Consider the following 144179-nt stretch of genomic DNA (forward strand, 5'->3'; position numbering starts at 1 on the left):
AGATGACAGGCGACAGGGGAGGGCATACGGCCGCGAAGTTGGATAACCATAAGTTTGTCAAAATCTGAGCACAACGGAGCCAGTGCTAGACGACAATAAAAATAAAAGAGATAACTGTTTGTGTAGCCCTGCCTCCTGTTTATTTTGTTATGAAAGGAGAGAAGGCCGTCCCATAGCCTACTCCTCTGCAATCCCGCCGAGATTTACTTCCCCATCCAATCGGTATTTTTCCATATACACTATAAAATGCTGTCTCTCCATGAGACATGGTAAGTTTCCTCGCTATTTAAGCCACCGTTGGTGCACAATCTGGTGTTGAGACTCAACTCCACATTTCTCTTTTCGCTCTTAGTGATGGCGATGGAATTTTCTTAGACCGTAAAGATTCGAGCCGTCTACCTCCGGGGCAACGCATTAGCCCGCGAAGGTGATCTATGCTTTTTGCGTCAGTATGAATACAAAATAACTGTTGAGGCATCACGCAAGTAGTGAGATCAATTAGCTATTAGGAAGCTCTGTGAATTATTCATGTCAAAGGTCGCCTTTAAACGAAATTACACTCGTATTGAAGGAGTACTTTGTATGGCGACTCTCTCGTACAAGATTAAGGTCACAATTAGGAAATATGCTAGAAAACGCAATAACGAAGCAGAGGTGCTGATAATCCGGTAGCATACCGAGTAATGTGATGATACGGTGGAATGAAAAACAAACATGTGAGAATAATGAACCGCACATGAGCCTTGATAAGTCATTTTTGCTGACCCACCCACAACGACACGTCCTTCGATTTTCACATTCTTCATCAGCCATTGCTCTTTGGTTAAGTAATTCCGTGTACCAAAGAATACATTGGCACTTACCGAGTTGTGAAGTGACTGAGAACTCAAAAAACGCAAAAAACCCAAGGGAGACACGAAAAAATAGATTCCATCTCATTGTTTCGATAGGTGTTTGATCTAAAAGTGTCCTCCTCTAGCTATTTGCCGTTTTAAAAATGAATGCTTGGATGGAAAACGAGACGTACTGCCTGTAGCTGTTTCCCTATTAGCAGATCAAAATATTCTCACCTGCCAATCTTCTGTTCCCCGGACCGTGGAGACATCAGTCCTCTTCTCCTATGAGAGGTGTTTCTGTTGCCTCGATTTATTACTTATTTAATGGAGGCAGCAGGGGGACACCTACAGACTAACAACAGATGCTCAATTCATTGCGTTCTTTATTTCAGTTGTATCCTTTTCTGCTCTTTCAATAAGTTTTGGTTGAAAAGAGAAAAAGTTTATTTGGTTAAATAAAATTAAAGCACCTGAGAATATAATAAATAATATATTTACCATAAAAACACGATAAACGCAAGGTGGTCTTGTCGCATAGATTGGCACTTAGTCAACACTCAATTCCGGGCCATTTAGTGAGCTGCATTATTGATGTAGGACAAGAAAAATACGTGGGAAAATTTAGAGAAAAAAAGGAGAAACAATGATTATTCGTCAAGTCCATTCACAGAGTGATAATCGGAAAAGCTAAGATAAAGTCTGGAAAACGAAGGTACATGGGAAGCACGACAAAGCCTACCGTATAGGCATCGTTTGAAACCCCAACGCCGGTTGCTTTCGGCGCAAACAGAGTAATTACATAATAACTGCAACAGAAGTTTCCATGAGCGTTCAACCGTGGAACATCTTAACTATGACTAGGTCTACACATGGCTGCTTCCAAAGTAATGGAAGCCAACATGTGTACAATAAAACGGTGGCAACTCCCGCAGTACTCCTGCTAACTAAATTAAGCCGACGAAGAACTGCAATGGATTGTCTCTGCGCGCTTTTGTTAACTCGGGTATACCACAGCAGTGTTCGTCCTCCGATAGAAAAAGGTATCTGCAGACAGCTTGACTGGAGGTGACAGAAGAAACGGTTCCTCCAGCTTTTGGTCGTTGAGGCAGCTCTTACTTACAGTATTTAGGTTCAGTATTAGTGGCGCCAATTTTCCGAATTCGCGTGGAACTGGTCCCACTATGCCTCGGCGTCGCAGTGGCTTCACTTTGAAAATAACGGCCCCAAACTTCTATAGATTTTCGCCATCTTGTAAAGTTTCTTAATTAATTGATTAGTGAACATGAAAATTATTCCGCTCCAACATTCAATGTTCCTCCAGTTAGCTGGGAAAACTGCTTTTAATTTGTAAATTAAGTGATTAGTTTAAACTCCTGATTACTTCTTAATTTCTTTTGTAAGGGGACGGGACAAGACTGGACAGCTGCTGAGGCTTCGGCGGATGTTTTTTATTTTTTTCTGGATAGTTTCTAGGAAAGGGATGGGGATGGACTGAGAGGGAAAAGTGGTTAGAGCTATGATATTGAGTGGGATAAATGAGGAAAATGCTTTCAAAATGTGATGCTACGGAAGAATGCTGAAGATTAGATGGGTAGATCACATAACTAATGAGGAGGTATTGAACAGAATTGGGGGGAAGAGAAGTTTGTGGCACAATTTGACTAGGAGAAGGGATCGGTTGGTAGGACATGTTCTAAGGCATCAAGGGATCACCAATTTAATACTGGAGGGCAGCGTGGAGGGTAAAAATCGTAGAGGGAGACCAAGAAATGAATACACTAAACAGATTCAGAAGGATGTAGATTGCAGTATGTACTTGGAGATGCAGAGGCTTGCACAGGATAGAGTAGCATGGAGAGCTGCATCAAACCAGTCTCAGGACTGAAGACCACAACAACAACAAGTGAGGAAGAGTTAAAGTTGTAGGAGGGATAAGTATCAGGGAGCATCTCATTGTCTGCGAGAGAGAATTGCTTGATATTGTGTTGTGATAGTATATGGACTGTGTGTAGATGTAGGGACAGAGGGAAGGCGCAGTAGCTTACCAGAATTGGTGATCAGATGGGAAACAATGGAGTTGTTGGAATCTAATTCTTAGATAGTATAGGAGATCCAAAGGTGTTCGATGTGGGTGAGGGGTGGCAGGTATTTGGTGAGATGGTAGAGGATCCATGCAGCTGAAGGTAAACAGATTCAGAAAGTGAGATGTAGTGCATGTCGTTACGGGATTTCGAGGGACATATAGAACCTTGGTAGGGTGGAGATCAATGCAACATTTGCATAGCAGAGGATGCGTCAGTTCTGGGTTTTGTAGGTGTGGAGAATAATGGAACGGTATAATCCCCAAGTTCGGCCTCTTGGTAGTTTTAGTCCATTGTGAGCTTTCTGTAAGTTGGTTAAAAACTGATTGAGTTAGATTTGGAGTCATCGTTGGGATTTCTGGAGTATAGGGTAGAGGGAGAGGAAAGCAGTATCATCAGCAGGCTGAAGGAGGTGAACTGGCGGGGGTGGTTTGGGCATATCAACAGTGTAGAGGAGATGAAGAAGAGGAGTAAGGATGGAGACTTGGGGCACTCCTGCAGAGGGATGGAAGGTATGGGAATTGGTATTGTTAATAGTGGCAAGGGATGAGCGATTTAATAGGAAGGATGCATAAGGTGGACATTGTTAATTGAAAGTGCATATGACTAGAGTTTGAAAAGGTCACCTGAATCCCATACACAGTCATACGGCTTTTCCAGGTCAAGGGAGACAAAAATCGTGGATTTCTGGGAGTTGCGTTGGTGGAATGGGAGATGAGTGAAGTGCAGGAAATGGCCATCTGAGGAGAAATTGGGATGGGAGCCATACTGATTGGTGGGAATAAGGTAGTGTTGGTTCAAGTGTAGATGGATGCATTGGGAAAGTAACCTGTGGATAAGACAGTGGTGTAGAGGTCTGCAAGGATGATGAGAAAGGAGAGAGGCCTTCTTTAAGGTGTCGATAAGTAATGCAGTCGTGACTGATGGAAATGTTGAGTTTTTGTGGCGTATTTGTTTTACGTCGCATGCTGTAATTGATGTATTTAATTATGTTTGTGGTATGTTGTCCAAGTACTGGAAACTGTGAGGCAGGTGAGGGACAGTGGTATTTGTACGATTGTGAATGATAGGGAAAAGTGAATAATCAAAATGTAGGTCATCAGGTATGGAAATGATCTCAGAAAGATAGGACGCAAAATAGTTAACTGCGCTCAGGTTGTCTGGTAAGGGATGCTTATTGTCTCTGTATTCACTGGTGGTGTTTGAGTGTACCTCAGCCATGAGTCTGCAAGAAGGAGCGGTACATGTAGTAGGATTGTCACAGGAGTAATAAGGCTTGTAATGGGAGGGAGGGTCAGTGAAGATATATGGTCTTGGTAGAAATTTGAGCGAATACAAGGTCTGACAAGGTCTGCTGAAAGAAGGATGAGGCATGAGTGATTCGTCAGGTTGCTGGAAGGAGAAGGAGTTGCTGCCAGCATGGTTTCTATAGATTCCCATTACACCTTCCATTTGGTGCAGGACTAGTCTTGGATAACTGTTGAAGAGTGGATAGGCTGAATAGGGATGAAGTTGTTCATCAGAGATGGTCAGGTGTACAGGTAGTTGGTTACTTCCAGTCGTGTCAAGGATTTCTGCATTGAGGAGCCCAAGGACGTTTCTTCTGGGAGTGCTAGTCTTGCAAGATTCGCAGGAGAACTTTAGTGAAGTTTGGAAGGTAGGACAAGAGGTACTGGCAAAAGTAAAGCTGTGAGGGTAGATCAGAAGAGCGCTTGCCCACGAAAGGCAAAGGTTCCGAGTCCGAGTCTCAGCCAGCACACAATTTTAATCTGGCAAGAAGTTTCGTTTCAGTGCACACTTCGCTGCAAATTGAAAATTTCATTCTGGAGGTTAGTTGACAGTAGGACCACTATGGAGATGGTGTTACTTTCTGGACAGGTATGTAGATGGTAGCACAGGTGATGGCTAGGGCCTGGAAAAAGGGGGTAAGGATAAAGTGTTTGGTTGGCGTTGTGGCTGAGCATGGATGTTCTTGTGGCCAATTGCAGCTCCCACTCTGGCTAGGGCAAGGTGGTTAGCTGTGTGGTGGAGAGTCTAGGGAGTGGTTCAGATGGTGTGATAGGGTTCATTAAGGACGTTCTGTAGGCATAGGATACGCTTTAAAATATGTTTATTAGTGGGAGGGAGCGAATGTTTTGGAACAGGATTTTGTAATGCTGCTACTACAAAGGATAAGATTGGCTTTTCTGGGTGAGGTATGAGGAGGTTTAGATAAGGGCGTCAAGGCAGGTGAAGACAAAGTGGACCTGGTTGTGGTATTAGGCACATTGGATGTTGACATGGAAGATGGCACAATGACTAATGGAGTCTTTTGGAGGGCGAGTAGAAGTTGGAACGGATAGATGTTTTGGATGACGATTGTAATGAATTCAGCGGTGACAGTTGGACAGAGGAATTGTTGGGGTGAGTGGAGTATCAGCAGGATGCACTGGAACAGTGAGCTCAGGTTTGGTAGGTTATAGCTTAGCTTTGTATATCACGGAGTAGTTGGAGTTGAAGTCATTGCGGGTGTTGCAGGATAGGGGGAATGCACTGTTTAATGAATTGGCGGTCTCGGCAGCGGTCTATGCTGGCGGCAGATTCAAAGAAGACACAGACAGGGTGAGTAGGTCCAAAGTCATTATTGATCCAAAGGGCTTTTCAGACTCATAAATCGAGGTGGTTTTTCAATTCAGCTGCCACTTCCTCGTCCATGATCTCAATGTCGACCTTTCTGATCACTGCAGTGAGGGTAGGAGAATGGCAGGGATGTTGGGGCTATGCACGCTTGAGTGTATGGTGAGAGGTGCTAAGGAGGCTTTGGGACCAAAGGTAATATATGGAATTTTGGAGAGGATGTCAGTATGGAAGTTGGGGCTCTGGAGCTTTAGTAATACAGTCTTTTCTTGGGATGATTTGCTGGGTGTGGGGGCTTGGTAGGTATTTTTTGATTTCGAGGGATTTGGGTTGTTGGAGAGGATGGAGATGTGGACAGTAGGAGAAGAAGCTGGAGGAGGTGGAGTTGTATCCATGTGCTGAGTGTTGTCAATTATGTTTGTGGTTTTTCAGATGTGCGATTGGGAGTGATGTCAGTGACCTGATGTTTTATAGGTTTCTTCATGGTTATTGAAGGGAAGGATGATCGTGGGATGGAGGTAGCAGGATATGACGCTGTTGAGAGTTACATGTGAGTTGTAGCTTAAGAAAGGCTTGTATTGGTCGCTGCAGTGAGGCTCGATGAGGTGATTCTTATGATGTCAACAGTTGCCACTGTACTGTGACACATGTGGCACTGGTTGAGATAGCTGGCGAGTTGTGGCTGAAAGAGAATAGATAGGGGGAGCTGGGTACACTCGATCCCTTCTACCTTTATTGTCATTTCATCCCTCCATCCATCTGTACCTCTTTCAGGCGGGGGGGGGGGGGTGTCAGCTAATTAATAATAAGAAATTAAATGAGACGAAAAACAAGAAACAGGTAGTGGAAGTATTTACATTGAATACCTTTTTAAAGGCGAAAAATAAAATGGAAGTTTTTAGACATGCGATAGATGATTTCTTGCACTAGTGGTTAAAAACAGTCATAATGAAAGACAAAATGAAACACAGTAAGTGCACACTTAAAACATCTGAAATCTTTTGCAGACACACTGATATTTAAAAGAAGCACTTTCGTGTCACTGGAAACTGGAACATCCTGCCATTGGATTGCGAGTCAGTAGTTGAAAGGTAAAAGATTGGCTGTGATGAGGGTAGGACTGATGCATAGCAGCGATGATGTAGGAGTGGCTGTTGGGGCAGAAGAGGGGATGGAGCAGAGAGGGGAATTCGTGATACCAATACTTGTTGGGAAAAAGGAAGTGGGGGAAGAAACGCAGATATGGAAAATGGAAAAGGAGGGGATAAGAAGCCATGACAAGGCGGACTGGATGGGGTGAACTTATAGCTGGTAGGATTGGTAAATTTCAGTGCTTGGTTCGTGGTCTGGGAGGGCAGATGGTTGAAGTTTCTTTGGGAGGGCATGTGGAGCATGTCTAGTGGAGGATTGGTGAAAAGTGTTGGTAATAGCACAACAGCATATGAGCATTGGAAAGTAGAGGGGAAAGATAAGGTTACTGGAGTCGAGTTTATAGATGGTGTAGATAAGTGTTTAATGTGAGTGAGGAGAGGTAAGAATTTGATGAGGGTAAGGGTAAGATAAAAGGATGCAGAAAGCAAGGCAGACTGCATGGCGTTCCAGTATCTGGAAGGACTGATAGAACTTGGATGGGGCAGAGATCCATGCAACTTTCGCATAACAAGGGATGGAATGGATCAAGGATTTATAGGTTTGGAGGACAGTGGAGGAGTGCAATCCCCAAGCTCAACCAATTAGTAGCATTGTTAGTTTTAGTCTACTGTATGCGTTCTGTTGGATGGTTAGAAGGTGAATTTTCCAAGTTATTTGCTGGTTGATTGTTAGTCCAAGATATTTTAATGTATTAGTTAGGTGGATGAGACAGTCTTAAGTGATAAGACAGAAGTCATGGAGAGGGAAGTCATGGTTGGTGCATCCTATAATTATTTCCTGGATTTTGGAAGGGTTGATCTTGAGGAGCCATTAGCCACACCAGGAAGTAAACTGACTGAGGTGGATTTGCAGGTATTGTTGGAATTTCTGGAGAGTGGAATACAGTGTGAGGAATATAGTGTCATCAGCATACTGAAGGAAGTGGACTGGTGGAGGTGATTTGGGCATATTGGCTGTTTGGAGGAGATAGAGTAGAGGAGAGGTGATGGAGCCTTGGGGCATGCCTGCAGTGGGATGGAAGGTGCGGGAGCTGGTGTTGTTAAAGGTGATAAAGGATGGACGATTAGAGACGAAGGATTCAATAAGTCAGACCTAATTAACTGGAAGTGCGTCAGTATGAAAAAGAAAACGAAATGCCATACATGGCCATAGGATTTCCCTACACGCGAATCCAATATCTGTGGCTTTCAGTTTCTTACACACAAAGTAAAACGTTTCTCGAAAAACTACGCCAGCAAGGGAAACTAATTTCATTCAGCTGTATACACACACGTTTTTCAGCAGTTTTCTGCTTTCCTTCATTCCAACTAGGATGTGGACATGATCCTTTGGACGGCAAGACGAAAAAGCCTGCCACTAAGGAAAATTGCGGCAGCGTGTCTCAACAATGAGTCACTGCATATGCAAGGTGAATGCTGTCATGGTCTACATTTCTAGATCTGGCGTCGATCTTTTTTTTGGCCTTTGCACATGATCATTCAACCAGCCTCTTATACATGATATGCTATAAATTAAAAGGCATATACAATCAAATACGCACGTACACTTATGATTCGCATAGGTGAAATGATCGTACGGCATTTACTGGCCGGGATATCCCCTTCGGGGTTCGGCCGCCGTACTGCAAGTCTTTTTAGTTGACGCCACTTCGTCGACTTGATTGTCAATGATGATGAAAATGATGATGAAGGACACACGACACCCAGTCCGCTGCTGGGTATCGAACCCAGGCCTGCTTGCGCAGTTGCCGGTAACGCTACCGCTGCACTACGGAGGCGGACATTCGCAGAGATATCTACGTTAGTTGTAAATATATTAATTATATCCTATTACGAGAAAACTGGCTGAATTATAATGAATTAAAGTTGCTCGCAACGTTTTTCTGTCTGTGTATGAAACCCAACACCAAGAACTACTGTACTTATTTTTAAACGGTTTTGACTAATACGTAGGCTGATTCATGAGGCAGGGTAGTGTACATTATTTATTACTGCCACACCACATACGTCGTCGGGCCGCGCGAATCGGGGTGGGTCACTAGTTTAGTATAAAATGGTATAAAATGATGTTATTATAAAAATGTATCATTTTAAGTCATAAGGAAAAAAAGAGAGTTGTGTGAATATAGACAATGTTTCCCTCGATCAGTACGCGAATGGAATGAGACAGAAAATCGCAAGTACCCCGCGTCACGTGGTGTACAGCCGCTTGTAAGAAATGTATATGTAGATGATGTATAAATGACCCTTCGGGACATGGATGAACAATGTACGCAAGTGCCATCGCTCCGTTCACGATTGGAGACACAATACGCTCTTTTGTGCTGCACTGATAATGTAGGCGTACTTTTAAGGCCATTACGCTGCCAGTTGATGCTGAAAGTAAATAACCAGATCGGTAGTCGCAGTTTTAATAATGAATTTCAGAGTTACTGATCACATTTACTTATTATGTTAATTACGGGTACTTTCATGCTCTTGCGTACACTGACAATTCGTATATGACTCCTGTTCTTTCCTTGACACCATCCTTTGTTGAATAATATCATTATCTTACTTGTTGCATATTTTTTAATACAGCTTTACATTCTATCAATGAAGAACTGAAAGCTTTTAAGTTTACGATATCAAAATAAGACTACAGACCACTCTCACTACATACTTTTCTCGGTGACTACTCCAGTGACTATTCGTAAGAAATTTCTGTCATGGCCTTGACGCACTTGCTAATCTACATTCCATAACATAGCGACTTTCTAGTAGTTTCTGTATGACTAATTGAAACTATTTTGTATTAATGTAGGATCTATACAATATCTTATGCCAGCCGCGGTAGCCGAGCGGTTCTAGGCGCTCAGTCCGGAACCGTGCGACTGCTACGATCGCAGGTTTGAATCCTGCCTCGGGCATGGATGTGTTTGATGTCCTTAGGTTAGCTAGGTTTAAGTCGTTCTAAGTTCTAGGGGACTGATGACCACAGCTGTTAAGTCCCATAGTGCTCAGAGCCATTTGAACCATTTGAATATCTTGTATTATGTGGGATCTATATAACACAGCAAACAATGCTACGTCTAGTTATATTCGGTTGAATGAATACTGCAAAGAAGCGAGAAGGAGGTAGTTGGCACGAACCAAGGTTAATTTTGAGCATTGAATTTCTGAAGTTTATATTTTCTTGTATTGCGATCTGTGTAGCTTTCTTATATCCCCAGCCTCAGAATGAAAATAAGATAAAGCAATACTTACTAGGATACACTGCTCGAGGATACTATGCAGAATTTGTTGACTGTTTTAGTGTCAGGGCTTCAGAAATGAATTGGATCGATGATTAACGAAATGAAGAAGTGATAGAACGAATAGGAGAGGAAACTAGTTATATGGACAACTAGGGACAGCCTAAGAAAGAACGAAGGAAGATTAGGGTTTAACGTCCCGCCGACGTCAACGTCATTGTAGACGGAGCACAAGCTCGATTGTTTAACCCTGCTGTTCTGTTCACTTTTACTTGACATATATACTGTTCGGGTCAATATGACCCGACATATCAAAATGCTTTAGAAACATAAATTTTGGTACAGTTTTAGCTATCGACATTGTTGTTCTATTCCAGTACCTTGTTAGTAATAATAATAATAATAATAATAATAATAATAATGGTAATAATAATAATAATAACAATGCATACAACTTTATTGAGGGATATTTTTCATTTAAATATGCACATAAATTTGAAACAACAGACAGTTTCCATTACAGGCATTCAACTTAGAAAGCACTACAGTTTTTCCATACTTCTATTCTTATTGTTGACAGTTTAGACGTAAGTATTGACATTTTCTAACAACAGACAGTTGTCATTACAGATATTCATCTTAGAGCACACTACAGTACAGAACACACTACAGTTTTTTTATTACATTCCAACATAGAAAGCACTACAACTTTAGAATCCTCTCTTCTTACTGATTGTAGTTTAGGCACAAGTATTCACATAAATTTGAAACAACAGAATTTTCAATACAATCATCTTATAAAATACTACAGTTCTTTTCTTACTGCTTGCACTGTGGACACAAGTAGGTTACATGTTTCTTGCAAATATGTTTACTACATTTTCCACACACCATGTTTGTTTTATTGTCATTACTTGATGGACAGAACTTACAGCGTGCACGTTTTGTAGATTTTCTTGTTGTTACCGATTCTGACACACCACCCACATCATTCGGGTTTTGGATGCTTGTGACCATTCTCAAAGAATCTTCTGTTCTTGGGAAATGCGTTCTTGATGCAATATGTTCTTTTATCAGTGACTTTCCAAGTTCCTCCAAGAATATTCTCCTTCTAGTCAATTTGCTTGCATTCCAATTAGGGTCAACCGAAATCCACAAAACGTATGCATTATAAGCAGAAACATCAAGAATATTGTAGAAAACTATCATTGGCCACCTATTACTTTTTCGTTTGCATGTATATGTACCTAATAACTGATCAAGCGTGTCTACAGCACCTTTGGTTGAATTATAGTCCAAAATCATTTTTGGCTTCTTATCAGCCCTGTCACTGATTTCCGCATCATGGTGGAGAGTGCTCATAAGTACAACATTCTTGTGTCTCTTAGGAATATAATTAACCACAGTAGTGTCATTTGTGAAGTAAAATGAAGAGCTGTGTACCTCCTTGTTGGTCATTTTGTGTGGAAGCTCCGGCTTATTTTTCCGTATAGTTCCCAACATAGTCAATTTCCTTTTCAGAAGCAGCTGCCCCAAATTGTACGACGTAAAAAAGTTGTCACACGTGATATTCTGACCACGTAACTCAGAAGTGAGATCAGATACCACCCTCATTCCCTGATTTCTTTCTGGTGCCGCTCCACTCACCTTTCCTGTATAAATTTGGGCTTTCAGTACGTATGAAGTTTTGCTGTCACACATGGTCCATATTTTGATCCCATATTTTGCCGGTTTACTTGGGATATACTGCTTGAATGGACAGCGACCTCTAAATGCTACTAACTGCTCGTCAACAGTAACATTTTCTCCTGGATTATACAGTTTAGGAAGGACCTCTACCCACTTCTCCCAAATACTACGAATTGCGGCAAGTTTGTCAGTACGTCGTCTTTCCTCTCTAGTAGATTTCTTGTCAAATCGCAGGACACGTGATATCTTACAGAATGTTTCATGAGACATGGTTGCTCGAAATATGTTTCGCCCAGTATCTTTATCCCACAAACTTTTTGTAGACTCCCCATGAGATCGATATACACCCGCTAGGAGTAAGAGTCCTAAGTATGCATGGAAAACAGAACCATCAATATCTGTCCACTGTTCACCATAAACTCGCTGCCCTTCAATATTTGTCATCTCTATTATTTCATTTTGAAGCGCTGTGTGAAATACTGCTTCAAATGAACATTTTACATCAGATATTCTGCTGACTGCATACCTGGTAACTCCTGGGGTACTCTTGATGATGTTCGAAGCTGGTAGGCGACCATGTTGTGCTGGTGGATGCAACTGCCATTCTATATTCCCATTTTTAGAAAGAAAAGTCTCTACACTATTTTGTATGGGCTGTGGACTGTCGTAACTGTCATCGGAACACTCGCTTTCAGATGCATTGCTGATGTGATCTTCAAACTCAGAAAGTGATCCTTCATCTGGTGAGGCATTTACTATTTCTTCCAACTCACGATCATTCAATGGTCTCATCGCCATGGTGTCACAAGTCAAACTGGGCAGAAACAAAGCATTCCAATTATTGAGAACTGCCAATTATTATTTCCTGGGGAAAGCAACAAACAAGCCCATTGTTGTGAACGCATGGAGCTTTAGGTGATTGTTGAGAGTAAGTTGGAATGATGCAGTCACTATTCCCACACAACACAACAAAAATAATTTTCGCCATTTCCAGATTTTAGAAATAAATACGAGTTACACTAAACATATTTGTGTCGGGTCATTATGACCCGAACATTACATATGCAACTATTACAGTTGAAGCCCAAACTTCTTAAACTTTTTTAAAACCTTTTAAAACACATGCTGCTCATCCATTTTCAGACAAAGTCACAAAGTTTCATAAATATATATTGGTATTTACATAATGTAAAATAACGTTCATATTCGTTTCGGGTCATATAGACCCGAACAGAACAGCAGGGTTAAAGCGCGGGGAGAGAAATCGGCTGTGTCCTTACAGCGTGGGGAAAGAAACTCGGCTTGTTCTTTCAAAGGGATCGTCACGACATTTTCCCGGAGCGGCTTAGGGAAATCAAGGAAAGCCTAATCTGAATGGTCAGAAGCGGGTTTGAACCATCGTCCTCCAGAATGCGAGTCCACTGTACTAACCACTGTGCCACCTTTCTCGCCGGGACATCCTAGTGGCTGGACTGCTACAGCAGTCATGAAAAATCAACTCGACAATGAAAAAGAAGGAGTAGAGAGAAAACACTGTGAATAAATTTCCGAAGACGTTGAGTTTAGTAGACGCTTAGAGAACCACAAACCTGTGATAGTGACCTGACACAGCAGTTTGACGAGTTCTCCAGTTTTTCGCTACATGACTGCTGCTAACTTTACAGATTGTTTGTAAATCTCTGCCTTTAGATTTTAAGCACACATGTCGTAAGACTGGACAGTGACGTCCACAAGTGAACTCGACCTCTTCTTCGGATCGACATGGTGGACGATTTGGCCGACTTCAAAACACTGCTTGACTGGATGTCAGACCATGGTTCGAGTCCGGCCGGTGTGGCCGAGCGGTTCTAGGCGCTACAGTCTGGAACCGCGTCACCGCTACGGTCGCAGGTTCGAATCCTGCCTCCGGTATGGATGTGTGTGATGTCCTTATGTTAGTTAGGTTTAAGTAGTTCTAAGTTCTAGGGGACTGATGACCTCAGAAGTTAAGTCCCATAGTGCTCAGAGCCATTTGAACCATGGTTCGAGAGTATTACACAACTAAATCCTCCTGTGGCATCCAGCTGGCTCTCTAGTTATTTTCGACTTCAAGTTCTATCTTCAACCACTCCAAATTTTCTCAGTGGACAATTTTCCCTGTTTTTCAGCCAATAAATCCGGTATTCTTCTGTCTTTCTTTGAGTTTACACTCGAACGAACGCCATGTTATTATTCTGATTTTGACGTAATTCTTATTAAGTGTAAATACTGAAACCTTTTGAAGCAAATTAATTTTTCTGCGAATGTGTAACACTTCTCAGCAGATTTTTCGGGACATATAACTATCAGCCCCACTTTAAGCTCTACGGAAGTCCATAGGCAATAGAAATCGTAGACCCTATGCCAAAATAAGTTTTCTCGTACGACCTTCGTTTTACCAAGAAGATACTTTATTAAACAAATAAAATGGAATAAAACAAACGTTAATAAATAATAACGGTCTTACAAAAAGTTACAGAAATTAATAGATTATATTCCAAAAGATTTTAAATAACTTTTTTATCTGCCGTTGTATTAAACAAACGCTTTTCTCACATCTTTTAAAATAAAATCTTTCGTAATATCGACAGTGTTTCTATTATCTAAGACGCCGTTTTCAGTGATCATACCAGAAAATAGTAAATGACAATTTTTGAGAAGCTATAATTTCAAAATGCTCGGCTGACCAACAATGTCATTACAGCAGAAGCGCCCCATCATCATGTCCGACCATCAGACAGTGGTACACGAGGCTCAAGGAATCCGGAAGTGTCATGAAGAGATCGAGCTCTGGACGTCCGAGCACAAGTGATGCAGAGGTGGAGCGGTTGTAAGAAGGCATTTATCCGGAGCCCAACCAGATCAATCCGCCAAGAGTCTCGACAGCTGCAGCTACCACCAACCGGTGCTACGCAAGGGACTGGAGCTTCATGGCTGAGATGCTGCTGCTGCATGCACTTTAACCTGATGGCAGACCAAAGTGTGAAAAATTTGGATCTGAGATTCTGCGTCGCATCGACGATGACCCAGACTATTTGCAAAAAGTGATATTCAAGGACGGAGCTTCTTTTTGTGTTTGGCCGGCCGAAGTGGCCGTGCGGTTAAAGGCGCTGCAGTCTGGAACCGCAAGACCGCTACGGTCGCAGGTTCGAATCCTGCCTCGGGCATGGCTGTTTGTGATGTCCTTAGGTTAGTTAGGTTTAACTAGTTCTAAGTTCTAGGGGACTAATGACCTCAGCAGTTGAGTCCCATAGTGCTCAGAGCCATTTTTTTTTTTTTGTGTTTGCTTGAAGGTAAACCGACACAATGTGAGGATCTAGAGCTCTGAGGACTTCCACCTTAACATGAAAAATGTGCGCGATAGTCCAAAGGTAAACGTGTGGTGTGTACCGCTTCATGATCGTGTGGTGGCACCGTTGACTTTTTTTTACAGACGTCCCAGTAAACACGATTGCTCATCTGGACATGTAAAAGTTTTCATTCCCATAGGTCGAAGAACTGCATCCTGAAATCAAGCTACAGCAAGATGTAGCCCCTCCTCACTGGGCCTCTATAGTTAGGAAAACTTTGGATGACAGGTTTCCATATCGCTGGACTGGCGGAAGAGGGCCTATTTCCTGACTACCAAGGTTTCCAAACATACCCGATTAGACTAGTTTCTCTTTTTTTTTGGGGGGGGGGGGGAGGCTTTGTGAAGGATACTGTCTACCAGACCCCGATGAGGAACCTGCAGGAACTTCGAACTCGCATCAGAGCTGCAATTGCGCCCGTCAGTGAGGACGTACCAGGCAGGACGAGCGTGTATCTTCCACTTACATCTACATCTACATGCATACACCGCAAACCACCGCACGAAACGTAGTGGAGCGTACTTTGTGCCACTACTAAGTCATTCCCTTTCCTGTTGCACTCGCACATAGAACGAGGGAAAAGCTACGGGCTACATGCGTCCATACGAGCCGTAATTTCTCTCCTTATCTTCCTGATTCTCCGCGAAATGTACATTGGCGGCAGCAGAATGGACAACCACCAGCTGTATGATGGAATGAAGACATTGGAAGTTCTTGCTACACCGGGAATAGAACCCGGATGTCCTGGTTCCTTATCTTTAGGCTACCAGGCACGACTTACGCCCAGATCCAAACTTTATATGTCGTCAACTATGTATCAACAATCTGGACTCGTACATTCTTTATGTATATTCCCGTGCAGGGAGACATTTTAACTGAAAGTGTCTTGCCTGATATTGGCGGATAAATACGATATTGCAGCGTCTCTGTTGTTCATAAGTAGGGTACAATGTTCCTTCGGACATACATGATCAGTTTACTAAGGTGCACGCGTTTTCATGGACTCGTGTAGCGAATCTTTATCTTCCCTTCTTTTAGTCACTGACAGTTCCATTTGTAATGTTAAAGACTGCAGAAATCCAGAATGAATTTTCACCGCCCAGCGGAGTGTGCACTGATTTGACATTTCGTGTCATAGCAGGACTGTGTGCCAGACCGGGACTCTAACTTGGCACCTTTTCCTTTTGCGAGCAAGTGCTCTAGTGAATGAGGTATCCAAGCGCGACTAATGACGTGCCTTCAGAGCTCCAACTCCGCCAGTACCTCAGCTTCTATCTTCCAAACTACACAGAAGAGAATTGGAGAAATGTTTCTAGAATGAATTTTCTCTCTTCAGAGGAGTCGAGAGAGCACATGCATGCGAAAGGCAAAGGCCGTAGGTTCAAGTCCCAACGCGGCACACTATTTTACTCTGCCAGCAAGTTTCCTATCTAGAAATCGTCAAAGAAGTTCTATAGTTTCATTGTTTCTTTTTGTAAGGATCTGTTAACTTCTGTACAGAGGCCCTAATAACGACTGGGCTCATAAGTCGATACTGAGCTAACGGATTATCCGGCAGTGATAAAAATATTGAGACTAATATTTCCAAGTTAAAACTTTATCTAAAAGAAAAAAGGAACTCAAAACCGGAGTGTTCGCTCATCGACAGACCCAAAGATCTACCTCCTCATCATTTCCTCTCCATACCGTCCATACTTCACAGAGTAATTACAAGAGGTCAATTCGACTTATCTGCCACCTCAGAAACGTCGCCATTATTTTGAAATGAACATTTGTAAGAAATCCCTCTCCGGCTCACAGTTTTTATGTTGCTACAAACGTGCCTCGTTGCTTACTCTCTGCTAAAGAGCGGAAACGTGTAGCCTGAAATATTTGAGAAAATGGTATTAAGGGCCGTTTTCAGCAAACAATTCAAGATTTCGTGAATCTTTACAGAAACGAATACACCACGTTCTTTGCCAAACTTAACTACAAACAGTAAAACAGGTTGTGGATGACGGTGTACTACAATTGTGGTGTTTAAAAGTATATCTCGAGACAGGAACAAGTGTCAAGCCAGGTAGCACACTAATTAGCGCAAAAAGAGAAAAAGATAACACACTTACTAGAAGAGTAGCCTAGGCGGTGTTTAGTCTGGTTCAAGGTCAACGGGAAGTACCCTATAGATTTTGATGAGTGGGTTTATGAGTATCAAAACGTGTGACATAGATGGCCGTAACTTTTGACTGTATTGACTTAGTTTACATTTTATTACACCGCCAAGAGATTATAGACCATAATGTCTGACATAAATTTCAACTTGATGCGTTTCCCCGTTCCTGAGAAGAAGCGTTTTTAACAGTTGGACAGACAGACAGAGATAGACGGACTGTCGGACAACAAAGCCACTCTATAAGGGTTCTGTTTTACCGGTTGAGGTACAGAAACCTCAAAAGTAAGTATAGTGTTTATTATTTAAAAGGTAATAGCTATAATTCTTAATACATTAATCCTACTGTGAGACAACCCTGCAAGTGCCTTCGTGGAAAAATATTTGCCGTTGCCTGCGGAACCATGACTGCATCCAGGTGCACCTCTTCACCCGAAGTAAATAGATGGCCGCGAATGTCTTTCTTCAGGGCTTCTGTAGAGTGGGTTATTTGGACTACGCTGCAGAAGTTTCGCTGGAAAGCCCTTACACATCCTCCATAAAGTCTCCATCTCTCTCTCTATGCGATTTCCATATCTCTGTTTCCCTGTAAAAAGACACTCGTGGCCACCGATTTACTTCAGACGATGAGGTGGGAAGCCTGGTCACAATCATGGCTACCTGGACAACCGAAAACATCTTTTCGAGGAGACATTGACCGCTTTGTCTCGCGATATGTGTTAACAGTTGCAGCGAGGACCTTTGAAATAATAAACAGTTTACTTACTTTCTTTACATTTGCCTCATTTTCATTTGTTGCTCCATACACACTGGAAATAGAACGTGTCATCCAGTAGTAAACTTGTGATGCAGTTTAATTTGTATTCCGAATATTAAAAGACCAGAAGTATTAAGGAATTGAATAGAAAAAATAATAGCAATGTGTGTATAGATAGAATATTGAAGGTGGTAGGGAAATAATTGTAACTAACAGTTGAATCACATAACGGTAATATCATACACTGAAATTGCATAAATATCCTCAAACAATCTTTAGTAGCAAGCAACGTTACTTCTCTTCAGTTTTCCACTGGGTCACAGAAAGCAAATTCTCTTGGTCCCAGACGAGCACTATGAGACACAAGAGGAAGAAAGATTTTCTTTATAAAGTTCGCTCTTCTTGTTGAGTTCTTATCGGAAGACAGGTGAAGACGAGGCAGTTATAGTTACCAACTATTTCTTTTCCGAACTCACAGTGGCACATCTCGCGCCGTCTACGAAGACGCAAATGACTTGGAAGCTTATCACACGTCAGCGAATACCTATGAAGTTTAACACGCTTTTTCTGCTATAGTTTGTTTTCTGGAACAAAAATGTTAGTGGGCTCTTGTCCTGAACTGCAGTAAAATTGTCTCCGAACCGTCTTGACATGTTTCAGTCTTCTAGCGGGAGTCATTTAATGAGTGATTTAATAAAGTTACAGAACTCAGAGGAAGATAATGTGCTCTTACGTCTACTTCAGAACTGTATCTGACTCTACGGCGTAGATGACGGACGGCGGCAACGCGGGTGGCGTTGGTTCACAGCGCACGCGTGTACGCAGCGCGAGAAAGCTGCGAGTTTTCGCGCGCGAATTTAGGCGTCGGGAGAAATTTTTGACAGCGCCGATTGCAGTGGCGACGGCGACGCTAGACGGCGGTGGGGAACGTGAAAGGGAGAGGAAGGAGGGGGGGGAGGGAGGGAGGAGACAGGGCACAACGCTGCGTGTAGGAGTAAGGAGAGTGGGGGCTCACATATAAAGCGAGGGGGCGGCGAGCCCACGCAAATAGCCTCACCGTCATTCAGTGCCGCGACACGCTCTCAGACGCCATGGGGATCTACCGCGCATTGACGGTAAGTGCCACAATCGTATCGTCGCTGGAGGCTGTGGTACACGCGTTCGTAGTTGTAACAGACGAAATCGCGACCTCATCGTCACGTCATTCAACGCTGTCGTTACAATATTACCTTCTTCATTTGTTCGCACCAAACTATCGCTCAGAATCTCCTCCGTTCTTCATTCTGTTAACTTCACAGCTAGTTATTTGTTTCACTGTTGCTGCATGCAAGGTCACCAGTTATGCATATTTCCTTCATTTCTGTTATCTCCTGCATCTACGCCAGTGGTTTCCAACCTGCGGGTAATTACCCTCTGAGGAGTAAAATAAAATTTTATGTGGAATGAAAATCAAACTATCCGATTCTGTGTCAGTCACGAAACTAAATTTTTTTCAAAAGATTATTACTATTATCACAATTTTGTAAGACTCTAATATTGATAATATAAGTTATCAATAATTGTTTTTTCCCAGTTAGTAGCTTAATGCGGCGGAAAGTCACAGGTTCCTCACATAACCCACCTACTACATACATATGTTGTGCTTTGTACCGACATCGCTGATGATAAAAGTAAGACATATATGCAACAAATGCTCAAAAAGATATCTTCTCCAAGTTGTAGATAGTACCTGCAGTAGTCCAGAAATTGCTTCATTACGAGCTTCGAAACAGCTAAATGGATTAACTGCTAACACGACACAGCAGTAACTACATAAGGACTGTACACAGTTTTATTATTATTATTAGAGTGTTTAGACACAAACCACAAACAGCCCGAAGTCGTTCGATTTCCGCCAGTTCAGAAATAAGGAGTGCAGCAGTGAAGTGATTTACGAATAGTATGCATAGTGCACACATGTGAAATTGTTTGGTTTTAAATGGGGTTACAGTGTGTTGGTCAAGCAAGTGTCGCAATTGGGAGGAGTAATGCAGAGGAAGCATGTTGTGTAATAAGTGTGTACCGTCTCAATGGATAGTTAGTTATCTTTCCCGAGAAGGAGTTGTGGGCAGCACTTGCGATGCCCCAGGAACTCCTTCGTCATTCATTGTAACACACACACGTACACTCACACGCATACATACACACATGCATGTGCATGAACAAACTAAACATCATTCACATCTCATCACTTTAAAAATAAAAGTGTTCCAACAAAAGTCTTTCGTTCTACAGTTTAGCTATGTGCTAAAGTTGCTAAAAATGTGGTGATGGGAGGGGGGGGGGGCAGCAGATGGCAGGGGGAGCTAATATCTGATTGCTCTCAGGGGTAATGGTCTAACAAAGTATCTACCCTCTTCAACCCTCTGTAAAGTGCTTGTCAGGCGATACTTTTCATTGTTGTACTACGTGTCCTGTTTATCTTGACCACCTCAAATCATTTTTTGTACAGAAGCAAAGTATCAAACGTATCGAACAAATGTTATTTAGCTGCCAGGAAGACATCAAGCAGTGTGACTGCCATTTTTGTATCTCTGTCCATTACGGAGATATGAAGAGCAATACGTCTATTTTTAAAAACCACCCTATACTGTTTATTCAACAGTCCACCACTTCTCGTCAAGAACTGTTCAGAAACGTCTCACACTGTACCATTTAAATCTGCGCCAGTGCTCCGCAAGCCACCTGACGCTGTTCAGTGGAGTTTACTTCTGCTACCACCGACCCTAATAAACTCGCAAATGACGCTTGGGAGGACTGACTATCGATAAGCCTCTCTATTAGCTCTAATTTCTCTAATTTTCTCGTCGTGGTCGTTTCGCGAGATGTATGTGGGAGGAGATGAAATGTTGTCCGACTCTTTGCGGCGAGTACTCTTTAGAAATTTTAGTAGTAAACCTCTCCAAAATGCATAACGCCTCTCATGTTGCGTCTGCCACTGTGTCTGTTGAGTATGACGTTATTAAAAACTTATCACAAAACTGACTGACTCTCCTATACTAGCAGACAGTGCCGATATCCGGGATAACGTAAGTCGCTCATTTGCTGGAGCTGACAGTAAATAAATAGAAACGCAAGGAAAGTGCATGCCGGTCAACACTAAACCGTCTTCAGTTGAAGGTTTATGTGAGTACTTTGTACACCAATGAAGAGAAGGAAGAAATGTTACTCAAATACGGTGAATGTAAGTTAACAGAGCAGTAAATGGAATATTATTTTCTTATTTACAATATAGCTACGTGTAGCAAAGTACCGCAGCACTTTTAAAAGATGTCGGACTCAGGTACTTGCACTGTGTGGTACTACAGGAAATTCAAAGTCAGTTTTGTGTTATGCATTTAATAACGTCATCTTTACGCGAATGGTACGCTGTGGTACGTTTCGAACAACTTTTAAGAATTGGATTACCGAAGAAAGTATAGGATGCTGCTTTTAAACAAGACGTATTGCAGTTAATGTCTTTGTAACGAACGAAATTAAGGAATCATACTGATTATATTACCCTGATAGTTAAACAACATTTGCTCGGCATTTTTTTTTTTTTTTTTTTTTTGCTTCTGGAAAAAAGTGGTCAACTTAATTGGAATACTGTATATTACTATTTGTCCTCTTTGCGTTCACAAAGAAAGCAAGTCAATAATGACTCCGGTCCTCCTGCTGTAAAAGCAATGTGTATTCATCGAGATGCCAAATTCCTTACGAGACTGACGTTCGCAGGTCATAGTTATTTTTCGAGGTAACCGCAAGTGCATTTTCAGGTAGCTAGTACAAGTCAGAATTATGAGTGCGAAAGTTTGGCGAATGGAAGGCTCACAGGATCTCAAGTGAAACACGTTATACTGATTACGGCGGTTGCTCCAAGTGAGATAAATGTCGACGGAACGTAGGAAGTGGAAGTGCAATGAAAGGAAACAAGTTAATTAAAGAATACAGGGGAAGGTAATATAACGAGGCTTTATGAATGAACGGAAGTGTAGTGGCTCAAGTATAGTGGCGATGAACAATCGCGCATGTCAAGATTCAGCTAGTTTCATGCGAAATATTGCAGAGTGAAACAACCGGAATGGAAGTAGTGTCGTAAAGATAGTAAAAAGTGAAAAGTGTGAGTGTAACTGAAATGTTGATAGGCTGAAAATGTTATCTAACAATCAGTGACTTTAACTGGAAGACCTTCTTACTAATTACTAACCGTAACCATTACCATTACACTAGCTATTAAATTTTGACATAAATATGTCGAGAGAACTCTATCAAAAGATCGAAACAGGGACGTACGATTCGTAACTGGCACATTGTCACAGTTCTTAATCTCTTCTTGTTCTCATGTATGTAATTGCATTGATTAACTAGTCCATCGGTTCTTGGTAAAATACATTATGAATGAAACACGCCCAGCATTCGTGTAATATTCTACAATTTTACGAGGGTAATCCCAAAAGTAAGGTCTCCTTTTTTTTTATAAGTACGTAGACCTGTTTATTCCTACAATGGTTTACATCAGTTTACAGCTTGAAAATTTAGCTATTTTTCTACATAATTATCATTTCTGTCGATGCATTTTTCTAGTCGCTGTGGCAGTCTCAGCTCGCTGCCATGCTGTTCAGAAAGTTATGAACCTCTTCTTTCAGCTCGTGGTCGGAGCTGAATCGCTTTCCGGCCAAGTGTTCTTTTAACCTAGGGAACAGGTGATAGTCACTGGGCGCCAAGTCAGGAGTGTAGGGTGGGTGGGTGGTTATGTTCCACTGAAACTGTTGCAGGAGAGCAACGGGTCGCTGAGCGATATGTGGGCGAGCCTTGTTATGGAGAATGTGTACGCCCTTGCTCAGCATGCCTCTTCTCCGGTTCTGAATTGCGCGTTTGAGTTTTTTCAGTCTCACAGTACCTGTCAGCGTTAACTGTGGTCCCAGTGGGCATAAAGTCGACCAACAATACCCCTTTCCGATCCCAATAAACGGTTGTCATGACTTTACCGGCTGACTCTGCTTGAATTTCCGCGGCTTCGGCGAAGAAGGACGCCGCCACTGACGTCATTGTTGCTTGCTCTCAGGTGTAAAGTGGTATGCCCAAGTTTCGTCACCCGTGACAGTTGAGTCCAGAAAGTAGTTCTGTTCGGCTGCAAGGCGGTGAAGAACTGCTCGGGAAGCATCAACTCGTTGCCGCATGTGATCCTCAGTCAGCGTGCACGGCACCCATCTTGCGAACACCTTCCGGTAGTTCAATGCTTCCGTTAAAATTCTGTGAACGGTGCCTCGCAAAACCTCGGGAACCAACGTGCAGAGATCATTCAGGGTGATCCGCCGATAATCACGCATGCACTGTGTCCTCAGAAATTGACGGTCTCCCGATGCTTTGTTCGTCGTGAATTTCGGTCCGATCAGCTGCAAACTCTCTACACTATTTACGAGCATTCTTGACATACACGCACGACTCACGGTACACTTCCGTCGACTGGCGATGGATTTCAATCCGCGCAGTGCCCTTTGCGTTCAAAGACCGAATAACTGCGAGCAATTCGCACTTGGCGCGAACATCCAACGGGAGTTCCATTCTCAACGGCTGCCAAGCCAAGACTGAGCGCCTCAGCGCGGTGTGTGCATGTTTACACACGGCGCGTGAAGCACTCTTCATAACAGTGTGACCAACTGCCACACAAACAGAGTTCTGTACTTATAAAAAAGTAGGAAACCTTACTTTTGGGATTATCCACGTAGAATATTTGTTTCATTTATAACATGTATGAAACTTATTCATCCACAAGCAAGTAGTTACGGAGGGCTTATTTAAATTTGCAACCGCTAAATGAAGGTAGGAGGGGGAGTATTACTCTGTCACTAATATAATTTTATGTTTACGGTGCCTATGGTCGTGAAATGGCAGGAGAGGGAGGGGGACGACGGACTTAAGTAAATTCGTAGACATTATATTCAAAACCAGTTCTTGCAATTTTCTAAGTAGGTTTTCGTGATATATTGGAAACTATTCCTCACTTGTTCACCAAGTTTTCGAAACTTCGTGCTGGTCTTTATTTGGGGTATGTTTGATAATATTCGTAAGTTCCACCCACTTGAGTAGTATTTCAGTACAGACTGTATAAGTGTTTTGTTTTTGTGTGCGATCTTCTTTAGAGATTACCTTCAGTCCTGCAGTTTCCTGACACCTTTTAGCTATAACTGTACTTAATTACACTGATCAGGCAGAACAGTGTGACCAACTACCTAATAGCTGGAATGTCCACCTTTGGCACGGATAACATTATCAACGCGTCGCAGCATGGAAGCAATGAGACCTTTGTACGCCTCTGGAGGGCTCTGGCACCGTATCTACACACACAAGTCACCTAATTCCCGTACATTCCGGGTAGGGGAGTGACTCTGGCGCCACGTTCAGTCACATTCCAGATGTGTTCGATCGCTTCAGATGAGACTTGTTGGCGGGTCAGCACATCAATTGGAACTCGCCACTGTGTTTCTCGAACAACTCCATCACCTGGCCATGTGAAATGGAGCATTTTCTTGTTGAAAAATGCCACTGCTCTCGGAAAACATGATCGTCATGAAGGGGTGTACATGGTCTGCAACCAGTGTACGATACACCAAGGCAGCCATGGTGCCTTGCCGAGCTCCAATCGATCCTTGGGTGCCCACGTGAATGTTCCACAGAGCATAATGGAGCTGCCGTCAGCTTATCTCCGTCCAGCAGTGTCAAGGAGCTGCTCCCCTGGAAGACGACGGATTCTCGTCCTCCCATCGGCATGATGAAGAAGGTATCGGGTTCATCAGACCATGAAACGTTCTCCAACTGCGCCAACTACCAATACCGATGGTCACGCTGTCATTTCAGTCGTAGTTGCCGATGTCGTGGTGTTAACATTCGTGCATGCATAGATCTTCGGCTGCGAAGCATTGAAGTCTGATGCTAGTTTCGCCACATTTCGCCGTCTATCCCGTTTTACCACTCTGTCCAGCCAACGACTTCCGACGCCTGTAATGAGGGGTTGAGAGGTGACTGCCCAAACCCACGACGTCTAGACGTCACGTGTTGAACATACCACAGCACTCCTCGAACATCCGACAAGTCGTGCAGTTTCCGAAATGCTCATGCCAAGCCTCCAAGCTGTCACAAATGGTTCAAATGGCTCTGAGCACTATGGGACTTAACTTCTGAGGTCATCAGTCCCCTAGAACTTAGAACTACTTAAACCTGACTATCCTAAGGACATCACACACATCCATGTCCGAGAGGCAGGATTTGAACTTGCGACCGTAGCGGTGGCGCGGTTCCAGACTGTAGCGCCTAGAACCGCTAGGCCACTCCGGCCGGCCCAGGCTGTCACAGTCTGTCGTCTGTCCAACTCAGCTAAATCGCGCGTCTTTACCATTCTACACACGATCAGCACGCTAACTGATACTACATGCACCGCGTGTGTGTCTGACTACCAGTCAGCCTCACAAGGTGACTCTCCTATAGCGTGGACAGGTTTATATCGATAGTAGGACGGTAGTCATCATGTTATGGCTGAGCAATGTGTGTCTCTGTACTTTGTTAATCACAGGTATTATGAATGAGATGACTCATTAACCGTGCAGTTATAAGTTATTGCACATAAAATTTGGAGAAATAAAAATTTTACGGTATTTATGCTAGGACTCAGCCACCAATTATCGTACCGAATTTATGTTTTGTTCAGATATTTCTGAAAACTAACACAAAATTTTACCAGGTAACATTTACTCATAAATGAGAATATCATTTGCTGAGATTCTGACGTCACAACTTATATTATCTGTTAAGCCAGCGACATACACTGAAGCGCCAAAGAAACTGATATAGGCATGAGTATTCAAATACAGAGGTATGTCAACAGGCAGAATACGGCACTGCCGTCGGCAACGCCTATATAAGACAACAAGTGTCTGGCGCAGTTGTTAGATCGGTTAATGCTGCTACAATGGCAGCTTATCAAGATTTAAGTGCGTTTGTATGTGGTGTTACAGTCGTCTCACGATCGATGGGACACAACCTCTCCGAGGTAGCGATGAAGTATAGATTTTCGCGTACGACCATTTCACGAGTGTACCGCCATTATCAGGAATCCGGTAAAACATCAAATGTCCGACATCGCTGCGGCCGGAAGAAGATCCTGCAAAATCGGGACCAACGATGACTGAAGAGAATCGTTCAACGTGACAGACGTGCAATCCTTTCGCAAATTGCTCCAGATTTCAAAGCTGAGCCATCAACAAGTGTCAGTGTGCGAACCATTCAACTATACATCATCAGTATAGGCTTTCGGAGCCAAAGGACCGCTCGTGTACCCTTGATGACTGCACGACACAATGCCTCACGCCTCGGCTGGACCCGTCAACATTGACATTGAATTGTTATTAACTGCAAACATGTTGCCTGGTCGGACGAGTCTCGTTTCAAATTATATTGAACGGAAGCGCGTGTACGGGTATGGAGACAACCTCATGAATCCATGGACCCCGCTTGTCAGCAGAGGACTGTCCAAGCTGGTTGAGGCTCTGTAACGATGTGGGGCGTGTGCAATTGGAGTGATATGGGACCCCTGATACGTCTAGATACGACTCTGACGGGTGACACATACGTAAGCATCCTGTCTGATCACCTGCATCCATTAATATCCATTGTACAACCCGACGGACTTGGGCAATTCCATCAGGACAATGCGACACCCCACACGTCCAGAATTGCTACAGAGTGGTTCCAAGAACACTTTTCTGACTTTAAGCACTTCCGCTGTCAAAAAAAAAAAAAATGGTTCAAATGGCTCTGAGCACTATGCGACTTAACTTCTGAGGTCATCAGTCGCCTAGAACTTAGAACTAATTAAACCTAACTAACCTATAGACATCACACACATCCATGCCCGAGGCAGGATTCGAACCTGCGACCGTAGCGGTCGCTCGGTTCCAAACTGTAGCGCTTAGAACCGCACGGCCATTTCCGATGTCCACCAAACTCCCAGACATGAGCATTATTGAGCAAATCTTTGAAGGCTTTGAAACGTGATATCTTACCGATTTATGGATAGCCCTGCAGGATTCATGGTGTCAGCCCTCCATATACACTCCTGGAAATTGAAATAAGAACACCGTGAATCCATTGTCCCAGGAAGGGGAAACTTTATTGACACATTCCTGGGGTCAGATACATCACATGATCACACTGACAGAACCACAGGCACATAGACACAGGCAACAGAGCATGCACAATGTCGGCACTAGTACAGTGTATATCCACCTTTCGCAGCAATGCAGGCTGCTATTCTCCCATGGAGACGATCGTAGAGATGCTGGATGTAGTCCTGTGGAACGGCTTGCCATGCCATTTCCACCTGGCGCCTCAGTTGGACCAGCGTTCGTGCTGGACGTGCAGACCGCGTGAGACGACGCTTCATCCAGTCCCAAACATGCTCAATGGGGGACAGATCCGGAGATCTTGCTGGCCAGGGTAGTTGACTTACACCTTCTAGAGCACGTTGGGTGGCACGGGATACATGCGGACGTGCATTGTCCTGTTGGAACAGCAAGTTCCCTTGCCGGTCTAGGAATGGTAGAACGATGGGTTCGATGACGGTTTGGATGTACCGTGCACTATTCAGTGTCCCCTCGACCATCACCAGTGGTGTACGGCCAGTGTAGGAGATCGCTCCCCACACCATGATGCCGGGTGTTGGCCCTGTGTGCCTCGGTCGTATGCAGTCCTGATTGTGGCGCTCACCTGCACGGCGCCAAACACGCATACGACCATCATTGGCACCAAGGCAGAAGCGACTCTCATCGCTGAAGACGACACGTCTCCATTCGTCCCTCCATTCACGCCTGTCGCGACACCACTGGAGGCGGGCTGCACGATGTTGGGGCGTGAGCGGAAGACGGCCTAACGGTGCGCGGGACCGTAGCCCAGCTTCATGGAGACGGTTGGGAATGGTCCTCGCCGATACCCCAGGAGCAACAGTGTCCCTAATTTGCTGGGAAGTGGCGGTGCGGTCCCCTACGGCACTGCGTAGGATCCTACGGTCTTGGCGTGCATCCGTGCGTCGCTGCGGTCCGGTCCCAGGTCGACGGGCACGTGCACCTTCCGCCGACCACTGGCGACAACATCGATGTACTGTGGAGACCTCACGCCCCACGTGTTGAGCAATTCGGCGGTACGTCCACCCGGCCTCCCGCATGCCCACTATACGCCCTCGCTCAAAGTCCGTCAACTGCACATACGGTTCACGTCCACGCTGTCGCGGCATGCTACCAGTGTTAAAGACTGCGATGGAGCTCCGTATGCCACGGCAAACTGGCTGACACTGACGGCGGCGGTGCACAAATGCTGCGCAGCTAGCGCCATTCGACGGCCAACACCGCGGTTCCTGGTGTGTCCGCTGTGCCGTGCGTGTGATCATTGCTTGTACAGTCCTCTCGCAGTGTCCGGAGCAAGTATGGTGGGTCTGACTCACCGGTGTCAATGTGTTCTTTTTTCCATTTCCAGGAGTATATATATATAGGAAACATTCCTCACACACAAATAAAGAAAAGATGTTATGTGGACATGTGTCCGGAAACGCTTAATTTCCATGTTAGAGGTCATTTTAGTTTGTTCTTCCACCTACGCTCAGTGTAGCACGTTATCACGATTTCATACGGGATACTCTACCTGTGCTGCTAGAACATGTGCCTTTACAAGTACGACACAACATGTCGTTCATGCACGATGGAGCTCCTGCACATTTCAGTCGAAGTGTTCGTACGCAGTGTTCGTACGCTTCTCAACAACAGATTCGGTGACCGATGGATTGGTAGAGGCGGACCAATTCCATGGCCTCCACGCTCTCCTGACCTCAACCCTCTTGACTCTCATTTATGGGGGCCTTTAAAAGCTCTTGTCTACGCAACCCCGCTACCAAATCTAGAGACTCTTCGTGCTCGTATTGTGGACGGCTGTGATACAATACGCCGTTCTCCAGGGCTGCATCAGCGCATCAGGGATTCCATGCGACGGAGGGTGGATGCATTTTGAACATTTCCTGTAACAAAGTGTTTGAAGTCACGCCGGTACGTTCTGTTGCTGTGTGTTTCCATTCCATGATTAATGTGATTTGAAGAAAGTAATAAAATGAGCTCTAACATGGAAAGTAAGCGTTTCCGCACGCATGTCCACATAACATATTTTCTTTCTTTGTGTGTGAGGAATGTTTCCTGAAAGTTTGGCCGTACCTTTTTGTAACACCCTATATATATATATATATATATATATATATATATATATATATATATATATATATATATATATATATATATATATATATATATATATTATATATATATATATATATATATTCACCTGGGGACATTTACATGCAATCTGGTGATTAGGAATGGAGAGCATATTATAAGTCGAATATTGCTGATGAAACTTTCTCCAGCAATCGGAATTCGAGCCCTCTGCCTCTGTTTTAAGTGCTACCACAATAACGTGCGTTATCGTTCTCATCTAGAGACTCGGCTACAAGGTGAGCAAGATACATCCGAATCAACTGATAATGTTGAGGCAACAACATAATCATTCACTTCTCAACAGATTTAAGAAGAAATTTGCTTCAATACAGAGGTAGCAGGTATCGATATACAATGATGGGATCCCCACCAGTGTTTTTATGCTGCAACGTAATCGTAAGATATATGGGGATGACCGTCCTTGACAACCTAAAGTGAAGTGACAAAGTAAACTTACTTATGGAAACAGATATGAGACTAGTATTCACTGAAGCAGCCTAAGGAAATGTGATTCATCCACGAAAGAAATAGCTTACAAAACCCCGCGTTCGACAGGATCATGAATACTGTTGGTCAGTATGGGATGCTAGCCAGGTAGGGTTAATACGAGGGTTAGAGGGCGTCAAAAGAAGAGTGCAGCGTTTCGCCGCGGGTTCGTCTAGCAAGTGCGAGAGCGTCAAGAAGGTGCACAAGAAACTCCAGTGCAAGAGGCTGCAGGAGAGGCGTTGTGCTTCAGGGACCGGTTTAACGTTATTATTTTCAAGAGCCTACATTTTTAGAATAGCCCGGGAACGTATCCCTTCCTCCCATGTTCATCTCGCGAAATGACCAAGACTGGAAAATCAGAGTAGTCCCAGTTGATACCGAGGCTTACCGGTTGTTGGTTTTCCACCATTCTATTCAATTAGGGAAGTACAGAAATACCCTCCGTCACGAACCGAGCGGTAGCTTGTGGAGCATGAATCCAGATTCAGATGCAGGTGCAGACACGATGTCTACCTCAGTGTATCAGGGACTGAAATGCAGCCAGAGTAGGGCGCTATTAGAAATCAGAACTTCTAACACGTTTATGTCAGCCTAGAGAAAGGAGACGGCCATGGCCTTCATTAAGATACAGACACGCCTGGTCTAACGATGGGTATCTTGTTAATTCGAAAGTAGGAAAACGGAAATCTTCTCTACCGAGGAGTTACACTAAACAAACACCTTTCGCCTCTTTCTCTGCTGAATCTTGGCACAGGTAAATACTGGAAGTGAAGGACAACCTGTAAAATAGAATGAATGTCTATTATTTCTTGACTACTAGAACCAACGCCCCAATTTATTTGTTGCCGGTCGCCAGAGATCTTCCCAATTTATCAGAATATTAACTGGAAATTATCTTAATAGTTTATTAATTTTGTACATCCATTCCCGAGGAGATAGCAGAATTAATTATTTTCAGTCGCGTACATCCATTCTCTAGGATACACCAGATCAACTATTTTCAGTCGCCTTAGGTGAAATATTTCAGTGTGTATCCTACTTACCTATCAGAAGTATCAGATACGTCATAAATAATTTTATACACGGATTGGTTCAAATGGCTCTGAGCACTACGGGACTTAACATCTGAGGTCATCAGTCCCTTGGAACTTAGAACTACTTAAATCTAATCAACCTAAGGACATCACACACATCCATGCCCGAGGCAGGATTCGAACCTGCGACTGCAGCGGTCGCGCGGTTCCAAACTGTAGCGCCTAGAACCGTTCGGCCACCCAGGCCGGCATACACGGATTTACTAGTTACATTATTGTAGATCGCTTTTAAAATGATGAAACAGTTGTAAATAATTATTGTGACTAAATAAAAGAACGCGACCATATTGACAGCAATATCGTAAGTTCTATAATCAATTGGTATCTGAAGCAATCAGTATCAAAACCAAATATGACTGGGCCACGTTCAACACGGTGATCACTGGTAATGAAACGGTGAATTTCAAAGAAAAGTGTTATTCTTCTTGAGACAGGCAACTGTTACGAAAAAACTACCGAAAGCTGCGACGGAGCTTTTATGCGACTTCATCCCAAAGCATTGATGAACCACCTACCAATAATTTATTAAAGATAGAACAACGGCGCAGGAAGTCGGGCAAGTCCTTTTCAAAGCAACCATCCAAGCATTCGCGTTAAGTGATGTAGGGAAACTCCTGAAAACCTAAATCTATATTGCCAACTGAAGATGTTGCTCGCGTTCCTCCCCAATGAGACTGTGCCCCGCCTCGCTCGATCAGAACTGTGAAACCACAGTTTCCTGCAACAGCCTGCACTACGTCAAACAGGGACTGTCTCTCGCATCGGTCATCCGCAGTATGACGTGCCTTATCCGTCTTCAAAGCGACTGTCATTCCGTTGGCCAATAAAAAGTCCGACAGTCTAGACACGTGACACGCCAACCTTTCCTATTTGGCGTGGCGAGAGGAGTACTTCCTCTCTCTACGAGATGGAAACTGTTTCTAATTCATTTGCTCATTACATTTTTAACTGATATCTAGAAGAGCCGGTCGGGAGCTCAGAAAACAAATGACGTTGAATGGAGAGCCACAATGCCTATCCTCGTTTTGTAGATTGGATGGAAAGTGAAGTATCTGGAATAATGGCTGAAGTAAAAAGACAAGAGCATCTCTCTCTCTCTCTCTCTTTGTGTGTTTTGTGTGTGTGTGCGTGTGTGTGTGTGTGTGAGCGTGTGTTTGTGAGTGGGTATGTTTTATCCAGAATAGTTCTGGAGCGTCTGGGCCAGTTCTAACAAAACTTGGTGCTTATACGAGTTAGTATTTGTTAATATCTACTATTGAGATACGATACCCTAGCACCCTTACAGATGGTGTAAGGAAACTGGTTCTCTACATCTACAAAAAAGAAATGGCTCTGAGCACTATGGGACTTAACATCTATGGTCATCAGTCCCCTAGAACTTAGAATTACTTAAACCTAACTAACCTAAGGACATCACACACATCCATGCCCGAGGCAGGATTCGAACCTGCAACCGTAGCAGTCGCGCGGCTCCGGACTGAGCGCCTAGAACCGCTAGACCACCGCGGCCGGCCCAAAAAAGAAAAAAAAAACCTTTTAAATAATAAAATATGACCTATAATAGGAATCTGATTACCCTTGTTACTCATGAACAAAAAAAGTAAATTAGGTAATTTAGTACAATTATTATATAGATGCGATAAATCACTTTAACGGGGGCCAAATCAACAACTAAAGTCAACATAATTCCAGTAAACCTGCAAAAGTAAAAACAAATTACTGTAGGGACCTACATAGACATTGCGCATCTGCTAGATGCCCACGAAATACGTAATTTTGTTTTGAAGCTGACAGCCAATGAGAAAATAGGTACAGTTTTCAAGCAGTAATGGCGGACAGCATCAGCTGGTAATATACGTAGTTTTATGGTAGCTAATTTTACTACACAAAAAATAAAATATATACTCCCTCCAAAAGCAGTTACCAACAAGACGAAATAATGGAAAGAATATTTATTGGGACTAAACAAAATTGAGTATTGTGACAGCATTTTTAAAATAGTTAATTTAACTGAAATTGTCTTTAATTTTGAAATGAGAGAGAGCGCAATAATTTTCTTTTAATATCTTAACTGTTGCTGCAGGCAGTGCGATGACGTCAGCGGAGGTCCGCGCGGACGATGTGTGAAGCGAATCCTGGTTTGTGGCGTGAAGTAATGATGGATCCTCCTGTTTCATTAATATTCCAGTTACGGCGGTGGTCCACGTCTCCGTTGCAGTCGAATCAGCTGGCAGCACAGTATGTGCGATGTCGTTAGCGCGCGACGTTTTATTATTAAAAGTTTGTTAATCGCGCGGTGCGGGTAGGTCGGAATTATGCAATGTCTTTAGTATTCACGATATATATACGGTTAATGCCAATAATTCGCACAGTTCTTTCACCGTGTTGCCACATAAAAACAGTCACATGTGTTCATCACTATAACAGTCCGTTAAACATCAGTTCAATTTACGTCGTTATCTTTAAGACAGTTTGGACGAGATTGTAAATGTTTCTTTATCAAATCACAGCACTGTTCTTTTACGTAACATTTTGGTTTGTTCCACTTTCACAGTTAGTGTCACCACACGATAATGGTGTCTGATTCATGGCTAATTGTCACAAGTTCACATAGTTTGTAAAATCGTCACGGCAAACAATCGGTATACTTTTCAGGTTTTACTGTTCACTTAATAATGCACGATCTCCTATTAACACAGCGGACGCACTGTAATTATTCCTCCGTGTATCACTGTCTTTCACGCCGAACTTCTGCAAGGTTTTTCACCTGCGAACCGACCACGATACCACCACAACTCGCACGCTCTCTATCGATAGTCGTTCGCTCTCTCTCTGACACAGTACTTCTCCTAGCCTAACCAAAGATTTACAAAGCATATAAAACCAGAACATTCATATTCGTACAATATAAAATATAAAACAGTTGCAAAATGAATGAAGAAACAATGTGACGTATTAACAAACAAAGAATAGTTGAAATAAATGATACATACTTACTATGACAAGGTAATGCACAAATGAAAAAAAAAAATACTATCATTTTCGGGGAAAGCAATGTCTTTACAATGGGTTGGAGATACGATGGAATGGCACCTAAAAGTAATTGAAATAGACCAGTAAGTTGTTTAAAAATATTCATCCGGTTTTACTAGACTACGTCTTCACAAGAGTATATCTTTTACATGAACTGAACTCTAACTTTTGCGTAAGATTGAAAGGCTTTTGTTTTCAAAAGAAGTATTCGATTTTACAAGGCTATATCTCTTACATGAAGGCTCATACAACCTTGAGGTGCTTTTTACAATTATATTTAGGATCAAAGTTTTCATTTACCTTAAAAAATGTTCATTGTGCCTTTCACCGGACGCAAGACTAATATTCAAACGATAGTCAGTGTCGTGCCATACTTTTGCCAGCATGTCCGGGGTTAATGCATTCGTTTCTCTTAGTATTCGATGTCGCAGTTTATCAAAAGTCGTTGGAAGCGTCCTACATCAACATCCACATACATACTCCGCAAGTTATGCGGAGCGTACCTTGCACCATTATTAGTCAGTTCCTTTCCCGTTCCAATCGCAACGGGAGCTAGGGAAAAATGACTATCGATATATCTCCGTATGAGTCCTAATTTCTCGTATTTTATGTTCGTGGTCCTTGCGTACCTTGCACCATTATTAGTCAGTTCCTTTCCCGTTCCAATCGCAACGGGAGGTAGGGAAAAATGACTATCGATATATCTCCGTATGAGTCCTAATTTCCCGTATCTTATGTTCGTGGTCCTTACGCACAATGTACAATGGCGGCAGTAGAATCGTCCTGAAGTCAGCGTCCGATGCGTGTTCTCTAGATTTTCTCAACAGTGCATTGGGAAAAGAACGTCGTCTTCCATCCGTCTCCTTTTCTTAAAATTCTCCCTATAAACCAAAGTCTCCCTTTCACCTTCCCTGCTACCGTCCTTAGGTGCTCATCCCATTCCATAACACTTTGCAACGTCACGCGTCAATACGAGGGGTTTTCGGAAAGTAAGGAACGATCGGTCGCGAAATGGACACCACAGTGAAAATGGAAACTGTTTTCTTTGCACATTTAGCTACACTTTCCACATACTTCTCTACATAGTCGCCGCTCCGACTTAGACATTTGTCGGAGCGTTATATCCAATTTCCAACACCATCGTCATAGAAGGCAGCGCCCTGTACTTTCCGATAATTCTCTTTGCTGCTCACAAGTGTTGTCTTCGTATCCAGCGTTTCATGTGAACAGAGATGATATTCAAGACGAGACAATTAGGGCTGTGTTGTGGGCTATCGAACACTTCACATCGAAAAGGCTGCAGGAGCGTCTTCACTGCCCCTGCAGAGTGCGGCTGAGAATTGCCATGAAGAAGGAAAAGTGTGTGCGTGGCAGTTGTGTTAGGTGGGCTGCATTCATTAAGGCGAAGCCTCTCTGCAGGCCCTCCTACTTGGCGGGAGACATCGTTGTTCTAGGCACCTTTACTCGCTCACAGTGCCCTCACAACTGAAAATTGCGTCTTGATGCGATCGACGGGTATGCTAGAGACACTGCCCAAAACGTCTGTGAAAAGCCTCGTCGGATTTTCACTGTGATTCCTCACTTTCCGAATAGCCCTCGTATTTCATCGAAGTGACTATGTCAAGTAACACACTACTAATGCTGCATTCGAACGTTACATAATTCTATCCGCTAGTCATCTGCATTACCTTACATTTTCATCTACACGTAGAACGAGCTGCCATTCTCACACCAAGTATAAATTCTGTGCAAGTCATCTCGTATCCTGCTACAGTCATTTAATGTCAACACCTTCCCATATACCACAGCGTCATCAGAAAATAGCCAGAGATTGCTGCTCGCCCTGTCCGTCAAATTATTTGTGTCACATTTCCCTGGGGCGGCCCTTGTCTCTGATGAAAACTCACCGTCGAGGACAACGTACTGAGTTCTATTACTTACTAAGTCTTCGAGTCACTCGCACGCCTGGGAACCTAAACCATATGCTCGGACCATCGTTAACAGCCTGCAGTGGGGTACCCTGTCAAACGTTTTTCGGGAATCCATGACTATGGAATCTACGGTTGCCCATCGTCTTTGGTTTGCGGGATGTTATGTTCGAACTCAAAATATATTCAAGGGTTAGGAACATAAACGTAGTCTCTCACAAACGCTCACATACCGTAAGACCAGGCGACCTTGCTGCCCAGTGGTACAGTGCCTGATCGCTATGCCCCTTGCGGTTGATTCGCCGTTGAAGCCGCTTATTATTACTAAATGCTCTTTCGTGTAATTGTCACTGTGATGATGCAGCGTCCTGTTGAAAATATTATTTCCGGCATATTGTCGCAACAGTGGAAAAAATGAGATCACCAACGTATCCAGTATGTCATGCCTGTAACAAAGTGAATTAACTTCTCCTGGGAGGCCTCTACGAGCAGTAACGTGAACCGGTGACTTCCAACTGGCGCCAAGGTGATCTTTTAGCTTTGATACGCAATGTAGAAAATATAATCTTGCGGAATCGAGTGAATCTATTCGTAACACCTCGTTTATCAGGGTTGAATACATAGTTTTCGGTACTCCACCGTTGTTTGGTGACACCCTCAATAACATCAGACCCCTAGCAGAGTATTTGACGATAGCGAGGGATGACATGGAAACGTAACTCTGGAACGCTTGGAGCAATTGTAACCAAACGTGGCACACACATGAGTTTCTGTCCGTAAAACTAAGTACCGTGGGACTATCATAACCCAGACCCCGCTTTGGATGGGGGTGTAGGTAGTAGGAGAGAAGAAGGTGCCATGTGAGCATAATTTTGAACGCCTGCAGACATTTAACTAAACTTATTACACATACATCTTTTACGTAGAGAGATGTACTGTGAGGCTCAAACACCACTAGTGCCGCTACCTGTGAGATTAAGAAGGGGGTGACTTAGTAAAATAATTTTAAAAACCGACATTAGCTTCGAATTTATGGTTTTCTCGAATTCACGGTTTTCTGTTTTGATAGGGTGAGTAGTGACAGTCCCCGTTACGTTAAACATCAGGTAGTGTGAGCAGGGTTGGATAGGGCGTGAAATGTAATATTAATAGAAACACACTGATAATCGTAATTTGTACAATGAATTTAAAACAATGTAAATGAACAGATTTCATTCTTTTTCAAATCCAGTAAAAGCAACTAGGAAGAAACAAGCAATAAATAAGTAAGCATAAGATATGGGATAGTGAAGAAGACAAATAACAAATTATGTCGTTCGACATGCTACTATGCAGAACACAAAATAGTGATGGTGTGAATAGCAATAGTCAGTGACGTCATTAGAGGGCAAATCCTAGAACGACTTATTTTATTTCATTTCTTCTTACATTGCATAATGTATCCGTAATGTTAACTCGGTTATAAGCAAAACATGTTACCCTGCTTGATTTCACCGTTTTATTATTACCTTTTAGCATACGTTTAGGGAAAAATGCCCACAAAGTCTCCATGTGGATGTTATGACGTCGTTCTGGAGTTCACTACATCTCAGTACGATCGTTTTTAATTGACCGTGACAGCGTATCACAGCGCTGATCAGGTACTTACTGGTAATTTGTTGTGTTCTTACAGGTGACTGTCCTGGGCCTCGTAATTTGTGCCAGCCTAGCATCAGCTGGACATCTCGTCGCCTACGCACCCACCTACGTGAAGCCCGCCAACTATGTGAGTATTCCTTACAAGACACTGTGGTCTAAATGTAACCAGGGGCATTTTGTGCGACATAAAGAACCTTGTGAAGCTGCCAGGCGGTGTAATTGTGATACATTCGGAATGGAAGAACACATGTTGGAAAGACTCGTCACCAAAGATATTAAAACCTCTTGATTCTCACGGAGAACTCCGTTGTAGAGAGACCGGAACACACAGATAATTAGGGGCGCGTGGCACTCCAGCCCGTAATTCCCTTCACTACACGGACGTACGAACACTCCACGTCAGGAGAGGAAGAGACAAAATCTGTCCACTGACCATTCTTTGCACAGTGCTGGAATCGACTCTGAAAATACACGGAGTAACAGGCTTTCATCCCCAGAGGTATACTATGAAACCAGCAGGATTAGCTAAAAGATGAGCGGAGCAATGAAATTCATTTCGAAAATGTACTGTCCCCTCATAGACTTGTTGCCAAATTTTATAAATGAAAAGTATTCAAATATCGTATTTTACAGACTATAAGATACGCTTTTTTTCAAATTGCCTCCAAAATGCAGGTGCGTCGTATATTTGAAATTAAAATAGAAATGTCCAGTGTTTGATTTAAAATTCCGGTCAGTTTTAAAAATGGCCATATATTCGTTGTCGCGGGAAACCTAGCTCTATATGGCAACATCGGATTCAACTGGCAGCAGCACTGCACCTATGTGACGAACATTCTGTGGATTCATAAGCTTACTACCATTGTCACCTTCCCACCCTGCCATCACAAGCACAGGAAACTGACTAGCTTATGACGCGTGCGTCGTTGCGGTCTACGGTGCCAGTGAACTTGAAGTTGATCGAAGCAGACGAAATGAATTGAAATTTGTGCTGCAGCCGGGACTCGAACCCGGGTCTTCTTGCTTGCTAGGCAGAAATGCTAACCATTACACGACCATAGCAAGATGATGAACATTGCTGCACGAACTACCTAAGCTGAGTGCTCTCCTAAATACAAACTTGAATTCATTTTTCCCTTATATATTGTCACTACTGCCAGGGCTCTCCGATATTGGCAAGTACCTCAGCATTGGACGTAATGGGACGTCCTTGTACCTTTGGTGATCTTATAGATCTTATAATTAAATGTTTCCCTGAGACATTTAAATCTCTTTTTATTATCTGCGATATTGATCGAAGCAGACGAAATGAATTAAAATTTGTGCTGCAGCCGGGACTCGAAACCGGGTCTTCTTGAACTGAAGTGATTTGTGTTGACGGTAATAGTATAATATTTTTGTTAGTACCTACTTTCATAATGGAAAAAAATGAAAGGTATTCAAATAATACGGATTATCAATTGAAAGTAATAGCGTATGCAGAAGAACATGGAAAAAGAGCAGCTGAGCGGTCGGCCCTCCATCAACAGAAAAAAAACCGTTCGTGACTGGAGAAGAACTGAAAAAAACTGAGGAAGACTAAATGTGCAAATAGAGGACTGAGTGCAAAAATGGTCAACGGTAGAAGATGACGTATCGAAATGGATTCAAGGAGACCGTCAAAATGGCACTGGAATTAATACAAAAATGATACAAATACACGCTCGCAAGATAACGCTACAGTGGATTTTAGCAGACTTTAAGGGTGGAGCTGGTTGGTGTCACAGGTTTATGAAGCGTCATGGACTCAGCATGCAAACAGTAACCGAAATTTCAGAAAAAGCCTTAAGAGTATGAAGAGAAAATATTATCTTTCCATCGCTTTATTATTCAACATCAAAAGAAAACCAGTGTGAAACTGACCCAAACAGCGAATGTGGATGAAACGCTTCTGACAGTTGATTTGCCGAGTAACGGAACTGTTGCCATTAATGGTTCTGAAAACTGTAACTATAAAAAGCAGTGAACATGAAAAATTGCAGTATCCACTTGTTCTATCATGTTATGCTCATGATGCTAATCTTAATACAATGACCATTTTCAAGCGCAAAACAATGCCAAAACCATCTGAAACACCGCCGGGTGTTGTTCACGTACATAAAAAGGGTTGGATGGACGAGGCTGTTACGAACTTACGGGTTAACAGAGTTTGGGAGAGAATAAAAAGTGCTTTACTGAAGAAGAGTTCTCTTTTTGTACTAGATCGGTTTGTAGCCATTTGAAAAATTCTGTGAAAGGAAATACAGAGCTTGCTGTTTTTCCGGGAGGACCTGCTTCACAACTGCAATCTCCTGATATCTCCATAGATAAACCATTTAAAGTGTACTTGAGAGAGGAATGGAATAAATGGACTAGGGATGACACCCAACATGCATTAACACCGAAGGAAGCTTTAAAACGACCTACACTCAAACAAGTGTGCCAGAGGATGAAACAGTCGTGGTCTAGAACGAGAGAAGACATTATTAAAACTTTCGAGAAGTGCGGCATAAGTAACGTTCTCGATGTCAGTGAACACCATCTTACATATGAAGAGGTAAACAATGATGACGATGTGGAAGAAGAAGAAAGTTCAGATGACGATATTATTGTATTTTAAAGGTCAGTTCGGTTTTATAAAGTAAAATTCTTTTAGTCTAGCTTTGTAATCTAATAATAAAAATGGTAAAACTGTTATCTAAAAAAATGCTTAAAATTTAAGGTGTGTCTTAGAGCCCTTAGCGTCTTATAGTCCATAAAATACAGTATGTGATTATACCAACTATAAAACTTTGAACTCTCTATAGCCGGCCGGGGTGGCCGAGCGGTTCTAGGCGCTACAGTCTGGAACCGCGCGATCGCTACGGTTAGGTTTAAGTAGTTCTAAGTTCTAGGGGACTGATGACCTCAGAATTTAAGTCCCATAGTGCTCAGAGCCATCTGAACCATCTGAACTCTCTATCATTTATTTCAGCTTGTTACTGCATTGCCGTTTGTGATCATTGCCCACGTTCATATGTTGACATGGGTTGTTTTTATACAAACTGTGTTTGTCTACAACTTGAAATATAAATGCTAGGATTTGGTTATCAAGAATTTTAAATTATCGAAAATCATGTTGCTTGTAAGTGGAATCCATGTTAACTTTACTACTGTTCCAAAGCCTATTCCTTCATGATTAATATTAGTGCATTTCGCTTCAGTAACGTTATGTATTCATTAGTAGCTTTCGAAGCCTGCAAGTAGGGCAACTAGTATAAAATAGACGACTTACATAGTTACATAATCTGTTAATTAGCAAAACTGTTTCACTGATATTTGTGTAAAACTAAGGGTGCATACATATCTCGACACAAAATGAACGAGACATCACTAATTACTAATGAATTACTTATCCTGGTATATTATCGTGCAACTTATTTTCGACCTTCGTCTGTGTCCTTAAGTTACCAAAAAGTTCATCACCATCATTCAACTCAGTGACAATGGACTCTTTCTTGGGCTCCAACATAACGCAAAAATGGTACAGTTCTTGAGCATCCTTGCATAAAACGTCATGTAGGAAGGTTCTGATTAATGATACGAACGAATGCAAACGTCAAACTTGAATGGGCCCTACTTTGAACACGTTGGCAGTAGACAGCTCATCAACTGCCTCTTGTTTTACAGATATTGCGTCACAACGTTGGGAATCAGTGTAAGGTCTAGAAAACATTAATAATCCACAACGAACTGTCCCTTAGTAATGTAAAGTTTCTTTTTCTTTCTGAGACTTCGAATATGAATTGTAAATGAATTTCAAATGCAACAGACAGTGCTCAAGCAATTTTATTTGCCACTCCACAGTGCCCACAATTTATTATAACAAACTCAATTAATATTATCTTGTAAATTAATTACAAATGTAACAGACAGTGCTCATGCAATTTTATCTGTCATATTACCTTTAATATGCTCAGTTTGCTATAAAATATAGAAGAGTAACAATGAAGAATCGAGAAGAGCGGATGGCGTTGTTTCCTTCAATTTTAAAAACTTAACGCCTGCACCAGGCGATCTACGGAACCCCTCCAAAGTCGTTTTTCCGTTTGTGAATCTATCTCTACCACTTTTAATGTCCTATTGTTTCTGTTGAACGTAAACACGCGCGAAAACCTCAAAAGACTATAAATTATGAGTTAGGTATTTGCAAAATGTCATCGATAAAGTTCTGATCTTCATCAACGTGCATGCCATCGACGTAACGTCAAATAGGAAGATTTACATCATGCGGCCTAACCACCCCAGACGGTGTTACCCGGCAAATAATGTCATACGATCACTTCATCGATAAAAGAAAAGAGAACCAGTAATAAGAAACATTGTAGAACATCCAGAAATGTTTGCCGTGTTAGGGCATTGCGACGAAAAACACTTTAGTCCCTTATTCTAAATACTAGAGACAACACGGATTGAATTTATCGTCGAACAACGCGGACGTAGATTACAACTAAAATAAGGATGACCAGTTTTAGCAGCAATATTCCACAATGAGAATTCTTACCCACGAGCCATTTAGTTAAGGCAGCCGTGGTTTTACGCAACGTCAAGGCTCGTTACTCGGCGAAATTTCGCTTAACCAGACACACGCTGGCGCAGAGAGAATTCGCACGCTGTCTCTGTAACGGTTGCGTCACAGGTAGCGTTATATTACCCTTCTCTCTCTCTCCCTCTACGTTTTTACACGAGCAATTCCAACACTCGTCCTTTGCTTGTTCCGGACTTCAACACGAAGGATTTCCGCACTTACGTCTGCACTAGTTTTCGCTGTAATCGTGTTTTCGCTTTCTTCCTGTTTCAGAAGAGCGTGAAGCAACTTGTAATATTTTCCCATTTACTATACTCTTATCTTGAACTTTTTTGATGCATTCTCCGTGATAGTTAAGTGGATAAATTTCTCAAGAAAACTCCATTTGCGATTTATTTGTCTTATACAGTCATAACGTTTCAAACATGCAATGGAAAATACTCATAAATTATACGGGATGCGACAGGAGCAACGGACATGCTTTGAGAGGTAACAGTATTAGTGATTCTGAATAAAAACCGTCACGTGAGCATATGTACTGTTCTTAATAGTGCCGGACCTTGTGGCCGAGCGGTTCTAGGCGCTTCAGTCCGTAACCACGGGGCTGCTACGGTCGCAGGTTCGAATCCTGCCTCGGGCATGGATGTGTGTGATGTCCTTAGGTTAGTTAGGTTTAAATAGTTCTAAGTCTAGGGAACTGATGACCTCATATGTTAAGTCCCATAGTGCTTAGAGCCGTTTGAACCATTTTTGAACCATTTTCTCTTCCAGCACGACGTCGTACGTACTTTCATCACGATGTGGAGTACGTGCAGCTAGTATAGTTGTTAAGCCACGCCAACTCATCGCTAAATTCCGCATCTGTGCTCGACCAAATAGTGTACTTGTGACGACTTCCGCTCGATTTGTTAATCACGTTTCTGCAACACGTAATTTTTCTGTCATATAAAGGATACCATCTAAAATTTGGAAATCTAACAATACAGAAGACAGACACATTCACGTGCCTCAGTGTGAACATCAACCAACAAAACCTTATAGAACAAGAGATAGTAATAAGAATTCAAGCTGGGAATGGGGGGGGGGGGGGAGGGGCGGGGAGATCTCTAGGAGCTATGCACAACATCATAAGACCGAAGTTACTATCTAGGCAGGCAAAACTAAAAATATATCAGACCATTATCAAGCCAATAGTGTGCTACGCAAGTGAGACATGGAACCTGCCAAAGAAAACAGAGAAAAAACTCATCACTTTTGAAAATACAGTACTTAGAAAAATATATGGACCAGTGAAAGAAAACGAACAGTGGAGAAGAAGGAAAAACACTGCCTGACATCGTAGTCGAGTGTGAAAATTAAAGAGACTAAGATGGTACGGACATGTGAGGAGGAGAGAGGAAAACACGGTAATACAAACTGTAATGGATGGAGAAGCTGAAGGAAAGAGACCACTGGGACGGACGAAAATAAGATTGAAGGATAATACCATGGGAGACATGCAGATACTGGGTCTGGAAGATGAAGATGCAGATAATAGGAAATTTTGGAAGTCTGGACTGAGTGAAGCCAAGAACCGGCTGCTGTTTGTGTGGCCAGTATAAGTAAGTATAAAGGATGAATGTTTTTCTTTCTTTTTTAGGGAAGGCCGACGTTATGCGCATCCCATGCGCTTATACATCTACATCGCCCTCCATACTCGGCAAATAGCTGTCAAGTCATGGCACTGTACAACGTTTTGGATTTTCTTCCCCTTCCATTCGCGCGTGAAGCAACGGAAGAATGACTGCTTAAATGCATGTGTTCGCGCTGTTATTAGTCCAGTCTTGTCATTTATCTTCATGGTCCTTAAGCGAAATGTATGTTGGCGGCAGTAGAACCGTTTTCCAGTCAGCTTGAAATGTCGGTTCTCTAAATTTTTCGACAGTTCGTAACAGATGAACCACACTTTTCTACAATTATCCCAATAAACCAAAGTCGACCGTTCGCCTCCCCTACCAAAGTTCTCATATGCACGTTCCATTTCATGTTTCTTTGCAACGTCAAGCCCAAATATTTAAAAGATTTGGCTGTGACAAGCAGGACAGAACTAATGCTATACCTAAACATTACCGGTTTATTTTTTCTACTCATCTGTATTAACTTAAGTTTTTCTACTTTTAGAGCTAGCTGCAATTCATTGCACCAACTAGTAATTTTGTGTAAATCATCTTGTTTCCTCCAACAGTCACTGAACATCGAGACCTCCCCATACACCACAGCATCTTCAGCAAACAACCGTACATTTCTGCCCACTCTGTCTGCTGGATCATTTATGTACATAGAAAATAATAGCGGTCCTATTACATTTTCCTAGGTTACTCCTGCCGATAGCCGTATCTCTGATGAAAACTCGCCGTCGAGGACAACATACCGGATTCTATTACTTGACGTCTATCTTCAAAAGCCAATCAGTTCAGCTTATTTAGAATTTCCGTAACACTGTTTTCAATGTTGACTGTCTATGCGTATCATGACGTTCACAATTTGAGTTTTCTGAACGGTATTCAAGCATGCGCCGTGCAAGTGCATCGTATGCAACTTGTTCACAGACAGACTGTAGTTTCTCAGTAACTTACCTATGAAACGTAGCCTATCATTTGCTTTCCGGAATGAATTTTCACTTTGAGACGAAGTGTGCGCTTATTTGAAACGTCCTGGCAGATTAAAAGTGTGTCCCAGACCGGAACTGCTGCGCGGGGTAGCCGCGCGGTCTGAGGCGTCTTGTCACGGTCCGCGCGGCTTCACCCGTCGGAGCTTCGAGTCCTCCCTCGGGCATGGGTGTGTGTCGTCCTTACCGTAAGTTAGTTTAGGTCAGATTAAATAGTGTGTAAGCTTGGGGACCGATGATCTCAGTAGTTTGGTCCCATAAGGCATTACCACAAATTTCCAATTTCCAGACCGGAACTCGAACGTACGACCTTTGCCTTTCGCGGGCAAATGCTGTACCGACTGAGCTACCCAAGCAGAATTCACGACCCGTCCTCACAGCTACACTTCGCACAGTAACCCATTTCCTACCTTCCAAACTTCACAAAAGTTCTCTTGCATACCAATCATGGAAGAAAGGAACATTTCTCCGTGAAACGTAAACGTCACAAGTTTGAGTCCAAATCAGGCACACAGTTTTAATCTGCCAGAAAGTTTCATGCTGTTTCTCTTACTACAAGTGAGCCTGTGTGTTTGTTTCACTTCATATTGTTACAAACTGTTGTTTCCAAATACTTCTATGACACGACTCACTCAAATTGCGACTCATTAAATATGCAGTCAAAGTACACAATCTTTTACATTTTGTGACGTGCACGACTTTACATTTCTCTACAGGAATAGCTAATAGACGGTATTTGCAATAGATTTTTCTCAATATCTAAGAGGCTACTTTTGCTATATTTAAAGATAAAATTTTTTCGAAGATAACTGCATTATCTACGAAAAGCCTAATACTGCGGTTAATATGGCCCGCAAGTTATTAACGTATTGTATCAACAGATACGGTCCTACCACTCTCCTATGGGACACACCGTATACTATTGCAAGTAACTATTCATTCACCGTACAGGGTTATGTGCTGCGTCGTGCTTTTTCGATTTGGTTGAAAAACTGGTTAGATAGCTTATAAGGCCTTACCTATATTACTAAATGACTAATCCGGTGCACGATGTACGCACCCAGTTGCAGGTTGCCTATCTAGCGGCTTGTAGGGGCAACAAAAACTTAATATTCAGTAATTCATACAATTATTGGCCGAATTTGAAAACTTAAAATTCTGTCATAATCTACTCATTAAGAGGCATACATAATCTTATGTTAAAGGTTTAACACAATAAGACAGGTATTACAGAAAGAAACTATGAATATATGTTGAGACAGCGTAGCTCATGACGGGCAAATTAACCAGACTATTATTTTCACAAGTCCGTCTTGATCACACAGACTTCTTTACACTTTATGACCGGTTTCGGCTTATCACCATCTTCAGATCAGTTATAAATACAAATATTGTGTAAGCTACACAATATAAAGTCATAAAGTGTCATAAAGTGTAAAGAAATCTATGTGATCAAGACGGAATTGTGAAAACAAAAGTTCTAAAAATGAAATGATCGCGGACTCATATACAGACTTTATGTCTTCAATTGATAACCAGACTATATTAGCCAAATATTTCAGAATGAGGACACTTACCACAGACGTTAGACATAATTTCAAACCTTTACGAAACTTTTTCTCTCTGACAAACCCCCTCAAAATTACGAAAAGAAAAAAGTTTATCGCGCACAACATTTTTACTATGCAGGCAATAAAACTTCAGCATCAGCGATGTTTTAATTCATTACTTGTTTACTACAAACTCTATAAGCAACACGTATCGCAGGCAGTACCCACATTTGCCACTGGATGTACCTGCAAAATTATGTCACGTAATGTAGGAGATAAGATGTCATAAACATTGATATGCATCAAAAACTAGCTTTTCCTTAAAACGGAGCCCAAATTATACAGACTACATTCATGCAAGGTTTGATAATGACAGCATTTAACGACTTCCAACGAACTTTAACTACAATTTAAGTCCTTTCCTAAACTTCTTCTTGCTTACATTCTGGATGTCAAACATTTTTACATGTAATCAGACCCTTGAAACTGCTTTACACATAGCTGTTCGAGTCTTTAAAAAATAGTAGTGGAGTTACTGGTTTACTTTGAAAGTCGCATATTCATCAGATGTTGGAAGTGAGAAGACTGTTTCTCTATCGAGGAAGCAGGAGGAGACATTGTATTTCTTGTCGATGTTTGTTGAACTGTTTTGGGAAACTATAATGATTTATTTGTATTCACTGAGCTAATTTCCTTTTAAAATGGTTTATTGACCGGAGCAATTACATTACTTTTTCAAAAAATTACCATTTTCGATCGTCACTGGCAATTTTCAGATCATAAGATGAACATCACAAAAGCAAAACGAAGATAATGGAATGTAGTTGAATTAAATCGGGTGATGTTGAGGGAATTAGATTAAGGAATGAGGCACTTAAAGTAGTAAATGAGTTTTGCTATTTGGGGAGCAATATAACTGATGATGGTCGAAGTAGAGAGGATATAAAATGTAAACTGTCAATGGCAAGGAAAGCGTTTCTGAAGAAGAAAAATTTGTTAACATCGAGTATAGATCAGGAAGTCGTTTCTGAAAGTATTTGTATGGAGTGTAGCCATGTATGGAAGTGAAACGTGGACGATAAATAGTTTGGACAAGAAGAGAATAGACGCTTTCGAAATATGCTACAGAAGAATGGTGAGGATTAGATGGGTAGATCACATAACTAATGAGGAGGTATTGAATAGAATTGGAAGAGAAATTTGTGGCACAACTTGACTAGAAGAAGGGATCGGTTGGTAGGGCATATTCTGAGGCATCAAGGGATCACCAATTTAGTATTGGAGTGCAGCGTGGAGGGTAAAAATCGTAGAGGGATACCAAGAGATGAATACACTAAACAGATTCAGAAGAATGTAGGTTGCAGTAGGCACTGGGAGATGAAGAAGCTTGCACAGGATAGAGTAGCATGGAGATCTGCATCAAACCAGTCTCTGGACTGAAGACCACACAGACAGACAAGAAGCAGCATTATTTCACTTACAGCAACTTGAAGAAAATCAATGGAGAAATGTCGGCAACAGACAAAACTGGTAATATCTTGCTGACATGTTATTTGATTACGTCGTTCAACACACTAGTTTCTTGGGAAAAAGACGTTCCCATCGCTATCTAAATGTCGGTCTTTGCAATCTAACTACTTCCCATCGTTGGGATACGCACTAATTTGGTTTACTTGCAACATATAGGTAATAACTACAAAGCAACACAGAGCGTTTGTTAAAGGCAAGTTGCAGTGTACAAAGACAATGCAACACCGCAGTCAGAGCTCCGTCATGCAACGTCACTCGCAGCTAATAGCCCAGGGCGCCAGGCGCCGCCCACCTGTCCCTGCTGCGTGTCTGTGTGTGTGTGTATGTGTGTGTGTGTGTGCGTGTGTGCGTGTGTGCCTGCGGGCCGGCCTTGCAGGGGAAAGCAGTGCGTGCCGCGTCTAGGCCAAGGCCACCACGACAGAGCGTTGACCACCTGAACGCCGGCCAAGCAAAAGGCGTTAATACGAGGGACGATGCAGCGGAAATTTCCATATACCGGGGCACGACACAACGACTGCCGACGATCTGTACCTCACCCGACTGCCGTGCTGCAGCGTAGCAGAGTCTTCACGGTTTAATACTAGAAGCGCTTGCACTGAGTTTACAAAAGTCAGGGGGTACTTCCCAATATCGTGACGGACCTCGTTTTGCCCGGCTTAGTGCAGAAACTCGACGTGGCAAGGACTCAACAAGTCGTTGGAAGACCCCTGCAGAAATAATGAGCCGTGCTGCCACCACTTTTTGGGGGGGGGGGGGTGTCATCAGTCTTGCCGGCCGGAGTGGCCTAGTGGTTCTAGGCGCTACAGTCTGGACCCGCGAGACCGCTACGGTAGCAGGTTCGAATCCAGAATCGGGCATGGATGTCTGTGATGTCCATAGGTTGGTTAGATTTAAGTAATTCTAAGTTCTACGGGACTGATGACCTCAGAAGTTAAGTCCCATAATGCTCAGAGCTATTTGAAGCATTTTTTTCATCAGTCTTCCTACTGGTTTGATGCTACCCGCCACGAATTCCTCTCCAGTGCTAACCTCTTCATATACGTTCTCAATTATTTGCTGGGTGTATTCCAATCTCTGTCTTCGTCTCTCTACAGTTTTGCTCCCTCTAGTACTATGGAAGTCATTCCCTGATGTCTTAAAACATGTCGTATCATATAGTCCCTTCTCCTTATCAGTATTTTCCACATATTCCTTTCCTCTCCAATTCTATTTAGAACCTCATTCTTTACCTTATCAGTCCACCAAATTTTCAACATTCGTCTGTAGCACCACATCTCAAATCCTTTGATTCTGTTCCGTTCCGGTATTCCCACAGTCCATGTTTCACTACCATGCAATGCTGTACTCCAGACGTACAGTCTCAGAAATTTCTTCCTCAAATTAAGGCCGATATTTGATATTAGTAGACTTCTCTTGGCCAGGAATGCCTTTTTTGCCATAGTTATTCTGCTTTTGATGTCCTCCATGCTCCGTCCGTCACCGGTTATTTTACAAAAATTGGCTCTGAGCACTATGGGACTTAACAGCTGAGGTCATCAGTCCCCTAGAACTTAGAACTACTTAAACCTAACTAACCTAAGGACATCACACACATCCATGCCCGAGGCAGGATACCAACCTGCGACCGTAGCGGTCTTGCGGTTCCAGACTGAAACGCCTAGAACCGCTCGGCCACACCAGCCGGCACGGAACACTTAAAGTAGGGTCGACAGAGGAGATTGGAACACCGAAGAACCGTCCATTGAATGAAATAAAGAGAAATAGTAGGATACTTAATTCAATCAATCTTCGATATTTCAGTGTGTAGGGTCGAAATGAGATGCAAAGAACGTTTAGTATTTTTCTCTGTAATACCCTGATTGTAATAGTAGCCTTTCACGAGTTTTTTATACACTGATGTGCAAAACTAAAAGATCATGCTATCCTTCGCATGATGCGACACTGCCAAGAAACATAGAAACTTGGACCATACGTAGAAGGAACTGCTACAGTACATTAAAGTACAGTACAGAAGGTAACTGAATCAAACACGAAATGAGACACTCACAAGTGACATTTTTATTCAAAGACATTATTGCCCTGGAGTCACCACGTATCATGATGGTCCCCTAGACATTACAAAATGTGAGAAGTGGTTCCTAATAGGGAGTGTGAACACCGCGGACGGCAACTTATTCTAACCAACGTGCTGCTATGCTGGCCACAAGTTCCGTAAGGTACTCTGGTGGCAGGGCGTTCCATTCATCCGCCAGTGCGGTTCCATTCCTCAACCAGTACGGTTGACAGCAGCTGAATGGTCATTGGCGCATGTGGGCGTGCTGTAATACGTGTCCCCAAAGCATCCCACTCCTTCTAGATGGGATTTAAGTCGGGGCAACAGGCAGACCATTCGCCGAATATCTCTCGTTCTTAGGTACCCACCACCTGTGCTCCTCGATGCGGTTACGCATTGTCATTCATAGAAAGCACCCCTGGAAAAACGCACATGGGGAAGGAGTACAGTGTCACAATAAAGTTGAGTGGTGAATGCAGCTTGTTCAGTGATGTCAGTATGCAGCATGTCCATATGCACCAACGACCATTCAGCAATTTTCAACCGTACTGGTGAGGGAGTAAATCACCCTGCCAAAAGAACTCCTTACGAACCATGTGACTAGCATGGGAGAACGTTGCCGAGCATCTATAGCTGTCCATGGTGATCATGAACCGTATTAAGAACCATGCCCCGCATCTTTATTATCCAGAACCCATCAAGAATCGCCTAATTATTGCCTTTGCATAAAAGTGTCATTTCTCTTCGTCTCATTGCGTATTTCTTTCAGTTACCTTCTGTACTATATTGTAGCAGTCCTTTAGTGTAATGTGCTGCGAATACATAGAAAGAAAAATCCCTTATCATTTAGCTACAATATAGCAGGTCAACAACTGCAGTTAATTCCATAAATTATCTGGGAGTACGCATTAGGGGTGATTTAAAATGGAATGATCATATAAAGTTGATCGTCAGTAAAGAAGATGCCAGACTGAGATTCATTGGAAGAATCCTAAGGAAATGCAATCCGAAAACAAAGGAAGTAGGTTACAGTACACTTGTTCCCCCACTGCTTGAATACTGCTCACCAGTGTGGGATCGGTACCAGATAGGGTTGATAGAGAAAATCCAACGGAGGATAGCGCGCTTCGTTACAGGATAATTTAGTAATCGCGAAAGCCTTACAGAGATGATAGATAAACTCCAGTGGAAGACTCTGCAGGAGAGACGCTCAGTAGCTCGGTACGGGCTTTTGTTGAATTTTCGAGAACATACCTTCACCGAGGAGTCAAGCAGTATATTGCTCCCTCCTAAGTATATCTCGCGAAGAGACCATGAGGATAAAATCAGAGAGATTAGAGCCCACACAGAGGCATACCGACAATCCTTCTTTCCACGAAGAATACGAGACTGGAATAGAAAAGAGAACCGATAGAGGTTCTCAAGGTACCCTCCGCCACACACCGTCAGGTGGCTTGCGGAATATAGATGTAGATGTAGATATGTATCGTCCGAGTTTCATCGAGCTATGTTACTTGGCAGTGTTACACCAAGCAAAGGTTACCTTTCTTCTCCTTACAGAAGTGCACTGTAAGATCCTGTCGTGGTTCTCTTTCACTATCATTTACCTTTGTACGCATATTCTTGTCCTTAAACCTCAACCTCTTCTCGATTTCCTGTAAACGGCTAGAATTTCTCGGTGCCAAGACATGTCGAATTTACTGTTTCTGTGTATTTTTTGCTTCTTTAGGCGGTTTCTGCGTGTACAGACGGTTGTGTTAAAATTTGGCTTCGTAATGCAGCTTTTGACATCTCCAGTATTGTGATAATTGTTATTAAGGTTACCAGGGCGACACTGCAAATTGCATGTGAAGACTTCAAAGCGATTAGTTTCTCTCGTTCTGTTCACTAGTAGCCGGCCGGTGTGGCCGAGCGGTTCTAGGCGCTTCAGTCTGGAACCACACGACCGCTACGGTCGCACGTTCGAATCCTGCCTCGGGCATGGATGTGTGTGATGTCCTTAGGTTAGTTAGGTTTAAGTAGTTCTAGATGACTGAAAGTATATACGATCGAACAACTGGTTATTTCATAGTTGTGCTCTAGACCGGATGAGCACGGAACTATTCATCGCGAATTGACATTTCCCTCAGAAGGACCGTAGAATTTCCTTGAGCAGCTGCTGAAGTTTGAGAAAGGAAAACCTGAACCAGGTTGGCATACGGTAACACTTTATCGACGGATACAGGATCATCTGGGAAAAAAGGGAAAATTTATAGTCGCTCTGAAGTTTTAATCTCATCATAATTTCATACTTTGAAACAGTTATCGAATCTATTTTTTGGATGGAGGATTTGAGGTATATTTTTGCCTACTCAACATTTTAAAGACCTGTGTTTGATAATCAGCCTAAAGCGTCTCTCCTCACTGTCCATTGGATTCGTTTTTTCTGGCGTGAGACCTTTCCATACTTACCCACTCGTTCAACACCACGCTTCTCAAACAAGTCAGTCAGACATACCATTTCTTAAGTAAGAAACAGCCTTTGCCTGACCACTCGTATTTTTTAAGTCTTCGGTGTTTCTATTGGTTTGATGTTTTCTCCCATTTTTTCATGTCTTGTTCTAACTTTATGTTTATCGCTACGTAACTACTACAACCAAGATCCCTCACAGTCTCTTTTGTTGTGACAAATTCTTCCAGAGAAAAGTTGTCTAATCCTGGATGCGGTATGGTGTGTCCCATCAACGTTCCCGTCCTATCAATAGACTTTTTCCTCACCTACTCTTTTTAATATCCCTTCACTTCGTAATTTATCTGCCCACTTAATTTTTAAAATTCGTCGATAGCGCCATATTTCCAGCCTCTTCTTCTCTCGACTTCCCACGACCCACACTTCCCTTCCCTACAAAGCTATGCTCCAGTAGCATAAGTACCCCTTATTTCGGTATCAGTATCTGATAGGAGCTCTGTTACTGAAGAATGATTTATTCACTGTGACAACGTAAAACTTCAGTGCAAAAGTGAAACTAAATTTAACTTCAAATGAGAGCTTGGTTCGATGTATATACTGTTAGGAAGTGTGTTATTTACGAATTCAATAAAGTAAATGATATGAATTGTTACCCTTCCAAAGCAACCTTGTTTCTTCACGGTAAATGATGACAGCCAAAACAGTAGCAAGATAAAGATTTATTAAAATTCTTGACCACGATTTCGGTGTATCTAAATATACCTTCATCAGAAGTAAAATACACTAAAATCACATCCTGCAATTGAGATTCATAAAACAATTGTGCCAAAGGCGTCGTCAGTAGTTAAAACATCATCTCCATTTATACAACATGATTATGGACAGAGGGGCGATGCGAACACAGCTTAGCATCAGTACTTCACTACTTTGAAGTCTTCACGGGTTGTCAGCCGAGTAGCATCGTCGTCTCGTAGCAACGTTTCGATGTAATGCGTCTCCATCAGGCGAAGATGATGGAGATGCATTCCATCGAAACGTTGCTACGAGACGACGATGCTACTCGGCTGACAACCCGTGATGACCTCATATATGTTTTATGAATCTCCATTGCAGGATGTGATTTTAGTGTATTTTGCTTCTGATGAAGGTTTATTTAGATATACCGAAACCGTGGTCAAGAATTTTAATAAATCTTTATCCTACAACTGTTCTGGCTGTCATCATTTACCGTGAAGAATTCCAACAGTTGCTGTTTCAGTCATGTTTAAAATCTTGAAACCTTGTTTGTCATAAAATTGAAGAACTTAAATATTCGTAAAGAAACCACACATTTTCGGTTTAGGCAACAAGGTCAGGCTTCGTACGAAGCGTGCTGTTTTTGGTAAACATCGCTTACCGGTGTCCAATGACAGCAGTGAAACTTTTTCGATTTCCTGTCAAAAAATTATAAGGGAAGGGGGGTTGCAAGGTCTGCTCTCCATTCTTTTCAACAGCTTTTCTGAGTGTTGAAGAGCTATGTCGTCAGCGAACTGGCAAAATACTACAGCTATCGCAGCTGCTCCTGTCTTAGAAAAGTTACAAAAATGGTTCAAATGGCTCTGAGCACTATGGGACTTAACTGCTGAGGTCATCAGTCCCCTAGAACTTAGAACTACTTAAAACTAACTAACCTAAGGACATCACACACATCCATGCCCGAGGCAGGATTCGAACCTGCGACCGTAGCGGTCGCGCGGTTCCAGACTGAAGCGCCTAGAACCGCTCAGAAAAGGTACAGTTTGTCGTTAGTGAAGAAGGTAGAAAAATGGTGATAGAGTCGGAGAAGCATGATACAAATTTCGCCTCACGTTTTGCACTGCTTCTGCGAACGATTTCACGAGGCCGTAGAAACGATTACTTCAACAAGCACAAATCCTTTCTCCAGCTAAGCTGGCGGTGCGTCTCTAACGACCTCGTTGTCGACAAGACGTTTAACAAGTACCTTCCCTCGAGAGTGAAGAGCTCGCCATCAGCAAGTGGCACAGAAAGTCACCGCATACGCGCCCTAGTTCCACGTCTCGCAGCGGCCACCATAGGACAACCGCTTATCCTCACCTGGAATGTCGCGGCAGTTAATTCCGCAGGACCAGCTCGCCAGCCATCTGCAGACTCTCTCTCTGTCTCCTGGAGGAGCGCGCGTCTCGGGTGGAGACGGGCGACCGCAGAGGACGGTAAACAAGAGTAGCAACGGCAGCAACAGTTCCCGAACGACGCCTCCGAGAAAGTCGCTGGAGGGTGCACTGCCCGCGTCGCGGATCTGCCGTCCGCAGTCAGTAATGGACGGCTGGACGATTTCGTGACGCAATGTCGGCAAGTGGATCAGTGGACCGATGAACGCGGTCGCCGGCAGCAATCCGGAGCGATGGGAGTGTCTGCTCCTAACAGATTAGCTTTCACGGTGGTGAGTAATGTGTAATTAGCGCCATGGCTGTAAAATTGCACGATGAACTGGTCCAGCTAAACTGGATTTGCGACTATGAGGAGCTTTATAAACGCCGGTGTCTCGTGCCACACCCAACGGATCTCACAAGGTCGAGATGTTCCTTGATTTCACAGGCTGCTGCACGTTCGACATGTGGATGAATACCTAGTAAACGAACTTAAAAGCTAGCAAGGCATTATGATAATTTTGCAATACAAGTCAAAACAGTATTCCGTGCTAGGATAGACCCGCACCGCTTTTGTCGGCATTCCGCTAAATAGACCCTGACAAAAAAAGTGAAGCACCCAAAAGACATGTTCGGATATGTACGTACACATCTCCAGCAACAGAGTTGGATATCTCTGTGGCAGAACGATCACCAGAGTGCATTAGTGTATTTCGTGAAGAACGTTCTTACCAGGATATACAGGGTTATTCAACTGCTCCTACCGATGACGTTTTATGTAACCCGCAATATTATTTCTGGTCTTCATAAACCACGTACGAGGTTTTCATGTTCTATCGCTCGCTACGCGCATAAAATTAATCCAACGGATAAAGTGAGCAGAAGCGTAGGAAATTTAATGTAAAACTTCAAAAATGGTTCAAATTGCTCTGAGCACTATGGGACTTAACTTCTGAAGTCATCAGTCCCCTAGAACTTAGAACTACTGAAACCTAACCAATCTAAGGACATCACACATATCCATGCCCGAGGCTGGATTCGAACCTGCGACCGTAGCGGTCGCGTAGTTCCAGACTGTAGCGCCTAGAACCGCTCGGCCACCCCGGCCGGCTGTAAAACTTCCTGGCAGATTAAAACTGTGTGCCGGACCGAGACTCGAAGTGGGAACCTTTGCATTTCGCTGGCAAGTGCTCTACCTACTCAGCTACCCAAGCACGATGCTTGGGTAGCTCAGTTGGTAGAGCCCTTACCCGCGAAAGGCAAAGGTCCTGAGTTCGAGTCTCGGTCTGGCACACAGTTTTAATCTGCCAGGAAGTTTCATATTTTTACACACTCCGCTGCAAAGTGAAAATCTCGTTCTGGAAACATCCTCTAGGCTGTGGCTAAGCCATGTCTCCGCAATATCCTTTCTTTCCGGAGTGCTAGTCCTGCATGGTTTCGCAGAAGAGCTTCTGTGAAGATCGGAAGGTAGGAGACAAGGTACAGGCGGAAGTAAAGCTGTGAGGACGGGGCGTGAGTCGTGCTTGAGTAGCTCAGTCTATGCCGGCACGATAGTTCAGCGTGTTCGGTCAGAGGGTTAGCAGCACTCTGTAATAAAACAACTGTCAACAACGAACTTAAACGGATGTCTTACGACGTCCGGCCTGAGCAGATGCAACGAACAAAAGCGAACTAAATGAGATGTTTTTAAAAAAAGAAAAAGAAAAGAAAAAGTTGGTAGAGCACTTGCCCGCGAAAGGCAAAGGTCCCGAGTTGGAGTCTCGGTCCGGCATTCAGTTTTAATCTGCCAGGAAGTTTCATATCAGCGCACACTCTGCTGCAGAGTGAAAATCTCATTCTGAAATTTAATGTACTTCAATTTTGCACTTATATACGTTTCCGCTAGAGCCTGTAGTTTTCAAATTTTTCAACAAAAACATACAAAAACCTTGAAATGCATTCCCTCTCTCACATTCGGTCCCCACAGGTCAGGATACCTAGTACATTGTTCACGGCACTCCCTGCTGCTACTGTACAAAAAATTTGCGACTGCACGAATTATTATCCGCATTCGGGCTTTTACGGTCTTCATTGACTGGCCTTCTTAAGCCACTGGCTTAGTCGAGTACTTACAAACTGTAAAACGGACGTTTGTTTAAATTTTACCTAACAGTTTAGTGAATTTTAACATCATAAAATAAAAAATGAAATCGTTGTATTTGTCAGGCCTTCTGACTACGAAACTAATGTGCTTGTAAGGACTAAGTCTGGGGCGAATTGTCAACATAATTTGTTTTAGCGTAACGTTTACAAAAGCAGTTTTTTCTTTACCCTCACGGGCACATTTGCAATAGTAATGTTAACGAAATATGCTGGTAGCGTAATAGTCCAATAAGTAGAGACCAGAAAAGTTCGAATATTGGAAACAGTCAGTATATTTTGGTATATTGGTAGGAGGGAGTGCCACGAACTGGAAATCCTGACTGGCGAGGAATGAGTGTGGAGGTGAAGGTGCATTTGAAGGTGGCATTTGTTCGTTGTTCTTCAATATCGCGAAAACCGTGGCCTCCATCGAAAACGTGTCCCAGAACAAAAGTTTAGTACATTAAATTTCCTACGAAAATGTCCGGTTCATTTTCTCTGTGGAAGTTATAGCTTGCGCGTAGCCAGCGAGATAGTATGAAAATATCGTTCGTGATTTATGAAGGCAAGATATAACATAGAGGTGGTATAAAACAAGATCGGCAGAGACAGCCGAATCAGATTGTATAAGGGGCGTGAACAGCGCCAGACGAGGGATGACTGCGAAGGACACAGAGATGCCGCGTACTTCTGTGAGACAGCGTTATCAGCTCCAGACAGAGTTCTGAAAGGACCACTTTGTGCGTGTCCATTTGGCCGATTGGGCGAATCGTGCAAAATGCAGATTTGTGGGGCATTCGGAAATGACAGTGGCTCGATGTTAGACCACATGGGAACATGAAGGCAAGCATACTCGCCGACCACGTCTGACTACAACCTGCGTTTCGAGTTATTCATGAAAAACCCCTTCACATCTGTGCTTGCAATCGAAGAACAAGTAATGGCCTCGTGCGACTTCCTGTATCATCCCGCACCGCTGGTCGGGAGAAGCAACAGCCAAACCATGGAATCATCGTTCCATGTGTAGGCTGCCGTTTATACTAGAACACAAGCGTTTGTGTTTCAAGTGGAGCTGTGACCGTGAATCACGGGCTGATGATGAATGTTCATTTCAACTACGAATCGCGATTCTACATTACCCTGGCGGTGGAAACCTGGGGAGAGAGCTCTCAGGCTTCCCGGAATGTTGCTCCACATATCCCTCCAACCATTAAGATTTAGGTTTTTCTTAATTTCATTATATTACTTCACGCAGATGCCAGGATGTTTCTTTTGAAAATGCTGCGAATGATTGATTGATTGTCCGAACTCGTTTTCAGTCTCTAATCCCCTCATTATCTATAGAATGTCATGACAGTCTTCTTATAATTCGTTTCTGACTTCTATCCGTCTTGAATTCATTTTATGTCTGAAATTTTGAACTTTATTATTTGTATTCGGTTCTACAAACATGACCATACATATTGAATAGGATCTTTGTAGCCGAAAACGAATACTAATTTTTCAAATTTCAGCTCAAGTCGAAGCCACGGTAATTTCGAACTAAGTCTATGTAAACGTACAAGGTGATTAAACTGTGCCCCTACCTGCGTATTTTACGTAACACGCAACGCTTTCAAAGACGAAGCACGATATTTTCAAATTCTGTCACTCGCTACGTGCAAATTAATAATTCCACAGCAAAAATGAACTCGATTTTTTTTATCAGTTTCAATGTAGTTAAATTTTGAACGGGTATACGTTTTGCCTGGAGACCACAGTTTTCGAGTTATTCAAGAAAAACGCGTTTGAAAGATATTTTTGTATGTTTTCCCTGAATAATTCGAAAACTACGGTGTCTGGCGAAGACGTATCCTACTACAACATTTACCACACTTACATTCCTAGAAAAGGTCCTGTTCATCTTTTCTGTAGGACTAATAGTCTGCACATAGTGAGGGAGAGAATGTAAGAATCTTGCTCATTGTATTTGACGGCATTGTGTGTGGCATATAACCCATGGTTAGAGGCAACTGAAACACCCTGCGTATAGGGCAAGAGCGTACTCTATCGACATACTGAATATTCTTTTGTGTGTGGAACACTTGCCTTCCAGTGTCTCGTTGCAAAATAAACCATTCAGTTTGTTACATCGGTTACCTTTGGAACACTAGGGCACTTTAGATACGAGCACGCTAGTGAAATCGTGTGTAGTGCAGAATGTGTCAACATACACGAGGAAAGTATGTATCCGCTGATCAAGCACAGTTCTTTTGAAGAGCTTGAAAATAAACTTTACACTGCTCTCGACATCTTGCGTACATATTACAAGTCAGTGCACGAGACAAAAAGTCATTACGTACAACAAGCTGGTAAGAGAGCATACATTAATTACAAGCGGGGATTTTTTCAATTCGTTTTTTTTTTCTTTTAGTTTGGGGCCCCTCTCCTCCCTTGGTAAGATGTGGTGGAACCCGCCCATCCCCCTCATCTGAGGTTTACCTATAATTTTTAAACAATTATATTTATTTGATGTGTTGACATTTTCCCTTCATAGCACTAAAATACCTACCAGGTTTCTCGTAATTAATTTTATAAAACAAAGCCTCAAAGCGTTATCCTTTATAATAATGGCTATTCTTAAAACGTTGCCTGCCATTTGGCAGCTTCCAAGACAATTTGTTTAATTAAGCTGCTGTAGTGCACCTATTCATATCTAATATCACAGAAAAAGTGTTGCACGAAGATTTAGAATGTTTATTAAACACTGTTTTTAACATATGATTAAAAACGCTTAATTTTAAACACGCCAATCCTGAATAGTATTCGGGCAGACAAGACAGACGCACAAAAAGGCTCCGCGAGAATAGTATTAGCAGTTTTGACGAATCTCTGAAACACTGAACTTTAGTTGATGTATAGATTAAATGTCACTGTACCTTTACTTACTTCGCAGATGAAACACAACGTAGTTCGTACCTTCCTTCGAGCAGTATGATTACGCAGCTTTTCGATCTCTTGATTTTCATGATCACTGAGAGAACTCTTGTCGGTGAATTTCAGGTCAGTTTTCTTCCACAAGCCGGCCGGGGTGGCCAAGCGGTTCTAGACGCTACAGTCTGGAACAGCGCGACCGCTACGGTCGCAGATTCGAATCCTGCCTCGGGCACGGATGTGTGTGACGTCCTTAGGTTAGTTAGGTTTAAGTAGTTCTAAGTTCTAGGGGACTGATGACCTTAGAAGTTAAGTCCCATAGTGCTGACAGCCATTTGAACCATTTTTTCTTCCACAAACTTCTTGCTGGCACGTTTGTTTCGGCTCTTTGGCATACAGCTTAACGTACGCATTGACATAAGCTCATGTTGAACGCAATAACATCGGCGATATGTGCGTTGCATAACATCACGACTGACTCACGAATTGACATGCAGTGATTTCAACCGGCGCGGAAGGGGAACTACTCGAACGAAATATGGCACTCGTGCACTGCGGCATTTGTTTCAAATGGGGGAATTCTGGGCGTGCACACTTGTAAAGCATTCAGTTCAGAGGAGCCATAAAGATTGCTGGGCACTTTAATGTTGTCTGTGCTTGGAATTATTGTGACTGGTTGAAATAAGGTATATTTCTTAATTAAAAAGTTGACGTAAGATTTTCATTCCCATGTCCTCCGTCCCTTACATGAGATTTAGTGAGATTTGCTGGACCACACACCGCTTTTGAGTTCACGTAATTAATAGACATCCAGCACAACATGGTGCGCCGTTGCACGCTACGTACGGCCGGGCTGTCATTGCGTTATCAGGAACCTGAATGCGTAATTCTGGTCTGAAGTCACTCTGCACATAGCAAATAGGTACACATAGCACGTGACTCCGCCTCTCGCATCATATGAGGCTACCACCGACCTACTTCCGTTGACAGCTTCTACACTCGGGCTGGAATTGAGCCGTCAAATATCCGCGGAGAGGTTCGCGGCGGACGTCGAGTACATGAAATCATTGCTCAACTCTACCTGTACGCTCTACGTGAAGGCACCAGTAAGAGAGCGATTCATATGTAAACAGAGCTCTTTAAGAACGCTACTGAAATCATAGTTGCACCCAAAAGAGCTGGGGAGAAAATTTGACCTGCATCCAGCTTCAAGAAAAGCTGCCAGGTGGCGTGGAGAAGGGATGGAAGTCGTGGAGATGTTTCAACCAAATCTTATCGGTAGTGGCGAGACTCAAAAACAACTTCACACTACGAGCATTCCCACCAACTGTTCGCAGCAGCGTTGTGCATTTGTGACGCAGTCCGAACTACGTCTCATATCCCATTGTGACCCCTTAGACCGACAGGCTCAACTAGTTACCTAAAACCTGGAAGTGAAGTTGACGCAACGTATCCCGATAATGCTGTGGTGCTGTCTATCTTTCCATGTTTTATAAAGCTGATTTGGGGTTAAATTGGAGAGAAGAAAAATTAAATGAGCCGATGGCATCGTTGGCCAGGAGGCCCCATCCGGGGGAGTTCGGCCGATCGGGGTGGCCGAGCGGTTCTAGGCGCTACAGTCTGGAACCGCGCCACCGGTACGGTCGCAGGTTCGAATCCTGCCTCGGGCATGGGTGTGTGTGATGTCCTTAGGTTAGTTACGTTTAAGTAGTTCTAAGTTCTAGGGAACTGATGACCTCAGAAGTTAAGTCCCATAGTGCTCAGAGCCATTTCTTTAGGGAAATTCGGCCGCCGAATGCGAGTCTTATTTCAGGCGATTCCACATTGAGCGACTTGCACGCCGTAGATGAGGGTGAAATGATGATGAGAACAACACAACGGACAGTACCCGAGAGGAGAAATCTCTAATACAGACAGGAATGGAAGCCGGGCCCACTTGCACGAAAGGCAAGCACGTTACCACCGAGCTCAGCAGGCGGGCGATTGGAGAGAAATTCCGGTGTATGGAAGACTTCGTTTGATTTGTTTTGTTTTGCCCACAAATGTTTCAGTACTTTATTTGCATTCTTCAGCGAGTTTTTTATTTATTTTCTTTCTCGCTTGACGCTGTCAGTTATGAATTTTGGTAGTTTTATATCTACCATGCATTCTACAGTTTGTCGTGAATTTTTCGGTGTAGTAGTCTTGCTTCCCTTGTGTCTTCTTTTCTTTCTTTAGCCTTAGCTCCTCCTGGTGCCATGGTCCGATGAGTGGATTCGATGTCCCCATTTTGTTCGATCGTGGGGCATGTCTGGGAGAAGATTTACAGCCTTCAGGTAGTCGTGCTGTTTGTCGTCCCATCGCTGTCTTGGTCGTCCCTTGACTCTTTTTCCTATGACTACCACTGCATGTACTGCCTTTAAAATGATATAATTCTCTGCGCGTAGTACATGTCCGCTGCTGTTTTTATTTTCTTCCTTTTTTTACACTGATGTAATGAAATCCAGCTTACGTCGTTTTCTTTCTGTAACGCGCTCTTTTATTTCCTTGGTCTTTCCTTCCGCGTGGTAAGCTTTTCTTTTCCCGTGCTTTCTTCTTCCATTTGTTCCTTATTGGATGTCGATGTCGATGTTAGAAGCGCAGATTTCAATGCTTTGCCTGAACTTCCCCTAAGCGGAGGGGGAATCTGACGCAGTGTCGGGTGATTGACATCTTTTGCAGTCTTTATCGTTGAGGAATCGTCGTCACACTGTTGCACCTGCTGAGATTTACCCCAAGGCAACTCCATATTTGCTCCATTTCACCGTTTTCTGACAAATGCGCCATTTTTTATTTTGGGGACAAATTGTAACAATTATTTCTTCGCGAAAGTGAAGCTTAAATGTACTACTGTCTACGAGTAATTCATTGATTCTTCTTTCCAAACCCTACGCCATGCAACGTTCAAGGAAAACATCAGAAAAATTACATGCAGGTAGTAAAAAAACAGACTTACCTCGTTTTCTCTCCTCTGGAGCGACCTGGCGGGACGAACTTTCGTGGAACAGTAAGTTACAATAGCTGGCTCTGTGGCCGAGTGGTTGTAGGCGCTTCAGTCCGGAACCGCGCTGTTGCTACTGTCGCAGTTTCGAATCCTGCCTCGGGCCTGGATGTGTGTGATGTCCTTAGGTTAGTTAGGTTTAGGTAGTTCTAAGTCTAGGGGACTGATGACCTCAGATGTTAAGTCCCATAGTGCTTGAAGCCATTTGAACCATTTTAAGTTACAATAAGACTGTCACCTCGTGGTCGGTTCCTAAGCCGATGGCGGTCGTTACGAAACCTGGGTGCGGGCTTTTACCCCACTCGGGGCTAAACCTCCAGCTACCCTACTCACTTGACTCTTCATAACAGGTCGGAGAAAGGTGGCGGCAAGCCCCTTCCACTGGAACTTTATCTAGAACGGCGATAAGGATTCCAGAGTCTCTGCCCATACGCCTATTCGCTGAGTATAGCCTGTGCAGCGCTATGTTTAAAGTCCAAAGAACAGTAATAGATAACAGAATATAACTACCAATTCTAGTATAACGTGAACGAGGTAAACTGTACACGCTGGGATATTTCTCATGAAGCACGATTTTACAAATATCACGGTAGTTCCTCCAACTGCATGAACAATTTATAGAATGTAGGGTGAGTCACGTTAGACCTAACACCCCTTTTATTTCGTAAACTGTTACACATATCGGAAGGCCGTTTCGGCAAATGTTAGTGCGTCGAGGAGCACGTATTTTTTTATTTGGTTAGTTTTTTTGGAAAGTTGCAGTAAGTTCCTATGGGCCCAAGCTGCTGAGATCATCGGTGCGTAACTAAATTACGCTAAGGACAACACACACACACCCATGCCCAAGGGAGGACTCGAACCTCCGACGGGGAGAGCCGCACGAACCGTGGCAAAGCGCCTCAGAACGCGCGGCTACCCCGTTTTTTTTTTTTTAAAAATGGATCCGTATACTTTCTATAAATGCGTCCGATACCTCTTGAGAAGACAATCACAGTTATATGGTGTTTGTTAAAGTTGTCGCGTCCGCCCCGGTAGCTGAGTGGTCAGCGTGACAGACTGACAATCCTAAGGGCCCGGGTTCGATTCCCGGCTGGGTCGGAAATTTTCTCCGCTCAGGGACTGGGTGTTGTGTTGTTCTAATCATCATCATTTCATCCCCATCGACGCGCAGGTCGCCGAAGTGGCGTCAAATCGAAAGACCTGCACCAGGCGAACGGTCTACCCGACGGGAGGCCCTAGCCACACGACATTTCATTTCATTTTAAAGTTGTCGTAAGAAAATCTAGAAATGTTCTAGAATTTGGAGGCACGGTGATAGAAATCGGCATTATCGGTGCAAACACCGCCACGTAGAGCTCTCGTACTTCCCTGTGTGATATTTTCAAGACATTTGCTGGGTACTTGTCTGCACTGCCGGCCGCTTCAACATTCATTGTGTGCAGACATGTACACCAATGAGAATCAGCTGGATATGTTACTTTTGTATAGAGAACGTAAGAGAAATGCCGTAAAAACAGTACAGCATATAGGGTTATTTATCCGTATCACCAATGTCCGGCGCGCCAGGCAATTCCACGAATTATTAAGAAGCTAGTGCGGATAGGCTGCTTGAACGTCAAGAAGAGGACGAGAAAGAAACTGCAACTGGCAGAGAACACGAAGAGGCTGGTCTGGCTAGGACGCTACTGAATCCGCACAGTGGTAAGAGACGTATTGACAAGGAATGTGGAATCAGCCAGACGAGTGTCATTCGCATCCCACATAGACAAAACTTCCATCCCTATCATCTGTCACTACAACAGGAACTCGACGGCCGTGATTTCTAACATCGTGCAGTATTTTGTCGGTGTGCCCTTCAGCAACTGAGAGACGACCCTACGTTTGTCCAACGTATGCAACATTTACTAACCACACTTATGTAAATTTGCGTAGCATGCACTACTGGACACCCGAAAATCCACAATGGCTTCATCGGGTGCCACATCAACGACCGTGGAGCGTAGACGTATGGTGCGGCATCGTAGGAAATAACAATTATTTCATCTGAAGCGTTCTATATGAACATTCATACGCACACTTTCTGACGAACATTCTGCCGGTTCTTCCATAAGAGGCCACTGTGGTGGCTGCAAAGCGACGGTTGTCCAGCTCATTCGTCCCGTACACAAACGCAAATACTGAATGAGACGTGGGACAGGACGAAATTCTGTTGTCAAATGGCCTACGACGTTCACCGATTTGACTCCTGTTGATTTCTTTCTCTGGGGTGCACTCAATGATGCAGTCTATGGTGAAACCCCAACTACGCCAGACAATATGTGTCGTCGAATCACCAGTGAATGCTCTACCGTATCATCCACTGTAATTACATCTGTTCATCGCTCTTTCGAACGGCGATTCCAAATGTACCTATCAGTGCATGGTCAACAGTTCGAGCACATGCTTAAATAAAGGACAAAGTTATCTTTTTTTTGTTAGACAAAATTTATGTTATGTGATTTGGGTTGTTACCAAATCATTGTTAGTAATTATTTATTTTATTCACGTGTGTACGAAATTGCACTGCATTGTCAAATAAGTCGACAGCGTGTATTGCATGTAACTGGTGACACTGACGTTACGCGCATAGGTTCAGTTTAAAACGACGTTTCGTTAAGAAGAGCATTTATTTTGCGGTGTATGAGTGTTCATCAAAGTATGTTTAATAAATTGTTTAGTTCAACGAATGTATCCTACATGATATGATTTAGAGCAGTGTAGGTAGAGACAGTTGTCTTGACAGCATTTTTTCCTTCTAACATTTAGATATTTAATACAGTAGTTGCTTTTTGCAGCGTATAAGACCTCTTTATTTTTGGAGAATGAACAGTTGATCTCTCTGTTTTCAGCTAACGTAAATCAGAGAGGATACACAACTGTGAAATAGTATTCCTAAGCCCTATGTGATACGGTAGATTCTCGCCCAAGTCGTATTTCCATTACAACACTGGTAAGTGAAGCTGCTTCTACGCCAGAAAGTTGGTTGAACGGGAAATAATGTTTTATTCTCGTAGCGCAGGCCTACCTTACCTTGCAGATGGTATTGACAGCGGCATTAGACTGTTTGCCGATGATGCTGTAGTGTACAGGAAAGTAGTATCACACGAAAGTTGTGAACAAATCAGTGAGGGTTTGCAGAAAATAAATGCGTGGTGTAATAACTGGCAGCTATCTCTCAATATTAGTAAGTGTAACCTACTGCGTATAACAAGGCGAGAATCCCCATTAATGTACGAGTACAAAATAAATGCCCAGTCTTTGAAAGCGGTAACATCCGTCAAGTACTGGGTGTGACTATTCGAAATGATCTCAAAGATTAGACAAGTAACGGGCAAGGCGAACTCTAGATTGTGGTTTACTGGTAGAATCCTGAAGCGATGCAGTCCTTCAACAAAGGAAATTGCTTACAATACGTTAGTTCGCCCAGTCTTAGAGTATTGTTCGTCTGTATGGAACCCTTGCCAGTTGGGTCTGATTCAAGAGGTTGAGAATGTCCAAAGAAGACCGGCAAGATTCGTGACTGGTGCATTTAGCCATCGCGATAGCGTGACAAATCTCATAGAAAGTTTGAAGTAGGAGACACTTGCAGATAGACGGCGCGCTAACCGGAAGGGGCTGCTCACTAAATTCCGAAATCCGATCTTCGCCGAGGATGTAGAGCATATATTATTACCACCAACTTTCAAATCGCGCAATGATCACCATTCAAAGATAAGGGAAATTAGAGCTCTTACTGAGGCGTACAGACAGTCGTTTTTCCCTCGCGCGATCCGCGACTGGAACAGGTGGGGGGCGGGGGGGGGGGGGAGGTAAATGCGACTTTGTCGCGAATTGTGCCCTCCGCCACACACCGCTTGGTGGCTAGCGGAGTATATATGTAGATACAACTACGCAGCCCGGCCCGGGACGCCTGCTTGGCAGTGTTTGAACCGCAAATGCCATTTCGGGCCACCATGCTCTGACATTTTATGAAATTTCTCGAATGTTTTTCGATGGGTTGCGAAGTCAACATTAACACTGTAATTGTCGTCTCTAGATCTATCGATTGTAGTTATAAAAAGTATAGGGTACCATTAAAAAAAAAACACCTTACTTGCTTCAGTATCTCCGTTGGTAGCAGCTCTAGAAACATTAACCAAACAAAAAAGGTACGTCCCCCTTTACGCTCTAACATTTCCCGAAAGCCGCGTTTCGATATATATTACTGTTCACGTTACGTCTTACGTGACTCACCCTGTAAATACAAATCTTCCTTCTGAATGAGTCTGTCTATTAGCGAGAACCATAACGAAATCCCTACAGTAGTTCCTGAGATTCGCCTTCATGTAGAGACAGGAAAAAGGGGCATGGAACCTTAATTCATAATATACCGCTGTACAAAACTTAAAGAAGAAAGTAACTTTCGCATGATGTGTCATTTGCAAGTAATATAGTTCGATGATACTTGGACGATACAAAGAAATAAAATAAAAGAAAAACAAAAAAAGATCATCACAGATGGCTATTCATGCTCTGTAACGTGGCCTCATAAGGTTGGAAAGTAGTTCTTTTGGTAGGGCACCGCTGGGTGGTCGTTGGTGCGTGTGGACGAGCCGTAATAAGTCTCCCCGATGCATCCCATAGGTGCTCGATGGGATTTAAGTCGGGAAAACGGGAAGAGACGTCCATTTACCGAAAGAGCTCCTCCACCGGCGCTTTTTTACTCGGTCTTGAGCAACCGTCCAGAAAAATGAAATCACGCCCAAATGCGCTCCTAAAAAGATGCACGTGGAGAAGGTGTAGTGCCAGAATAACTTTGACCAGTGAGTGTGTGTACCGTGTTTAAAGATTTGGAGGTCAACAATACTGTGACAGTGTACTCTTTCCTTATGCGCTTCTTTTCTGGGGTGCATTTGGCCCTGACCTCATTTCTGTGGATAACAATGTTCGCTCGCCTCGAACAAAGCAGGTGGTGGAGCTCTTGCAGCCAGAGAATATTCGGCGAATGGACTGTGCCCTGCCAGTTCCGTCGACTTAAATCCCATCGAGCACGTGTGAGATGTCGTGGTGAGAGTCTTGCAGTTAATCCAAATGCATCCAGCAGATGTCAACCGCGCTGGTGGAGTAATAGAACGTCCTACCACAAAAATTCTTTCCCAACCTTGTGGCCAGCATTGGAGCACATTTCAGGGCATCCGCTACCGTCCGTGGTGATCACACACCCTATTAAGAGCAATCTACCATCGTTTATAATGTCCAGGCGACCACCGCGAATCACAGTGACTTCAGTGTAATTACTGTCTTTGAATAAAAGTTTCATTTCTGTTAGTCACAATTGCGTATTTCTTCCAGTTGCTTCCTGTGCTCTACTGTAGCAGCACTGTATATGGTCCAAGTTCCATCAATCTGTGTTCTTTGGCCCTGACACATCATGCGAAAGTTTCTTTCATCCTTAAATTTTGCACACTGCTGTGTAAAGGACAACAGCTAATTGCGAAAGTTCAAAGTTAGAGAAGTGCCAGTGCGTCACGGGAACCCCTCTGACAGTTAAACCTGTCCTGAAACTATCATCTGTGAGTTGCAGTATCAGCCCGGCGACCCATTCAGCAGTACATGCACTACAGTTGGTCGACAAACGGTGCATCCCACGATCGGAAGCAGGTCGAAAGCGTTCTTCCCAACAAAGGCCAGTGGTTGTATCGGCGGATCCTACACGTCGCACTTGTGTTGGTTTGTTTGAGTCACCAATGTTCTGATTAGTTTAACGGGGTTCGCCACAAGTTCCTCTCCTGTGTCAGTCTCTCCATCTCAAAGCGACACTTGCATCCCATGTCATTTATTATTTGTTGAGCATATTCCAATCTCTACAATTTTTAGCCTGTAGAACTCCTTCGGATACCACAGAAATAATTCCGTGACGTCTTAATACATTTCCTATCGTCTTATCCCTTCTACTTGGCAGTATTATCCATATGTTCCTTTCCTCTCTGTTTCTGTGGAGAACCTCATTATTTCTTATCTAATCAGTTCACCTAGTTTTCAACATACTTCTACTTCTTCTATTCCAATTTTCTCTCAGTCCATCACTGACTTCCTTAAAATGCTGTGCCCCAGTCTCAGAAATTTCTTGTTTGAATTAAGATTGAGGCTTGATAGTAGCAGATTTCCTTTTTTTTTTTTTTGGCCGGGAATTCTCTTTGCCTGTACTGTTCTACTTTTTATGTTCTGTTTCTTTCGTCCACGCTATCTTTTTCTTTTCTTTTTCCCAAGGCAGGTTCTACTCTCAACCAGTAGTCCATACACATTAGACCGTTCACTTCATCGCACTTGAAGAACCTAATACATCTTTCTCAGTTAAAACCCAGACTGAGTGGCCGGGCGCTGTGGCCGAGCGGTTCTAGGCGCTTCAGTCCGGAACCGCGATGCTGCTGCGGTCGCAAGTTTGAATCCTGCCTCGGGCATGGATGTGTGTGATGTCCTTAGGTTAGTTAGGTTTAAGTAGTTCTAAGTGGGTGGTGGGTGGCTGGATTTGGAGGATGAGACCAAACTGCAAGGTCATCGGTCTCATCGGATTACGGAAGGATGGGGAAGGAAATCGGCCGTGCCCTTTCAAAGGAACCATCCCAGCATTTGCCTGAAGCGATTTAGGGAAATCACGAAAAACCTAAATCTGGATGGCCGGACGCTGGATTGAACTGTCGCCTTCCCGAATGCGAGCCCAGTGTGCTAACCACTGCGCCACCTCGCTCGGTGTAGTTCTAAGTCTAGGGGACTGATGACCTCAGATGTTAAGTCCCATAGTGCTTAGAGCCATTTGAAACAGACTGTGGCACTACTACGTGAGCAAGTTTACATGGTGTCTCTTAAACGGTATCCCACAAAGAGTTCTTTGGAAGGTTGTAAGTTAAAACAGGTACCGCTCCGCAGGAGACAAGTGGCTCGTAGATTCCGGCTAGGAGGCAAATTGCTCTAGACGCCGGCGTTGCCTTGGCGGGCAGCGGAGCGCTACGCGCTCTCCAGGGCTGTGGGCTGTTCTGTTGTGCTTTCACCGGCACGTGCAGGCTCGCCGCCGAGCCGTCACGCACGGCTGCCGATACACTGTAACAGCCTGGCGGCGCCGGCCACAGTTACGATTGACACGCACTGCGAGGAAAGTCCGCTGAACGGGATGGTCGGCGCATCTGCGACCTGAGAACAGGAAAGAACAGGAGCGACACAAACTGCACTGGTTCAAAAGCAGTAAAATTCTTTCACTGATGGATGTACGTCGAAAGCGCAGAGCACAGACAGGTCTCATAATTACAGTAGTATTCGGAAACTTGCAAGGTCAAAGATTACAGCAGCAAAAACTGTATTGGTTCAACGCAAATGCGAAGAAATTGAAACCTTCAAGCCTCCATGATGATTTGATCTTACATGAAAAGTTTGAAAACACCGCTGGGATATACAGAAGGGAAAAAGCCTCCTTGGCAGTCAACGGCGACAATAAAATACGAGGTGTGTTCAAAAAGTAAGGTGACTTTATATTTTTATGAAAAATATTTATTTATTCATCAATATTCCCGAGGTCCCCAGTTCGAGTCTCGGTCCGGCCCACAGTTTTAATCTGCCAAGAAGTTTCATATCAGCGCACATTCCGCTGCAAAGTGAAAATCTCATTCTGGTAACATCCCCCAGGCTGTGACTAAGCCATGTCTCTGTAATATCCTTTCTTCCAGGAGTGCTAGTTCTGCAAGTTTCGCAGGAGAGCTTCTGTGAAGTTTGGAAAGTAAGAGACGAGGTACTGGTGGAAGTAAAGGTGTGAGGACGGGGCGTGAGTCGCGCTTGGGTAGCACAGATGGACGCCGGCACGGTAGCTCAGCGTGTTGGGTCAGAGGATTTAGCTACCCTCTGTAATAAAAAAACTGAGTGAACGGGTCAACGAACAACCCGAACGGTTGTCATCGTACGTCCACCACCCCCATATTCAACGAACAATATAGAACAAAAATGAGATTTAAAAAAAATAAAAAGATGTAGAGACTTGCCCTCGAAAGGAAAAGGTCTCGAGTTCGAGTCTCGGTCCGGAGACATGGCTTAGCCACATCCTGGGGGATGTTTCCAGAATGAGATTTTCACTCTGCAGCGGAGTGTGTGCTGATATGAAACTTCCTGGCAGATTAAAACTGTGTGCCGGACCGAGACTCGAACTGGGGACCTTTGCTTTTCGCGGGCAAGTGCTCTACCAACTGAGCTACCCAAGCACGACTCACGCCCCGTCCTCACAGCTTTACTTCTGCCAGTACCTCGTCTCCTACCTTCTCGGACCTTCTCGGTCCGGCACACAGTTTTAATCTGCCAGGAAGTTTCATATCAGTGCACACTCCGCTGCAGAGCGAACATCTCATTCTGGAATATTCATGTTGTCCCCTTCAAAGTATTCCCCATCAGATACAATATACTTGGCGCAGTGCTTCTTCCAATCATCGGAGCACTTCTCATAAGCACTATTTGGTGCAGCCTTGAGTACTTCCAGCGATGCTGGTTTTATTTCCTCAATCGTTGAAAAGCTGCGTCCTTTCATAGGTTTCTTCAGTTTTCGGAGCAGGAAAAAGTCGCAGGGGACCGAATCCGGTGAATATGTTGGCTGAGGCATTATTGTCGTGTTGTTTTTGGCCAAAAAATCTCTCACAAGCAACGATGAATGAGCAGGTGCATTGTCGTGAAGCAAAAAGCCATGAATTGTTTTTCCACAATTCCGGACGTTTTCTGCGTACTGATTTTCGCAAGCGGCACATAACGTCATGGTAATACTCCTTATTGACCGTACGACCTTGATGCAAAACTTCATAATGTACTACGCCACGGTAATTGAAAAGAAAACAGTGAGAGAAACTTTGACAATTAATCGAACTTGGCGTGCTTTTTCCGGTCTTGGCTCTCCAGGATGGGGCTTTGGTTTCGACGTCATAATCGTAAACCCACGTTTCGTCACCAGTTATGGCTTTTTTGAGCAAATCAGGATCATCATTGACGTCATTCACAAGAGCACCTGAGAGATGCTCATTCGACGGTTCTTCTGGTCAAAATTGAGAAGTTCTGGAACAAACTTCGCTGACACACGTCTCATGCCCAAAACAGCCGAAATAATTGCATAAACGAGCCGACCGATATGCCAACATCCTCAGCAACTTCTCTTACGGTAATTCGACGATTTTTCAAAACAATTTTCTTCGCAGCTACGACGTTATCACCTGTTGTTGATGTGCTTTGTTGATGTGCTCGGGCGTCCAGAGCGAGGTTCGTCATCGGCATTTTGTCGGCTATCTTGGAAGAGCTTGTACCATCTCCTTTTTGTGGGGCTGTCTTAAAGACAACGTGTACAGTGATAACCCCAAAACCACTGCTGAACTGGAAACAGCCATTCAGACGGTCACACACCCTAGTTTATTACTAGTTTACGTTTATATATACACTCCTGGAAATTGAAATAAGAACACCGTGAATTCATTGTCCCAGGAAGGGGAAACTTTATTGACACATTCCTGGGGTCAGATACATCACATGATCACACTGACAGAACCACAGGCACATAGAAACAGGCAACAGAGCATGCACAATGTCGGCACTAGTACAGTGTATATCCACCTTTCGCAGCAATGCAGGCTGCTATTCTCCCATGGAGACGATCGTAGAGATGCTGGATGTAGTCCTGTGGAACGGCATGCCATGCCATTTCCACCTGGCGCCTCAGTTGGACCAGCGTTCGTGCTGGACGTGCAGACCGCGTGAGACGACGCTTCATCCAGTCCCAAACATGCTCAATGGGGGACATATCCGGAGATCTTGCTGGCCAGGGTAGTTGACTTACACCTTCTAGAGTACGTTGGGTGGCACGGGATACATGCGGACGTGCATTGTCCTGTTGGAACAGCAAGTTCCCTTGCCGGTCTAGGAATGGTAGAACGATGGGTTCGATGACGGTTTGGATGTACCGTGCACTATTCAGTGTCCCCTCGACGATCACCAGTGGTGTACGGCCAGTGTAGGAGATCGCTCCCCACACCATGATGCCGGGTGTTGGCCCTGTGTGCCTCGGTCGTATGCAGTCCTGATTGTGGCGCTCACCTGCACGGCGCCAAACACGCATACGATCATCATTGGCACCAAGGCAGAAGCGACTCTCATCGCTGAAGACGACACGTCTCCATTCGTCCCTCCATTCACGCCTGTCGCGACACCACTGGAGGCGGGCTGCACGATGTTGGGGCGTGAGCGGAAGACGGCCTACGGTGTGCGGGACCGTAGCCCAGCTTCATGGAGACGGTTGCGAATGGTCCTCGCCGATACCCCAGGAGCAACAGTGTCCCTAATTTGCTGGGAAGTGGCGATGCGGTCCCCTACGGCACTGCGTAGGATCCTACGGTCTTGGCGTGCATCCATGCGTCGCTGCGGTCCGGTCCCAGGTCGACGGGCACGTGCACCTTCCGCCGACCACTGGCGACAGCATCGATGTACTGTGGAGACCTCACGCCCCACGTGTTGAGCAATTCGGCGGTACGTCCACCCGGCCTCCCGCATGCCCACTATACGCCCTCGCCCAAAGTCCGTCAACTGCACATACGGTTCACGTCCACGCTGTCGCGGCATGCTACCAGTGTTAAAGACTACGATGGAGCTCCGTATGCCACGGCAAACTGGCTGACACTGACGGCGGCGGTGCACAAATGCTGCGCAGCTAGCGCCATTCGACGGCCAACACCGCGGTTCCTGGTGTGTCCGCTGTGCCGTGCGTGTGATCATTGCTTGTACAGCCCTCTCGCAGTGTCCGGAGCAAGTATGGTGGGTCTGACACACCGGTGTCAATGTGTTCTTTTTTCCATTTCCAGGAGTGTATATGAAGATAGTAGCTGTTCTCTAAAAAACAGATACCATTGATAACCGTGCAGCTTGTGTAGAATAAATGATAATTAATTGAACCCTCAGCTGCCGACAGGTGTTGTAGATATACCTCGATGGAGACAGCTAAAAAAGTGTGCCCCGACCGGGACTCGAACCCGGGAGCTCCTGCTTACATGACAGACGCTCTGTCCATCTGAGCCACCGAGGACACAGATGAATAACGAAACTGCAGGGACTTATCCGTTCCACACTTCCTGTGAGACCCACATTCCCAACTGTCCACAATCTACATACGCAATGTTCCTAATAGATATTTGCCCATCCACTCATTATTCGCGCACACTAAGGTGACGATTCCCATAAGAGTTCGGGCAACCTGTGCGCATTCGCACAGACGAAAGTCAATGGCTGGGTAGCCTTTAACTATACAGAAGCTGTTCTCGAAAGAACAGATACCATTGATGACCGTGCAGCTTCTCTAAAATAAACGATAGTTAATTTTCAATTCCTCTTACGGGAATCGTCATCTTTGTGTGCGCGAGTAATGAATGGATGGGCAAATATCTATTACGAACATTACGTATGTAGATTGTGGACAGTTGGGAATGTGAGTCTCACGGGAAGCGTGCAAGGGATAAGTCCCTGAAGTCGCACTATTCATCTCTGTCGTCGGTGGCCCAGATGGGTAGAGAGTCTGCCATGTAAGCAGGCGATCGCGGGTTCGAGTCCCGATCGGGGCACACATTTTCAGCGGTCTCCATCGAGGTATATCAACAACACCTGTCGGCAGCTGAGGGTTTCAATTAATTATCGTTTAATTTACGTTTCTTTTGCGTATAGTTCAATAACTGTCACCACATATCTAGAGGTATGCATACAGGCCGATTTGAAGTGGAACCATTCCAAAAAAATAATCGCCGGGCCGGTAAGATAGTTCTCAGGTTGAGATTCATTGGAGGAATCTTCACGGATTGTAGTCCATCAATAATGAAAGTAGCTTATAAAACTGTCGTTCGACCATTGCTTGAATATTTCTCGTCAGTATCGGATCCATACCAGATAGGACTGATTGACGGAATAGAGCTGCGCGTTTCGCTACAGGTTCATTTAATAAGCCAAAAAGCCTCATAGGGACGCTGAGCCAACTCCAGGAGCAAAGTGAGGCGTTCTGTATCACGGTGTGGTTTACTGGTTGGTTGGTTGGTTGTTTTGGGGAAGGAGACCAGACAGCGAGGTCATCGGTCTCATCGGATTAGGGAAGGACGGGGAAGGAAGTCGGCCGTGCCCTTTGAAAGGAACCATCCCGGCATTTGCCTGGAGCAATTTAGGGAAATCACGGAAAACCTAAATCAGGATGGCCGGACGCGGGATTGAACCGTCGTCCTCCCGAATGCGAGTCCAGTGTGCTAGCCACTGCGCCACCTCGCTCGGTGTGGTTTACTATTAAAGTTCCTACAGCGTACTTTCCTAGAAGAGACAACAAATGTATTGCTTCCTCCTACGGATATCTCGCGAAAAGAACATGAAGATAGAGAGATTCGAGGAGGCCACACGGAGGCTGACCGGCAATCGTTCTTCCCGCGAACTATTCGCGAATAGAACAGGGAAGGGTGGAAATAATAGCGATACACGAAGTACTTTCCGTCATACACTGCAAGGGGACTTGCAGAGTACAGACGTAGCTGTAGCGATACCTGAAGACTAAATTAGGAGCCTCTTTTAGGATGACAGTCGAAATGTTGAGATTTCTAGAAAATATAATCTAATTTGATCACTAATTATGAAAGAAGAAATCGATAAAATCATACGAAATTTAAAACAAAGCAACAGGATGTGGTTGAATTCCAATCGGACTCATTAAACTTCTTCGTGAAGAAGATACTAGAGTCTCACACAAACTATTAAACAAAATTTACGGTACAGATGATTATCCTGCACGGTGGGTACTATCAACTATCATTCCCTTATCAAAAAAGAAAAATGGGCGAAATGTAAATATCATGGATTCCTTAGTCTTATGTGCCAGTCCTTGATATATTCCGCAACTCATCCACCAAAGGTCAAAATATGAAAAATGTTAGAAATTCACTGGTGAGACACAGTCCGAGCTTAGGAAAGTTTTACGTACAAGAGAAGCGATAGTTACAACACAAGTTCCAGGGCAAAAATGCTATGATCAGGATAAAAATGTAGACCTTTGTTTCACTGATTATGAGAATGCTTTTCATAATCATAAACTTATGGAAATACACAAGAAATAGATGTAAATCGGAAAGGCATCTGCTGTATACAGAACTGATATTGGAATCAGGCAGAACAGGTTGAGTTTGATAATGAGGGCACCGACTTTATTAATATCTGTAAAGAAGTCCGACAAAGACTGTCACCTCAATTACTCGGCTTGTTCCCAGAGCGTACCTTTCAGGAAGCACTTGATGATATAGAGGAAGTCATAAAAGGTGGTGAATTCTTCATCAACAGCATACGCTATGCTGATGATACAATGATGATTGCTGATCATTTAGATGGTCTTCAGCAACTTGTCAGCACAATAGGTTATTACAGCAGTTACCTAGATCCGAATGTTAACACCCAAAAGACACATTTTATGGCTACGGTATATCGATAATTTTTACTTTTTGGACCGTCTGACTACAATTGAATGAAACACAGTTTTCGGGCCATACGCGTTTTGCCTTTATTCTCTGCAAGGTATTTTCAGTGGCACTTTCCGTGGATGATTTTCTACATGTCGAGTTTTCGTTCCATTTTTGGCGCTATTCTTCTTGTTATAACTGCCATTTGGATTTTTGTTTCCGACCCTTCACTGCACTAGGAATTGAACATTTGTTTTGATGCTATGTTATGGTTTGCGTTGCCGACTGTCACATGGTTGTCACATGACAGCTCGACTCCTTTAATATTGCAAATCTACTATTCACTGAGTCTTTAATACAAAGAGCACACAAGTCTAGATACTTTTGATCATGGCTGTCCTAGGCCATGATTACGAGATGGGGATTTAAATCCTGATCTTCTCGAATATGAGTCCAGTGTCATAACCACTGTAACATTTCTGTTGGTATCACCACCACACCTTGTAGAGTCGTTCGGAATTCAACCTATGCAAAGAACTGTGCAGCGCTTGACTCAACCACTTTCTAGAATGAATCATTCTCGGTGTTCTTGTCGCATAAAATCAGTGGTGCATGCAGGTGGTCTCTGGACAATGAGACACTAGAGAGCAATTCGCCCTACTATTATTTACCTTCCATTGGGCGCCACTAGTCTTGCAGAGATCGATACGATCTCTGGCAACAAGACGACAGTCAGTTGTTCATGACAGAGACGATGAAGGTTATTTATTTGGAGCTGCTGCACTAAACATCCGATTAGACATTGTCTCTGAAAGCTTGAATATTTATTCTAATTTATGGCCCCAAGAACGAAGACGAATATTTCGTCACCAGAAACTTCGTTCTGGCCACCCACTTGTAAGTCCAACGACGCCATCTTGTAACTTAGTCACCTATCTCTAAATATTCAGCCTATTTCCACAAGCTAAGCACAATACACAACGTCACTGCCAAAAAGAGCTCTCCTCACTGGCGGCGGTTTGCACTACGGGTACCCACTATAACGCTCTAAAGCGAACTAACCTGTTTGTTTTTGCAAGCCGACACACATCAGTGACGCTACAACCAGCAAAACTCACCTGCCTCTCGTTCGTTTCACAGCCACTGCGCTCCTGCTGGTGGCATATGCGTAAACTTTGATTGAAATCATAGGCCAGAGAAGAGGTTAATTGGTCATCAAACATATACTTAATGCGTCTGTTAAAAGCGAACGATACTGATGAGACCTTGTGCCCTTACATTAAGTTGATATACATAAGTATCATATTCAAAACCTAAAGTACTTGTGCGTCACGCCAGATTTCAAAGTGCTTTCACGAGAGGCATTAATTTAGAATACTCGTCTCGCCAGCGTACTCACACGAATTAGGAAAGTCAGTGGGAGATAACAAAACACATGCAACATATTCTGCCTATACAGAATATTTAAGATACTGTTGCCACCATTCAGTATAAGTTTCAGCACTATTATTACGTTACTCCAACCACCGTGGGGCCAACACCTACTGTCTACCATAGGAAATTAGTAGGTGCCAAAACAATTGTAATGAGAGAGAGAAACTGGACCAACCGCAATATAAATTAAGTTTACTGTAGGATCCTTCAACGCGTTCTCACACAAGCGTAGACTGAGTGTGAAGCTCTATCAGACAGATGATACAACAGTGGATGTAGCGTACAAGACACTGTGAGAGTTATACATAAAGCTGCCTTTGAAAGTCTCAGAGTAGTTGAGAACACGTCAGGCACATTTATAAGTAACTGGTGCAACGAATATATTGCCCCAAAGGTGAACAAGAAAAAGAATGCCTATTATAGATGGCTTATGAGCAATCAGACTGATGATACAGGTACGTATGTAACACTGAGGGAAGAGGCAAAGAAAGCAGTAATTAGAACAGAAAATGTTATGTGGGATTTTAAATGTGGAGAAATTAATAACTGCATAGGTAGCTAAAAGTCCAAGCATGGAAGGTGTTAAGACACGCCGGCCGCGGTGGTCTCGCGGTTAAGGCGCCTCAGTCCGGAACCGCGCGATTGCTACGGTCGCAGGTTCGAATCCTGCCTCGGGCATGGATGTGTGTGATGTCCTTAAGTTAGTTAGGTTTAAGTAGTTCTAAGTTCTAGGGGACTGATGACCACAGAAGTTAAGTCCCATAGTGCTCAGAGCCATTTGAACCATTTTTTTTTTTTTTTTTTTTTTTTTTTTGTTAAGACACCTAGGAAGAAATGAGCGAAGTATTATAAACTTACAACTGATAAGCCTATGTAGACGGCAGACATACCACGAAGAACTGTTTAAAGAAGATCGATCCGAATTTCAGAATACCTGCTCCTTTCCTGCAACTTGCATGACACAGGAATTCAGGAGATAACAAGGGCGAAAGTACAGGATATACTAAAACCATTCAAAAATGCCAAGCTCCAGAGCTGTATATAGAGCATCATTCCATGTAGGCTTTCACGGCTGGCGTCTTTATCAGTAAACTCTTCCGGGCTAAGTTGCCGTGGTCGATCTGTAGAACTTCTTCTCCCTGACGTTTCGTTCTCAACTACGGAGAACATCTTCCGAGGTGAGTCGACGACTGGCTGCTAGGAGCTGGGGCCGCCGCTTATATAGAGATCGTAGGGGGCGCCACCACACGTTACGTGGCGTCGGTGTGCAGCTATCTCTGACTATCGTCTGTTCTCTCGATTGCAGGCAATCGATTGTCACGTGATTGATGCAACGTCGACCGCCATATCTTATCCAATTTTAATCCTTCTTCTTTACGATTAAAATTGTATTGATGTTTGTGGATTTCAATTGCCTCTCTATACATACGTGTATAATAGTGCGACGTCCTCACTAGCACGCTTGTTTCACCAAATTTTATTTCGTGATCTCCATCCTTAAAAACATGTTCCGCTACTGCCGATTTGTCGATATGTCCCAAGCGGCAGTTTCTTTTGTGCTCCGTCAATCGTGTATTGATGCTTCTTTTTGTAGTTCCTATGTAAACCCTGTATATAGAGAGTTTTAAAGGCCGGGCTAAACGTTTGATTTGAACACCTCACAAAGCTGTCAAACCTCTGTCTTAGTTGAGAAAAAGATGGGTTCATCACAAATATATATAAAAAGGGAAGCAAGGATGACTGCGCGAATTATCGAGGCAACACAGGCTTCAGTTCTGTAACGAGGCTACTTAATAGATTACGTATTATTTTTGGAAATAAGGGTGGATATGGTAATAACATGCCACTGCCACATCTGTCTTTCATCAACGTGTGCAACGAAGTCGCTTTACCCGCAGACAACAAATGTCGTAATTAGAAGGTGTGAGGAGTAAAGAAAGTAATTAAGTGCATAAGTGCCTTAGAAGCATTAACTGCTCTGCATGCCACGTACTCGTGAACAGAGTCGCTTGCATAAATCAGGGTCTAATTAGCGCATTATACCAGTAATTGCTGGCTGCCCAGATAATGACTCGAGAGCGAAAGCGGCTACTCCGTTGATGTTAAGTGCGCTAATAGAGTGTGTGGCGCCAGAGGCGCGAGAGTATTTCACACGATGACAACCCACCATTAAAGGGTGGAAGACAGACAAGGCAATCATTGTTACTAGGTCAAAAGGTTCGTAGGAGTTATAACAGAGAGTAAATTGAAAGATTTAGGCAATCGGTTATTGACTTGGCATATTCTGTAGACACAACATATTTTTACACATACTCATGTTTAGGTGAGTTAGATCCTGACTGTCCGTTTAAACTAAAACAAAACATTATGAGAATCTGTTTAATGCCATGACTGCGTAATTATGCTCGACGTAATAATTGTTGGTAGTCTCCTCGGGTTTGTTGCCGGATTCTAAAATCAAGATAACTGAAAATTTTGGCGATCCGTCTGTTCTCCATCTTCAGAAAAGACGCTGTTGCTACTGAGTGCCACTGGAAATTAATGCTTTTTCAGCGAAACTCAGCAGGAACGGCATCCCTACGGAATATGGAGAACAGACGGATCGCCGAAATATCGAGTAATGTTGATTCTAGGATCCGGTTACGAACGCAAGGAGATTACCAACGATGCTTAATAGCGTGATCGTCCAGATCTGGAACGCAATAGAGCTGTGATTCTGTGTGGTATGGTATCGACAAGTCCTAGTAGGTTTCTGGAGTTGTGTGGTATCGAATATCTAAATATAGGTCACGTAGTTTTCGTAAATTACGGGCCGGTGGTATGCGGGCGCGAAGGTGGCGTGGGATAGCGTCTCAGGTATGTTCCGTAGGGTTAATATCAGCCAAATCTGATGCCAAAGACATCAACGTAGGTTGGCTGCCAAGCTCCTCAAACTAATTATGCAAGAGCACTTTCCTGATCTTGCAACACGGGGAATTATTCTGCTGGAGGATGTAATCGCCGTCCGGGAAAACCTCAAGAATGAAGGAATGCAGATAGTCCGCAATAATGTTTACGTATAATCATCTTGGGGTTGAAGCTCTTTTCTTCCGTGTTTGCTTTAACAATATGTATGTTTTTGGATAGCGTCCGCCTTTAGCAAAACACATTTTTTGTTTTTTTACCCAAACATGTTTCACTGCAGTTGTAGCATCTTCAGTGGGCTTTTATTTTCCATCTGTTAAAGATAAAGAATGTTCTCTGGTGTTTGTATACAAGTAGTTATTAGTTTTTAAATCGTAATTATAGATATTTGAAAAAGAACACATATTTTACGAATTCATGCCTCTTTATCACATGGTGTAGTTTTTCTGATGTGTTGTGTTTCTACAGTGACCGTTTTTTACACAGTTTGTCATCTGCAACCACTTATACTTTAAAGTAGACAAATTGTTTAAGCCAAAATTACGATTTGAAAACTTGTTATTTCAATGTTTGAAATTATTTCATTCTATGTGTGTGTCTATTTACATAATGTTTCACTTACGTTTTCCTTTTAATCATCTTTATCGCTGTCGAACACTACATATTGAGTTGTCACTGTCACTGTCACTGTAACTGTTTCACTGCTTTACCAGCTGTAAAAACAAACATGGCGGGCAATGGAACAATTGAAGGTGTAAAAACAAGATGGCTGAATATGGAACAGTTGAAGGTGTTCCTGGCGGTTGTTCTGAGAGAGAGAGAGAGAGGGAGAGAGTGAGGGTGACAGTAGGTTTAGGGATTTATTTTATTTTGATTTTGTGTGTGTGTGTGTGTGTGTGTGTGTGTGTGTGTGTGTGTGAAAAGGGAGAGAGAGAGAGAGAGAGAGAGAGAGAGAGTGAGGGTGGCATTAGGTTTAGGGATTTTTTTTATTTTATATTTTTTATTTTGTGTGCGTGTGTGTGTGTGTGTGTGTGTGTGTGTGTGTGTGTGTGTGTTTGTGTGTGGGGGGGGTGGGCGTTGTGAGAGCTCTATTGGTTGGTCTTGTCTAATAATTCCTTGAGGGCAGAGAACAGAGTGCCATTGCAGAGAGCTGTGTATTGATTTATCACTTGTTTGCCTTCCACTATGGCTTTTTGTATCTGACAATTTTCTTCAATTATTAGTTTTTGTGGGGGGCTGTTGCTGCATTGGAGAATTTTCAAATCTGTACTGATGTTTGTTGGGTTATATTTCATGTCCATGAGATGTTCAGCAAATATGGAATGACAGCTGTTACTTTTTAATGCTCTTCTGTGTTCTGTGTATCTGGTATTAAAGTTTCTGCTTGTCTGCCCTATATAAACTGCTTTGCAGTCCTGGCATGTTAGTTGGTAAATACCATATGCGTTGTGTTTGTCTGTGCTTCTGTTGGTTGTCCTTAGTTTTCTCCGTGTTGAGTTGTCTGTCCTGTAGGCTATTTATAGATACAGAACACGGAATATTTTTCGCTTCTTTATACAATACTCTTAATCTTCGAATTCGTGTCTTCCTGGTCACCGGAACTGCTATGGAATGGTTGTGTGAAGACTGTTGTAATATCTTCTGTTGCAGGCGCACCAGGCCTACCGGTTCAACTACGGCGTGCGTGACCTCAGCACGGGAGACCTCAAGTCCCAGTGGGAGGCTCGTGAGGGAGGCATCGTCAAGGTAAGCTCACCAGAGGCATCCACGCCTCCGCCCTCAAAACTGCACTCCAAATCCGTATTCGAACACCATTTAAGATCTTTATAGTAAGAGACATTTTCCATAATAGTTTCTAAACTCCGTTACCTTTTCAATGATAGAATTGATACAAAAAAAAAAATAAAACAGTAAAATTTCAATGTACGAGGCTGTTCGGAAAGTAAGGAACGATCGGTCACGAAAAGGAAACCAAAGTAAAAATAAAAACTGTTTTATTTGCTAGGTGTTTTCTTTGATTTAAATAAGGCTTTTGCCTGTGTTGACCACAAAATATTACTGCAGAAGTTGGACAATATGGAGTAAGGGGAGTAGCTTACAATTGGTTCACCTCTTACTTTAAGAACTGAAAGCAGAGGGTAATTCTCCGCAATATTGAGAGTGGTAGTGATGTTCAGTCCCAATGGGGCACTGTTAAGTGGGGCGTTCCCCAAGGGTCGGTGCTGGGGCCACTGCTGTTTCTTATTTACATAAATGATATGCCTTCCAGTATTACAGGTGATTCAAAAATATTTCTGTTTGCTGATGACACCAGCTTGATAGTGGAGGATCTTGTGTGTAATACTGAAACAGTAACAAATAATGTAGTTCATGAAATAAGTTCGTGGCTTGTGGGAAATAATTTGATGCTAAATCACAGTAAGACTCAGTTTTTACAGTTTCTAACTCACAATTCAACAAGAACCGATATTTTGATCAGAGAGAATAGACATATTATAAGCGAGACGGAACAGTTCAAGTTCCTAGGCGTTCGGATAGATAGTAAGCTGTTGTGGAAAGCCCATGTCCAGGATCTTGTTCAGAAGCTAAATGCTGCTTTATTTACCATTAGAACAGTATCTGAAATAAGTGACACTTCAACACGAAAAGTAGTCTACTTCGCATATTTTCATACGCTTATGTCGTATGGTATTATCTTTTGGGGTAATTCTTCTGATTAAAAAAGGGTATTTTTGGCTCAAAAACGGGCTGTTCGAGCTATATGTGGTGTAAGTTCGAGAACCTCTTGTCGACCCCTATTCAAAAATCTGGGAATTCTGACATTGCCCTCACAGTATATATTTTCTTTAATGTCGTTTGTTGTTAGCAATGTTAGCCTATTCCTAAGAGTTAGCAGCTTTCACTCAGTTAATACTAGCCAGAAATCAAATCTGCATGTATAATGCACTTACTTGACTCTTGTGGAGAAAGGAGTGCAGTATTCTGCTGCATCCATTTTCAATAAGCTACCACAAGAACTCAAAAATCTTAGCAGTAGCCCAAACACTTTTAAGTCTAAACTGAAGAGTTTCCTCATGGCTCACTCCTTCTATTCTGTCGAGGAACTCCTGGAAGAGCTAAAAAATTAAGCAAATTCCAGTGTTACATTGTTGATTTTCTTCATTTAAACTTACGACTTGTCACCTGAATATGTTTTTTATATTTCATTTTATCTGTTTCTAATATCGTGTATAATTTCATGTATTGACTCGTTCCATGACCATGGAGACTTCTCCTTAATTTGGTCCCACGGAGCAATAAATAAGTAAATAAAATAAATAAAACAGTTAGCTGCACTTTCCAGCTACCTCTCTACATAGTCGCCGCTCCGACTTAGACAATTTTCTGCGCTGAACTGCAGCTCGTTGTGTGTGCCAAAATGTTGTCTTCATAGCCAGTGGTTCATTTGAGCAGATACGAAAATCAGAGGGAGCCAAGACCGGATTGTATGGTGTGTGATCAGACGCTTCCCATCAAAAACGGTGCAGAAGCGCCGTCATTGCCCCAGCGGTGTGCGACCGAGAACTGTGGTGACGGGGGAAGTGCGTGACAGTTACATTATGTGGGGTTGCATGAAATCAGGCGAAATCTCGCGGCGTTACCCATACTCGACGGGACACACTGTTTCCTAGGCATCTTTACGCGCTCACTGTGCACTTAGAACTGAGAAGAGCGACATGACTTTATCTATGGACATACCAGAGACACTGCTCGACACATCTGTGCAAAGCTTCATCGTATTTTACTGTGGTTTACATTTCGCGACAGATCGTTCCTTACTTTCCGAATAACCCTCGTATTTTAAGGAGGTGGTGCCACACAGTCCGTAGACGTTTGAATTTATATAAAAGTGTGGCACCTCAATTTGCGAGTTTTTCTTATACATTTACAGCAGTTAGCGATATACAGTCGTTTCATTTCCTAATGTTTTTCATGTGATCTTCCCAGTGATATACAGGATACCTGTGAACCGAAATTTCCTGTATAGTTTAATGAAGAAAATTTTATCAGCAGCTCTTGGCAGTGAATCATGAGGTTTTTCAGTAAAATTTCTTCGGTGTGTAGGTTTATTTCTCATCACTGCCGGTTACAAATCCAAAGTCAACTCCGGTTAGAAGAATAAAATCTATTATTTCCTTAGTTCATTTCATCCTTATATACACTGAAGCGTCAAATAAAGTGGTATAGGCATTTGTATTGAAATACAGAGATATGTAAACAAGTTGAATACGGCGCTGCGGTCGCAACCCCTATATAAGACAAGTCTCTGGCGCAGTTGTTAGATTGGTTACTGCTGCTACAATGGCAGGTTATCAAGATTTAAGTGAGTTTGAATGTGGTGTTGTAGTTGGCGCACGAGCGATGGGGCACAGCATCTCCGAGGAAGCGATGAAGCGAGGATTTTCCCGTGCGACCATTTCACGATTGTATCAGGAAGCCGGTAAAACATAAAATCTCCGACATCGCTGTGTCGGAGAAAGATCCTGTAAGAACGGAATCAATGACGACTGACGAAAATCGTTCAACGTGACAGAAGCGCAACCCTTCCGCAAATTACTACAAATTTCAATGCTGGACCACCAACAAGTGTCAGCGTTGGAACAATTCTATGAAACACCATCGATGTGGATATTCGGAACCGAAGGCCGACTCGTGTACCCTTGACGAGTGCACAACACAAAGCTTTACCTCTATCTTGGGCCCGTCAACACCGACATTGTACTGCTGATGAATGGAAATATGTTTCCTGGTCGGACAAGTCTTGTTTCAAATGGTATCGAACTGATGGACGGTACGGGTATGGAGACAACCTCATGAATCCCCGACGCCTGCATGTCAGCAGGGGACTGTTCAAGCTGATGGAGGCTCTGCAATGGTGTGGGGCATGTGCAGTTGCAGTGATATGGGACCCCTGGTACGTCTAGATACGACTCTGACAGGTGACACGTACGTAAGCGTCCTGTCTGATCACCTGCATCTATTCATGTGCATTGTGCATTGCGACGGACTTGGACAATTTCAGCAGGACAATGCGACACCCCACACGTCCATAATTGCTATAGAGTGGTTCCAGGCAAACTATTCTGAGTTTAAGTACTTCCGCTGGCCACCAAACTCCCCAGATATGAACGTTATTGAACATAACTGTGATGCCTTGCAACGTGATGTTCAGAAGAAATTTTCACCCCCTAGAACTGTTACGGATTTATGAACCGCCCTGCAGGATTCATTGTGTCATTTCCCTCCAGCTCTACTGCAGATATTAGTTGAGTCCATGCCATGTGGTGTTGCGGCACTTCTGCGTGCTCGCGGGGGCCCTACACGATATTAGGGAGGTGTACCAGTTTCCTTGGTTCATCAGTGCACGTATTATTAAACGTAAAAAATTGACACTTTGGTCAAATCTCTTTGCAATAGAAATGTGTGCTGCATTAACCATGTGTTTTATATGGTCCGAAAGATGGTACTCCAGAGAGCGGATTTTGTAGGCCGTTTCGTTCCTTATTAATTCATCTGTCGTGATTAATTTCATCTATATCGCATTTGTAGCAACGTCACATAGCAGCGTGAGACTCAACAGGCAGTTTCCTGTAGAAAGACGGGAACAGTGCCCTGAATAATACCCTCGTAGACCGCATTTGTAAGACATACTCAATGAGTTCGAAACGTTTCTGGACTAGATTAACAAAAAATAGAGAAAAGTTAATATGACGATTTTAATAATTCGGGTGTTCTACAGTCTCCCGGCACAGAACGTTCACAGCACCACCTGAAACTGTCAGAAAAGTCCTTCTTCGAGATATTGTTCAACTTGCTCTTCACATTCGCTACTTCTTCGATTTGAAGAACCATCAGATACCCATTTTGCACCTTGCCGTGTTCTCGTCGGCTCGTGTTGAGGACACCAGGTCTTACAAAATTGTTAAGGCTTTCGTGGCCACTTGTTGACAAACTGCCTATTGGCTTCTGTCTCGGGTTCTTCGGCCGACGTTCATCTAACGATTTTTCTGACGTTTCGCCAGCACGAGTGGCTGGCATTCTCAAAGCTTCACCCTCCATTGCCGGTGGTGAACTGGAGGCGAGCTCGCGGCCGCAGACTATATGTACCTGGCGCGCCAACGTCCGAGGGCTTCTCCGCGGTCATTTCCGGTGCGGTTCTCCTCTTGCTACCTGCGGCGGTCGTTCGCTGCAGTACGGGCAGCCAGGATCCGTTTACCTTAAGGCTTTCCTCTTTCTTGTTGAAACTGCTTGCGTGTTTTTGGATTTCTACAGCTTCTCTGAACAAGCGCGTGTGGTAGTGCTTCTCTACAGCCAGAACTTCCGTGTCGGCGAATTTTATTACGTGATCGGTCTCATTCAGTGCATGCTCTGCCACGGCCGATTTCTCCACCTGCCCCAACCTGCAATGTCGCTTATGCTCTTTGATCCTGGTGTTAATTGATCGTCCAGTCATTCCGACATAAACTTTTCCGCATGTGCGTGGTATACGGTATATTCCCGACATTGCAAGTGGGTCTCTTTTCTCCTTCGCCGATCTAAGACACTCTTTGATCTTCCTTGTCGGTTTGAAAATCGTCTTTACGCCGTGTTTGCGCAATATACGGCCGATTCTGTCATCTATTAATCGATTAATCAAGGCGTCTTCTCTGCCGGCGGACATACAGAGAAACCTGCGCAACACAAAAGCCCTACCACCTCGGCTGTCTGGATTACCCAAGATCCATAAGAACAACGTTCCACTGAGACCGATCGTTAGCGCTCCTGGCTCACCAACGTATAAACTGGCGAAACACTTGGCCTCTCTGCTCTAGCCACACGTGGGGAAGACCGACACATACATTAAGGACTCAGGACATTTCATTGAGAAGCTGAAGAAACTGAAACTAGCGCCAAACGACATCCTGGTCAGTTTTGATGTTGATTCGTTATTTACGAAAGTGCCACTCAGTGACGCTCTGGAGCACATCGGTTCCATGTTCCCGCAAGACATCAAAAAGCTCTTCCATGCATGTCTCACCACGAGCTATTTCACATGGAATGGCGATTTCTACGAACAGCTGGAAGGTGTCGCCATGGGTAGTCCTCTCAGTCCAGTGGTGGCCAACTTCTTCATGGAACAATTCGAAGCACAGGCACTGGACTCGGCGACTTGCAAACCTAAGGTGTGGTACAGGTACGTCGATGATACTTTCGTGGTGTTAATTGATCGTCCAGTCATTCCGACATAAACTTTTCCGCATGTGCATGGTATACGGTATATTCCCGACATTGCAAGTGGGTCTCTTTTCTCCTTCGCCGATCTGAGACACTCTTTGATCTTCCTTGCTGGTTTGAAAATCGTCTTTACGCCGTGTTTGCGCAATATACGGCCGATTCTGTCCTTCACTCTGGCAGTGTATGGCAGAAAGGCCGTACCCGACATTTCTTTTTCTGGTTCCTTACTTCGCCGAGTGTTTGGCTCTGTTACACTTCTAATGTAATTTGTGGAGTACCCATTGCTCCGCAGAACAGTTTCCAGGTATTGCATTTCTCGTTTGAGGTGTTGAGGCTCACATATTCGTCCTGCTCTCGTTACGAGCGTACTAATCATGCCTCTTTTCTGGCTCGGGTGGTGGTTTGACAGATTGTGCAGGTATCGGTCCGTGTGTGTCGGTTTCCGATACACGCTGTGTCCCAGGTTTTCGCCGTCCCTTGTGACCAGCACATCTAGAAATGGCAGTTTCTTGTCCTTTTCTACTTACATGGTAAATGTTATGTTGGCATGGAGGCTGTTCAAGTGTCTCAGGAATTCACCGAGCTGTTCTTCACATCAGGTCTTGTCATTCGTCACCATTTTTTCGGAAAAGAACTGCCCGCGGTTTTCATTTCAATGAAGTCGCGGCACGCGTCCACAGATCGTAGCATTTCTTTGGGAGCAAAGTTCTGTGGAACAAACTTACCACACAATTTTCTCTTCTTCAAAACAGCCTGGAAAATGTAGTGAACATTTGATTTAAACGTGTTCAGTTCGTTGCTCCATTGGGATTTGTGACACAGCAATGTCGACACACTATGGCCGCACGTCCACTGCTTGGCACTGACTACTCACAAATCAGTGGGCTAACGCACAGCTGTTGTTTACAGTTGTTAGTTCAAGCTGCCACCGTAGTTATTGCGCTGACATCGTCTGTACGTCAGGAATTACATCAGTTCGGTACTTTTTGGACGGACGGTTCACATGAAGAATATATGGACGACCCATACTCTCTTCTGCAATTCCCATCAGTAGACATTAATCCGAAACTGCTGCTGGCGTCTAGACAAGTCTATAAAGACGATTTGCATACACCCATAAATGCTGACTGTGAAAAAAAATACGCTACTGAAATTTATTGTTTGTAATTTCCAGCTTCACTTCGACACTCGTAGAATTTGAAGTTTCAGTAATAAGACAGAAAACAAGGACTTTTTGACGTGTGTGTAACGGAATATTTTGTTCTTTTTTATGTTCGGAATCCATACCCAGAGCTCGTTCAAGTACTTCCGATACACTCCCCGCACACTCATTTTTTGATTGGCTTCCTCCTTCTCCAAATACAGAGTTAGTTATTTATGTTCTGTGGGCCATAACAATCTACGATGGACATGTTATTTTGTTTAAAAATAAGATACATTTCCTCTGTGAAAATATGTCTACATTATAATCATTTACATAATTGAATTTTTACTTTAATCTTAATCTAAAATAAGAATTAACAAATGCAGTTCAATCACACGCTGATATAATCTATTCACCTAGACAGCAGAAGCAGCTGTCAAGCACAAATTATTTCAACTTTTTTTTAAAACAGTTTCATTGTGTCAGTACCTTTAATTCACAACATAGGTCGTCAAATATTTTTATAGCTCCATACTTCGCGCTTTTCTTTGAAAGAGTGAAGCTACTTTCTAGAAAGAGTAACTATTTTTTTCTTGGTACTACATTTTTTAACACTACAACTACTCTGAAATTTGAACTGATTCTTCCCCATAAAATTCATAAGAGAGTAAATGTGATGCGAGTCTGCCCCTAGTATAGCTAATTTTTTTAAGCAGTTATCTACGTGAATTATGAGGATGGACACCAGGTATTTCATCACCAAAAATCTGCACTTAAACGTTGAGCAAATTTTGCTGCGCACTTGCGTTAGATAAATTTTTTAATGTATGTCTTCCAGGTCAGTAAGTGATCAATACGCATACACGGGAATTTCTAAAATTGTATTTAACGTACATACTTTGCTCATGCTCTGTTATTAATGATCATTGCCTCGTACGAAATTAAAGCAACCGTGCTTTTGTCTTTCAATTGACAGGCAATGTAATGAGACAGGTACAATAATCTTATTAAATATTTAATGCAATGGTCCCTGCGTTGCTACACTCCAATTAGACATGACTGCGATGCCCACATTATGAGCAAGGAGTACAATTATGCTTTATCCACATTTGATGTAAGATCGTGTATGAGTAACAAGAACGGGACTGGCCTCAATAGTGAACTTTGCGGGGCACCAGAAGTTGTTTGTCCTTACTCTGGGTATGGTCCAGTATGGAAACTGCATGAGGCATTTACTTATAGCCTCTGTTGCCTTTTAGCTAAATAAACCGATGGGAAAAAATGGCAACACCAAGAAGGAGTTGTACGACATGCGCGGAAGCTGGTTGGCTTGTTTCTGCATCTGAAAGATGATGTCTGTTCAGATTTGACGCCAGCCGCATGAAGGTGGCGTTAGTAGGACCACGATGAGGACGTAAATTACGTTTGCTTTAAATATACGCTGTAACGGTCGTGAGCGGTAGTTACTCTTGAGGCTGGGCGTGATGACTTGATGTTAGTGAGGAATGATTTTAAAGTGACAAAGACGCCATTATCAACAACTCACTGAGTTGGAAAGAGGTCGTGTAACAGGACTACAAGAAGCTGCCTGTTCCTCATGTGGTATTGTAGAAAGACTTGGCAGGATGTAGCTACTGACTGATAGCACCGGTGGTTGCGGCACGGTCGCAAGAAGACCGGGCTCCAGACGTCACGTGTCACAACCGAGAGGGAGGACCATCGTGTTCGGCGCATGACTCTGGTACATGGTACTAAAATGGTTCAAATGGCTCTGAGCACTATGGGACTCAACTGCTGTGGTCATAAGTCCCCTAGAACTTAGAACTACTTAAACCTAACTAACCTAAGGACAGCACACAACACCCAGCCATCACGAGGCAGAGAAAATCCCTGACCCCGCCGGGAATCGAACCCGGGAACCCGGGCGTGGGAAGCGAGAACGCTACCGCACGACCACGAGATGCGGGCGGTACATGGTACTCCATCTGCAGCAGCAATCTGTGCAGCAGTTGGCACTGTAGTGACATAACGCTGTTGCTGATTGTGGTGTCAAGCGAGAGCTCATTGAAGCGCAAGGCGGACCACTGACGTGTTTTCTGATGAAATCTGGTTCTACTTCGGTGCCAGTGATGGCCCAGTATTGGTTTGAACCAGAACAGTTGAGGGCCTGCAACCATCCTGTGTGCATGCTGGACCTACACCTGGAATTGGGTCTGGGGTGAGATTTCTTATAACAGCAGGAGCACTCTCGTGGTTATCCCATGCTCTCTGAGTGCAAATCTGTACGCCAGTCCGGTGAATCGACCTGTTCTGCTGCCAGTCATGAACAGCATTGCAGCGGGTGTTCTCCAACAGGATAACGCTCGACCACGCACCGCTGTTGCAGCCCAACATTCTACAGTGTGTTGAAAGATCCCCTGGGCCAGCTCGATCACGAGATCTATCCCAAGTCGAGCACATATGGGACCTCATCGGACGACAACCAGCACTAACCGTCCCTGTATTGACCGTCCAAGTACAACAGGTTTGGAACTCCATCCCCATAAATTGGCATCCAACACCTGTACGACACAATGCATACACGTTTGTATGCTTGCATTCAACATTCTGGCGGTTACACTAGTTATTAATGAACCAGCATTCCACATTTGCAAAGACTAATCTCGCGCTTACATTAACCAGTGATCTTGCAACGTTAATCACGTACATATGTTACCAACACGAATGTATTCCCGAAATTTCATTACTTCTACAGGGTGACACACGGGAGACGGACTGTTTTTAATAAAAAAAATACTCAGCCAAATTTAAAATTAATGCATGTTTATTTACACAAAATCAAATCTCATTATTTTCCATTTTAGTTAACAAAGTTATTTGTGAAAAATAATGTCGTCAATGTGACGTCCATCATTTCGAATGCAGGACTCTATCACACTGACTAAAATCTCTGCAGGGAGGGTAGCAATTTCTTGAATGATCGCATTCTTCATCTCGTCCAGATTTCGTGGTTTGTGGTTATAGACATAGTTCTTAAGGTACCCCCACAGAAAAAAGTCACATACTGAAAAGTCGGGAGACGTGGTAGGCTAAGGAACATTGCCAAAACGTGAGATAATCCGGCCAGGAAACATGCGTCTAAGAACTGTCATTGAAGTGTTTGCGGTGTGCGATGTTGCCCTATCCTGCTGAAAACAAACGCGTTTTAAAGGGATTCGCCGTCTTCTTAGTTCTGGTTTCAAGAATATCTCAAGCATACGAATGTTCAAATGGTTCAAATGGCTCTGAGCACTATGGGACTTCACTTCTGAGGTCATCAGTCCCCTAGAACTTAGAACTACTTAAACCTAACTAACCTAAGGACATCACACACATCCATGCCCGAGGCAGGATTCGAACCTGCGACCGTAGCGGTCGCGCGGTTCCAGACTGTAGCGCCTAGAACTGCTCGGTCGCCCCGGCTGGCCATACGAATTAAGAGTAACTGTGGCCCCGTTCTCTTCAAAAAAATAAGGTCCAATAATGCCAACAGAGCCAAGAGCACATCAGACTGTTACTTCTTCTGTGTGTAGAGAACGCTGGTGGATAAGGTGTGGATGGTCTGGAGCCCAGTAACGTAGGTGTTGCTTATTCACGGTCCCGTTTAAATAAAAATGAGCTTCATCGCTCTCAATAAAATTTCATTTTCATTCGATCCCAAAATCACTTGCATTCTGTAAGCGAAGTCTTCTCGTAAGAAAAATGTGTATGAAATCTTATGGGACCTAACTGCTAAGGTCATCAGTCCCTAAGCTTACACACTACTTAACCTAAATTATCCTTAGGACAAACACACGCACCCATGCCCGAGGGAGGACTCGAACCTCCGCTGGGATCGGTGGCACAGTCCATGACTGCACCGCCTTAGACCGCTCCTCGTAAGGCAAAATCAATTCCCTTAAGTTGTTGGACAATGAGCATTTTGTAGGGATGGAATTTTAATTATTTATGCAAAATTCGTCTAACCGATTCCCGATTGATTCGTAACTCTCTAGCATGACGTCTAGCTGACCGTTCTGGGCTTCTGACTGCCGCTTGCCTTGCCCTTTCATCATTTTCTGGTGTCGTTACTCTGCGTCTCGGGCCAGGATGCTTCTTATCCAGTATGTTTCCAGTATGTTTGATCTGAAGTTTTCCACCCATCTGAGGATTGTGTTATGGCTCGGAACAGCTCCATGTCGACCGACATTAAACCGCCCACGAAACAATCGCTGCGTAGCAATAATAGACTCACCATTTTTCACGAAACTGTCATAGACAAACACTCCACGTTGAAAGTTCCACTGCTCCATAGTCACTGAGTAAACGAAATGGCGCCTTGTGTGGATCAGAACTATCCCCAGCACGACCACCTCCCACCACCGCGCCCTCAGTACTACGCAGATCAAAACCGTCCGTCTCCCATGTGTCACCCTGTATATCAATTAATTTTTGGTGTTGCGATTTTTTTTCAGTGTATAACGTTAACTGCTTGCTCGCTGTGTCATGAAATGCTGTAGTGTGTAGAGTCAAACACTGTAGAGAGATGCAATAAGATTTTTAGAGTGCTGTGGACGAGAGTGGTGTTTACAGGTAATTTGGCAGATAATCGTGCAGCGAGGAGTTGTAGCCGTGTTATTCACTTGAACCTGGGGACATGTTGTGTGTCCTCAGGGCAGCTACAGCGTGCTGGACGCCGACGGGTCGGTGCGCACCGTGAGCTACACGGCGGACGACGTGAACGGCTTCAACGCGGTGGTCACCAAGTCGAACCCCGGCGCGCACCCGCCCGCGGTGCCTCCTGTGCTCGTGCAGAAGCCTGTCGTCGTGGCCAAACCCCTGCCGCCCCCCGTGGTGGTCGTCACGCGGCCGCCCCCGCCGCCACCCACTACGGTGCTCGTCACCCCCAGGCCGCAGCCGCCCGTCATAGTAAGTACCGAGACCCGTATTGCAGGTACAGCCCGTCTCTATGGAAATAACCGGCGCCTACTAAAGATCATACCTTAACAATTTTGTTAAGGTATATATTCTTCAGACTAAAACATTCTGCCTTATCATCTTCACTGTTAAGCTGAGTTTTAGAAAACAAATGAAAGGAGCTGCAGTTTGAATTTGAACAACCTGAATGTTAAACGAATATTTCTTCTTATTATTTTCCTGGCCTTTATCCCGTATCTTCACGGAGTCGGCATGTTAATTTATGGATTTTGCAATGCAAAATGGAAAATTTACCCCCCCCCCTTTCTCCAAATTATCTGCGTCTAGAGTTATACCATGCGAAAGTGTGCAAATATCTTCTAAATTATTGCGAATCGTGTAAGAGAGCGGGAGGTTGGTTCTATCTAGGTATTCATTTAGTCGGATGTGGGAAATAGCCTAAAAGCTATGTCCAGATTGGCTGACACACCTGTTGTCCTCATTAACCGTTCAGACGGATTCGATCAGAGGGCCGTCGGACCTCGTCGAAATCAGAGTACGGCCTGCTAAGTAACGCGCGCAGCTGTCTTGGCGGGTCACAAAGCTAAACGAATAACTCTGCGACAGAAATCGAGTGAAATTAGGGAAATCGAATGGAATTAGGGCAATCTGAGTAACTTTTGCAGTCGATTTTGCTACGCTTGCAAAAAACCTAACGTAAGTAGTTACTCAGTGAAATCTGGAGAAAAAGCCAATAGATCTCCTTTCAGAATTTAAATTTTAAAAAAGAATCATGGCAAACATATAAAATACACCAAAATACACTAAACACAAATAAGTAAAATAACATGAGTTCTTGTTTTGTTGTTGTCTTCAGTCCTGAGACTGATTTGATGCAGCTCTCCATGCTACTCTATTCCGTGCAAGCTTCTTCATCTCCCAATACCGACTGCAACCTACATCCTTTTGAATCTGCTTAGTGTATTCATCTCTTGGTCTCCCTCTACGATTTTTATCCTCCACGCTGCCCTCCAATACTAAATTGGTGATCCCTTGATGCCTCAGAACATGTCCTACCAACCGATCCCTTCTTCTAGTCAATTCTGTTCAATACCTTCTCATTAGTTATGTGATCTACCCATTTAATCTTCATCATTCTTCTGTAGCACCACATTTCGAAAGCTTCTATTCCCTTCGTCTAAACTATTTATCGTCCACATTTCACTTCCATACATGCTACACTCCATATAAATACTTTCAGAAACGACTTCCTGACACTTAAATCTATACTCGATCTTAACAAATTTCTCCTCTTCAGAAACGCTTTCCTTGCCATTCCCAGTCTACATTTTATATCCTCTCTACTTCGACCATCAGCAGTTATTTTGCTCCCCAAATAGCAAAACTCCTTTACTACTTAAAGTGTCTCATTTCCTAATCTAATTCCCTCAGCGTCACCCGACTTAATTCGACTACATTCCATTATCCTCGTTTTCCTTTTGTTGATATTCATCTTATACCCTCCTTTCAAGACACTGTCCATTCCGTTCAACAGCTCTTCCAAGTCCTTTGCTGTCTCTGTCAGAATTACAATGTCATCGGCGAACCTCAAAGGTTTCATTTCTTCTCTATGGATGTTAATACCTACTCCAAATTTTTCTTTTGCTTCCTTTACTGCTTGCTCAATATACAGATTGAATAACATCGGGGAGAGTCTACAACCCTGTCTCACTCCCTTCCCAACCCTGATTCCCTTTCATGTCCCCCGACTCTTATAACTGCCATCTGTTTTCCGACAAATTGTAAATAGCCTTTCGCTCCCTATATTTTACCCTTGCCACCTACAGAATGATTCGTAAACTGAAATATCTTCACGGAGTCGGCATGTTAATTTATGGATTTTGCAATGCAAAATTTACCCCCCCTCCCTTTCTCCAAATTATCTGCGTCTAGTGTTATACCATGCGAAAGTGTGCAAATATCTTCTAAATTATTGCGAATCGTGTAAGAGAGCGGGAGGTTGGTTCTATCTAGGTATTCATTTAGTCGGATGTGGGAAATAGCCTAAAAGCTATGTCCAGATTGGCTGACACACCTGTTGTCCTCATTAACCGTTCAGACGGATTCGATCAGAGGGCCGTCGGACCTCGTCGAAATCAGAGTACGGCCTGCTAAGTAACGCGCGCAGCTGTCTTGGCGGGTCACAAAGCTAAACGAATAACTCTGCGACAGAAATCGAGTGAAATTAGGAAAATCGAATGGAATTAGGGCAATCTGAGTAACTTTTGCAGTCGATTTTGCTACGCTTGCAAAAAACCTAACGTAAGTAGTTACTCAGTGAAATCTGGAGAAAAAGCCAATAGATCTCCTTTCAGAATTTAAATTTTAAAAAAGAATCATGGCAAACATATAAAATACACCAAAATACACTAAACACAAATAAGTAAAATAACATGAGTTCTTGTTTTGTTGTTGTCTTCAGTCCTGAGACTGATTTGATGCAGCTCTCCATGCTACTCTATTCCGTGCAAGCTTCTTCATCTCCCAATACCGACTGCAACCTACATCCTTTTGAATCTGCTTAGTGTATTCATCTCTTGGTCTCCCTCTACGATTTTTATCCTCCACGCTGCCCTCCAATACTAAATTGGTGATCCCTTGATGCCTCAGAACATGTCCTACCAACCGATCCCTTCTTCTAGTCAATTCTGTTCAATACCTTCTCATTAGTTATGTGATCTACCCATTTAATCTTCATCATTCTTCTGTAGCACCACATTTCGAAAGCTTCTATTCCCTTCGTCTAAACTATTTATCGTCCACATTTCACTTCCATACATGCTACAATCCATATAAATACTTTCAGAAACGACTTCCTGACACTTAAATCTATACTCGATCTTAACAAATTTCTCCTCTTCAGAAACGCTTTCCTTGCCATTCCCAGTCTACATTTTATATCCTCTCTACTTCGACCATCAGCAGTTATTTTGCTCCCCAAATAGCAAAACTCCTTTACTACTTAAAGTGTCTCATTTCCTAATCTAATTCCCTCAGCGTCACCCGACTTAATTCGACTACATTCCATTATCCTCGTTTTCCTTTTGTTGATATTCATCTTATACCCTCCTTTCAAGACACTGTCCATTCCGTTCAACAGCTCTTCCAAGTCCTTTGCTGTCTCTGTCAGAATTACAATGTCATCGGCGAACCTCAAAGGTTTCATTTCTTCTCTATGGATGTTAATACCTACTCCAAATTTTTCTTTTGCTTCCTTTACTGCTTGCTCAATATACAGATTGAATAACATCGGGGAGAGTCTACAACCCTGTCTCACTCCCTTCCCAATCCTGATTCCCTTTCATGTACCCCGACTCTTATAACTGCCATCTGTTTTCCGACAAATTGTAAATAGCCTTTCGCTCCCTATATTTTACCCTTGCCACCTTCAGAATGATTCGTAAACTGAAATATCTTTGAGAAACAATATAGTGCTACGGGATAGGAGGATTTGCAATAAATGAAAGAATAATTCATGAAGAAGGGGCATATGCTCTAACTAATATGTCTACGATTAAAAAGGTATCTCTATAATTACGTAACTAAAACATTTTTCGACTCCGATAACACCAGAATGTATATATGCGTGTTAATGCTTAACGATGAATTGTGAGCTGAACAGAACACAGAAAGAGGAGGAGGAGAAGGAGATTAGTGTTTAACGTCCTGTCGACAACCTATTCATTACAGACGGAGCACAAGCTCGGATTGGGGAAGTTCGGACGCGCCCTTTCGAAGGAACCATTCCTGCATTTGCCTTAAGCGATTTAGGGAAATCGCGTTTGAACCGTCGTCCTCCCCAATGCTAATCAAATGTCGTAAACCTTTACTACCTCGCTCGGTAACAGAATAGCAGTTACTCGTGCGATGGATTATTAGAAAAGTAATGGATGCAAAACAAACTAAATATGGTTGAAACAAGAAAAATAATGAATATTAAAATATACAGAAAATATCAGAAGTGATGTAGAGGCGAAGGTTAATATTTCTTGAACACCTCTACCCAATGAATGACAACAGGCAAACAGAGCAAATATTCCTGCGTTACTGGGAAAGAAGTCAAGAACTGCGTGGATTACAGACATGAGATAAGAACTGGAAAGTGACAATATCAAAGAATAGTAAATAACAGAAAGAAACTTTGTAAGAACCAAACATTAAATTCAGAAGGCTTTCAAGGCAGAAAACATACTAAATCAGGAACGACATTCAAAGAAGAAATAAATAGATAACACGCGAATAATTTGGAAAATGGAATGGTGGAAAAATAATGGAAAAATGAGAAAGGAAAAGGAAGAAGAGGAGCTGAAGTTAAAGTGATCCCACTTGGTGTACGAAGATAAAAAATAATAAGAACAGTAGAGACAGAAATGAAGGAATGCTTTGAGACAAAATTTTGATATATCCAGAGCCGTTTTGATTAACAGAGCTAAGAGCTAACAATAACAATAAAAGCTAATGACAACAGAACCACTAGAAGTGCGCTAAATGGAGATATTATGGCATAGCGAGTTCTAATGGAGAGAAATACAGACTGCCTCTATTAGGGTCTTTGGGAGATGAGAAAGAGCAGTTGGGAGACGAAGGTACTTGTCTACAATTGGGTGAAGGATGCGTACAGAAACAAAGGTAGACTTTCTTGTTGGTTTAGTATATAATTCATTAGGTGCCTTTTGAACATAGAGATGTGATTCTGTTCTCTGATACAGTAAAGAAATAATTCGAAACTCAAGTTCCTGCTACCAGAAACGATTCAGAAAAATCGGCTTGTAATGGAGTGGGACTGAGGATATTTTGCTCTTATGGAATCGAATGTTTCTGGTGTGTGGTTCTGACCAATGTGTTATAGTCAACGACAGGAAGTGTAAAGCAAAGAGGGTGTATGAATATCTTTTTGTACTTATGGACGTAGACAGTACAACCGTGCACAACGTGGTGAAGTACACTCATGTGCCAGCACATTACTACCGCCTGTTTAATGGCGTGTTGCTCTACCACTGGACTGCAATACTGGAGTGATGCTGTGTGGCAGGATTCGGAGATTCCTCGGTAATTTCACGAAGGTATGTGGTCCCGGAAGTCTAAGCAACGCACAGATCACGCAGTTCCCGAAAATTGCGGGCCGTTGGTTTGAGGGCGTGGGTCTGGGGCCCGGTAACGTCTCACATGTGTTCCATCGGGTTCAGATCACGCGAATCTGGTGGCCAAGACATCAACTTGAGTTCACTATCACACTTCTTTAACCGCTACAGCAGTATCACGACTCTGATCTTGTTACACAGAGGCTTATCCTGCTGGAGTATGCCGTCGCCGTCGGGGAACACATCAAACATGGAAGAATGCAGGTAATCCGTAAAAATGCTCACTATACCACAGTTCTCATTCTGCCTCCGGTTACTATTACAAGTAGTATGGAAGCACAGGTGACTGTCCCACATACCACAGTACTGTTCCCGTCGGCCTGTGTTTGTGACGCACTGCATATTCCGAGCAACCGTTCGCCTGCACAGCGTCGTATCCGAACACAACCACCAAACTGGTGAAACAAGAAATGTGGTTCATCCGATCACGCGACACGTTTCCATTTATCCGTTCCAATCTCTACGCTTCCCTGCCCATTGAAACCATATCTGAAGATGTCGTTTGGTCAACATGGTAACACATGCGGGTCGACTGCTGCGGAGCTTCATGTTCAACAACGTGCGGTTAAGGTGTGTTCAAAACATTTGTGCCTGCATGGGCATCATACTCTGTCATCAGATCTACCATAGATCGCTGCCTAGTCTGCTTTACAGAGCTGGCAAGCCTCCGTCCTTCACGTTCTGTGATGAGTTTTGGTTGTCCAACACCCTTTCGTCCACTCGCGAGTTGACCATGCATCAACAACTTTCCATAAGTGCTTAGGACAGTAGCACGCGAATCGCCTACCAGCTTAGTCATTTCCGATATGCTCGCTCGACCGGACCACGACAATTTTTCCTTTTTAAAAGTCGTTAGGTTTTCATCCAAAATTACGTCTGCCAGGCACTTAAATGTGATTTGCAGAGTATCCGTGTAGATGTAGTCTCTACCCAGAGGGAGAAATGTTTGTGTTCATCCCATTTTGGATTAAAGATGGGATTCTCGTAGTTTAGGGCTAATGCGTCTTGATGACCAGCCAGAACAGGTTGGGTTTTCAACGAAGTGAGCTTTAACACTACACACCTTGCCAGCTTTGATAAACCGTACAGGGCAACATTAACGTTTTCGATAACTGTCTTCTGATTAACTGGTTTAGCAGTTAAGTCTAAATCGAGAGCAGCAGTATTCAGATGGCATTTACAGAGTGCAGGACTCACGACAGGACTCTGACGTTCAATGAAAATAGTATCAGACCTATCATCGAGCACTGAGGAAAGCCTGATATTAGCTGTCTTCTTTGCGAATTGATAGTCTAAACATGAGGCATTGCTGCCGAGATGTCAAACACGAGGGAAATCATTGTAACGTACGTGGAGCATAATTAAGCTGCAAAGTTTCGCAAGTAAAATGTTGAAGTTTTTGTTGAAATCTAAAAAGCGTATAGAAGTCACCTCTTGCTTAGCTCCGAAGTGGCTCACTCCGGGTTCATTGCAGAAAAACAGCGCCCACATAGACAATGAACACCATGCTTACTACTAATAACATAAATTCACTCTTCTCCGTCTTGAAGCATAAATTCACAAGAACGCGATTATACAGGGTGTTTATAAATGAATATCGGTGTATGAACGCTTTATAATATTTATTATATTAAACTTACAGTTATAAACGATCTGTCAAATGAACGAGCAACTCAGTTTTAACAAGAACCTAATCAATGTTCAATGTGAGCACCATTTGTCACACGGCACACATCAAGTCTAGGGACGAGTTCTTCCCAAACGTTGATAAGTGTGTCTTCAGTGATTGTAGCAACAGCTACTTCAATCCGGTTTCTTAATTCCGGGAGGTCTGCTGGTAGCAGAGGCACGTACACACGATCCTTGACGAAGCCTCAAAGGAAAAAATCGCATGGCGTTAGGTCGGGTGAACGTGGAGGCCATGCAAAGCAATCCCCGTCATTGGGCCTCTTGCGACCTACCCAGCGCTTGGGTACAGTGAAGTTCAACCAATCGCGTACTTCGCTATGCCAGTGCTCACACTGAACGTTTGTAAAGGTTCTTGGTAAAACTGTTTGAGTTGCTCTTTCATTTGACATATCATTTATAACTGTAAGTTTAATGTGATAAATATTATAAAGCGTTAACACCTCGATATTCATTTATAAACACCGTGTAGTTTATCAGTCGAAGGCTCTGTCTTACTAGACACTTCTGATAGTTTAAGCCAGACTTTAACTGTTTACCTAGAATAACGTGTCAAAGTCTTAACACCCACAGTGTGAGACGACTGTTCTAGGCCTTTCAGTCTGGAACCACGCGACCGCTACGGTCGCAGGTTCGAATCCTGCCTCGGGCATGGATGTGTGTGATGTCGCTAGGTTAGTTAGGTTTAAGTAGTCCTAAGGTCTAGTGGACTGATGACCTCAGATGTCAAGTCCCATGGTGCTCAGAGCCATTTCAACCATTTGAGACGACTGTCTCTATACATAATCACAGTAATGAGCCAAGATACCGCGAAGTCCAATAGACCCGAGCGTTGGAAGCCAAGGCACTGCGTAGCCCACACGAAGAGTGCTGATAGCTCCACGCAGATCCAGAAGACGGCGATCCCAGGTTCACTGGCTGGGTGCAACTGTCGGATCTTGGCCGTGCGACAGCTTAAGTACCGGCAGGCAGATGCACTGTTCGCAAATTATTAGGTTGGTGCATAAGTACGTGTCTTTTCTGTTTTTCATGTTAGTATTCTGGTTGCTATGAGTTTATTTATCGACTGCCATTTTTTATTTGTAGTTCACTGTTGCTATTTGAGTTTACAGATTGTCACTTCGACATTTGAAGAGAGTGAGTGGAGCAGTGGAGGCTAGAAAATGGAATTCCAAGTGGAGAAACCGGAACATTTCCGACGTATCCTTCTGTTTGAGTTCAGTAGAGGGGCGACAGTAGCGGAGCAGCCAGAAACATTTGCGTTGTGTGTGGGGGTAATGCCATTGGACAGAACACCGCATGAAAATAGTTTCCTCGTTTTAAGGAAGATCATTTTGACATTAGTGAATCTCCACATTCAGGAAGACCTTCGCGGGTTGATGAAGATCGTTTAAACGCATTAATCCACAATAATCCACATCACTGTAGTTGAGAACTAGCAAATATGATGAACTGCGATCATTCCAACCATCCTGCGAAATTTGCATGGAGTGGGGAAGGTTAAAAAATCCGGTTGTGTGGGTACCGCCTGCTCTAAGCCGAAAATCACAAAAGTAGTGAATGGACATTCGTGCATCCGGCAGTCCTGATTTACGTTTTCCGTTATTTCCCGAAATCGCTTCAGGCAAAAGCCGGGATGGTTCCTTAGAAAGGGCACAGCCGATTTCTTTCCCCATCCTTTCTTAATCCGAGCTTGTGCTCTGTCTCTAATGACCTCGATGTCGAGGCGTTCCACAAGGAAGTGTTATAGGCGCTCTATTGTTCCTGACCTATTTTAACGACATAGGAGACAATCTGAGTAGCCGTCTTAGATTGTTTGCAGATGGTGCTGTCATTTACCGTCTTGTAAAGTCATCAGATGATCAAAACGACTTGCAAAAGGATTTAGATAAGATATCTGTATGGTGCGAAGTGGCAATTGACCCTTAATAAGGAAGAGTGTGAAGTTACTCACATGAGTGCTAAAAGAAATCAGATAAATTTCAATTACGCGATAAGTCACACAAATCTGAAGGCTGTAAGTTCAACTAAATACTTAGGGATTACAACTACAAATAACATAAATTGGAATGATCACATAGATAATATTGCGCGTAAAGCAAACAAAAGACTTCGATTCATTGGCAGAACACTTAGAAGGTGCAACAGGTCTACTAAAGAGATGCTTACACCACGCTTGTCCGCCCTATTCTGGACTGTTGCTGTGCAGTGTGGGATCCTCATCGGGTGGGACTGACGAATGACATCGAAAAAGTACAAAGAAGGGCAGCTCGTTTTGTATTATCGCGAAATAGGGGAGATAGTGTTACAGACATGATACGTGAATTGAAGTGGCAATCATTAAAACAAAGGCGTTTATAGTTGCGACGGGATCTTCTCATGAAATTTAAATCATCAGTTTTCTCCTCCGATTGCGAAAACATTCTGTTGGCACCCACTTACACAGGGAGAAATGATCATCACGATAAAATAAGAGAAATCAGGACTCGCACAGAAAAATTTAAGTGCTCGTTTCTCCCGCATAGAGAAACAGCTTGAAGGTGGTTCATTAAACCCTCTGCCAGGCACTTTATTGTGAATAGCAGAGTAATCACGTAGATGTAGATGTAAATACTAACCTCCTCGTTCTCCTCCTCTCGCTATATACGCATCTCTGCTTGCTTTTCATCAATGCCTCGTGAACAACATCGACCATTCCTATCCTGTATCGTTACTGATGACGAGAAATGGTTTTTTTGTGTAACATAAGGAAAATAAATGCATAGCTGAGTCCATACAAAGATCTGCGCGCATGCACAAAAGATAATGTTGTACATGTTGCGGAACAGTGACGGTGGGGTGTGCCATGAATTGTTTCTCCAAGGCGTAACCACCACTGATGACATTTACTTTCAACAACACAGACATCATGCAAATGCAGTCCAAGAACAACGACCAGGAAGACAGCGTGAAGTGATGCTACTCCACCATAACGCCCGCCTCATCCTGCTAGACCGACAAAAAAAACAGTTACAGGAGTTGTACTGGGTAGTCATCCCGCAGCTACCTCATTTATCTGATCTTGTACCCTCAGATTTTCACATGTTCTGCTCTCTGCCGAACAGGGAACTTCCTTTCCGAATGAAAATGGACTCCGAACGTGACTCAACGAGTTCTTCTCCTCAAAACCACGCTATGTCTACAATCGCGAAATCGAAAAGCCATCCCAGCATTGGCAGACTGTTGCAAATAGTGAAGGAGAGTATATCAATGATGACTAAAGTCTCTGTTATTTGTATCTGTGGTAGATTAAAACAGTGTGCCGTACCGACACTCAGACTCAGGACCTTTGCCTTTCGCGGGCAAGTGCTCTACCGTCTGAGCTACCCAAGCACGACTCACTCCCCGTCCTCACAGCTTCAGTTCTGCCAGTACCTCGTCTCCTACCTTCCAAACTTCATAGAAGCTCTTCTGCGAACCCTGAAGAACTAGCACTCCTGGAAGAAAGGATACTTCGGACACGTGGCGTAGCCACAGCCTCGGGGATGTTTCCAGAATGAGATTTTCACTCTGCAGCGGAGTGTGCGCTGATATGAAACTTCCTGGCAGATTAAAACTGTGTGCCAGGCCGAGACTCGAACTCGGGACCTTTGCCTTTCGCAGGCAAGTGCTCTACCTGCAAGGATCGCAGGAGAGGTTCTGTGAAGTTTGGAAGGTAGGAAACGAGGTATTGGCAGAATTGAAGCTGTGTGGATGGGGCGTGAGTCGTGCTTGGGTAGCTCAGATGGTAGAGCACTTGCCTGCGAAAGGCAAAGGTCCCGAGTTCGAGTCTCGGTCCGGCACACAGTTTTAATCTGCCATGAAGTTTCACACTCCGCTGCAGAGTGGAAATCTTATTCTGTATCTGTGGTGTTTATTGAAATAACGGTAAAAAGCTACAAACTTATGCACCAACCTAATATTTGTAGCTACATCTACATCTACATCTACATTTATACTCCGCAAGCCACCCAGCGGTGTGTGGCGGAGGGCACTTTACGTGCCACTGTCATTACCTCCCTTTCCTGTTCCAGTCGCGTATGGTTCGCGGGAAGAACGACTGTCTGAAAGCCTCCGTGCGCGCTCTAATCTCTCTAATTTTACATTCGTGATCTCCTCGGGAGGCATAAGTAGGGGGAAGCAATATATTCGATACCTCATCCAGAAACGCACCCTCTCGAAACCTGGACAGCAAGCTACACCGCGATGCAGAGCGCCTCTCTTGCAGAGTCTGCCACTTGAGTTTGTTAAACATCTCCGTAACGCTATCACGGTTACCAAATAACCCTGTGACGAAACGCGCCGCTCTTCTTTGGATCTTCTCTATCTCCTCCGTCAACCCGATCTGGTACGGATCCCACACTGATGAGCAGTACTCAAGTATAGGTCGAACGAGTGTTTTGTAAGCCACCTCCTTTGTTGATGGACTACATTTTCTAAGGACTCTCCCAATAAATCTCAACCTGGTACCTGCCTTACCAACAATTAATTTTATATGATCATTCCACTTCAAATCGTTCCGCACGCATACCCCCAGATATTTTACGGAAGTAACTGCTACCAGTGTTTGTTCCGCTATCATATAATCATACAATAAAGGAACCTTCTTTCTATGTATTCGCAATACATTACATTTGTCTATCTTAAGGGTCAGTTGCCACTCCCTGCACCAAGCGCCTATCCGCTGCAGATCTTCCTGCATTTCGCTACAATTTTGTAATGCTGCAACTTCTCTGTATACTACAGCATCATCCACGAAAAGCCGCATGGGACTTCCGACACTATCTACTAGGTCATTTATATATATATTGTGAAAAGCAATGGTCCCATAACACTCCCCTGTGGCACGCCAGAGGTTACTTTAACGTCTGTAGACGTTTCTCCATTGATAACAACATGCTGTGTTCTGTTTGCTAAAAACTCTTCAATCCAGCCACACAGCTGGTCTGATATTCCGTAGACTCTTACTTTGTTTATCAGGCGACAGTGCGGAACTGTATCGAACGCCTTCCGGAAGTCAAGAAAAATAGCATCTACCTGGGAGCCTGTATCTAATATTTTCTGGGTCTCATGAACAAATAAAGCGAGTTGGGTCTCACACGATCGCTGTTTCCGGAATCCATGTTGATTCCTACATAGTAGATTCTGGGTTTCCAAAAACGACATGATACTCGAGCAAAAAACATGTTCTAAAATTCTACAACAGATCGACGTCAGAGATATAGGTCTATAGTTTTGCGCATCTGCTCGACGACCGTTCTTGAAGACTGGGACTACCTGTGCTCTTTTCCAATCATTTGGAACCCTCCGTTCCTCTAGAGACTTGCGGTATACGGCTGTTAGAAGGGGGGCAAGTTCTTTCGCGTACTCTGTGTAGAATCGAATTGGTATCCCGTCAGGTCCAGTGGACTTTCCTCTGTTGAGTGATTCCAGTTGCTGTTCTATTCCTTGGACACTTATTTCGATGTCAGCCATTTTTTCGTTTGTGCGCGGATTTAGAGAAGGAACTGCAGTGCGGTCTTCCTCTGTGAAACAGCTTTGGAAAAAGGTGTTTAGTATTTCAGCTTTACGCGTGTCATCCTCTGTTTCAATGCCATCATCATCCCGGAGTGTCTGGATATGGTGTTTCGAGCCACTTACTGATTTAACGTAAGACCAGAACTTCCTAGGATTTTCTGTCAAGTCGGTACATAGAATTTTACTTTCGAATTCACTGAACGCTTCACGCATAGCCCTCCTTACGCTAACTTTGACATAGTTTAGCTTCTGTTTGTCTGAGAGGTTTTGGCTGCGTTTAAACTTGCAGTGAAGCTCTCTTTGCTTTCGCAGTAGTTTCCTAACTCTGTTGTTGTACCACGGTGGGTTTTTCCCGTCCCTCACGGTTTTACTCGGAACGTACCTGTCTAAAACGCGTTTTACGATTGCCTTGAACTTTTTCCATAAACACTCAACATTTTCAGTGTCGGAACAGAAATTTTCGTTTTGATCTGTTAGATAGTCTGAAATCTGCCTTCTATTACTCTTGCTAAACAGATAAACCTTCCTTCCTTTTTTTATGTTCCTAGTAACTTCCATATTCAGGGATGCTGCAACGGCCTTATGATCACTGATTCCCTGTTCTGCACATACAGATTCGAAAAGTTCGGGTCTGTTTGTTATCAGTAGGTCCAAGATGTTATCTCCACGAGTCGGTTCTCTGTTTAATTGCTCGAGGTAATTTTCGGATAGTGCACTCAGTATAATGTCACTCGATGCTCTGTCCCTACTACCCGTCCTAAACATCTGAGTGTCCCAGTCTATATCTGGTAAATTGAAATCTCCACCTAAGACTATAACATGCTGAGAAAATTTATGTGAAATGTATTCCAAATTTTCTCTCAGTTGTTCTGCCACTAATGCTGCTGAGTCGGGAGGTCGGTAAAAGGAGCCAATTATTAACCTAGCTCGGTTGTTGAGTGTAACCTCCACCCATAATAATTCACAGGAACTATCCACTTCTATTTCACTACAGGATAAACTACTACTAACAGCGACGAACACTCCACCACCGGTTGCATGCAATCTATCCTTTCTAAACACCGTCTGTACCTTTGTAAAAATTTCGGCAGAATTTATCTCTGGCTTCAACCAGCTTTCTGTACCTATAACGATTTCGGCTTCAGTGCTTTCTATCAGCGCTTGAAGTTCCGGTACTGTACCAACGCAGCTTCGACAGTTTACAATTACAATACCGATTGCTGCTTGGTCCCCGCATGTCCTGACTTTGCTCTGCACCCGCTGAGGCTGTTGCCCTTTCTGTACTTGCCCAAGGCCATCTAACCTAAAAAACCGCCCAGCCCACGCCACACAACCCCTGCTACCCGTGTAGCCGCTTGTTGCGTGTAGTGGACTCCTGACCTATCCAGCGGAACCCGAAACCCCACCACCCTATGGCGCAAGTCGAGGAATCTGCAGCCCACACGGTCGCAGAACCGTCTCAGCCTCTGATTCAGACCCTCCACTCGGCTCTGTACCAAAGGTCCGCAGTCAGTCCTGTCGACGATGCTGCAGATGGTGAGCTCTGCTTCCATCCCGCTAGCGAGACTGGCAGTCTTCACCAAATCAGATAGCCGCCGGAAGCCAGAGAGGATTTCCTCGGATCCATAGCGACACACATCATTGGTGCCGACATGAGCGACCACCTGCAGATGGGTGCACCCTGTACCCTTCATGGCATCCGGAAGAACCCTTTCCACATCTGGAATGACTCCCCCCAGTATGCACACGGAGTGCACATTGGTTTTCTTCCCCTCTCTTGCTGCCATATTCCTAAGGGGCCCCATTACGCGCCTGACGTTGGAGCTCCCAACTACCAGTAAGCCCACCCTCTGCGACCGCCCGGATCTTGCAGACTGAGGGGCAACCTCTGGAACAGGACAAGCAACATGTCAGGCCGAAGATCAGTATCAGCCTGAGACAGAGCCTGAAACCGGTTCGTCAGACAAACTGGAGAGGCCTTCCGTTCAGCCCTCCGGAATGTCTTTCGCCCCCTGCCACACCTTGAGACGACCACCCACTCTACCACAGGTGAGGGATCAGCCTCAATGCGGGCAGTATCCCGGGCAACCACAGTCGTAGTCCGATCGGGGGATGCGTGGGACGAGCTGGCCGTCCACGACAAACCCCCATCAGGAACCCCACAGTGATACCCATTGGCAACAGCCTCAAGCTGTGTGACCGAAGCCAACACTGCCTGAAGCCGGGAGCGAAGGGATGCCAACTCAGCCTGCATCCGAACACAGTAGTTGCAGTCCCGATCCATGCTGAAAACTGTTGTGCAAAGACCGTCTGAACTAATCTACAGAGAGCGCAAGCAAATCGACACAAAATTTAAACGGTTATTAAAATACAAGAGTGCCTAGTAAATGCAGTAATGCTGCTAATTGCGCACTGCTGACACATTGCTCGGCGGCGGAAGGAGACTACGCGATTTTACACTATTCAGGGACTAAAACGCGATGCTACAACTCTCAAATACTATAATACGCCCGAAATTTATGAATTAAACAATGCAAGTACCAAAACCACGCAAAGAAATTAAGAATTAAACTATGTAACAAATGAGTGCGCTAGGAGTATAAGACTTGCTGCTGCAGCTGCTTATCCAACGGCGGCAGGGAGCACACTGAGCACTGTGGCAGAGGTAAATAGGTTCGCAATAGATGCGTCTCCTACGAGCAGTGTTATTGATATTGTTATTGTTATTGTTATTGACACACTGTCACACACTGATCTGCTTGCATTGTCGTGGCCCCTGTGCTCTAGGGGGTAGGCAGCTCGCCGTGCAGTACTGCCTTGCTGTTGGGCTGTGTGCCCCGACGTAGCAAACATCAGCCCGTCTGATTCCACTAGCATGATACAGAAAGCCCCATTGTCAGTTTGTGTTAACTGTAGAACGAAGCTTCTCTGTAATATGTATTTCACCTATTGACGTAAATTCAGGATTCCTTGCGCCTTGCTGAGAGATGGCGCGTAATGTGATTGTGGTTGCTCTGCAGGTGAGTGTGGCGAAGCCCGTGCTGCCAGCATATGTGCCGCGGCCGACCGTCGTGGTGCCCGCTGCGCAGCGGCCGTCGCTGACCAATCAGGGGCCGGTGCTCTTCCCACCGAACGCTGAGGACGCGCAGCAGCAGCCGGCGCGCCCTGCTGGCGTCAGCTCGGCGCAGCAGCAGCAGCTGCTCTTGCAGCAGCTGTACGAACAGCAGCAGCAGCAACAGCAGCAGCAGTACCCACAGCAGGCCTACGGATACGGCTACAGTGCCTACTGAGGACTCTCTGACCTGACCACCGCTGCTGACGTACACCATGACTGGCTTTGACTACCTACTCTGCTCCCTTGACACCTGCTGCTACTGCTATAACTGTGTGACTTTCAGCAACAGGTCCCCTACTAGCCTCCACTGGACTTAGGAGGGGTACATATGACCATAATAACGACTGAGGATTCTGCAGAGAAGCAGAAATGCTAGACACAACAGTACAACGAAACCATCCGTCAGCTGTCCACGCGTTATCCAACCTCCCTTTCTCTCACTAAACTAACTTCACTCATTCCACAATCCCTGCACCCGGAGATGTCGACAGCAGACCTTTAGGCACCTGTGTTACAGCCTCGCCTAAACTACTAACACTGCCCCATTTACCAAATTGACGGTGTGATGGTTGATATCTGTCTGAAGGACTTAACTACTCGTGTTGCACATGTACACAGGACACTTTTCTTTTACCGTTCCTGTCTGCCCTCTGACATCAGACATCTTGTGGCGCACCCATATTAAACTCATAAAGGCAGTGAATCAGACCACCAATTAATTCTGTCTGTTCTTCAGTGCTTTTTCTCAGCTTAGTTCATTTTTCTTCTAGTGATCTGAAATCGTTGATGAATTGTTGAAACAGCTCACAAAAGTTGCTCACTAGCATGTCCTAAGCCCATAATCAGTGATGTGACATTGTTGATGAATTGTTGAAACAGCTCACAAAATTTATTTACTAGCGTACTCCATGCTGAGAGCTACACCAAACGTACTGTGTGGCGAAATAAATCAAGGTATTAACGCAATTCTACAGGTAGCTGTACAAATAGGCGAACTGTCATCTTCATTTCAGTTCGCCAGCATCATTCATCTTCCACACTACCTGCTTCGCTCTCAAAGAAATATTTTGAGTGAGTACGCTTATTAAATTTCCTGCAGCCAAACTCGCCGGTTTTTTGACGTTTTAAAGTATCGAGGAACTGCTGATGCAGCTGACCAAACTTCATTTTGTTATTTTCAGACAGTCGTACTCCTACTACCCGATCAAGCAAAGCGCACTCAGTTTTCTTCTTAGTCACAAATTGAAACCTGTGTATAACCTTATGTAGTCTGTATAATTCTGATCTTCGTTATAGTGACACTAGATAATAAGACAAGAATTAGTTCTATCTTTGGCAAACTGTGTACCTCAAACCAATTCAAAACACACCCTCGTAGCTCCTGGACCAATTTTCTGCTTGAGCAGGCTGTAATAGCGACACTTGGACAGTGTATCAGATTAATAATAATATATCACTAGTGGAAGAAGAAAGCCGGTTTGGAGCAAGAAAATTCACAATCTAGATTTCTCCAGCAGAACTAATATTTCCCCCCAGATCACATCTATCACAAATTGGTTTCCATAGGATTGAAAACTGATGTCAGCAGATCATCTCTTACGAATTTGGATCAGTCATTATTCAAGGTTCACATGTAACAACACAGATCTTTTGAAATTATTGATAGGTTTAGAAAATTTCTCAATCAATGGGAGAGATGCGTGACTAAATTACCTTAAGGACACAGACGATATGTTTTAGGTCAAAACTTAAGAATGTACAATACAATGAAACAATCAGGTCGTGTACACGTGTTTATTCTCACAAGATCCAACGATAAGCCACTTGCTTCTCCATAGTGGTTAGCTGCACCAGCTTCCCAAAACAATCTGGACTTATTGTTCGTTTACAGGCGGCAGAGGGCTGTGTCACAATCAGCTATGTATGTGTGTCTGAAATCCATATAATGATAGACTCAGAAACGGAAGTAGAAATCAATGGTGAGCCAACTTATAACGTCACACAGTAAGAGAGTTTCCTTGCCTGACAATATGAGCTTGTAACTATCCCTTACCCAGAATGAAAAGTTTCCTATCCGACAATGGACTTTTCACCAGAGGACATATTCAGAACTTCACATTCGGCCTTTTTATCAGTGCATATTATACGTCCAAGAAGAACAGGTTGCTGTAATGAAAGCAGTTCGAGACAGCATGGGCATTAATCAGCTGCTGTTCCATTCAAACTATTAACTTAACACTCTCCACATTGACAGCTGACGTACATCACTCAAAAGACATTTGTAATCGTCGCCAAAGACGACAGTGAAGAAAGCATCTTCTTCACAGTCATCTCCATCATGTGCAATATTAACAAATGTGCTACTCATGGAAATTTTATTTTGTAATTGTTTTATTTTTATTATTTATAATTTAATTATTCAACGTTTTATACACAAAATATTGTAATAAATTATTTTTTAAATCGTAGCTTCCTTTCGTTGCATTTTATTGCGGTATACCCTGATGCTCCTTCCTATCCAAAGCTGCATAACTGAACTTTGACCGTGAAAGTGTACTTGAAAAATCTCAGAGCTTGCAACAAAACTTTAGACTGGAAAAGAAATGTATGGGCACCTCGAACAGAATTTTATCGGACACGTCCATTATTTCTCAGAGTTTTTGTTTCCTACCCTGAGTATACACTAAACACATTCTGAATTGGTGGTTGGGAGTTCCTTCTTTGCTTTTACGGACCAATGTATCTATAAAGCAAAATTATTCAATTTACTAACTACATCAAGGTAAACCGGTGTAGACGTTAGTACTCTTGGAGTTTGAGATGCTTAACACACCGTAGTCCCGACGCAGTTACTATACATTTACATATAGAATTTATAAACTAATTACATTGGTGTGCAAAGCTTATGGACAAAAGTAACTTTTACAAGACGTGTCACTACCAAGTAGTACAGCACGACGATATTTGGACCATACGTAGAAAGAACTTCTCCAATGTAGTACAGATGGTAATTGAAAGGAACACACAATGAAACGAACAGAAATGATACTTTTATTCAAAGATGGTAATTAAGATGAAGTCATAACGATTTATCACGGTCATAACGATTTATTACAAAAGGCGGGATTTCGTTCGTAATAGGGTGTGTGATCACCGTGGAAGGCAACGCATGCTCTGCAACGTGCTCCCATACTGGCCATAAGGTAAGTAAGGAGTTCTTATGGTATGGTTTTCCATTCCTCCACCTGTGCAGTTGGCAGTTCCTGCATGGTTGATGATGTATGTCGTCATGTTGCAATATGTCTCCTTAATGCATCCCACATGTGCTCGATGGGATTTAAGTCAGGGGAATGGGCACGTATAGTATAGTAAATTAGTCAGTTATGTGTTCCATTGATCAATAGCACGGAAAAACCGTTATGATGTGGAACGTGACCCGCAGGACAGGAAAAGTAGTTTAAGTTGTGGAAAGGGGCCAAAATAAGTGGCTGTCAGCTACACTCTAAGGTACAACTTTTTATTTGATCAAAGATTACAAGAGCCAAGAAAAATTAAAAAAAAAACAGCTTTAGTTTTGGAACTTAATTAGTGGCTGAATGCGCCGTACAATCTCATGCCTTAAGGGCAAGACCACTTTAATTTAAAAACAGCTGAAAACCAATAACTTAAAACTCAACCAAAATCAGAATTTAAAAGGCAAAGCCTTAACTTAAAACAGTTCCTTAATTAGGCTGAAGGCCCAAAGAATCTGACACTCTAAGAGCAAACAAATTCAAAATCGGCTGAAGGCCCAATGCTTGAGACACAGTAACATTAATTTCAAAAAATGCCAAAGGTTTTACATAAAACCGTTCTTAAATTAGGCTTAAGGCCCAAACCATCTGACGCCTTAAGGGCAAAACAACCTTAATGAAAAAATCGGCTAGAAGCCGTACAAGTACAAACAACATGAACAAACAAGAAAAGGCAGTACACCCAAGGGCGCTAAGAAGTTCTGAGGGTCGGCCTGGAATTGAAACACTAACGCTCGCTTAGGTGAGACAGGCAGTCGGCTAAACCATTGTCGATCTGACGACAACCCAACCGACAGACAGTAAGCGGATCCAACGACAAGCTAACCTCCACTTCACCCAACCAGCACACAACAGGGAGTTCAATGGAACAACGTAGAAGGTGTTAGCGCCCACAACCAGTTATACATTGAGCTGTCAAATTACACAGCGTGCTGCACAGTGACAACACGATGAGAAAAATACACTTCTGGAATTTACATCAATGGCCAGGGCAGGTAACCAGAGCGTTAACGGCTACAATGCAGAAGATTCCACTGGTGCACTTCAGTTCAAATAACCAAGTATTGTTAAATTCCACCAGAGGGTGGCTAAAATTTGCCAACTTGAAAACACACGTTGTTGCTCGCGGGAATATCCCAACAGCCGACAACGAAATCCAAACGATACAATGTGAACAGTAGTGATTTGCTGGTAGATTAAGTCAAAACTCAACTTTCATGTCCAGGATCGGTGAGCCAGGAACCTCGTAGCAATGGCAACAGCACCACACACTCCGACACCGCATAGAGGTCACCAGTGGGCCCGGCCAAACTGCGCGCCGCACAGATTTCCTCGCGGCTCCACGCCAACCGACCAACTGCCCAGGCCCGGAAACAGTGAAAGGACCCAAATATATGTCAGCCGAGGAGACGACCAACCAATGATCGTCCTGCTCCAATCTCCCTCTGTCGAACAATTCATGTGTGTCGCCAGCAGTCGGCGAGCACTGGCTGTCGGTGCCTTATTGGTGCTCCGTCCCCGACTTCACTGCTGTTGCGTCCCGACTGCGCTGCTGGTCTGTTTCCAATGACTGCCAGACACACGACGACCCGGAAATACTATCGGTCGCTCCAGAGATGGTACGACAGTGCACTGATCGATACGCGCTGCTACTGCTGCTCACGGGCAAGTAAGGCAGGAAGTTAGTGACGCCAGTAAATGGAATAATAAAACGAAGCGTCAGTACCATGATAGAAGATGACAAATAATAAATGGGATAAACGCGAGCCGCGCACGGCTCAGTGCTCATGGAGTTTGTGCCCCCGCACACAATAACACCTGGACCACCACCAGAACTGTCATGTTCCACACTATTCCCGGGTGCGTTACGTGTTCCCACATCTCGTCCCAGAACGGTACATCCAGAACCACCACTTAGAGTGATCCGCTATCTTCCTAGAATAGCACGTGACCCCATTCCTCGTTGGACCAGTTCCAATTCTTGGCACTGCAGTCTACTGGTTGAGTAGCAAAGAGATCGACTCCATGCAGTCACCGTGCCACTGTGGACTGTGCATATCCGTGCCTTGCATTCCTGTTAAGGGTGGTTACAACTGCATCCGCTGTTTGACGTGGGTCCATTTGTTGTACGACGTAACAGTCACCTGCTGCTGTAGCTGACTGTAGTCGACCGTCTCCTCTCCGTCAGTCAGCGGAGTCTGTGGTTCAGAATGCTCCTCATGCACATGAAATTACGTTGTGAGCAATACCAGATTCCAGGGCTACGCGAGTCACACTCAGTCGTTCTTCCAGTTCACCGGTATTTCTTTCTCATGTAAATTTGTCTACAGGCCGTGTTGTAACGAGGAATATAACCATAGGGCACTAATCGCTAATTAACACACACTGTCTTTCCCTGTTTCTTCAAGTGCCTCGTGTTGTGGGGACAGTCTCATCTGGCGGTATAGTCATGCTGTCCTCATTCCGTGCAACGTCGAACTTTCTATGCACGACTGCGAGACTTCTGGCAACATGCTACTGCACTTTCTTTCATTTCCACCAAGTAGTTAATACGTTGGGTTACTTTATCCAGCTCATCCTTAAGTTTTGTAGATCTGTTTTTCTCTTTGCTAAAAGTTACCAAGCTTGCAATAGCAGACAGTCGTTCCCAGCTAATGAAAGAAAACTAGTCACATACATCTACAATAAAGACGACTAATCTTCAGACCTACCGCTCTGTACCATTTATCCCATAGCAGAATTCCAAACCATAGTCTCAGTTTAAATACAGTTACATATCTGGAACAACAAAAATAACGAAAGGTAGCAGTAGGGGGCCAGTGCAGGTTTGTGGCCACTCATTTCTGTCTCTTATGTAAGCAAACACTACTTGTCATTTTCAAAGTAATCGCCGTCCCCTCCAACTATGACACATGTAAAGGTCACACCCTGGAACATGGAGTCCATTTTCTCTAAAGTAAAAAAACCACTCACTTACGCTCTTATCGGTTATTTAAGACCCACCTGTTTATTTATGTTCCTTTCAAGTTACCACGTTCCTCTACAACACTGTACTCATGACTGCACAACTGTACTGTGCTGGTGGCCGTCCTGTCTCTGTACTGTGCAGCAGGGCAGGCTTCTCTGTCCCTGCAGACAACACACCTCACTATCTCCCACTGCCGCTGCTGAATGCAAGTGATGGCTTGTACTCCAGCAGCCACCCAGGAAGTGCCGGCATCCCCTCCAATACGTTTACACTGGAGGAGACTTATCACTCTGTCATCAGCAGGATCGGTGGAGGTGGTCTCCAAACCACCCACCCACCAGCCAGGTAAGATGTATCGCTCTAAGCTGACTAAAACCCAAGAACCGGTGTATAACGGAATTACTGCATGTAATTAATGACAACACGTCTTACGTAATATTTACAGCAATGACACGTTATTTTACGACGTGTGTGTAATTGATATCACACAGTAATTCCTATACAAATACTTTACAGTGTACGAATGTATAAATTACAACATTGTAATGTCCATACACTTTTCGCCATATAATAGCTATAACGAGAATCTATTGTGTAACACATTTTCATGTGGTTTTCAGTCCTGAGACTGGTTTGATGCAGCTCTCCATGCTACTCTATCCTGTGCAAGCTTCTTCATCTCCCAGTACCTACTGCAACCTACATCCTTCTGAATCTGCTTGGTGTATTCATCTCTTGATCTCCCTCTACGATTTTTACCCTCCACGCTGCCCTCCAATGCTAAATTGGTGATCCAACCAAACGATTTCTTCTTCTAGTCAAGTTGTGGCACAAACTTCTCTTCTCCCCAATCCTATTCAATACCTCCTCATTAGTTATGTGATCTACTCATCTAACCTTCAGCATTCTTCTGTAGCACCAAATTTCGAAAGCTTCTATACTCTTCTTGTCTAAACTATTTATCGTCCATGTTTCACTTCCATACATGGCTACACTCCATATCAATACTTTCAGAAACGACTTCCTGACACTTAAATCTATACTCGATGTTAACAAATTTCTCTTCTTCAGAAACGCTTTCCTTGCCATTTCCAGCCTACATTTTATATCCTCTCTACTTCGACCATCATCAGTTATTTTGCTCCCCAAATAGCAAAACTCCTTTACTACTTTAAGTGTCTTATTTCCTAATCTAATATCCTCAGCATCTCCCGACTTAATTGGACTACATTCCATTATCCTCGTTTTGCTTTTGTTGATGTTCATCTCATAGCCTCCTTTCAAGATGATATCCATTTCGTTCAACTGCTCTTCGAAGTCCTTTGCTGTCTCTGCAGAATTACAATGTCATCGGCGAACCTCAAGGTTTTTATTTCTTCTTTATGGATATTAATACCTACTCCGAATTTTTCTTTCGTTTCCTTCACTGCTTGCTCAGTATACAGATTGAATAACATCGGGGAGAGGCTACAACCCTGTCTCACTCCCTTCCCAACCGCTGCTTCCCTTTCATGCCCCTCAACTCTTATAACTGCCATTTGGTTTCTGTACAAATTGTAAATAGCCTTTCGCTCCCTGTATTTTACTCCTTCCACCGTCAGATTCTGAAAGAGAGTATTCCAGTCAACATTGTCAAAAGCTTTCTATAAGTTTACAAATGCTAGAAACGTAGGTTTGCCTTTCCTTATTCTAGCTTCCCAGATACGTCGTAGGGTCAGTATTGCCTCACGTGTTCCAATATTTCTACGGAACCCAAACTGATCTTCCCCGAGGTCGGCTTCTACTAGTTTTTCCATTCGCCTGTAAAGAATTCGCATTAGTATTTTGCAGCCGTGACTTATGAAACTGATAGTTAGGTAATTTTCACATCTGTCAACACCTGCTTACTTTGAGATTGGAATTATTATTTTCTTCTTGAAGCCTGAGGGTATTTCGCCTGTCTCATACATCTTACTCACCAGATGGTAGAGTTTTGTCAGGACTGGCTCTCCCAAGGCTGTCAGTAGTTCTAATGGAATGTTATCTACTCCCGGGTCCTTGTTTCGACTCAGGTCTTTCAGTGCTCTGTCAAACTCTTCACGCAGTATCATATCTCCCATTTCATCTTCATATACATCCTCTTCCATTTCCATAATATTGTCCTCAAGTACATCGCCATTGTATAGACCCTCTATATACTCCTTCAACCTTCCTGCTTTCCCTTCTTTGCTTAGAACTAGGTTTCCATCTGAGTTCTTGATACTCATACAAGTCGTTCACTTTTCTCCAAAGGTCTCTTTAATTTTCCTGTAGCCAGTATCTGTCTTACCCCTAGTGAGATAAGCCTCTACATCCTTACATTTGTCCTCTAGCCATGCCGTCTTAGCCATTTTGCACTCCCTGTCGATCTCATTTTTGAGACGTTTGTATTCCTTTTTGGATGCTTCTTTTACTGCATTTTTATATTTTCTCCTTTCATCAATTAAATTCAATATTTCTTCTGTCACCCAAGGATTTCTACTAGCACTCATCTTTTTACCTACTTGAACCTCTGCTGCCTTCACTGCTTCATCCCTCAAAGCTACCCATTCTTCTTCTACTGTATTTCTTTCCCCCATTCCTGTCAATTGTTCCCTTATGCTCTCCCTGAAATTCTGTACAACCTCTGGTTTAGTCAGTTTATCCAGGTCCCATCTCCTTAAATTCCCACCTTTTTTCAGTTTCTTCAGATTTAATCTACAGTTCATAACCAATAGATTGTGGTCAGAGTTCACATCTGCCCCTGGAAATGTCTTACAATTTAAAACCTGGTTCCTAAATCTCTGTCTTACCATTATATAATCTATCTGAAACCTGTCAGTATCTCCAGGCGTCTTCCATGTATACAACCTTCTTTTATGATTCTTGAACCAAGTGTTAGTTGTGATTAAGTTGTGCTCTGTGCAAAAGTCTACCAGGCGGCTTCCTCTTTCATTTCTTCCCCCCAATCCATATTCACCTACTATGTTTCCTTCTCTCCCTTTTCCTACTATAGAATTCCAGTCACCCATGACTATTAAATTTTCGTCTCCCTTCACTATCTGAATAATTTCTTTTATTTCATCATACATCTCTTCAATTTCTTCGTCATCTGCAGAGCTAGTTGGTATATAAACTTGTACTATTGTAGTAGGCGTGGGCTTCGTGTCTATCTTGGCCACAATAATGCGTTCACTATGCTGTTTGTAGTAGCTTACCCGCATTCCTATTTTTTTATTCATTATTAAACCTACTCCTGCATTACCCCTATTTGTATTTATAACCCTGTATTCGCCTGACCAATAGTCTTGTTCCTCCTGCCACCGAACTTCACTAATTCCCACTATATCTATCTTTAACCTATCCATTTCCCTTTTTAAATTTTCTATCTACCTGCCCGATTAAGGGATCTGACATTCCACGCTCCGATCGGTAGAACGCCTGTTTTCTTTCTCCTGATAACGACGTCCTCTTGCGTAGTCCCCGCACGGAGATCCGAATGGGGGACTATTTTACCTCGGGAATATTTTACCCAAGATGACGCCATCATCATTTAATCATACAGTAGAGCTGCATGCCCTCGGGAAAAATTACGGCTGTAGTTTCCCCTTGCTTTCAACCGTTCGCAGTACCAGCACAGCAAGTTCGTTTTGGTTAGCGTTACAAGGCCAGATCAGTCAATCATCCAAACTGTTGCCACTGCAACTACTGAAAGGGCTGCTGCCCCTCTTCAGGAACCACACGTTTGTCTGGCCTGTCAGTAGATACCCGTTGTGGTTGCACCTACAGTACGGCTATCTGCATCGCTGAGGCACGTAAGCCTCCCCACCAACGGCAAGGTCCATGGTTCATGGGGAGGGGGGGGGGGGGGAGGGGTACACATTTTCATATGTTCCATTATTCGTTTTATTGCTTAGGGGATTTCATTTTCTAAATACCATCTGTATATACATAGAAATGTTGTGCAACAACGTAATTACTGAAGAATGTTGTAGTCACTTGTCTCATTTTAAGTTAGTATGTTAGGATGTTTTGTATTCTAACTAATATCTGTACGTATACACATAGAAACGTGGCGAAATAATATAACTACACCGCACAACAGTCATGTGTCTGGGGGAGTGAAATATAGTGCAACGCTTGCAAGAAATCCCTTAAGTTCGAGGCCACAGAAAGGCAACGATGTTTACTGCATTCGACTCCCCACGTATTGCCTACCATGCAACCACAATATTGGCTGCTAATGGCAACAGGGGGAGGGACTGGAGGTATCTAATGGTGAACGCAGGATGATACTACGGAGTGTAGTTCAGCTGCCTAGTCGATGAGTAACTGACTATAGTGCTAGTAGTATTGATACAGAGCAAAACAATGGCAATGATAAACAGAGCAAACGCTGCATTGTCTCAATAACAACAGGTACCGAAACTGAAATTCCGTAAGAAAGGAACCCAAGGAAATTCGCAGAGTGAGAAAGAAGTGGCAGATGGAATATTCGTGCTTCTGCAAGACGTTATCGGAATGTGTGGTGTTGTATATGAACGACTGTGCAGACAATGTACATGAGGAGTAGAGCCCTGCAAGTCATCATCCTAGTCGGACGGGGAACCACAAATCCCATCTCAAGTGAAGCGCAATAACGAACAACCGTTGTCCAAGGAATGGGTACTAAACATAATTATGTACATGGAAGATCGTCTGCAGCATAGAAAAATGACAATTTGTTTGTTGTTGTTGTGGTCTTCAGTCCTGAGAGTGGTTTGATGCAGCTCTCCATGCTACTCTATCCTGTGCAAGCTTCTTCATCTCCCAGTACCTACTGCAACCTACATCCTTCTGAATCTGCTTAGTGTATTCATCTCTTGGTCTCCCTCTACGATTTTTACCCTCCACGCTGCCCTCCAATACTAAATTGGTGATCCCTTGATGCCTCAGAACATGTCCTACCAACCGATCCCTTCTTCTGGTCAAGTTGTGCCACAAACTTCTCTTCTCCCCAATCCTATCCAATACTTCCTCATTAGTTATGTGATCTACCCATCTACTCTTCAGCATTCTTCTGGAGCACCACATTTCGAAAGCTTCTATTCTCTTCTTGTCCAAACTATTTATCGTCCATGTTTCACTTCCATACATGGCTACACTCCATACCAATACTTTCAGAAAAGACTTACTGACACTTAAATCAATACTGGATATTAACAAATTTCTCTTCTTCAGAAACGCTTTCCTTGCCATGGCCAGCCTACATTTTATATCCTCTCTACTTCGACCATCATCAGTTATTTTGCTCTCCAAATAGCAAAACTCCTTTACTACTTGAAGTGCCTCATTTCCTAATCTAATTCCCTCAGCATCACCCGACTTAATTAGACTACATTCCATTATCCTTGTTTTGCTTTTGTTGATGTTCATCTTATATCCTCCTTTCAAGACACTGTCCATTCCATTCAACTGCTCTTCCAAGTCCTTTGCTGTCTCTGACAGAATTACAATGTCATCGGCGAACCTCAAAGTTTTTATTTCTTCTCCATGAATTTTAATACCTACTCCGAATTTTTCTTTTGTTTCCTTTACTGCTTGCTCAATATACAGATTGAACAACATCGGGGAGAGGCTACAACCCTGTCTCACTCCTTTCCCAACCACTGCTTCCCTTTCATGCCCCTTGACTCTTATAACTGCCATCTGGTTTCTGCACAAATTATAAATAGCCTTTCGCTCCCTGTATTTTACCCCTGCCACCTTCAGAATTTGAAAGAGAGTATTCCAGTCAACATTGTCAAGAGCTTTCTCTAAGTCTACAAATGCTAGAAATGTAGGTTTGCCTTTCCTTAATTTTTCTTCTAAGATAAGTCGTAAGGTCAGTATTGCCTCACGTGTTCCAGTGTTTCTACGGAATCCAAACTGATCTTCCCCGAGGTTGACTTCTACCAGTTTTTCCATTCGTCTGTAAAGAATTCGTGTTAGTATTTTGCAGCTGTGACGTATTAAACTGATAGTTCGGTAATTTTCACATCTGTCAACATCTGCTTTCTTTGGGATTGGAATTATTATATTCTTCTTGAAGTCTGAGGGTATTTCGTCTGTTTCATACATCTTGCTCACCAGAGTGTAGAGTTTGGTCAGGACTGGCTCTCCCCAAGGCCGTCAGTAGTTCCAATGGAATGTCATCTACTCCGGGGGCCTTGTTTCGACTCAGGTCTTTCAGTGCTCTATCAAACTCTTCACGCAGTATCATATCTCCCATTTCATCTTCATCTACATCCTCTTCCATTTCCATAATATTGTCCTCAAGTACATCGCCCTTGTATAAACCCTCTATATACTCCTTCCACCTTCCTGCTTTCCTTTCTTTGCTTAGAACTGGGTTTCCATCTGAGCTCTTGATATTCATACAAGTCGTTCTCTTATCTCCAAAGGTCTCTTTAATTTTCCTGTAGGCAGTATCTATCTTACCCCTAGTGAGATAGGCCTCTACATCCTTACATTTGTCCTCTAGCCATCCCTGCTTAGCCATTTTGCACTTCCTGTCGATCTCATTTTTGAGACGTTTGTATTCCTTTTTGCCTGCTTCATTTACTGCGTTTTTGTATTTTCTCCTTTCATCAATTAAATTCAATATTTCTTCTGTCACCCAAGGATTTCTACTAGCCCTCGTCTTTTTACCTACTTGATCCTCTGCTGCCTTCGCTACTTCGTCCCTCAAAGTAAAACTACAGATATTCGAGGGAGGATAAGGTGCACTTGTTACGAATTACGGTATCTGAGCGTTTCAAGGATGCCCAATACAATTTGCATGATGTGCTTCACAGTGACGTACTACGTTATGCACATCAAATTGCGCACAACATATATTGTAGTGATTTTAAGGAAAGCAGTGGATGCTTGCATAACTTCAAACAGTGCTACAGAATTGTAAGGCGTAAGACAATGAAATGTTACACAAAGCATCAACTTGATGGTGCACAGCAAATTGCGGAATCGGCCTGAAAATTTGTGGATGAGATAAACTTATCCAATCGTTCAGTAAGGAATTTGTCTTCAACTCCAACCAATTGGGATTGAAGAGTAAATGCATATGAAAGGAGCCCTGGAAATTAGAGGTGCCAAGAGAGTAGTACCAAGATAAATTAACATCAATGCCTTAATGTAATTATGCCCAGTGCTAATATTTATTGTGCTGAGAGAAGTTGGAGGCATCTGTCCCCTATATTTTCTCTAACGTGTGTGATCTTGCTAAGACTGTAGGGAGTATTTATGTCGCAGCAAGCAAGATTGGGAAAATGGACATAAGAGAACTACAACTATGATATGAGCACTGCTTTTGGCCAATAGCTGGTCAAAATAACTTCCTATGCTTGATTCCTGATCTGCGTATAAAAATCATATTCCTTTACAGCAAACTATCCCTCCTGGAAAGTGTGACATTGCAGTTCATACTACCTGGAACCAACGGGCAAATTCAGCCGTTGAATGTTTGTTTTTTTCCGTGATTATAAAACATATTATCACACTATCTGCAGCTACGCCTTAAAGGATACCCAGTTTCACGATAAGCTCCATGACAAGCTGTTTTGCTTTCATTTGCGTGTCATCACATTCCATCAGTTCGCATCACCTTGTTACACCAATATGATTCTGCACGCATTCTCTAAGGGTGGATACACAGCTAAACGTCCTGCACAGTTTGCAACTCCCAGGGAGTGCGCCTTCCTCTTGATGATGCAAACCTTTATGATCACTGTGGTGCGCCATATTGCATTCGGTGTTCATGGTGCAAGTTGATGGTTTGTTTTGAACATATTCTTGAATATTGTCGATGTCCATTTTCTGAAGTGTAAAATATACACCCCATAGGCTGTTGATTTCTGCACCTGTTGGACATTCATTTTCTTTAGCCCTCCTGATGCACATGGTGAATCATTAGCAGCTAATATTTTTCATGTCATAATTGTTACCAAAACACTTTCAAATGAAGGATACTAAAGACTGAACTTGCAACCTCGCACCCAAAAGTCTCCTGCTAGAAAATGCAGCAGCAAATCAATACTAAATACACCTTTCGAAAAAAAAAGAAAAAGGAAAGAAAAACACCCTGAACAACTAGAGACAGGACTTCATATTCACAGAACATGTACGTTAGAATGTTCTGCAGAAATGATTAGCAATTCATTCACCTCAGTTCAGCATGTGTACTGTTGCCTCGTGGGCGCAGGATCCGCCATGGGCCATGATAACTTATTCCATGCGTGATGGCGACGCGTATAGGGCGTGAATGGCGTCCTGCGGTATAGCAATCCATGCTGCATTCACCTGATTCCAAAGTTCTTCTGTGGTGGTTGTCGTCCGGTCACAGCGCTGTCCCCGTCGTTTCAACATACCCCACACATTTTCGATTGGTGACAGGTCTGGCATCTGGTGACACTAAGAAGGCACACGTTCCTGCAGCAACTTCTGGTAGTACATTGTGTTGCTGAAAAATTGTTGTTGTGTTGTGCAGAAAGTTATGGCTAAAGATTGCAGGATGTCATTCATGTAGGTCACATTGCTCTGGACACACACCACCAGTGAGTTTTGGTTGTACCCAACAGCACCCCATACCACAAGGGCTTGAGTTGGCGCTTATGTCTTGTGCAAATGCGGTAACTCTTATGCTATTCCCCCCCATCTGTGGTGAACCAAAATGCAGCCATCATTTTCAGACAACCTGGATTCTTCCGTAAACGCTATCTGATGAAGTCGTTCCATATATCATTGCCGTCTAGAATGTTTCTACACATTCGTCAAAGGTAGGCAGATAAGTGGACTATACGCACGTAACCCATGCCATAATGAACTGTGACAGACTGTCATTTTTCACTGCTGAAGCACTTCATCCCACATGAGGAGCAATTTCCCGATGGATGCATCACATTTTCTCATGCCAATAATGCGCCATCTTTCAAACTCACTGATTTGATGGTACAGTTCGTGCATATGTCTGAGAGGCATCTCCCACATACGCTCAAGTCACACTGATCGATTACCTTCGGTTTATAGTGACAACAAGATGTTGACCTTAAACGCGCTGGCCAACATGGTTCAAATGCTAATCATTTCTGCAGAACTTACATGTCCTGTGAATATGAATGTCCTATCTCTAGTCATTCAAGGTGGTCTGGTTTTTTTCTGAACATGAGAGTGTATATCATATACTATCTATGATAGACAAAAATTGTACATATGCTCCACATAGTCCCCCCCTCCCCGCCCAGACAATGGTAATGTGGACTGTACTGAAAAAAAAATCAGATGCGTAACACCTGCATAGTATCGTATGATATACGGTGTAGAGTACAGTATATACATCATTTAACATCTGTCCCAGCTCCATGCTGAGGAAAATAATTTGTAAACTTTGCTTCCACACCTGCAGTTGTCTGCTCCATCACTTTCGGGTACAGTACTATACTACACTATTTGGCTAATATGCTGTAGTATACTGTATGTGAACTTGGTGAACTTGCGAGGAACAGTCTTTTCCCTCCCTCACTTCCACGCACACATCTTGTGTGGTTCCTCGAACATTATTCCCACATGTTACATAAATATTGGACCTTTAGACTATATACAATGCTTTGATGGCTGCAGTAGGTCATTATACTGTATTATCAACATACTAGTATATGAAATCGGGTGTCATTGTTGTTAGGTGGTAATGGGGATCGATTTTGTAAGAATCAGTAAGCCTAGAATTGTATTTAAGATAGTCACCCCATAAGCCTGCGACTAAAGGCATTTCGCCTCCATCACAAATCCTTTGTTTTAGTGTATGTAACTGCTGGCTTTGTGAGCTATCATTGTGTTGATGGAAGTTATTCTGGGTAGACATTTGGAAGAAAAAGATGAAGAAGAAGAAACAAATCATATCCTCGAACATCATTTCCATCTGTTACATACATCCTCACAGTATATCAGAAGCTGTATGCCTCACTTGTTTAAACACGGGTTTTTCCTTTCTGTGAGAATGGAGTTAGTGAAAATCAGTTATGACTGATAGTTCTAGGGTCTCGATAAAAGTCATAACTAGGAGCAGGAACTACTAGTCCCACCACCACTAGGCAACAAAAATTATGATCTCTAAAATGAACTCGCATCTGTCAATTCGCACAGACATTCCATTTCGGTATCCATTTGAAGAAAGTCGGGACAGAGTATGGATACTGACTGGTAGCAAGTGCAGTCGAAGCTATGAATATTGAAATCTCATAAATGTATCGCGTTCATTTCTATTCTCTTTGAAAATTGAAAATACCCGATGGTTCTATGTTCTAGAAGCCTCTACTAACGTTGTAGTTCCAGTTCCCAATGTCTGTTCTGGTGTTAGCGGTCAGAGTCGAAAACTTCTAAAATGTGAATACAGAGAATATGTATATGCAAGTAACAGAAAGTTAGCTGTCAGACATTAAAGTAATATATGGGGTACTTTTTAGATGAAGTTGGTTTTTTAAATAAGAAAAAAATACCATAAACTTAAAGCATATTTTTGTCCGTGTTCTGAACACTGTCTGATCAAAAGTATGCCGACACCGCTTTGTAGTGCGGAACTGACAACTAGGTGTCACGAGAGGCGAAGCTGCCTGTATAAAAGGAGGCGGGGAGTATTGCATTGTCAGTAAAGAATCGATAACAACGGAATAGGTCGTTCACTGTTCAGTGACTACGAACATGGGCTAACCATAGGATGTCACCTAAGTAACTAATCGATTACGGACATTTCAACCTTTCTAAAGTCGTCCAAGTCGATTGTGGGTGACATGCTTGTGAAGTTGAAACTAGGAGGAACAACCAACCCCAGCTAAACCAATACAGGTAGACCTCTTGTAGTGACGGACAGAAAAAACAAACGTCGAGCATTGCGGAGTGTGGCTGTAAAAATACGCATGAAATCGTAGGGAGCAATCACTCGTGAGTAGTGTGACATATGTAACTAAATGGTTGAAAGGTACTGTTGGCCGGAATACTTCAGGTCATTTTCTGTGTTTAATCGGAAATTTAGTGTTGTCTGAAGCATGCAGTACTATATTTTTTCGCGCAAACAGCAGTTTCACAGCATCACTTTATTGTTTTTTGCTTGTTGCTTTTGTGGCGTCACTGCACAGGTGGTGCTTTCACCAATATTGAGTGGCTGCTACCTGCGTCGCGAAGTCAGGACGTTGGCGACATCAGGGTGGTTTTCTAAAATAGGATTCACGCTTCACAACCTTTATAACGGAGATGAGAGGTAAAAAGAATCTCCTTCGTTGATTAGGAGTTTGGTAATGTGAGCATCGTCGACTACAAAGCAGTAGTGTCGTAGATAGATTCTGCGGAAGTTATAAGTGATTAACACTTTTATTGAGCTGTTAGATACAAGTGAGATTGTAGAGAATTAGGTGAGGTATCAGATCTACTACCCTTTACTATACAGTCAGTTAACCATCGAAATGAAATAGAGACGAGTGCTCTTAGTCACAAACGTTCTGCTAACTGCTGGCCCCTTGAGACTGATTCAGTGTTACTTGAGTTTCCAGTTCAGAGGACAAGTCGTCAGTTATAACTCGGTCCTTTAATTGACTCGTTGGGACAGAGACAGAAGTTCTCTGTTCAGTACTATTCCAAGAAATGAACAACAACTACTTATCTCGCAGTTGCTATGGGTCTCCAGTGTCTTTCCACCGGCTTCTCGTGGCTGAAGAAACTAAAATCTTCATCAGCTGTAACGGCTGCGTCGCCACTCCGTACTGCATCTGATTTGCGAACCTCCTCTCTGCTGGTAACGGCCCCTTTTATATCAGTCATAATTGATCTGGCTGCACACGGCGTTCTCGTGTGACCTCGGCACCGTCGTGCATTGCTGATGTATTGCCTGGTTGGACTCTCTCTTTGGGAGAATTCCGTCTGCATGTTAGATTAATTCTAGTGTCATACATTATGTGCATCACTGGAGTATTTCCTCCATCTTATTTGACTTTGTTCCCTCAGTGTGTTGGCGCCTGCTCTAGTGTCTGTGTACTGGCTTGTTGGCTAAATGACGCGTGGCCTCCAGTTAAAGTGGCGTTATCTTCTCCAGATATCCTTTTAGCTGACCTATTCGTCAAGTACTCCTTGGAGGCAAGGCACTTACTCCACCCTCAAATAGTTTTCTTTTTTGATCTGACTCTTAACTAAATTTTTAAATTGTCTGAGACCACGACGATATACATTTCTTGCTTTTCGACAAGTTTCGGGATCGCAGCTCTGTGCTCAAGCGCTCTTTCTTGTTATCAGTGAAGCTGTAAATATGGCACCAGGTATCATCACTGGCAACAGCTGGTTTGGCAGCTTGGCTGGTAACAAGAATAAGCGCTTGAACGTGGGGCTGCTATCCCAGAAGTGATCAAAGAGAAAGAAATGGAAATCAAGAAAATAAAATCAACGAACTGTCCGGAAAAATGTTTCATCAGCTATGAATCCACACATACAATTTTCCTTCTAAAATAATGGGGGAGATCATGAACCACAATACCTCTTGCGCTACCAGAAGCTAATTCCCGTTCTGAGTTCCAGACAGCTTGTCGTCTGGCATACGGCAATATCGTGTCTGCCTGGAAGAAACAGCAGCAACCGCAATGGCCACATGAATAATATCCGTCCAGTAAGGGCTGGTTTAAAATCGCACGGGGCTCATAGCACTAATGGAGAGCGGGGAACCTTTTCAGTAACGTCTATTCGTAATTTCTGAAAGTATTATTTGAGTTCCATATTGTATGAGGAGGTAAGCTCCGCCGTTCTTGCTTAAACATACCAATATTATGCTCATCCAAAGGTGTCATTCGGATGCGGTATCTAGGGTTTGTGGGGCGGCGGTTAAGTTTGAAATATAAACTATTGTTGTATCCTTGTTTGAATGTTGTAACATTTCCCGGCCGATGCACCATATGTGGGGCGGCGGTTGAGTTTGTAAAAATAAATTTGCTGTAACAATGCTTGCATGTAGATCAGTTTCTGGCTTTTAGAATGTTGTTAATGCTGTCTTTCGCCGTTCTCAACACTGGCTCTCTATTTACTTCTTGGCACCCAGAAAGTGATTTAATAAAACATGGAGCCAGTATTTAGAGATCCTAGTGCCCACTTCACCTGAGAATGTTATTATAGCTGCAGCTTATAGCTCTGAGGAATTAGGAGATTGTCCGGGATTTCTAATCAAAAACGGTTTTCCAAAATAGTTGAGTATATTCTGAAATTCACTGATAAAAACCACAAGTATCCCTACAACCTAACTAACAGAGCAGTTCAGAGTCTAACGCGCTGATGCAACTATAAATGTCCGAATTAAATGTTAAAAAAGAATGCTCGCCATAATTTGATGAAAATATTTCATCAAACGCAACGCAAAATATTTGGTAGAATGTCTGTCCCGCGACGGCACGTGAAAATACGACAGTACGCAAACTGAAGCTAGATAATGAAAATCATTCCAGAATTAACACTTCACTTGAAATGTTTTCATGGTTCCGCGTATCTCTAGTAACTTAATACGGCACCCGAGGCTGTTTGTAGCAGATACACTGATGCGACGCGACTACCGACACAGATGGCGTGTCATTCAGCGTCTGGAGAGAACTGGGGCCTTCCTTCCTCGCGCAGCGTTCTTATATATATAGCCGCGGTGCGGACGACTAAGGGAACGCCTGATCAAATCGGCTCTCTCGACTAGCCGCTGGGCTAGTAACGCACCACTTCAAGTTACATAATAATTTATAGCTTCTTTTGCTGATGGCCGATGAAGCTCTTAATTTACACGTGCATTCAGCACGCAGGTAAGTATTGATAATAAAATTTTGACGTGGCTAAGTTAAATATTTTGGGCGAGAGAATTAATTTAATTGCCCTGCACGCAGTAGATGAGCTCTGAACTGGCCCTGTTGAGATACGCTATCGCTATAATTTTATAGGTATTAAAAAGAAACTTTTCACATCTTCATAGTCATAGCGGACCTCCAACCTATTTAAATCTAAACATTCTAGCCTTATTTACTAGCCTACTTAATCTATCTTGCTTCCTTCAGTTTTGAGATGAAAATCAGAAAATCATGAATTTCCACTAAAGTCTTAATATGTTAAATCCAAAGTACTGTTTTTATTAAATCATTATGAAAGATGAATCTAAATATAAATTTTGAAGTCTCTAGCTCTTTTCCGTTGCGCCAATGATTTTTTCAGAAAAACGTCCAAATTTCGAAAATGACTAAAGTTATCGAACTGATATTTAACACACATTAATTTAGTATTATTCCTGACATGCTAGAAAAGTTTTAGGTCATTTGCTTGATTTTTAAGCTATTGCGCAACATTTATGACGTCAGAGCTAGTTACAGCAGACTGGCTGGCACACAATGGAAACTGATGTGAATTTACTACAGCGTGAGTAGGCTGCTTCCCTACATCACCCTCTACTTAAATTTTTTGTTTATGAATGTTAATGAATGAAAAAAAAATTAATTACAAAAAGGGAAGCAAGAGTACAGTTTAACTCCCTATGAAAATCAAAATTGAAATATAAACATGTAGAAACATTAAAGAAAACTGATTACCTACATTAATTATTTAAATTGTAGGCATGTTCACTGCCTTTTAAACAATGTCATTACTCAAAATTTTAAGCAAAGTCAATGAAATATTTTGGCATACATATTGCCTTAGACAAACAAACACATAAAAATTGAAAAATTATGAAAATCTTAGATCCATTAAATACATTAAATACATTTTTACATACACAAATTCAAAGAAAATAACATGATACATAAACAGATGATTATCTCTTAGCAGTCTTTTCTAAACCTGAAAGAAAAAGTTCACAAATAATTTTTACACACGTGGTTGTAGCCACTTTGGCTGGCGTCCTACACTTCCATTCACAAGGGTAGAGGAGGGGAAGTTGCTATGGTGTGCGTCCTTCACGTTCTCTCTAAATTACATGGGAGAAAGGGGAGGGGTCACTGTGAGTTGTGTCCAAGTCACTCCACGCTTTCACGCAGCTACCAGGCTGCCATTATCTGGTTTGTCCTGTAGAACAAACAAAAAGAGTGCCTCAGACTCTGTTCACTTCATATCTAAGGGTGGGTCACAATGAAATGGGGATATATACATTTTATCCTTCAGTATGTTACTGGAACCAAGTTAACAGAATTTTTTTTTTTTTATTCTACTCTTACGGTTACTTAACTGTGATAAAATCGGTAAACAAATGGCTCAAAACGCCGTACTGGAGAAAATTTATGCTCCTAAGGCATACAATCATAAATCATATTTAATCTGAATTTATTATTTCTGGGCCGGAACACTGAACCAATGCTCGGTACATTCTTGATACATTTGTATTTTAAGCACTTAACTGACTCATCTTTGATTACCTTATTCTTAGAGATAGTATGAGTATGATTAGTGGTTGTTTTCTCAGCTTCTTGTACAGGTGAGTAACTTTTGGTAATAGTACAGTTGTGAGTGTTCAAAACACACTACGTTTAGTTGACTACTAAATCCACTTATTGGTCCTCTGCTGTTGTCAGTTCCACATCTGCAATTAGGTACTTACTTACTTTGAAGTGTATTCATGCTGAGCTAAAATAGTGTTTCACGTCTGTCAGTATGTTACTTATTTACTTTGCTAGTGTATGTACTTATTTAAACTCACTCTATTAATATTTAAAGCATAGGATTGCACATTTATTTCATATTCATAGTGTATTGCAGTTGATTAATTTGCTCATGTGGCAATCCATTTCCACTCGATTGGACGCTGAAACCTCAGGTAGTCTCTCTCAGACCTACCACTAAAGTGCATCAAGTAATTATGGACGAGCGTAATGCTAAATTCCTTAAACCTATAGGACACCATGAGCTGCTCTGTCTCATCTAACATAAGGGAACCTATGGTCGCATTCACGCCTCCAACTCATAAACTCATATGTGTAGGTGTATCCTGTCACACACTACACTAAAATAATGGCCAGCTCCAACCTTATAAATACTTCAGGGACGTGTCCTTCACGTCTCAACCACAAACACTGCCCAATTCTATTACACTGCCTTTCCTTGCTACACCAGGTGAGTGTAGTCTTACAACTTATCTGCTTATTTTTCCTAACACCAAGCAATCTCTTTTACTATTTCTTAGTTAGCTCTAATGCATACACTAGGTTTCACTACCACTTCAGATCCTGCTTGTACATGAATTCATATTTCTTTTTTAAAATATTGTTGTTGTTGTTGTTGTGGTCTTCAGTCCTGAGACTGGTTTGATGCAGCTCTCCATGCTACTCTATCCTGTGCAAGCTTTTTCATCTCCCAGTACCTACTGCAACCTACATCCTTCTGAATCTGCTTAGTGTATTCATCTCTTGGTCTCCCTCTACGATTTTTACCCTCAACGCTGCCCTCCAATACTAAATTGGTGATCCCTTGATGCCTCAGAACATGTCCTACCAACCGATCCCTTCTTCTGGTCAAGTTGTGCCACAAACTTCTCTTCTCCCCAATCCTATTCAATACTTCCTCATTAGTTATGTGATCTACCCATCTAATCTTCTGCATTCTTCTGTAGCACCACATTTCGAAAGCTTCTATTCTCTTCTTGTCCAAACTATTTATCGTCCATGTTTCACTTCCATACATGGCTACACTCCATACGAATACTTTCAGAAATGACTTCCTGACACTTAAATCAATACTGGATGTTAACAAATTTCTCTTCTTCAGAAACGCTTTCCTTGCCATTGCCAGCCTACATTTTATATCCTCTCTACTTCGACCATCATCAGTTATTTTGCTCCCCAAATAGCAAAACTCCTTTACTACTTTAAGTGTCTCATTTCCTAATCTAATTCCCTCAGCATCACCCGACTTAATTAGACTACATTCCATTATCCTTGTTTTGCTTTTGTTGATGTTCATCTTATATCCTCCTTTCAAGACACTGTCCATTCCATTCAACTGCTCTTCCAAGTCCTTTGCTGTCTCTGACAGAATTACAATGTCATCGGCGAACCTCAAAGTTTTTATTTCTTCTCCATGAATTTTAATACCTACTCCGAATTTTTCTTTTGTTTCCTTTACTGCTTGCTCAATATACAGATTGAACAACATCGGGGAGAGGCTACAACCCTGTCTTACTCCCTTCCCAACCACTGCTTCCCTTTCATGTCCCTCGACTCTTATAACTGCTATCTGGTTTCTGTACAAATTGTAAATAGCCTTTCGCTCCCTGTATTTTACCCCTGCCACCTTTAGAATTTGAAAGAGAGTATTCCAGTCAACATTGTCAAAAGCTTTCTCTAAGTCTACAAATGCTAGAAACGTAGGTTTGCCTTTTCTTAATCTTTCTTCTAAGATAAGTCGTAAGGTCAGTATTGCCTCACGTGTTCCAGTGTTTCTACGGAATCCAAACTGATCTTCCCCGAGGTTGGCTTCTACCAGTTTTTCCATTCGTCTGTAAAGAATTCGTGTTAGTATTTTGCAGCTGTGACTTATTAAGCTGATAGTTCGGTAATTTTCACATCTGTCAACACCTGCTTTCTTTGGGATTGGAATTATTATATTCTTCTTGAAGTCTGAGGGTATTTCGCCTGTTTCATACATCTTGCTCACCAGATGGTAGAGTTTTGTCAGGACTGGCTCTCCCACGGCCGTCAGTAGTTCCAATGGAGTATTGTCTACTCCGGGGGCCTTGTTTCGACTCAGGTCTTTCAGTGCTCTGTCAAACTCTTCACGCAGTATCGTATCTCCCATTTCATCTTCATCTACATCCTCTTCCATTTCCATAATATTGTCCTCAAGTACATCGCCCTTGTATAGACCCTCTATATACTCCTTCCACCTTTCTGCTTTCCTTTCTTTGCTTAGAACTGGGTTTCTATCTGAGCTCCTGATATTCGTACAAGTCGTTCTCTTATCTCCAAAGGTCTCTTTAATTTTCCTGTAGGCGGTATCTATCTTACCCCTAGTGAGATAGGCCTCAACATCCTTACATTTGTCCTCTAGCCATCGCTGCTTAGCCATTTTGCACTTCCTGTCGATCTCATTTTTGAGACGTTTGTATTCCTTTTTGCCTGTTTCACTTACTGCATTTTTATATTTTCTCCTTTCATCAATTAAATTCAATATTTCTTCTGTTACCCAAGGATTTCTACTAGCCCTCGTCTTTTTACCTACTTGATCCTCTGCTGCCTTCACTACTTCATCCCTCAAAGCTACCCATTCTTCTTCTACTGTATTTATTTCCCCCATTCCAGTCAATTGCTCCCTTATGCTCTCCCTGAATCTGTGTACAACCTCTGGTTCTTTTAGTTTATCCAGGTCCCATCTCTTAAATTCCCACCTTTTTGCAGTTTCTTCAGTTTTAATCTACAGGTCATAACCAATAGATTGTGGTCAGAGTCCACATCTGCCCCTGGAAATGTCTTACAATTTAAAACCTGGTTCCTAAATCTCTGTCTTACCATTATATAATCTATCTGAAACCTTCTAGTATCTCCAGGGTTCTTCCATGTATACAACCTTCTTTCATGATTCTTAAACCAAGTGTTAGTTATGATTATGTTGTGCTCTGTGCAAAATTCTACCAGGCGGCTTCCTCTTTCATTTCTGTCCCCCAATCCATATTCACCTACTATGTTTCCTTCTCTTCCTTTTCCTACACTCGAATTCCAGTCACCCATGACTATTAAATTTTCGTCTCCCTTCACAATCTGAATAATTTCTTTTATTTCATCATACATTTCTTCAATTTCTTCGTCATCTGCAGAGCTAGTTGGCATATAAACTTGTACTACTGTAGTAGGTGTGGGCTTCGTATCTATCTTGGCCACAATAATGCGTTCACTATGCTGTTTGTAGTAGCTTACCCGCATTCCTGTTTTCCTATTCATTATTAAACCTACTCCTGCATTACCCCTATTTGATTTTGTGTTTATAGCCCTGTAGTCACCTGACCAGAAGTCTTGTTCCTCCTGCCACCGAACTTCACTAATTCCCACTATATCTAACTTCAACCTATCCATTTCCCTTTTTAAATTTTCTAACCTACCTGCCCGATTAAAGGATCTGACATTCCACGCTCCGATCCGTAGAACGCCAGTTTTCTTTCTCCTGATAACGACATCCTCTTGAGTAGTCCCCGCCCGGAGATCCGAATGGGGGACTATTTTACCTCCGGAATATTTTACCCAAGAGGACGCCATCATCATGTAATCATAGAGTAAAGCTGCATGCCCTCGGGAAAAATTACGGCTGTAGTTTCCCCTTGCTTTCAGCCGTTCGCAGTACCAGCACAGCAAGGCCGTTTTGGTTATTGTTACAAGGCCAGATCAGTCAATCATCCAGACTGTTGCCCTTGCAACTACTGAAAAGGCTGCTGCCCCTCTTCAGGAACCACACGTTTGTCTGGCCTCTCAACAGATACCCCTCCGTTGTGGTTGCACCTACGGTACGGCTATCTGTATCGCTGAGGCACGCAAGCCTCCCCACCAACGGCAAGGTCCATGGTTCATGGGGGGGAAAATATTGTTAGTGGACCATTTCCAATAAAACAACACTTTGTACTCACTATATTACCAGGATACTATACATAATTGTTACTCAAATACATTTGTATCTTAATTACGTCATACTTCTCTATTGTTTGTCACTATTAGGTTTGTCACATTAGGTATTTTTCTTCACTAATCGGTAGATAGAATGGTTACATAACTCATGGCTTGATAGCCATGACAGAAAATTTTCATGTCTGGAAAGAAGAGGTCGAAATTTTTGAGGACAGGAAAGAGGAAGAATGAGTGAGACCTGAAAGGGAAAGAAGATCTCACACAGCTGGGACTGCACAGCTGCCACACTGTGTAGAGGTTACAGAACAACCTCCTCCCTACAGCATTCATTGGTTTAATGCTGTAAAGAAGAGTTAGAAATTTTTGAGGACAGGAAAGATGAAGAGTGAGTGAGACCTGAAAAGGAAAGAAGATCTCACACAGCTGGGACTGCACAGCTGCCACACTGTGTAGAGGTTACAGTACAACCTCCTCCCTACAGCATTCATTCATAACCTTTGACCACGCCACGTCGATCTGAAAATACTTTATGCTGCCTTTTAGAACCTGTCTCAGTTCTTCCTTTTGATTGTCTGAAATCTTATCGATTTCCTGCAATTTAGCTTCTATTTTGTCCAAAATAATTGCTTCTTCTTCTTCTGTGTTTAGCTTACTTGTACTAAGATTAACACCATCGTCCCAATATCTCCTGTTTTTCAGAACTCGTATAGGCAGCTCCCAAGTTTCATCATCAGTTACTACATGTTTATCACTAAAAGGGACTGTAATTACTCCGGTTATTGGCAAGACCATTTTTAACTGGCTTCTTTCAAAGTCAACAACACTCTGATATTTTGACAAGAAATCTATGCCAATTAAAACCTCAATACTGAGATTGTTTACAATTAAACATGGATGATCAACTAAATTACCATTAATGCTAAAGGGCAGCAAAGCTTCTTGCTTTACCGTTTTTGACACCTTGCCAGTAGCACCAATTATTCTTAGTCCTGATACCCTCATGACTGTAAGCTTGTCTTTACCAGGTAATGCATCAAAGAAGGACTGAGATATTGCACTCACCTCACTTCCACTGTCTAAGAGGCAACGTACATTGATACCCAATATATTCACTATTATTATAGGGTGGCTTATTCTAGGTTGTGCAGGTGGTTCCTCAAATTCATCTTGTAGTTCCTTTTGGATTTGTCTCCAACTAAAGTGATCGACATCTGTCTTCATTACATTTAGGTCACAGTGTGTAGGGGTTTCCTGAATTACATTTTCAGCTGCCTTTTCCAGTCGGTCTATTAATTTTAAATCGAAACACCGCACGACTTCATTACATTTAGTTTGCTGAACATGACCCAAATTACTGTAGTCTGAGCTATTCTGCGCCTCCAGACCGGGCATAACATTAGTTGCAGCTAAACCACTTTCACCATTATCGTCGGTTTCCTTCTCAAGTGACAACTGGTCACAGCTACTGGGTTCATCGACCCCAAACACCCTACCCTCTACATTCCCACTTATCTCCTGTCCTAAATCTATTAGTACATTATCAACATCCTGCACAGGCACTTTAGATAAGAGCACATCATCTTCATCGTAAATATAAGCATGAATTTCTTCTGCTTCTTCACCTGACAATTCAATATCTTGTTGCTCCTCTCTATCGTTACACTGCTGAGCCTTCTCTTTCTCTTCCCACTTAGAAAGCGTCTCTAATACGGTATCTATCAAATACTGTGAGTGATCTAATATTTCTGTTGTATCCTTAGGTGCTACCGACTCTTCCTCCACATGTTCAGTCTGAGTATTCTGATCTGTCTTACCAATTCCCTTAACTACTGGCTTAGGAAAAGTAACCGCCTGGTGAGCGCCAGTGTCCTCATAGACGGGAACTAGTTTTCCTGCCTCAGCCTACTACTGTTTCCTTTATTTCCATTATAGTTAACTGGCACAGCATTGCTATCCGTACTGTTGTTTACATGCATATTTCTGTTTGGAACTAAATTATTATCCCTTGGACGCCATTGTTGGTTCTGATAATTATTTCCCCAATTCCTACCTCTCTTAGGATGGTGAACACCTACTGTTCTGATGTTTACATTGCCATTTTGCTCGTTCCTAAAATTACTATTATTGTTATTGGCATTTCTGTTATTACGTGCTTGCTCCTCATTGGCAGCAACACGTTCTACACGTTCCAAATACTCAATGAAACGATCCAGATTGTCTCTAGGGGCAGATATAATTCTAGTTTGCCAATACCATGGCAGTTTGGCTTCAAGACCTAGTATAATCATTTCAGGTTTCAGCTTTTCCGCCAAATGTGACAAACGTGAAATCCATGACCTAGCAAACTCTTTAATTGATTCCTTGCCTGCATTGAAGCGTTTCCCACTCCAAAATTCTCTCAACACTTCATTTTGCTTATTGCTAGACCAATACTCATTAATAAAAGCTGTTTTAAATTCCGCTAATGTTTTACATTTCAAAATAACATCAGCTGACCAACGCATGGCGTCACCTGCTAAATGGCTTTTAACAAACGAGATTTTCTCTCGTTCAGACCAAGTTGGTGGAATCACATCTTCAAAATCGTTCCAGAAATCTAGCGGATGGATATTTTTATCTGGATCGAACCGCAAGAACTGCCTACACCCGATAAAAGCGGCGTTTGCAGCTACAACTTGTTGTATACTACCATTACCAGAAGTTACTGAAGCTACTTTATTTTCAATGTTAGCAATGTTAGTACTGATATTTTCTACTTTCATTTCAACATTGTCTACTCTTTGTACAATATGAGTAGTGTCAGTTTTGATTGCTTCTACTTCTGCTTGACATATGTTTACTTTTATATTAACATCTTTAAATCTATCTGAGCACAGTTCAGATTCCACTTCGATCTTTTCTGTTAACTTGTGCTCCAGCTTCGCATCTTCCATTTGGAAGTCTTTGCGAACCTCAGCGACTTCGGATTTAACTGTTTTATACATTTCAGAAAACTGTTGAGCAACCTTTTTCTTAATATCCTCATGATTGTAATCAATTTTATAATTCAAACTGTCCAGATCCTCTTTCAACTTGTTGCAACCAGCCTTGAAGGTATCGTCCATTACCTCCAATCGTTTATTAAAATTAGTTTGGCTGGCCATAATCTCATACTTTAATTCAGCATTACTGCTTTTGACCTCACTTATTTCAGACTTTAATTCAGCATTACTGGCTGACATTTCAGCATTATTGGATTCTAATTTATCGTCCATCGCCTCAAACCGCATATTAAAATTTGTTTGGCTGGCCACAATCCTGTTATTTACTTCAATTATATCAGATTTTAAATCAGCTGTCATTCTAGCATTACTGGCAGCTATTGCTTGTAATATAACATTTAAATCAACAGCCCCAGCATCTTTGGGTTGCTCACTAGCTGGCTTTTTATCACACTCAGGTGACGAAAAACTAGCTCCAATACCAGAATCATCAAAACTACATGAAACTTCTGATTGATTAGTCATATCCAACTGCTCCTTCTTAAACTCTACCATCTCTGATGACTGTTTCATTTTTATTTCATTAGAGAAACTATCATCCCATAAATTTACAATTTCTACTTTCCGCTTTACTACAGGGGTCTCTATTATTGAATCATTGCCCCTTCCCACACTACTGTCAGGAGACAATACTTCATTTTTCAGTTTAACATTACTACTTTCATGCATATTTACACTTGAACCGTTGTCTGGATTTACAGTTCCTTCAACAGACATGGGTTCTGATATAAGTTTAATCTCAGTTTCTTTTGGCGGTTCCATCGCCGACAGTCTTTTAGTGCAGGTTAGTAAAATTTTTAACAGCTTTTCACTTAACTTAGTTCCTTCTGCACGACGTATGGCGTTGCCGGCGCGGCGTACCAGGATTCCTGATGCGACGTGGCACGTTGAACTGCAGACGGCTCTCCGACGGCTGTTGTGTGTTTGCGTGGCCCGCAATTGCAGGCTCTGCGCCGGCTGCTCCAGCGGACGACTGCGGTGCGGCGAGACTGGCTTCTCGCGATTCCGGCAGCACCGCTAGACTCAGTGCCAGCTCCGTCAATCCAGATGCGTTGTTAATCCAATTGCGTCGTCCACATGCGCACGTAACACATTCACTGTTCTATACTCAGTTGCGTGTCGCATTTCACTCGCGAATCCGAATAGTTAAAAATCACTTTCACTTAGTTGATTTCCCGGCCGATGCACCATATGTGGGGCGGCGGTTAAGTTGTAAACTAAAATTTTATTAATTGCTGGATAAACGCTTGCATGTAGATCAGTTTCTGGCTTTTAGAATGTTGTTAATGCTGTCTTTCGCCGTTCTCAACACTGGCTCTCTATTTACTTCTTGGCACCCAGAAAGTGATTTAATAAAACATGGAGCCAGTATTTAGAGATCCTAGTGCCCACTTCACCTGAGAATGTTATTATAGCTGCAGCTTATAGCTCTGAGGAATTAGGAGATTGTCCGGGATTTCTAATCAAAAACGGTTTTCCAAAATAGTTGAGTATATTCTGAAATTCACTGATAAAAACCACAAGTATCCCTACAACCTAACTAACAGAGCAGTTCAGAGTCTAATGCGCTGATGCAACTATAAATGTCCGAATTAAATGTTAAAAAAGAATGCTCGCCATAATTTGATGAAAATATTTCATCAAACGCCACGCAAAATATTTGGTAGAATGTCTGTCCCGCGACGGCACGTGAAAATACGACAATACGCAAACTGAAGCTAGATAATGAAAATCATCCCAGAATTAACACTTACACAAGAAATGTTTTCATGGTTCCGCGTATCTCTAGTAACTTAATACGGCACCCGAGGCTGTTTGTAGCAGTGACACTGATGCGACGCGACTACCGACACAGATGGCGTGTCATTCAGCGTCTGGAGAGAACTGGGGCCTTCCTTCCTCGCGCAGCGTTCTTATATATATAGCCGCGGTGCGGACGACTAAGGGAACGCCTGATCAAATCGGCTCTCTCGACTAGCCGCTGGGCTAGTAACGCACCACTTCAAGTTACATAATAATTTATAGCTTCTTTTGCTGATGGCCGATGAAGCTCTTAATTTACACGTGCATTCAGCACGCAGGTAAGTATTGATAATAAAATTTTGACGTGGCTAAGTTAAATATTTTGGGCGAGAGAATTAATTTAATTGCCCTGCACGCAGTAGATGAGCTCTGAACTGGCCCTGTTGAGATCCGCTATCGCTATAATTTTATAGGTATTAAAAAGAAACTTTTCACATCTTCATAGTCATAGCGGACCTCCAACCTATTTAAATCTAAACATTCTAGCCTTATTTACTAGCCTACTTAATCTATCTTGCTTCCTTCAGTTTTGAGATGAAAATCAGAAAATCATGAATTTCCACTAAAGTCTTAATATGTTAAATCCAAAGTACTGTTTTTATTAAATCATTATGAAAGATGAATCTAAATATAAATTTTGAAGTCTCTAGCTCTTTTCCGTTGCGCCAATGATTTTTTCAGAAAAACGTCCAAATTTCGAAAATGACTAAAGTTATCGAACTGATATTTAACACACATTAATTTAGTATTATTCCTGACATGCTAGAAAAGTTTTAGGTCATTTGCTTGATTTTTAAGTTATTGCGCAACATTTATGACGTCAGAGCTAGTTACAGCAGACTGGCTGGCACACAATGGAAACTGATGTGAATTTACTACAGCGTGAGTAGGCTGCTTCCCTACATCACCCTCTACTTAAATTTTTTGTTTATGAATGTTAATGAATGAAAAAAAAATTAATTACAAAAAGGGAAGCAAGAGTACAGTTTAACTCCCTATGAAAATCAAAATTGAAATATAAACATGTAGAAACATTAAAGAAAACTGATTACCTACATTAATTATTTAAATTGTAGGCATGTTCACTGCCTTTTAAACAATGTCATTACTCAAAGTTTTAAGCAAAGTCAATGAAATATTTTGGCATACATATTGCTTTAGACAAACAAATACATAAAAATTGAAAAACTATGAAAATCTTAGATCCATTAAATACATTAAATACATTTTTACATACACAAATTCAAAGAAAATAACACGATACATAAACAGATGATTATCTCTTAGCAGTCTTTTCTAAACCTGAAAGAAAAAGTTCACAAATAATTTTTACACACGTGGTTGTAGCCGCTTTGGCTGGCGTCCTACACTTCCATTCACAAGGGTAGAGGAGGGGAAGTTGCTATGGTGTGCGTCCTTCACGTTCTCTCTAAATTACATGGGAGAAAGGGGAGGGGTCACTGTGAGTTGTGTCCAAGTCACTCCACGCTTTCACGCAGCTACCAGGCTGCCATTATCTGTTTTGTCCTGTAGAACAAACAAAAAGAGTGCCTCAGACTCTGTTCACTTCATATCTAAGGGTGGGTCACAATGAAATGGGGATATATACATTTTATCCTTCAGTATGTTACTGGAACCAAGTTAACAGAATTTTTTTTTTTTTTTATTCTACTCTTACGGTTACTTAACTGTGATAAAATCGGTAAACAAATGGCTCAAAACGCCGTACTGGAGAAAATTTATGCTCCTAAGGCATACAATCATAAATCATATTTAATCTGAATTTATTATTTCTGGGCCGGAACACTGAACCAATGCTCGGTACATTCTTGATACATTTGTATTTTAAGCACTTAACTGACTCATCTTTGATTACCTTATTCTTAGAGATAGTATGAGTATGATTAGTGGTTGTTTTCTCAGCTTCTTGTACAGGTGAGTAACTTTTGGTAATAGTACAGTTGTGAGTGTTCAAAACACACTACGTTTAGTTGACTACTAAATCCACTTATTGGTCCTCTGCTGTTGTCAGTTCCACATCTGCAATTAGGTACTTACTTACTTTGAAGTGTATTCATGCTGAGCTAAAATAGTGTTTCACGTCTGTCAGTATGTTACTTATTTACTTTGCTAGTGTATGTACTTATTTAAACTCACTCTATTAATATTTAAAGCATAGGATAGCACATTTATTTCATATTCATAGTGTATTGCAGTTGATTAATTTGCTCATGTGGCAATCCATTTCCACTCGATTGGACGCTGAAACCTCAGGTAGTCTCTCTCAGACCTACCACTAAAGTGCATCAAGTAATTATGGACGAGCGTAATGCTAAATTCCTTAAACCTATAGGACACCATGAGCTGCTCTGTCTCATCTAACATAAGGGTACCTATGGTCGCATTCACGCCTCCAACTCATAAACTCATATGTGTAGGTGTATCCTGTCACACACTACACTAAAATAATGGCCAGCTCCAACCTTATAAATACTTCAGGGACGTGTCCTTCACGTCTCAACCACAAACACTGCCCAATTCTATTACACTGCCTTTCCTTGCTACACCAGGTGAGTGTAGTCTTACAACTTATCTGCTTATTTTTCCTAACACCAAGCAATCTCTTTTACTACTTCTTAGTTAGCTCTAATCCATACACTAGGTTTCACTACCACTTCAGATCCTGCTTGTACATGAATTCATATTTCTTTTTTAAAATATTGTTGTTGTTGTTGTGGTCTTCAGTCCTGAGACTGGTTTGATGCAGCTCTCCATGCTACTCTATCCTGTGCAAGCTTTTTCATCTCCCAGTACCTACTGCAACCTACATCCTTCTGAATCTGCTTAGTGTATTCATCTCTTGGTCTCCCTCTACGATTTTTACCCTCAACGCTGCCCTCCAATACTAAATTGGTGATCCCTTGATGCCTCAGAACATGTCCTACCAACCGATCCCTTCTTCTGGTCAAGTTGTGCCACAAACTTCTCTTCTCCCCAATCCTATTCAATACTTCCTCATTAGTTATGTGATCTACCCATCTAATCTTCTGCATTCTTCTGTAGCACCACATTTCGAAAGCTTCTATTCTCTTCTTGTCCAAACTATTTATCGTCCATGTTTCACTTCCATACATGGCTACACTCCATACGAATACTTTCAGAAATGACTTCCTGACACTTAAATCAATACTGGATGTTAACAAATTTCTCTTCTTCAGAAACGCTTTCCTTGCCATTGCCAGCCTACATTTTATATCCTCTCTACTTCGACCATCATCAGTTATTTTGCTCCCCAAATAGCAAAACTCCTTTACTACTTTAAGTGTCTCATTTCCTAATCTAATTCCCTCAGCATCACCCGACTTAATTAGACTACATTCCATTATCCTTGTTTTGCTTTTGTTGATGTTCATCTTATATCCTCCTTTCAAGACACTGTCCATTCCATTCAACTGCTCTTCCAAGTCCTTTGCTGTCTCTGACAGAATTACAATGTCATCGGCGAACCTCAAAGTTTTTATTTCTTCTCCATGAATTTTAATACCTACTCCGAATTTTTCTTTTGTTTCCTTTACTGCTTGCTCAATATACAGATTGAACAACATCGGGGAGAGGCTACAACCCTGTCTTACTCCCTTCCCAACCACTGCTTCCCTTTCATGTCCCTCGACTCTTATAACTGCTATCTGGTTTCTGTACAAATTGTAAATAGCCTTTCGCTCCCTGTATTTTACCCCTGCCACCTTTAGAATTTGAAAGAGAGTATTCCAGTCAACATTGTCAAAAGCTTTCTCTAAGTCTACAAATGCTAGAAACGTAGGTTTGCCTTTTCTTAATCTTTCTTCTAAGATAAGTCGTAAGGTCAGTATTGCCTCACGTGTTCCAGTGTTTCTACGGAATCCAAACTGATCTTCCCCGAGGTTGGCTTCTACTAGTTTTTCCATTCGTCTGTAAAGAATTCGTGTTAGTATTTTGCAGCTGTGACTTATTAAGCTGATAGTTCGGTAATTTTCACATCTGTCAACACCTGCTTTCTTTGGGATTGGAATTATTATATTCTTCTTGAAGTCTGAGGGTATTTCGCCTGTTTCATACATCTTGCTCACCAGATGGTAGAGTTTTGTCAGGACTGGCTCTCCCACGGCCGTCAGTAGTTCCAATGGAGTATTGTCTACTCCGGGGGCCTTGTTTCGACTCAGGTCTTTCAGTGCTCTGTCAAACTCTTCACGCAGTATCGTATCTCCCATTTCATCTTCATCTACATCCTCTTCCATTTCCATAATATTGTCCTCAAGTACATCGCCCTTGTATAGACCCTCTATATACTCCTTCCACCTTTCTGCTTTCCTTTCTTTGCTTAGAA

At 42.9% G+C, this 144179-nt stretch overlaps 1 protein-coding gene and 1 non-coding gene across 2 annotated transcripts; one reads left to right on the plus strand and one right to left on the minus strand.

The window, feature by feature from the left end:
• Positions 1-18940: 18940 nt before the first annotated feature.
• On the plus strand, positions 18941-111575 carry LOC124711625 (cuticle protein 19.8-like). The gene is made up of 5 exons (XM_047241797.1): positions 18941-18995; positions 37424-37516; positions 81888-81983; positions 93328-93582; positions 109013-111575. Exons 1-5 carry the CDS (start codon positions 18972-18974, stop codon positions 109280-109282), a joined length of 738 nt encoding a protein of 245 aa, XP_047097753.1. The 5' UTR covers positions 18941-18971; the 3' UTR covers positions 109283-111575.
• Trnaa-agc lies at positions 38379-38451 on the minus strand. Its single transcript has one exon. It is a non-coding gene; the product is annotated as a tRNA-Ala (tRNA).
• Positions 111576-144179: the final 32604 nt, after the last annotated feature.

This window comes from Schistocerca piceifrons, chromosome 8, assembly GCF_021461385.2.
Source record: "Schistocerca piceifrons isolate TAMUIC-IGC-003096 chromosome 8, iqSchPice1.1, whole genome shotgun sequence".
Classification (NCBI taxonomy): domain Eukaryota; kingdom Metazoa; phylum Arthropoda; class Insecta; order Orthoptera; family Acrididae; genus Schistocerca; species Schistocerca piceifrons.

Excerpts from the sequence above, each read along its gene's own strand:
- LOC124711625 (XM_047241797.1), top strand. The coding sequence starts at position 18,972 with ATGGGGATCTACCGCGCATTGACG. Across the intron at positions 81,984-93,327 it reads GTGAGGGAGGCATCGTCAAG|GGCAGCTACAGCGTGCTGGA; the intron begins GTAAGCTCACCA and ends GTGTGTCCTCAG. Across the intron at positions 93,583-109,012 it reads GGCCGCAGCCGCCCGTCATA|GTGAGTGTGGCGAAGCCCGT; the intron begins GTAAGTACCGAG and ends GTTGCTCTGCAG.